We start from the raw sequence: 133634 nt of genomic DNA on the forward strand, positions 1-133634 counted from the left end.
CACACAAACACACGTAAGCATAATCATGAAGCTACCTCGTGTGGAGTACCTGCATGTATGCACCTAATAGTATACAGCAGACTCTGTACTGTAGCAAGTGCCAAACTTATTATACTTGCTCACGCGCATGTGTGTATACATTATAATGTACGTTATGTGGCGATGTTGCAACGACTGACCCACAGGCTCCATTGTATTATGTATATTGTACTCCATGCGCATCTCTCTCCATATAAGAGACTGTACTCGCGTTTAATTATCTATGCAATTTTTCGTTTAAACGCGCGCCCAAGTGTAGTGTGCGTGGAGCTGTGTTTTTGTTTTCTTGCTTGGTGCACAGCTAGAAGCGAGTATAGTGCAGTACGAACGATCGAGAATGGAAAATAATCGGTACATATATAGCCGAACTGCTACCTGGCGCGGTATATACGCATTACTTCGCGAGAAAGAAGTGGGTTAAGTTTTCTTTTGTCTCCTATATGCTACGGGCCGCGCGCAGTCACCCACATTTCGCGACGCCGCTTCGCAGCTATCTACTTACTTACTATACGCATGTGTGTATGTACTCGACGATTCGCCCGTGGCGATTTAACGCGCGCATTATATGCGCTCGCACTGCGTTCAGTCGCGAGCGAGTGATTTACGCTTCGCCATACTCGTGCACATGTAAATGTGCGTACTTTAACGCACTGACGTATCTATCGATCGATCGATTAGTTATCGCTATGCATAGTCGCACCTCCGCAGTACACGTTGTCGCGATCCACGTGTATATATGTACGACGTCGAGCGAGCTTTCGCGCTTGCGAGTGGTACTTTGTTGAACGCCGATTATAACGCCTTCGCGCATATATATAGTTATCGTCACTCGAGTATCTCTCGGCCGCACAAAAGTCAATCGTTTGTTTGTTCTTTCTGCCTTCTCTTATTTTCACGAAGCTATACGATGTACGTATACATCGCTACAACTAAATTTCGCCAATTTTCATTCGCGTGCTCGTCGCTCTATAGTGAGCGAGCGTGATCGATGTTTGAATAGAAAGTTATATGTGGATAAGTGTGAACGCGTAGACGTTGTTTTACATGTTCTCGCGTTCTACAGGCATGTGTCCTGTAGAAACACGAAAAAATTTTCAACCATGAGAACACAGTGATTTTCATATGTCAACGCGAGCTTTCCTTCCTTTTACTGTTACACACTGTCAATCGGTTGTTGCTCTCTTGATGTTGCGTCTATCACTTATATGAATTTTCCAATACTCTACTCATTTTCACCTCGAGTGAAAAGTCATTTCAACGTGAAATCACGGAAAGATAATATCTCGATTTTCAAAGATTCGACATCGATATTTTCGATATTCATCTGGTCGTCGAAACGAATTTTGCTCAGATATTTTTCGTAATGAAAAGTTAATATTTATTTGCCACTTAAAATTTAGCCCTTTAGAGGAGCAACCATATAGATCGGTAAAAATGTATAACTCTTACCGTAGTACGAACGAATGTGCTGCAAAAAATTGAAGCTCTCTATCAGCCGGTCCACATGATCGGTAAGGATCGGTATTGATCGTGCACCTTATCTACTGTATATTTATCATACGATTCAATGGCACCTCACAATCATGCAACACTTTCTTTTTCGTCGTCAAAAACACTTCACTCGATGTCGTTGTTGTTGTTGTTGTTTTTTTGTCTCACAGAACAATCGTACATTAAACCATCTCCTCGGCTGCTGCAGCTTTTCAAGCAACACGCGCGTATACGATTCGATGCGTATATATACGGTAGGATCGGCAGCGCGGTGACGCGCACCACAGTGTGAGTGCAGTGTGTGTAATACGCGCACGAGACTTTATTCGCAACTACTGATGCGGTAGCCGCGGTTCGTATCGCATATATACGTCACGGGCCTCTGACTCTGCCTCAACAGCAGCTCCTGCAGTCTCGGCGTATCTATATATATTGTGCAAGTGTGCGTGTCACCTTTTCGCACTGCAGAGAACTCGTGCGCTCGTGTGTGCGCGCCTCAACGCTGCAGGTATACAGATATGGGCGCAGTGGGGGATCGACTCGTTGCGCTTTCAATGAGCGATCCGCTGCTGCAGCTCGACGCTCGCGGCAGGACATTGATAGCGTATATGCGCGCTCGCCGCTACCGCTGCCCCGTCTTCGTCTTCTTCTTCTTCTCCTTTTTTTCTGCTCTTCGCTTCGGTTCGCCACTCAACGCTCGACCGATTACACGTATACGTAAGGACGATGTGTGTATTATGTACGTACGAGACCCACAAGTGAATCAAGTCCGTACTCGATCCTTCTTTTTTTCTCTCGGCTATAATCAGCGCGAAAATTGTCACCGGTCGCGCGCGTCTCTTTGTACTTTTGACCAGAAAATTGTCCACGTGGTTTCTTCTCGACTACGTAGGTACGCGCGAATAAAACGCGCCCGACAAAGTGGGTCGCGCGTCGTTACGTTATATAGTTGAGGCATACGTCAGTCCTCCGATGTGCACAGGCTCGAGCTGCAGAATCGTCATCGTCGTATAGTGCCTAGGAGATAAATTTTATTACGCGTTGCACCCGCATTTCGATTACAATCCTCGCTTGCCTACGAACGCTACTTGCCTGATTATGTTTTTACCCATCGCACGTCTACAAAACTCTGCTCTATTATCGCATTGCGTAGCTCCTCGGAGTATAACGAGGTTATTCGACGTTGAAACGCAAAGTGTATGATACACGAGTGATTTCCATGCCGAGATCCTCGTATGAGTCAATTATCATACGAAGCAGTCCTCATCCGCCTCGACTTTTTAATTTCTCGGCCCATTGAGTCGATCGAGATTCGATGCGTCATGCAAATACATTCACGCAGGATACGTCGTGCGAGTTTGAATTTTTCTGACTCACTCGGGTCCTGAGATTACAAATAATCGTCTACGACGATCTCTCTCTCTCCGCATCTCAGCGGTTCCCTTTAGCGCGAATTTCGTCGAGTTCGTACCACCAGTAAAGGACGTATTACCTCTTTTATTTTTTAATACGAAAGATTTTTCGATGTTGCTCGCACATGCTCTCTCGCAGGCACTTGAGCGTGTTCGGGCCCGGCATTTCCGCCATCGTAAAGAGTACGCGCGGAATGGCATTAACTGCAGCTCGTCGAGTCGGCCGGTCGACGACCCTCCAAAAAAATTTTCGGGCGTACTACGCGCGGCAAGGATTTCAATTCTCGCCCAGCGAGTGTCACTGTGTGTACGAGAGAGAGAGAGAGAGAGAGAGAGAGAGAGCGAGGCAGTGTTGTGTGTGCAGTGACTAATCCCGTATGCAATTGCATACGTGCCGACGATCGTACCGAATTCATTTGAGTAGCAAACACCCATAATGAGGCATGAAAATCGCGACGATCGCTTAATAATACGAAGATTTCAAAAATGACAGATCTCTCTGATCGCTCGAGTTCCACCCACCGAACTACGGAAAATACATAATTATACTCCAGAGCCGCGCGATTATCATCGCCCGTAATATTCGAGAGAGCATCGTGGGCCTGAACATTAGGATAAAAGCTATGTACAGTAGCTGCGAAGCATTGCATGTCGAATTAAGGCGTTATTAATTATTAACATGAATAATGTATCGCGCGGCTAGCGAACGATGATGATGATGTTGAGCGGTTGAGCCTCGTGCAGCGCGGCGATGCTGTCTACATACGCCCGGTGACGTGAAAGAGGAAAAGAGGAAGGGAGAGAGAGAGAGAGAGCCAGGAGGAACAACATTAATTACCGGCTAATTCTACTCTTCTGGCGCTGTTAAATACATACATGCACATACGCACATGCACACATTGTTCTCGCGGAGCTGCTATATTACATAAATTACCGCACACGCGCGTATACGTGCAGCAACTTGCCGCTGTGAATTCAACGACGCGTACGGCCAGGCAATATGCTCGCTTTGAATGCGTAATGCGCGCGCAGCTACAGGTATACAAAAAAATGTTTGAGAAATGTCGACGATTTTGGAGGCGGCAGCGTACGAGGAGCAAAGAAGAGAAAAATTGCTCCTGGTCACGCTTCGAGTCCAAGTACATAAAGCACACGAGCCACGCAGACTATTTGCGCAATTGAATTGTTTATTTTTTCCCTCCTCCCGAGCTGTTTGACAGCTCTCCACGTGAGCCAAAAGCTATGCATGAGTAATTTTCATACGTGCGTCTAGCTTTCGTTTTTTTCGGAATAATTGCGAGCTCAAAAATTACACGAGTCGCGGTGTGCGCGATCGTCGTCGTCTCGTCGTCGTCGTCGTCGTCGTCCGAGTGAGCTGCAGCTGCGGTGCGTATGTGCCACCATGCACTATCGTCGTGCAATTGTGTGACACGCGCTAAAAACCTATTTTCGCTTCTCGCTCGTCGTTATATACACGCGCGGAGAAGAGGAAAAATCTCGGTTTCTTTCGACTGCTCGTTTAGGTATGTGTCTGTATAGCTGCGCCGCAACCAAGCCGAGCGAGCCTCTTTCCACTCTGAATACATCGAATCTCATCCTCCCCCTTTCCTTGTATACAGCGCACGTATATAGCAGCTTGCACCTGTCAATTATGCCGGTATTTATGTTGCGTACGCCGACCAAATTAACTTTTAGTTAATGAGACTTGTATGCGTTAAGCCACGATCTATGTATAATACGTTTAGCTTATATGGTTGATTCTCCTGAAATCTGCTTTTTGCATGTCTTTATGCCATATTCTTAAACTAGTGAAGATGAGCCAAAACTGGCTCGGTCGTTCATTCAATATTGTTGTATTCTTCATGATAGGACATAAATATTTCAATTTTTTAGAGCCAGTTAAATTTGCCGTGAAGATATACATGCCAAATGTCACCTCCGTGGCATGTCTACATCTCAAAATCAACTCTATTTGCATGTACCATGCATTCTCATTAGCACCTGACCCTATAATAACTATGAGACCAGCTTCTATACATCCAGAGTAAAGTTTAAGTCTATTATAGGGCTTTGAAAAATGTTTTAAAAAAATTTCCCACGCAATTGAAAAATGTCTCGGATTTTAATCATGCTTCTGAATAATTTCAAACATACCGCCTGCTTTGGGTCGCTAACTCATTTTTGATGTCGCTAGATACGTAAATGTCAAGTATTATAGCCCAGCTTTCGATTGGTGTAGGTTGCGGGTTCAAATTTTACATTTTATCGATGCTGCGATAATTATTCTATTGAAAAATTCACGTGTGTCAAAAAAACGGTCACCTCCGTGGACATGAATATCTCGAGCTATGATCATTCTTTTTAACCGCTCGCCCCGTCAAAAGACTCGTTTTTCATGACCAAATTTCGGGTTGTGCGGAAAATTTTGTGCGTTTCTTATTTTTCTTACATAGTTGATCAAAGCAGCGATTTGTCACCTCCGTGTGTGTCACCTCCGTAACCGAAAATAGTCGATTTTAAGCATAAAATCGGACATAGTTTTCGTAAAACGAAATCTCAAAGCCCCAGATTCAATAATTATTCATATTTTATGATTTAAAAAAGGGTAAACTAGTTCGCGCCGTTCAATATGACAAAAAAATTTTCACCATTTTTTCGTTTTCCATACCCGAAAAAGCAGATTTCGGGAGAATCAACCATATACGACATTTCGATCGTGCGGCGACGCAGATTATAGTAGCTTTAATCGAGTCATGCCCTCGAAATTATCGATAGGCTAATTGTATGTAGCTATCGACTACTCCAGCTCTGACTAATTTGCAAGACTTTATTCTCACACTTTGGTGGCTGTGTGCACTGTAGACGATTGATATACCCGCGAGGGCCGTTTATGCTTTCACCCATAATACACAAGAGCCAAGTAACCCAGCCTAGCTGCAGGCCGTGTCGTGCTGAGAAAAGTAGGCGAAATTCTGCTGTTGCTGCAGATCGTTAGCAGCAAGCGAGCTCGAGACGCGTTGCCACGCTCGACTTTCGATGCGGCTACTGTGCGACTCTATAATACGCTCTTGACTAATATATCGCCAGCTGCGAGAGATTCTTTTCTTTATTTTTTACTTTTTAATTATTTTTCCAACTCGAGAACAATTTTCTGCTTTTATTATTACTATATACGATGCTTTTGACGAGAGTGCGTTGTACGCGATTGATTTGACCGGAGAGGGGCAGTAATGACTATCCAATTAGGGAATCTTGTATTCAAAATTACATCATTATACCCGAAAAACTCGACCGACTCGTTATGCCTACATACCCTTTTACCCCTTTTTTCTTTCAAAGATTCACGGCGATAATTTCACGAAATAGCGCCCGCTCGACGCGATCGCACTAAAAATTTTGTTTACTTTGGTATAAAAAATAATCAAAAAAATAAAATAAAATATATGTGCGTGCCGGTGCTCCTCCCAGGTGCGTTTATTATCGCGAGTGCAACGGTAATACGCATTACGTTATATTATATACATCGTAAGCATAATAATACGATAATGCGAGCTCATCGTCGCTGAGCCGACAAAAAGGTGTTATTACGCTATACGCAATTATCAATATTATCTCGTCTTATCGTTCGTAAGTGCGATGCACGACTCGAAATTTGCGAAAAACATTTGGGAAATTGACCGTAATCTAGATTTACGATCGCGCAGACGTTGATCAAATAATTTTTTCGTCAATTAGCAAAGACAGGTGCATGCATGCATTATATATTATATAAAAATTGTAGGAACGATATTTGATCGAAAATATGTATCGTTTATTTCTCACAGTATAATGATTTTATTTCGCACATTGTGCTCGACAAAAGTTGGTTGAAGACATGAGTTAGAAGAAGGTTCAATGACCGTTGCCACCGTTTCCGCCATTGCCTCCGTTGCCACCATCACCGCCGGAACCACCACCTGCACCACGTCCACCGCGTCCGCCGTTGCCCCCGTTACCGCCGTTGCCACCGTCGCCTCCGCTACCGCTGCCGCCGCCGCCGCCGCTGCTGTGACTGCTGCTACCGCCGGAGCTGACCTGGCTGATGCTCGTACTTATGCTCTGGCTGCTCTGGCTGGGATGGCCCTGCTGTTTGTGCAACAATTTCTTAGAGTCGAGCTTGGAGATGATTCCACCGACCTGGCCGAGACCGCTCTTGGACGCCTGCTGGACCAGCTGGACGACGCTCTTGGGGTCGCTGTCGCCCTGAGACTGCTGGCTCACCTGGGCCGAGGACGAGGCCGACGAGCTCGCCGACAGGCCGCCCTTGGACTTCTTCTGGGGCTTGCCGACGGTCAGGACTTTGTTGAGGACTTTGCCGACGAGACCAGGTAGACCGTCGCTGCCGTCCTCGCCCTGCCCCTTCTTGCCGTGATTGCAATGGGCTATGGCCACGAAGCAGCTCAGCACCAGTAGCAGCGTAAAAGTCTTCATCTTCGTTCTCTCCCCTTTTTTTATTCTCGGTTTTAGTAGGTGTCCCTCGGTCGAGTTGCCGTCGACGATTGATGTTTTGTCGTCAGGACGATGCGCATATTTATATACTTATAGGGTACCTTTGGCGGGAGAAAAGCCTTTGTCGATGATTCGTTTACATTGTGCTTCTCGCTCACCGGATAAAGAGATCTGCGGATTAAAAAGAAAAAAAATACAAAATTATTTCCATATTTTTCCAATGCCGCAACAATGCACAACGCGATGTATTCATGTGTGCGTGTGTGTGCCCCGGCCGACAGCAGCAAAGTTCACGCACGAGCCTCGAGTTTTCGCACTGTTTATTGACAATGAACGATTGATAATAATCTTATCGTGCAAGTCTTTTCGGCACAAAAGATATAGTTAAATCGATTAGTGTTCGTTATATTTTCGTATTAAATAATTCATTCAGTGAGTTGATGTCTTTGTTAGAATCAATACTTTCACTGAAAAATTCTTTAACCTGATATACCGAGTCATTCGGGCTATCGAGTTCGTTTGTATTGAACATTTCAAATTTTGACACCAACAATAAAATATTTCATTGAAGCATATTGTCTTCTAATATATTATATGCTATTACGTTTCAATTATAATACAACATGTGGTAACATAGCATATTTTAACACTTAAAGTGTTAATTTTAACAGTCGCAGAACGCTTGTATCACACATGCGTTCCAAGCATGAACAGACAAGTTCTGAAGAAGTTTCAATTTTTGCTTCCCTAGTATATGGTCGAATACTCAAATCTGCTTGTAAATATAAAAATGGCTTACTAGCGTGTGTTATAATATAGTGTCATGTATCACATATATTCACATAAAAATCAACACAAGGTGAAACTCGAGTCAAAGCAAATGGCTCTATTCAAAAATATCGAACGCCTTAGAGAAACGACTCGTCATTGCCAACCTCGCGGCAGCAACAAGTAGCGACTACGACCACTGTAGGGGAAATTGCGATTGGCGGCGCGCCGACGACTCGATTCGGCTTGGCTGCTGTCGCCGCCGCCACTTGACCGCGCGCTTAAATCTCCTTTGTCTTTGTTTCGCACGTACGCTGACGCACACGTTGCATTGATTGAGCGCGACGCTACACAGTTCTACACAGAGCCTTGGTCGAGTTACACTTCCGCCATTCCACTTTCGTGTGTACTCTAACGACATTTTACATAAGTGCTTGTCCCTTGTGTCGATCGTCGTGCGACTTTTGTTTTTTGATATAATATTTAATAAACTTATCGTTGCATCATGGACGAGGACAGACCCTACCTGTGCGCGGAAAATTCATCGGGCAACGTTTGCTTGGCCAACTGCACCTTCAACTGGACAATAAGCGAGTTTGCGACCCGCGATCGCGACCAGATACTGTCGCCGGCCTTCTCCATGGGTGTATCAACGGAATTCGTCGAATGGAGATTACGACTGAACGAAGAGTCCGTCGAAGGTACACGTGTTTTAAGCCTCACCCTTATACATTTAACAGAGACACCGATACACATTGCGGCAAAAATCAGTATTCTGAACAGAAGAAACGAGCCGGTCAAAGTGTCGAGGTTATTGAGGAAGACTTACGACGATACAGCCACCTCTCAATTGTTCAGTAGTGTTTCGGATATTGGCTTCATTTTGGATAAGAAAAATGAGGTTCTCACTAAAAAGGGTGAACTGGTCATCATCTGTGAGATGACGCAAGATGATAAGCTTGAAACAAAGAAAAAACAAAAAATCAAGACCCAACTCGAAAACAGCTATGCAGCATTATTAAGAGATAGTGCAGATGATAAAACTTCAGACAGTATAAGTGACATGATCAATCGATTGAAAGAGTTTGACAAATTTGAAAAACTCATAGACGATGAACACTATTGTAATACTGTTTTTGAATGCAGCGGAGAAGTATTCTTTGGTCATCGTTGCATTCTCATGGCAAGAAGTACTTACTTTGCAAGTTTATTGAAAGACGATACACAAGAAGACGAACCCAACATAATTGAAGTTACTGATATTAAACCAAGAGTTTTTAAAGAAGTCATCAGGTTCATCTACACAGGAAGAGTTGAGCACGATGGTTCAATGGCAAAAGACTTGATGGCTGCAGGAGAAATTTTAGGTATTGATGGATTAAAATCAATAAGCGAACAAAAGTTATTAAAAACTTTGAATGTCGATAATGTCCTTGATATGGTTGCTGCAGCTAATATGTACAAAGCAAGCGAATTGAAGAAAGCTGCTATCAAACTACTTGCTTCGCATTCTGATGAAATCATTAAAAAGTTAGACATCAATTAATTTAATCTTTTGAATTATGAAAATGGATTACAACTTTTAGTTTTAGAATCATAAATTAATTTTTTATTCGGTTTGATCATTCAATTGTGACATCATGTTATTATATTTCTAAGTTTCAATGGCGTACCATAAATAATTTTATTGAACCAGTGTGACATCATGTCTTTAGATTAAATAGTAAATAGTTTAATTTTTGATAAAATTATTGTTAGAAAATGTTATTGATCAATGTTCAAGAAATGGTTAAGAAACTTTTTAGTTATTTCTACTTGTTTGTGACAAAGTGTACGTAATATTAGTAAATTATAGTAAAGACATTACTACAGAAGTAAACATATTATTTTATAAAACTATTTTAAATTGTTTTGTTTTCATTTTCTAATAAAAAAAAATGAATCAATAATATTTTTTGTACAACCTTATTATGCAATTCAACTCTATCTAAGCCACAATTATTTTCCCGCGAACACTGTTTGCGTGACCTTGACTCGGCTTTATTTGATCCGAGGTAAAATCTCACTTCGCACAGGGGGAAGGAGAGAGCGCGAGAGAGAGACATTGTCGACACTTTTTACGAGTAATCGTAAATTTTTCGCGTCTGCTGCTGAACGTCAACAAAACTCAAACGTCATCATAAAGTATACGTGCTTCTCTATCGAAAAAAGTAAAGTTTAAATTCGCTGAAGTTTGAAGTAATGAAATTTTTACTATTTTCCAGCTCGCGAATATACCGTACATGTCCATGTATAACGTGTACGAATGTGCGCTCGGTAGACGTCAGTAAAGTTGAATTTTCGCGATTTATAAATTTTGTTAAACCAGCGAGAGAGTCATTGATAGAAGCTTATCTACATGCGAGTTGTAATATAAGCGCCAACGGTTGATGTATACATATTTTTTTTTCTCCAAACAAGATTGATATGATTACTCTATACCTCGAGCGACGTATGTACAGCGAATATAGCTCCATACGCTCGCGGATAGCTCGAGATGAAAATTTCTCGAGCTCGTAAGAAAATTGCATATCCACATGTCGGTGCTGTTTTTAACGTCCCAAGTCGTAAAAAAAGGTAGGCACTCGTCGTATAATGCGCATGAATTTATTTTATGATATTTTTCATTTATTTCATCGTTTTTCTCTCTCTTTTTTTATTTACAATTTCGCGTGCGTACGCGCGCGTGGTTTATTATTTAATCTAATTAATACAAATCGCAGAAAATTAACGAGAATCAGCTGACGCGTGCGCTTGCACGATTCTCTCTCGAGAGCCTCTCGAACTATCCGCGGTTGGAAAGTATTAGCTACGATTGAAAGCAAAAAGTACGAAGAGTTTTGGCTTTTTTGCTGCGCGTCTAATGCACACGCTGTATGAGTGTAATACGTGCACGAACAAAAAGGGATCGGCTGGCGAGAAAGCGGCAAATCAAACTCGCCTCCGTCATCAATTTCTACAATTATTAGACGCGAACGACTCTAGGCTCTTTTACTCTCTATATAATATAATACACATGCGTTTTTTTCAGACCTCGAATGCTCATGTTTATCATAATAGCTGCATCGATAAACAACGGGATGTTGATTTTCAATTCGAAAATGTTAGCTCGCACTGATGAACTCTATACATACGATACTCTATTGTCGATATTTTTTTCTTGTCCTTCTTAATTTCTTTAAAATCTGTGACAATTTCTTGCGTCTCTGGCAGCTTTTTTATCCGCGCGCAATATAAATACGATGGAAGAGAAAAAATATATTTTTTTTCGATCTCGCCAGCTACACAAAGAAATAGAAGCGAAAGTCGATGTCTGCAAGCCTATTCCTCGGCGCGTGTTCATATAAACGCGGAAGATCTTCGCAGCGTTTGTAGAAATATCTGTACGAGTGTAATACGTATGTATGTATATGAGCAGTACATTTCTCGGTGCGTGACTGCTGCAGCTCTCAACGCAGTGCACAACAAAACACAACTATATACGGATTCCGCACAGATGCACACGTTAATGACACTTTTTCTTCCGTCACATCTGGTAAAGAGAGAGAGAGAAAAGAAAAAGAGAAAGAATATGTATGTATGTAATGTTATACTTGAAGCGAAAAAAAAAGAAATTCATCACAAATGTTGCATACTCGTACGTATACTGTAAGAGCAAGTGCAGACGCGCGCCAAGGTACATCACGTAAACTTTTTAGAAAAGTAAAAGAAAGAAAAATACCATCATTTATTATATGCGTGTTGAAACAAGTTCATAGATTAATCTTGGCAAGATGAAGACGTCATCCTTTCGTCCATGATATATGTGCAAGCTCTGGAGTTTGAGAGCGTTGATTCGAATCAACGCCCCCGAACAATGTAAATTAGAGAGGCGAGCAAGTACACAGAGTAAGTCGAGTTGGTGATCGTCTTATAGCCTTTGGGCTCAATATGGATATATAATTAGAATTACGTAGAAATTACGAACTTTGAAAACTGACTAATTGATGAACTTATCGACCCACGAGACTTGCGACGAGTTTAGGTGTACTTGTTGGCAACTTCGCGGAGCATTGATTCGAGCAAATTTTAAAGATCGATAAGTTGCAAGCTCCGTTACGAGCAATTAATTCCCATCATTATTTTCATTTTTGCTCAATTTCAAAGCTTTTTAATGAAAAAAAGGAGAATAAAAGGTTTTGATCCACGTCATCCAAATTGTGGGAGTCTGTTATTTCGCGTCTCCGAGGGCGAGCGAGGCTCGAGAACTCAAAAATTACGGTCGCCCAAGTATATACTTTACAAAGTTTGCGTAGTGCCCGAAAGTTTACTCGTCCAAAACATGTTTGAACTGTACTCGTGTATCCGCGTCGCAACGTACACTACACTGCGCACCTTACGTATAAGCGAGGCCGAGGAAGAGGCGTTGAATTCAATAAAGTAACAACAGAAGCTCATAATGTATTATGCATATTATATATAGATGTAGACGGTATGGTATAATGCGCGCCGTGTCCCGTGCATACAGCTAGCGAGAGTAGTAGCTCGGCAAGCAAAGTATATAGGCGCAGGTGTACACGTATATCTATAGGTACCGCGCGATGTGCCGTAATACAAACTGCCCCGTATGCTCAGCGTCAGAGCAGGTAAGTGCTGTTCCAGGCGTAAGCTAAAAGGCAAGCAAAGATGCGTATATATATATATCTATCTACGTGCACATGCCCATGGTTTTGCTGCTCTTGGCCTACCTGTACGCATACACCCACCCACACAGGCACACGCATTTGTGCGATGTACGTGACTTCCTTTTCAAGCTTTCGAATAACGATTCCCTATTAAACATTGTGTACCTGTCGAACTTTTGTGTGTTCACAAGTTGCTGCACTACATATAACATATATGGGTAGAAGTAAAACGAGGAAAATGGATTTTTTTTCGTGCACACATACGTCTTCATTTTCAGATAAAAGTACATTCTGCCACGCACGATAGCTCCACGGCATCGTTTTCGATGACAAAAGTTGAACTTTTAGCCTTTGCTAGAGCTTTCGTTACTTTTTCGAGACTTCAGCTTTTACGAGGAATTCATAGCCATAAGCCAAGTAATGCTAAAAGTATATTACTGCTCTGCAGGCCCTGCCTGGATTTTTTTCTCTGCCTAAACTGTTATGTTTCCAAAAATATTATTTCCCATTTGACACATATGCCAGAAAGAGCTATTTTCTAATCACTAGATATAGGAACATATTGTTAAAGAAGGCTCACGTTCAATCGGACCGTTGATATTCGAGCTGCAAAATTAACATCGGCCAATAATTACTTCATCATCGGGTTAATCTTACGATGGCGTTGAATTTTTTTCAACAAACTCGAAGCTAGATCGAATTTCCATTTACTTTTTTTCTTTACTCGGAGAATACAATTTTACGAGTGTCAAAAACAAACTCGCGATCAAATTTGTTTCTAGAATTGAAGAAAACCCGTACATGCTTAGGAAATACTATAATTGTCTTCTAAATTACAGGAACTTACAACATTTTTTAGACAATGCCCGAAATGTCTTGGCAACAGCTGTATTGTCATTTTATGTATTTTTGGAGAAATAAAGATGTAAGTCATCGGTGAAGTTTTTTTTTTAATTTAGAACATTATTTTTCTTATACATGAACAGACTTTGGTCAATCGTTCTTACAGACCAAAATTTTGAAGTCGGCACATCTGATTCGTCTTATAATGAACAACCCGAATGAATTCGTCTCTCCAGTTGCATAAAATTGATTAGGTACTTTCACTATTTTTTGTAATTTTTTTTAATAACCATTATAAGGTATAAATAAAAAGTATCATTATAAATATTCTAAGAAGGTGTAAGGAGAGAGAAAAAAAAAAAAAAAAAAAAAAAAAAAAAAAAAAAAAAAAAAAAAAAAAAANACATTTCATTCATTCCGAACTATATTAGCCTGTTATTAACATCACTATTTATTAAAAAAAAAAAAAGTTTGAATAGTATTTCATACATTAAATTATTATACATATTATTTTTTGATTTTTTGAAGATTCCTAAAATGGGTTGGGCATGGGCCTATGATTTAAAAAGCAATTTGGGTATGACCTAAAATCATTGGCAATTCCAGTTTTTGCCGGTAACAATATCATTTATTGAAAATTAATGAAGTTCTGACGGATGACCTCTTTTCACATGAGTTAATTTTTTTTCTCAATCGTACGAATGAAAAATAGATGAGCGTGCATCAATTCAATCATCGTCGCGTCGCATTTTGTCCAAAGGTTTAGAGGAGGATTATTAAGCACTCGAAAGCGGCATTTTCGAGGCAGTCCTAAAGAAGAAAAAAGATGAAAATCGAAATTGAATTTCGGACTATTGTGTCAAAGCTCACCGATACTCATCTTTTGGATGCAAAAGCGTATAATATATAGGTGCACCATACGGCGCAAAATGTTTGACGTTGTGCGATGAAAATAGCTTTTATACACAGGGTGTATAATTTCGAAATCGTTATATCAAACTCCCTGTCGTACATATACTGCAAGTGCCTTTGTGCTTGCAACTTTTCGTAACCCCGCCCACTTGACGCACACACGTACACACACGTATGCTTTTTTTGCTGCTTTTAACACGTGCTTTTATCATAATTATAAAGTGTCTCTCTCTCTTTCGCTCGGCTAGCTCATTGTGTGCGTACGCATGTATATAGCGACTTCGTGATGTTAATCTTTAATTAATCAGCGCGCGATTCTTAATGATTTTTACATTTTCTTAACGAAGTGCCCCCGCGCGCGTACTAGCCCGTATAGAGGGGCTATATAGCTGCTCTGAACTGCAGCAAGTTTGCTAATCTAATAATCCCCGTACACGATCATCCTATATATACGTAAATTGCTATTGCAATGGCTTTAAAGCGAGGTAAAGTACAAAGAAAAGAGAGAGAGAGAAAAAAAAAGAATCGTAACGGTCGTTTATAAATTTGAAAGAAAAGATGTCTTCGTCGTCGAGCAGGTATAGGTATATAATACGAGCGAGTGCGAAACGGCCAAAGAGAAAGCCTTTTATTTGGAAAAAGTAGCTCGAGCTGCAGCAGCTCGGCAGATCGCTGCGTATATACGATGGCGTTTTAATCTGTTACATGGGTGTCCGCGACAAAGCCGCCTTAATTACATTTTTTTCCTCTCCCACAGCAGCAGCTTTCGCGACATCTTTAATAATATCGCAGCTTGTATAGAGGCAGCAGCAGCAGCAGCAGTGGCAGGAGTGTTACTTTCTGAACACACATTGCAGCCTCTTTGTCGTCGTCGACGTCGTCGTGCAATTAAAGCGCGGTATATGGATCTGCGCGCACACATCCGCTCGATCAGTGGAAAATCGAGTTGCTCTTAGGCTTCTGTTACGATTATAGATTATATATATATGCTTTCGATTGTCGTACGCGCCGACTGCAACCCACATCAGATCGCTGCCGTACCAGTTATACTTTTTTTCTTTCTCCCATTTATCGCTTCGATTCTACGATTCGCATCCTCCTGTAGCTTTGCCGACGGCGGTGGCGACAGCTGCTGTTGCTGCTGCTGGAACGAAGAGGACGACGACGGTGGTGCATCTGAATTGGTACGCACGCAACCGGAGGAATGCGTCACGCGTCGATCGTGCGGTGCACTGACATTCGCGCGAGCACGCCTATAACAATTGACGTAGCGACTATATGTATGTAGCGGAGTACGGGGACACAATATGTGCGGCGGTGGTGGGTGGGCAGCTCCGTGCGTCAGTGTGTGTGCATATGCAAATTGACAACACGGAATAGTCCGTGCACTTAGCGTAACGAAGCGAGTTAAGCGCCCGGTTTATGTAGTCGACGACGTGCACTTGTTGTCGTTCTACGCGACTGCTGTTACGCGAGCTCGTCGTCGGCTCGCGTCGTCAACGAAACTCTCTCTCTCTCTCTCTCTGCAGCTCTGCACGTGCGATACTTGTACTTTGCACAAAATTTCAGTGCGTTTACGTTGTTGTTTTTTTTCTTTCGACTTTATATCTCGTTGTTATCGTTCATGGGAGAGCAACCGACACGAGCCGAGTGTGCATACAAGAGATTAGTTGTCACCGCAACGCCGACGACGATCAATTATGATCGACTGCAGCAGCAGCAGCAGCGAGGCCTCCACCGCTACTGCCGCGCATTCGCCGGGTAATTGTTCCGAATTACGTCATCGCGAGCTCGCGTTTGATACAACGGCGCTATAAATAAACGGCTTCGTCGAGTTCGCGTGTGCGCTATCAACAACGTTTTCTCGCTCCGGCGAAACTCCAGTCGGCTTCTGCACCTGGTAACGTTCGAACGCGCTGCGTGCGCTGCGTCTGCTAAAACGAGTTGCCTCAACGATCGTCGAGAGAAAGAGAGAAGAAAATGGCCAACCTGGTGGCGTTGGCCTTCCTCGTGGCCCTGGTGACTTATCTGATCCTCAAGTTCCTGGAAACGCGACGACGCTTCGCCGGCAAGGGCGTGCCCAATCCGCCCGAGCTGCCCTTCATCGGCGTCATGGGCAAGAACGCGATGGCCCAGAAGCACATGGTCGACGTGCTCGCCGAGATCTACGGCTTCCAGCCCGAGGCCAAGTACGTCGGCTGCCACTTCTTCCTCAATCCGATGGTGGTGATACGCGACCTCGACCTCATCAAGAGCGTCCTCATCAAGGACTTTGACTACTTCGCCGATCGCAAGGTCTTCGTCGACGAGGACACGGATCCTCTCTTCGGCAAGAATCTCGTCTCTCTCAACGGGCCCCGCTGGAAGGAGGTGCGCAGCATACTCACGCCCTCCTTCACCACCAACAAGATGAGGGCCATGTTCGTGCTGATGAGCAAGTGCGCCGACACCTTCAGTAGGACCCTCCTGCAGACGCGCGCCGACAGCCCGGCGATCGACATGAAGGACACCTTCACGCGATACGCCAACGACGTGATCGCGAGCTGCGCCTTCGGCTTCGAGGTGGACAGCCTCAAGGACCCCGACAACGAGTTCTACGTCAACGGACGCGAATCGCTGGCCAAGTTCGGCCGATTCTCCCTCGAGAGCTTCATCATGTTCTTCGTGCCGGCGCTCGGTCGCCGACTGGGACTGCAGCTCATCCCGAAGAAGAACTCCTGCTACTTCATCGATCTCATCGACAAGACCATGAAGGAGCGCAGGGAGAAGGGCCGCTCGAGGCCGGACATGCTGCAGCTGCTGATGGACGCGCAGGACAAGACGCACGACCTCGACGTGCTGGACATCACGGCCCAGGCGTACCTGTTCTTCCTCGGGGGCTTCGAGACCGTCTCGACGCAGATGTGCTGGATGGCCCACGAGATGGCCATCCACCAGGACATCCAACGCCGCGTCCAGGAGGAGATCGACCAGATGATGCGGGACTGCGACGGCCAGCCGACCTACGAGGCCATCAACAATCTCAACTACCTCGACGCCGTGTTCTCCGAGACTCTGCGAGTCCATCCGCTGCCGACGCTGAACCGCGTCTGCGCCAAGGAGTTCGTCCTGCCGCCGGCCTATCCGGGCGCCGAGCCGTTCGTCGTCGAGCCCGGCATCGAGATCGTCGTGCCGGTGCACTCGATCCAGCACGATCCGCAGTACTACGACGAGCCGGACAGGTTCGAGCCGGAGCGATTCGCCGACAAGCGATCGACCACCAGCGACGTCGTGACGCTGGGCTTCGGCCTCGGCCCGAGGATGTGCATCGGCAATCGTTTCGCCATACTCGAGACCAAGATCGTGTTCGTGCATCTGCTGGCCAAGTGCAATCTCGTGACGTGCGACAAGACCTGCGTGCCGACGCGCTACGACAAGCGAATTTTCATGCCCACGGCTGACGGCGGCTTCTGGTTGAAAATCGAGCCGAGAGAAAAGTCAGCCTGATTTCAGTTGCTTTTTTTTCAATTCAAAAATTATATCGTTGTATTTTTTTAATCAATTTTTAACAATCATATTTGTGTGTATAAAACTTTGCATCTGGGTACACGTGTGCTATAGCCTTTGATTAGATTAGATAATAACTAGTCGTCTCGTGTTTTTCATTTGTGCAATATATTATAAAGAATCGGTGTAATCAATCATTTGTACGATACTCATCAATTATCATCCGACTAATTTACCTATTTTTAAATTACAAAATCTAAGTTTTTCCTTCTATAGATTATTATTATTTTCATCATCGTCATATATTATTATGATTATTATTATCTCGATTACGATAAGGTTGTGAGTTTTCATTTTTGCGACGTATCGTCGTAGATAAATAACATTTAAAAAAAAAACAACAACAATCCGAAGAAAAAATTTGTGATATAAACGCAACTGTGTACGAAAAATTTTGAATAAAATAGTTAATTACCGAAACTTTTCAATTACAACAAAAAACAATCTTTGATTTTCACGTTGATATTTATAATGCAGTGACCTCATCGAGCAAGATATCGCATGCTACGCACGGAGGCGAGCTCGCACGCCTCTTCTCTGCCGCGCTGCAGCGATCTGTTATGATTATGCCTATATATTCGCGACTGCCTCTACCTAACTGCTGCTGCTGCTGCACCAGCAGTAAATGCGCAGTTGCTCGACCGATCGCATAATATACTTGCCTCGATTGTACACTACACACGCACCGCGGCAGTGTATGCACAGGGGCAGCAGCTCGGCATTTTCGCGAATCTCGTCACGCGGCGCGCGTGAATAATTATATCTCGTAATACTAGTCGCGACGATTTTTTTCCTCGCTCACGCATACTTTATGCAACAAACGAGTATCGTGTACCATAGTGATATTGGACTTTGCTGCTGTCGGCCGTAGGATTCTTCTACAAATTCATGCAAATGAACAATTATTACAAAAGATGGAGCGTACCGAGTCGTTGACAGGCACCTTTCCTCGGAATAATGTCCAAATTGTTTCTCTCGCGGAGACACATCACCGAGTCGATGAACGATCTGATCCGTGTGGACGAGCGTGCTTCAATTGCCGGTGCGGATCATCAGGCTCAAAAAGAAAACATAGACGTACTGGAATTGTCGGCTCAAGTCTTGTTCTCTCTCGGCGGTTTCGAGAACGCTTCGATAATGATTTGCATGACGACTCACCTATTGGAGACCAATCCGGAAGTGCAGCGGAAGCTCGTCGATGAAATCGAAGAAGCTCGAGCGGAGCACGAGGACGAATGCGGCTACGACGTCGTCAGTAACCTGCCTTATTTGGACGCCGTCGTGACCGAGACTCTGCAAATGCACTAGAATCTCTCGATCGAGCGGAAGTGCACCAAAGATTTTGAGCTGCCAGCCTCGAAGTCGCGGGCGCCTAGCCGTTCGTGGCGAGAGCCGAAAAGGCAGGAATCGTCGTACTGCTTCCGAGTCTGTACTACACGACACCATAGATACTACGATGAGCAGGATAAATTCCTATCCGAGAAATTCGTAGGGAAGAAAGCTTACACCAAAGATTCGACGGCGCTGAGCTTCGGGCTGGGGCCGAGAATGTACCTCGGTATGCGATTCGTCTTGCTCGAGACAAAAGTCATCATGTTTTTGCTGTTGCCGTCGCCGAAGATGTGCGTGCTGCCGGTCTACGGCTTGAAGATAGCTTTACCCTGTCGAGAGTCGGTTTCTGGATCAAATTCACGTATAGGGACTCAATCGTATAGCCAACGAGTATGGACTTGATCTGTACAATATGACAAAGTGGTCATCATCACGCATTTATTACGAGCTGTGAAAATCGACCTGAACTGCTGGCTCAATTGCTCTCTTTTGAAATTTTCTGAAATTTGACTCTTGAAAAAATTTTCACGCAACACTTGCCGATCGAGTGACTTTTATAATAGGAATTGTAGAACTTGTAGTGACCTGTTTATGCATTCACCGAAGCACGATAGAGCGCAAGTGTGGTAAACTTAGCTGTGAAATCATCTGATATTTTATTCTCAAATTCTATACAAATTCTAATTTTAATAACCAAATACTAACCCGATGAAGTGTGAAAAATGTCAGCTTGGTAGCTTTGATACTTCCTTTAGAACGTAATAAAAGTATATGGACAAAAACTTGAGGTTTTCCAAAACTTGAGCCAAGCTGAATTGATGAAATTTGAATACAAGCGTATTAGCTCTTTCTCGTGTTAATTCTCATAAGAAAAAATTTAGTTCGAGCGGCCGACGCTGGCATTCTTTCCGGGCGCGTCCTATTTTTTCCATAAAGTTACGTGTAAATGATGACTGCAGCGACACTCTAAGCTCTGCCTCAACGAATCTTCATTCCGTTTATAAAAAAAACCAGGCCAAAGGTCCATCTGTGTTCCTCGCGTTTGCGCTGTAATTCGAATCGCCTGATTCGGTAAGACATTCGAAATTTGAAGTGCAACGAAGAAGCGGCGAACGGGCCCGCCTATATTTTATACACTCGGACGGCCCCGTCTCCACTGGACTTACACCTTATATAGTTTTTCCTACCGTGATCGCAGTCAGTGTGCGTTCTAACGCCGAGGTGTGAACAACTAAAAAAATCACATCGGTAACGAGAAAAAAAAATCAAAAGTATTTTAAAGTGTAAGCGATTGTGCGTTGTGTATAAGTGAGCCGAAAAATGATGGACTTGAAAACATTGAAGATTCTCGACTTAGGGATCAAAGCAGACAGATCTTTTTTTCTTTCTAAACTTTATCCCATAATCTCACAGTGGGAGGGCGAACCTCCAAAACTTCTAGAAAGTTTTGAGTCGAAAGAAATTGAGTGGCTTCTCATAGAAGAAATTGAAAATAGTAAAATAGTTTCATTCCTCGACTTTGTGATAAAAACCAGCTACAAAGACAAGCCAAAATATGATAAGAACAATGTTCCATTGTGGATCAGGCGCACCACAGCGATGCATCGTGCGGTACGGAATAAAGCCGATAACGAAGTCATCCCCAAACTTTTTGATATTTACAATAGATTTGATTTGAATTACATCGACGAGACTGGTCTAACGCACTATCACGTGGCTTGCATGCTTGGGCTTGCGGATACTGTTCAGAAATTTCTCGAGCATGGGCAGGACCCCAACTATCTCGCGCAAAAATTAGTTGACCCTCCGCTGCATTTGTCTCTTACCTACCGCCACAAAGTTTTAGCACAATTACTGTTGAGAAGCGGAGCCGATCCTAATTCAATAAACGAGAAAAAAATGACTCCTCTGCATATTATTTGCAAGACCAGATGCGATGACATTGAGACAGCAAATATGTTATTAGAGTTCAGCAACGAAAAAAATCAGCTGCTGCAGGTCAATGCCCAGGACAAGTTCGGCATGACCCCCCTACACTATTCTCTGTGCTCCAACAACTTAAAGTTGTCAGAGTTCCTCCTAAGAAAAGGCGCAGTCCGAATTTGACCAGCCAAAAAGGATTAACAGCTCTGCACGTGATTTGCAAGAAGTGTAGCGACGATACTATGTTGCAGATGTTATTCGATATCTGCGACGAAAAAAATCAGTTGGTGCAGCTCAGCATCAAGGGTATATTCGGCGACACACCTCTGCACACACACGGCTCTGATCAACGAGAACAAGAAGGCCGCCGAATTGCTATTGAGAAAAGGCGCCAATCCAAATTTGACAAACAACGACGGGTCGACACCTCTGCACTTGACTGTCCAAAAAAAGTACCAGCAGACGGCATAGATATTTTTCCATGTCAATAGAGAAAATAATCAGTTAGTCAATGCCCCTGACAGGTATGGTTTGGCACCCATACACTATGCTTTTGAGTTACACGACACGATCATGGCCGATTTGCTGGTGAAAAAAGGCGCAGATTTGGATTTGCGCGATTCGGAGGGACGGACGCCTCTGCATGTTGTTTGCAAGGTAGAGAGCGTTGCTATTGGTGAAAGCTTGGCGAGGAAATTTTTTGAAATAAGCGACGAGCAACGCCGAACGGTACAAATCGACGCCCAGGATAATAACGGCCTGACACCGCTACAATGGGCCGTGGCAAGATTCTTAAGAGAAACCGTCGACCTTCTCGTGGATCGTGGTGCCGATCGGTCTGGCTTGGTTAATCCCACTGACCAGAGCTTCGCTTGTGACATTCGTAAGAGCCTAGAGGGCAATGAATGCAACATGGAACTAGATAACGGTGAGGAGTTAGTCAATGACAAGAAGCCAGACAACGGCGACAACCCAGAAAAGGAGGAGAAGGAGACTCTTATGAAGTATCTTGAAAAGTAAGGTTGTAATCCGTCTTCGACGGATACGACGGATGACGAATATGAAGGATTTGTGCGATTCATCTTATTCTTGAGAAAACTTGACAAACAAACTCTATGGCTTGGTTACCCATGGGACTCCACATCTTTGGAAATATTCACAAGATATCTCATCCTAGGACAAAAGCCTTCATGTCTATAACAAAATTTGTAATGTTTATTTATGTCTTATATTATTGAATTTTGTAGATTTTCATGTCAATCAATGAATAAATTTAAAAATGAAACGGTTTTGATTTTTTTTATTAATCTACCTACCCACACATCAAAAATAACCATAGGTTGTATCATAATAAGTGTTGCAGATCAAAAAATAATATATCTTTTGACGGTGTGCTAAAGAAGTACAGAAAAAGTTATTGATTCCTCAAATATTAGACTTCTAGTCCCCATCAACTTAGACCTATTAAAGGCATTTCTGTATCAGTCAATATCACATTTGAAAAAGTAATTTAAAATAGATTTTGAGTTCAAAAAATTGTGAAGATTTTAAATTTATACGATTAAAATCCATTTTTATTCTCTGAACCCAAAGAAAATAAAAAAATTGACTGAAAGTCCCAAAATAAACATGTTTGTACATCTCAAATTGCTTCAACTTAAAACATGTTTTTCACGATGCCAATATAACAAAATGATATCATAAAGCAATTTAAAGTTATTCATTGTTTTACACTGTAAGTTGAACAAGGCACAATTAAATGCACCGAATAGATTAATTTTATCCGCGAAACTAAACAGAGTAAATTAATTATTAAATCAACCGACACAACTGCGTTAAAACTGAAATGGTATAAAAACGAGTACTTTTTTGTGCGGCAAAGTCAGTCACTCCGCGTAGCAGCTCACACTTTGAATATCAATTAGCACGTGCGACGTTTTCTTTCCTGCGGCTTTTTCTTAATCCGAACGTACTAATATTAATCGTCGTTTATGTTTTATCAATGTTCAACGATATATCAAAGCGACGCGATCTATCGCGTTAGAATAAAAAAACAAATAGAGATCCGCGGACCAAAGGTCCGTAATTTTTCTCAAATGCGTAAAGTCGCGAGGATCGTTTATCGTTAGCGCTCGCGCGCGAATCAATCATCGCGCTCGGCTTATAACGTCTCGCGTGCCAGAGATAACGTACGTAGCCGCTGGCCGGCAGGATCGATTTTTCTGCCTTTCCAACACAAATGTTTATACGTTGTCTCGATCATCGGATCTATCGGATCGGAGCTCTATGATGAACTTATCTAGCGGCTTTCCCCTCCACTTGGCTCGAAACGTTCTGCGCATTAAATGTGCATATTCCGCCACATACCTCGCAGTTTCCATAACAAACGTTTTTCTCTCGGTTCGCGGCTTCGCAGCCTCGATCTTTCGGAGCTAGTCGTCGCTCTTCTCATTCGCGGTGTAGTATTGTGCTTGCTCGGTGCGCGACGGAACATGTACCAATGGCTGTGGGCTCTCGCACTCTCGGCGCTGATCTATCTGATCTTCAAAATCAACGAGTTTAGAAAGCGTTTCGTCCGATGGGGCGTGCCTGGTCCAGTGGAGGTGCCGTTCCTCGGGATCTTCGGCGAGGCCTACTTCACCGGCGAGCACTTCACCTCCGTCCTGACGCGCCTCTACAATTACGACAAGCGGGCCAAGTACGTGGGCTGCCACTTCTTCACGAAGCCGCACGTGATTCCGCGTGACCTCGACCTCATCAAGAGCATACTCGTGAAGAACTTCGACCACTTCGCCGACCAGGAGTTCACCATCGAGGAGGCGACGGATCCGCTCTACGCGAAGAACGTCTTTCACGTCAACGGCGACAAGTGGAAGGAGGCGCGCACCGTGCTGCTGCCGTTCTTCACGTCGAGCCGGATGCGCTCGATGCACGGGGCGATCGATCGCGTGGCCGAGCGATTCACCGCGACGTTCATCGAGCAGTACACCGCCAGGGACGCGATCGACTCGAGAGACATTTTCGCTCGATACATATGCGACGTGATCGCCAGCTGCGCCTTTGGACTGGAGGTGGACAGCTTGAAGAACCCGGCCAATGAGTTTTACTTCCACGGCACCAACTCCGTGGTGAATATCGGACGACTGAGGTTCGCCACTTTTCTCACGCGAATATTCCCGAAGCTCGGCAGCTTTTTCAACATCACGATGGTGCCCGTCGAGACGAGCGAGTACTTCGTCTCCCTGATCAAGAGTATCATCGAGGCCCGACGCAGAGACAACGCGTCCCGGCCGGACGCGCTCCAGCTGCTCATCGACGCCCAGGCGAGCGGCAAAAATTGGGACATCTACGACATCGCGGCGCAGGCTTACGTGTTCTTCATGGGCGGCCTCGACAGCTCGTCGACGCAGATGTGCTGGCTGGCCCACGAGCTGGCCCTGAATCCCCGCGTGCAGGCCAAGCTGCAGCGAGAGATCGACGCCAGACTGCGAGAGAGCAACGGCGAGATTGGCGTGGAAACGATCGGCAACATGCCCTACTTCGACGCGACGTTCTACGAGGCGCTGAGGATGCATCCGTTTCCGATTCTCATCAGGGAGTGCTCGAAGGAGTTCGAGCTGCCGCCGGCGCTGCCGGGCTCGCGGCCCTTCCTCGTCCGGCCCGAGCACAGCATCAAGTTTTACGTGCCGGCTTATCCGATCATGCGCGATCCCGAGCACTTCGAGCGTCCGGACGTCTTCGACCCGGAGCGATTCGTCGAGAACAAAATCAAGACGGACGTGACGAATCTGGGCTTCGGCCTCGGCCCAAGGATGTGCATCGGCAATCGTTTCGCCCTGCAGCAGACCAAGATCCTCTTCACCCGCATACTGTCCAGGTGCAGCTTCGTGCCGTCGCCCAAGACCTGCGTGCCGACGGCTTACGACAAGTCCAATTACATACCCTCGGCTGCCGGTGGCTTCTGGATCAAGCTGCAACCGAGATCTCAAATTACGTAATTATTTTCATGGAGTGACGAAACTGAAAATGTAAATACGTGTCGATCGAGCCCAATAATATTAATAAATACTGATACAATTAATGGAATATTTTCACGATGAATCGATTATTTATTTTTTGTATGTAAACATTCGACTTTTCATGAAAATATCATAATTAAATACCTTTACTATTTAGAGAGGAGATACGTTTCTATATTAGAATTTTATCGAATTCCAATATGAGTGAATTATACCGTACGGGTGCATTCGACGAATTATAGCAATTTTAACGATTAACAATTTTATGCGTCGATCACTGATTCAATAGAAGAGTAAAATGAATCAACCAATTTTATCTTTAAATGGCCCTTTCATCGGTAACATATTATATGTTGCTCAAATAATAATTTGAAGTATTCGTCGATTCAAGTTGCAACTGTTCAGAACTTCTGGGGGCAGAATCGATTAGAATTTAGAACACGCTTCGACGATCTGCCAGTTATTTGGCTACTGCTTCTATTAAATTTCAAATAAATGAATAGCTCGAAAATGTTTCTGAATTATATCAGCACTAATACTCTATTTAATTGAAAATTTCTGAAATATGTATGAGAAATAATAGAGACAAATGATATACAACCTACGATACTTGGCTGTGAGTGGGAAAAATTTTCTCAGCTACCTTTGTTTCGTTCCGATCAATTCAAGACACATGTATTGCTCGACGGAACGTTAAGAATCTCGAAAAAATTCGTTTATTACACTCTTATCGGTCAGTGAGTGATCCCAGTGCACGATACTGATACAGACGATGCTTTTTTACGATATTAGCCGACGCTGCGATAGAGGCATATGCCTTTGAAATTGATCATAGTCCAAGTGATCGGAAAAACGACTTTTATGTGCTCAAAAGCAATACCATAATCTTCGAATCGAAGATGCTTTTTACATTTTTTATAGCTGCATCCAAATCGAAGCTCGTAAATTAGGAATTAGAGCTATGATTTCGAGAAAGCATATTTTGTCGTTTATAACTCGATAAGACGCGTGATGAGAATGATCAAAACGACTCCAATCTTTCGGAATTCATAGCTATCATGGATTTTATCCTTTTTTTTCTTCCTCGCAATGCTATTGACGCCGAACGATCTTGGAGCAAATGTGCGCGATAGTCTCGCCATTGGCGATTGCAATCCCGCAGCTGCAGTAGTGCTCGACGAAAATTGCGAGAAGAAATCGATACGAGCGTAGCGACCTAGCGACGTACTCCACGAGCCACGATGCGATCGACAACGTGACGTATTTGAAAGCGATATAAGTATACATTTATTGAAACTTTGAGACTGAAGCGCGCGCTCGATACCGTTTCCCGTCGGCGAATGATTTTGAATGCGGACCTCGCGGCGACTGAGTCCGACGGTAAATCATTTCTCGCGAGAATCGTACGGCACGGAAGCCAACTCGCGTATCCTATACCGAGTTCTATCATTCACACGTTGACCACAATTTACAGCGAAAAAAAACCAAATAAATTCGGTCCTGATCGATTTGTCGACGAAAAATAAAATAAAATTCAGGAAGACCGTCGGACAAGTATGTTTTATACGAGCGTGCATGAAAAACCCTGCCAAAATTTGATTTATGCGCGAAAAAAAATTTTATTCCGTTGGTATGGAAAGTGGATTCTCATTGAAAATAGCGCCGAGTAATAAATTGAAGATTTCAACCGTGAATTTTACAAAACTGATTTGCCACGTAAATCTTGACTAATTTAATTAAATAAATTTATGCAGATTGAAAACACTTCGATTAAAAATGTTTTCAAATTGATTTTAAATAACTACAATTTACTACAAAACTATTTTTTGAATTTTAATAACAACATTTTTTTCATCAGATTCAATGAAAAATGTATGTTTTTGTCAATCGAAACAAGATGATTTGATGATTAATCTCTCGAGTGTACATTGTTGCCTGGACAAAGACGTGTATATATCAAGGTCGAGCTTGAAAACTAAGATAATCCATCACGTAGTTTGCCCTGGAGTAATATCAACACACCTCAGGTGCACGTAAACTCCCAACACGGCTAACGTTTAGAAAAAATAACTCTGGCTCATTAGAATGCTAGTTATAATATCCACTGAAATATTTGTAGCTCATTGGTAATATAATTCATGCGATTTATTACTTTTTTCCTGCCGGTAAATTATACTCAAATGAACGATCATAAAAACAAAGGTAGGTTCATTATGAAATATGTAAAACGGATAGACGGAATGAAAATAAATTTCTACCTTTCTCCCCGATATCTTTTGCATTATAAATCGTAGAAATCGTCTCGATCGAAGGAAATACAAGCTCTTTATGGCTACGTAAACACCAATGAAAATGATTAATGTTTTATTATTTTCAGTCGACCGATGAATCTCGCGGTATTTTATTACTGATAATCACGCCATTGTGTGTATAATGTATCTTGATTCACCCCGCGGTTGAAAAGCGGACGACGAGGAAAAAAAAACAAATCACGATCGCGAAGGACTACTCCATTTGTCTTGAGAGAACTACTTAGTTTTTTGCGACTCTTTGGGAAAAAGTATCGCGGTCGAGCGCCCACAGTGACTGCTAATCAAAACTAAGCATGAAAAATTGTCGAGCGAGAACAACTGTTCGCAGTTGGAGAAGCAAAAGGGAGCGTCCCGCGCACACTTACGAACACGTATACACTGATAGCAGTTTATAATAATGTAGTGAGCTGTGTAAAATTGAAAAATACAGACAGGTGCGCGTATTTTCAACTGTAGTAACGGCGAAAAGTTTTTTCATACATTAATGCACAGGCGTATGAGCAAAGCAGCTGCGTTACGTTTAGGTATATTTATTTCAATGTAGAAGCTCGCGCGCGAGCAGCGTTAAAGAGGAAAAAAATGGAAAATTTCTGCCGTAGGTAGGGCATTTTTAATTAACATATTTCTCGTGTTTGCGTTTACACATAGAAGGAGACAAATCATATTGCGTGTATGCACAAGGCACATACAGGTGAAAGGTTATGGCATCGAATTAATATCCCTTTACTCTCGCGACTGATTAGGCGAGATTTTTCTCGCGGCTGCCCAATTAATACCCTCGAATTTAGTGGGTTATCGAGGCATTATAATAGAAGGGTATGTATATGTCGCTTAAAATGTATTACCTCAAAAGCTTTGGTCCATAAGCTCGCGTGCAAACAAGATAGTAGATGGTGCATATCTGCCAGGAGCACAGCAACGAAGAGCGAAACTCGCTATTCCCAAAGCTGTCGCACTTTCGTTTCGAGCAATACATTTCGAGGAAAGCTCCGCGTGCAGCAACGCCTACGCGAGCACACACACACACACACACACACACACACACACACAAACAAACACAGAGACCGAGGCTCGAGTCTCGAGCGCGCGAAAGCAATCCTCCCTGGGGTGAAAAAAAGGGAGGTGAAAAGAGAAACCGGACAAGTACTGAAGCGCTCGACACCTGCGACGTCTATGTTCACTCGTGCACACGCAACAAAGAGAAACATAGCACATGTTACATCCATATATCGTATAATATATGTGTCAGTTTTTGTATATGGTCCTTTGTAAAAAGCCAACTCGACAACTGCACGAGTGTATAGCCTCTTTATATGAACTTAAGGACCACTGGCTAGGCACGCGAACGAGTTGGGAGCAGGATTAAAACTCGTTTGATATATTCATACACATGGGTACGAAGTTGTGCGTGGGTACGTTTGCAGTGGTACAAAAATAGTAAGGATGAAAAATAACCGAGACTTAGTCTATTTGCACGTGGACAGTACACAAGTGACCATAAAAAAAGTAATAACGTTAGGACGCAAGGAAAACCCTAAATAAATTGCACTGAGCCCTTAAAGAGTGTGTACAGGATCTTTGCGTACGAATTAAGTTTCGGAACATGGTCAAAAAATAACCATCTCACGTAATTTTTAATAATTTTTTGTCAAACGACACTTGTGCGTTTGACCCTTTTTGCTATCCCTTTGCTATTCATTATAAAAGCGTCGCGGATAAAAAAAAGAAGCTTTCGCAGCGTGATCGATCTCCGTTATAGGAGACCAGCGTTTTATGCTATATTGCACTAAAATGACAATGGCCCGGACGCGATCGCGACATAGTAGGTATAGTAGTTCGAGGCCACGCATGGTCAGACACGTGCGCGCGCGTCCACGACTGCGACGCACGGCTTAATATTTACAAATGACGCACGGGCAAGGATGTTTCGACGAATATTATAACGTCTAGTTGTCCACGTAGACAAACATATTTCTCTATTATAAAAGCCATATTTTCTATCTGCATGCTGGCATATAAATACTCGTAAGCGCTTTGCTGCTACGTTGATTCTATCGCGATATGCGCTGCGTATACAAACACGAGAAACCACTCGTAACCACTCGCGTATTTGTCAACGCGCGTATGTGTGCTTGCGAAGCTCTGTAAATGACGTAATTCGATTGCTCGCGAGCGCGTACGTGCATGGCTATGTGTACACGTGTATTATAAACTCGAGTTGGATTTTCGAGCAATTTGGTATAATGCAAAACTTTTGCGAAACTTGGCGTTTATGTGTAATATACAAATTACTGCAAAAGCTCGCCCATTTCCAGCCATAATACTCGGATATTAATATTCATTTCTCTGTGTTACAACTCCGTAGTAATGAATAAGTAGCGAGCCTCGCGTGCGCCGGACTGAACTTTTTGAAAAGTTGAGAGAAAAAAAACATCGACGTTCATCGAATGAAACAATTTTGAAATTCGGCACGCGATTTCGCTGCCTTCCACGCTGCGCGAATTGCTCTTACTATATACGTACTCACGGCTAATGACCAATTCGAATAATGGAGCTTACACGTAGTATTCCGTGCGCCAGGTATGTGTATTTGCGACGCCGAGCACGTTTGGCCCTTGCGCGATCGCGTCCGCGCGTGGTCCATTATAATGCGGATTTTCCGCGCGCTGAATCGAGCCCAGATTTGAGAAGACTTGCACTTATTTCAGGGATCGCGCGTCTGTATTCGCGTTTCGATCTGCGCAGCCATTGTGGACTGTGACATACTTTTTCGAAGAAAATAAAAGTGTTGGAAGAAAAATCTATCAGTCAATTTGGAACCGTTGGCATCGAATAGAAGGAACAATCAGGTTGTGAAATAAAAAAAAAAGAGACGTGAAAAGATGAATCTAAAGATGATGCATTCATTTCTCTTTTTCTCTACGAGTGCAACTGGCTGACAAATCAATTATCCAGAGACTTTCAAAGGAAGAAACGCTGCATCAGCGCCAGGGCCAAATTGAGAAAGAGCGAGAAAGAAAGAGACGAGCTAAGCAAGATAAAGCGACATCGACGATTAAAACCGTACCTGCTCGCAGCTCTCACCTTCGTGTTAAGCGACGTGTATGCGACGTGCAAACGTCGAGCGTACAATTGCCCCAGCATTTCAAGCAGATTTCTTTTGGATAGATGTAAAATTGAGTTTAAACGAGTAGTTTTTATAAATATTTTTTACTTTTTACTAAAATAATTCAGAGTACAAATTCATTTCTCTACTCTAAATTATTATATCGTACACGATGTAGTGTCCGCGAACTCGAGTGAGTTCGATACATGGCTTTTTGGCCCCCGACGGATGTCAGCAACTCTAGCTTGCCTCCCCGACGTTCGACTCGTTTAGCCGTTGGAATATCTTTTCCCGATGGGAGCTGACGCTTCATGCATATTCAAAGTTAGAGCGAGAAAATATTTGTGACATTTAGATAAAATTTTCTAATTTTTTATTGTTATTGCGGGTGATGCGGGCGACTCGTGTGCCTCGCAGCCGCGACCTCGATATATTCATTTGCGACCTTTTGCATAATTGCAGTACGCGCGGCTACGCTTAAACCGTACGTACGACTGAAACGCGAGAAAAATGCAAATTCTTAATATGATAATGAAGCTGGCAGGGGATGTCGGCTATATATCCGGAAAAACTTTTACGACTTCATTCCGAGGATGATTCGGTTGCTCGTAATTTGGTAAAATATAGTAAAGCAAAATGTGCATTACTTTCTGCGCGTGGCCGTTAAAATTGAACAAAGACGAGCGAGCTTTGTGTATAATAATTCGATGCTTGACTCGAAGGCGATTAGAGGAGTAACTTTTTTTATGGATGGAAAAAGGTGGAATAATTAAAATAAAAGCGTCGGTGCGTTGCTTCGAGGCAATATTGCTGCAAAAAGTACGCTTGTCTTTACTCTCCATCCAACGGACCATTCGCTTCTAGCTGTTCGTTTTTTTTTAAATTTTTTTTTCATCGATGCTCGTTGAATAAAGTTCGAGGCTTAAAAAATAGTAAATTTCACTGGGGTCATTACCAGTTGCTAGTTTGGCTCGAAGAAAATCAAAACTTTGCTCGACCGAGGATTCAAAGTTCAAATAGATCGAAAAGGGAAAAGGTACTTACTTTTCTCACAGGATCGAGCCAGCAAGAAGTAATGAAGTGCGCGTAGCGGCCGAGTAAGTCTTCTATATTCAATCCAATATCATCTTGTAATTGAATCACTCGAGCTGAAGGGGCAAAAAATCACTAAAAAAAGGAACTACACGATTCACATAGAAAAGAAATTCACTATTTTATGTTGAACTTGGTCAACGATGGTGATTACTGCGCTGAAACACAGAAAGAAATGCATTATACAATTCAATCGAATCGCACCCCCATAACCTTTTGAATGAGAAAGCGATTTACTCGTAGCGATCGAACGTCTGCGTGCTAATAATTTTTCTGTTCGATCGCGTCGGCAAAAAATGTAAAAAAAAAAGACGTTTACGTACCAGAAAAAAGAGCATCGCAGAGAGAAAGACAGGATAAGAGTACGGCTTTCCACGTCACCCAAGAGGTACCGTACTGCGGCACGCGTTCCCCTTATTTTACATGGCGGGCATCCCCTGTAGGCCTACACCATGAGGCACCCTCCACACTTTTTTTGTTTGCGGAGGCGAAAAGTGTGGAAGGCCAGAGAGAGAAAAAATGAGAAAAAAAGTGCACGTTCGACTGCAGAAATCGCTTTCTACTTATTGTAACCCAGGTAATAATGGTATAATGTATTATTAGATGTCATCCTAACATGTCTTTCGATCGTAGTACCAAGCAATTTGACAGACTATTCATTATTATATCGTTATTAGATTCTTTGTTGAATGAATTATATGATCGTTTTACAAGAAATTATTTTCGTTTTTTTTTCCTAATTGTTGTATACCTTTGGTTTTTATAATTTGTACTCACTTATTGTACAGCAATCGTTGGAACAAATTTTGTATAAGTTGGCATTGCAGCCACGCTCCTTTCACAACTCGTACTCGGAGCATCGAGCCTCACCCCACAGCAAAATGATCCAGCGTGAGTCGGAGAAAATTAACATTACAGATGCAACATCGAGCGTCGAGCGAATTACGAGGATATACGTTTATGCCATATGCTACTCTGTGCGGATTATCTAGTTGTGCGAGTGCAACAAGGAGCTTACGATGTAAACACGGAATTATTGTCGTTTTTTTTTTTGAATTCGAAGCGTTTCGAATTGGCTTCGCTCTTACGATCTCTAAGAATATCGAACTTCATTAGTTACGCGACAAAATATCTGGCAATATTTTGTTCGTGATATAATGCCTCAAAATCAAGTTAATTTACAACGATATTTAAACGACAACTACAAGTATTATTCGAATTTGCATATATTTACAGTACCGATAGAAAAATGGAAAAAAAACTCATCGCTTGAGCCGACGCATCGCTTCAAATATAAAATCCGGAGCAGCAGCATCGGCGCGATAAGAGTTTGCACGAGTACACGAGTGCATGGAGAGCAGCAGCAGCAGCAGTACATTCAACAAGTGCTCGCCTATCATATTTTGCGTCGGCGGCAGCGCAGCTGCGCTGATGCGCTTGACAATCCGTCGCGACGATCTTCTTTTTCCTACTCTCTTCTCCGTCCTCGTTCATTTCGTCCGACTCGATTACGACGCGATCGGCTGAATAAACAAATGAAAATAATAACGGATGCTCGCGTCGATCGAGCCGGACGAACTTGGAGGCGAGAAATCAAGAATCGAAGCACTTAAAGAGTCGCGGATCATGATGATTGGGGCGTGAAACTCGACACCTTCGATAACACAAAAAAATATCAAAAAAAAAAAAAAAGAAAAAAAAAGACAAACAGCAATGACACGCACACAGACACACGGACACCCACAGAAGTGACAATATTCCTTTAGATGAATAATTTGCTTCTCTCTTTCCAAGACGTAGAGATCGTTGTCGAATTTTCGGGGGATCCGCAGAAAAGATGCTGCTCGCCGGTACGATTGCGATTTACTGGTATATGTGTATGCTACGACGTCGTCCTTCCGTATACACACAACGCTGCAATGTGAAAGGATCCGCGGGAGCTTGCGAGCTTTTATAAGCTCGCGCTCACACGGCAAAAGCGAGAAAGAGAGAGCGAGGGAGAGAAATAGCATATCGATCTGCGCCAGCGCACTCGTGGCTGTTCGTCGGTGGCAGCAGCAGCCTACACGATGCTGAATCGTGTCCTACACCTACTCCACCTGAGCTTGCGAATACTCCTCCTCTTTCCTTCGCCCGTATACATATAGGTATACATTTTACGCGCGTAACTCCTTTCCTGCAGGTGGTGTGTGAGCCCCCCCTGTTGTTGTTTAAACAAGAACTGCTGCTGCTGCTCCAGCACGATGACGGTCGCACACGTACACGCTTACAAACACCCGCGCTCATGCCAAAATTACACTTCTTATCCGATTTAATCTACGCGCGACATCACTTTTCGCAGCACTGCACGTGTCTCCGTCTCTGCGGCGAGACATTAACATTCGGGATGTCTAATTGCGAACTTTATGCGTGAGTCATTGATTTATTCTATGAGTGTTATGAGATTCTGATTTTCACTCTAATTCCGTACGCGGTTCTAGACATTTTTCGCTGCGTAGGTGAAAATACCACGTTGACAAAGCCTTATCGGCCCCGGGAATCTCTTTCTCCAAGTCAATTTGGCAAGTTAAATGTTTGCGCCGCGAACGCAACTCTTTTTTGACGTAAACAAGTATATGCCAACCTATATAAGCTCCGTATTTGATTGCACGCGAAGCTTTTAAGAAACTTTTGACGTAAACCGTATATGCCATTTTTTCTCAAATAATATTGAAAAAGTGTCGATTGAAATGGTCAGGGCTGAAATACTTTTTTTTCTTTACTTATGCGTCCAGATTTATTTTTTTCCTGATATTGACTGGTAAAGGTTTATACGTATGCGTTATTAAAAAGAAAAAAAAACACGAGTTATTATTTTGAATTATTTACATTCACAGCGATTGCTGATCAAACTAAAACAATCGTGCAAGATTCTCGTGGACGATAAACCTATTTGTACAATCGGCAATTTTTCTCTCCTTCAATCCCGTTTGATAAACTTATAATAGAAATTTGTAACATTTGTCTAATAAATAAAAAAAGTACTATGAGCAGAAGCCGCGCCCTGACATCGAATATGACTGATTCTCTCGTACTACCATACTCGCAATCCTAAATCAATTATATTTTTGTACGTATGGAAATATTAATAGTGAGCATGAGTGAAAAAAAAATTAAGTGCATTATATTACATTATTTTTTAAAATAATAAGGACAGATACGAAAAATAATTTTTATAATTTCAAATTCGCTTTTTACATTCCTTGCTCGAATTTCTTCGAAGTTACGTTATGATAAAATACGACCGAGTCGTAAAATCACACAATCATATTCGATAAAATTGATTTTCACATTATTTACAAAAAGTAATTTGCGCGATTACTAATTTTTTGTTTGTGTACACGAATATATCATTCAATAAACTGGAATAAGTCCGAAAATATAAGCTGGCCAGTTTCAAACAGTTTTGGCAGTACAACCTCGTCCTGGTTGATTAAGTCCTTAATAATCAAGCTGATTTCAATTCTTTTGTTGCTGATACATGACTGATTAAACCAATTCTCTAATCCTAGAATCGGTATGCTAAAATCCTTGATGGGATGCTGTAATCATGATCATTATCGCATTTAAATCAGTAAAAAAAGGACACGGGCTTCACTTCGACTATAATTAATTACGCGCGTGCATACCGTGAAAAAACGCTCCACGTACTCTAACAGGAACAAGCCACAATTCCATGAATTTACCTGGGCAGGAACGACTACCGTATCGACTCCCATATTATTCGTCGAGAATTGAAATGTTTCACCAATCTTGGCCTCGTATTCATGAGTGAGATAGTTTAATATGGGCGTAAAAACATCTCCACGATCCTGCGGCATCGAGTCGAATATTAAAATACAAGGTCTAAAATCGTAAGGAAAAAAATTGCACAGTTCGTGTATTGTACAAATGAAAAATTTGTCGATGAAATTCGAAGTGCATACTTACAACTCGCGAACTCCGCCGCTTTGACCGGCAGCTCTGTTCAAAATCGGAGTTTGGCTTTCGGTGATGAGCGCTAGTCCAGGAAAGCATACGATTGCCACGAACCAGTGCTGACTGCAATCAAATTATTCAATAAAAGAATTTAAAATTCAATCGCCTTGAGTATACTCACTGCAAGTTTATAGGGATGATGATAAAATCCTTCTCGAATATATTGACGTGTTTTGTCCACTTGCTGACTTTTTTATGACGACCCTTTGAATTTTCGAGCCCCGGATTTTCATTGGGACTGGGCGCTATGTTCTGGTAAAAGAAAGAGCTGAACACGTGGGTCCTTGGCCGATTCTCCGCCAAGAGGATATTGTCGACAAAGTACTTGAGGTAGAAGTCGATCATGACGTCGTTCAGATAGGCGCCGTCGTCCAGGCATTTGTAGTCATTGACCCTTATAACGAAACCTCCGCTCTGAGCCCCCCCTGGATAAGTGATTATACTGACAACGAAGGCGGATAGTCAATTTTAACACCGAAACGATGAAATTGAATCGGCTATATCTTATAATGATACTGCGCTCACATTTTATCATCTTTTGACGTTGGCCTCAGTTCTGTCTTCGAAAATTGCATCAAATATTTTTCTGACGCTTGGAAACGCGTCCCAAACATAGACGTGATCCTCGCATGATCTTCCGGGTTCAACACATCGCGAAGAACGAACGTGATTACAGGCACAGGAGCTCCTATCGATAAGAAAAAAATTGTTAATCGTATATTATCCCTCGATTTCGATAATATCGAATTCATACCAATCCCAGAATGATCATAACAATCATTGGGATTTCTTCTGAACATCTCTTCCATTATGGTATTGGTTGCAAGATCGTCGAAGAATACAGTACAGTGACACAAGTTCCTTACCATTTCCATTGTAATTTTCACGATATGCTGCTGTAAAATGCTAAAAGTTATATACAAAGAAGCTGTAAAAAGACGATAACGAAAACAAGAAAAAAATTAGACAAGTCGTATTTTGCGTCGATAGCGATGATCGCGCCTTACGATTCGATAGGACCGCCAATCTGAAGTGAATTCGTTCTAAGCAGATGCGGTACGCGTGTTTTACCCCAGGGAGCGGCCGGAACCTGAAGCACCCGAACTCCACCCCCAGGCAGTCGAGAATTACGGCATCGTCGACGCTGACACACGACGTCGTTGCTTGGTTGAGAGTCGACGACGTCGCTTGCAAGACGTGGCCGTAGGGTGACGTCGGTATCGTTGATACGGACGGATTCGGCGAAATTATTTGCGGTTCGTTGTCGTCGTCGGATGAGCCGATGTCGATCAACTCAACTACGATCGAAACGAATAAATTTGTTGACATTTGAGCCCCAATAGAAAATTATTTTAGCCGTTGGCCAGCTTTATTTATATATGAATAAGGACATGGATATGCCACGCTCAAAACGTCAACTTGCCAACAACATGGAAAAGTTTTCTGAAAATTTTATATTGATTTTTACCTGCATTTGCTGGTGCTCTTTGCTCCATTATCGTGAATATTTGTACCTATTCGATTGAAGTTACATCGAGGTGAATCGTGAAAATCTGGAAAAAAGATATACAATTAGAAAGTCATTGAAAACTCTCAAATTTTCTTTAAATAAATTGAATGATAATATTGGTGTAAAAAAAGTAATAAATTAAAGTACATACTATAAAAACCACTCGTTTTTTGGGTCCTGCTCACGAGACTTGTCTATTGGTCATCGAATTTTCGGAGACAGCAGACTATGTTTGAAAATCGCTCTGCCTTTGATTTTAAACGATCCTGTAACGATAATATTGTGCTGCGGATGTAAAGCCGACAGTCGTTGTACGCTAATGACACCTCGCGGTCAAATCTAGAAAGTGTCAAAGTGATTTTGAACGATCGACAACGTAGAACCAATACATTAGTGCGTGTGCGGCGTGTGTATATACTGCTCCAGTGTTGACATTTATAACAATTCACCTAATAATCATGGTTATTCCACAAAAAGAGAGTCTCAAGAGAAGTTTTGATAATGATAATTCTGACGAAGAAGGTATGTTTTTTATAGAATCATGTAGAAATTGTATTATTCTTATTGACTATAGTTCATGTGTCATGTTTTATCACACAATGAAGGTTAGAAACTGTGAGTAAACTTCGTAATTTGTTCTATTTACAGTATTGGAGAAGAAAGTTAAAACTGATGAGCCAATACTGTGTCCCTATTTAGACACTATCAACAGACATGTCTTGGATTTTGATTTTGAAAAGCTGTGCTCAGTGTCTCTGTCAAGAATTAATGTGTATGCATGCTTAGTTTGTGGAAAATATTTTCAAGGAAGAGGCAACAACACTCATGCTTACACACATAGTGTATCCGAAAGTCATCATGTATTTTTAAATCTCAATACACTAAAGTTTTACTGTCTTCCAGATAATTATGAAATTATCGACTCATCCCTGAAGGATATTAAAAGAGTTCTAAACCCAACTTACAGCGATGCCAAAATTGCAGATTTAGATAAAAATAGTAAGCAATCAAGAGCTATTGATGGCTCTATGTACTCTCCTGGTATTATTGGTTTGAATAACATCAAAGCTAATGATTATTGCAATGTTATTCTGCAAGCCTTGGCGCATGTCTCGCCATTGCGAGATTATTTTCTTAAAGAATCCAACTATTCCAAAGTAAAACGACCACCCGGTGATTCATCTTTTATTTTAGTCCAAAGATTTGGAGAATTGATGAGAAAGTTATGGAGTCCTCATAATTTTAAAGTACATGTAAGTCCACATGAAATGTTGCAGGCAGTTATTTCATGGAGTGACAAAAAATTTCAATTTACTGAGCAAGGAGATCCAGTTGATTTTTTATCATGGTTTTTGAATGCTTTACACATAGCTTTAAAGGGTACAAAAAAAGAAAACTCTAGTATTATTTATAAAACATTTTTAGGAAAAATGAGAATATTCACACGGAAAATTCCTCCACTTGAATTAGAAGAAAGTCAACGGAGTGAACTTATGAACACTGATGAATACAAAGAAACGGCAACGGACAGCCCTTTTCTATTTTTAACATGTGACTTGCCACCTCCACCTCTGTTCAAAGATCAAGTTGAGGAAAATATTATTCCTCAAATCAACTTGTATACGCTTCTGAACAAATTTAATGCAACGAATGAAAAAGAATATAAAACTTATAAGGACAGTTTTATGAAAAGATTTGAAATAAGAAAACTTCCACCTTATGTAATTCTTTACATCAAACGTTTCACAAAAAATACATTTTTTGTTGAAAAAAATCCAACGATCATAAACTTCCCTGTTAAGAACATTGACTTTGGTGATATATTAACTCCAGAAGTAAAAGCATTGCATCCTAGTACAAGTTACGATCTTGTTGCTAATATTGTGCATGATGGAGAACCAAGTAACGGTACATACAAGGTTCATATATTACACAAAGGTTCTCAACAGTGGTATGAAGTGCAAGATTTACATGTAACGCCAATTTTACCACCTATGATTACATTAACAGAGGCTTACATTCAAATTTATGAACTAAAAAACTGTGAAGAACAGGTAATTAAAGTTTAGAGAATGTATAATGCTTAACTAAAATATTGAAAATTATTTTTTATAAATTTATGTATAAATTACAGTTAAATTTCTTGTTTGTAAAAATAAATGTATTCTAATACTAAGAAGGTTCAATTTATCTTTTGACAAATAATCCTATATGAAACAAACCTTCATCAATTAGTAAAGACATAATTTACTATTTGAATATTTGAATTATAGGTCTGTAACCAAAATTGAATATATGTAAAGTAAAGAACCATCACAGCTCATCACTTTCATTTCTAATTGACGATTTTACTATCAAATCTACCAAGAACCATAAATAATTATTACCAAATAAAATTGAAATTGTCAAAAACATTTACTGATGCTCATTAAGCTGCATTAAGTTACAATTTCATATTTTTAGTTATTATGTCTCAACTATTCGAGCATTAACTGTTCAAAACTCATCAAGACGGAAGTAGGATCATGACAGTTTATACCAAGGTCAAGATTCATAAAAGTGATGAGTCAAATCTGAAAAATTGTATCATCAAATATAAAATATTTGTTTAACAGTTATGTTTATTTTTTAATTGTACAGAAGGTTCTTTTAATAGTACAATAACTAATGAGTTATCTGTGCAATCTTTTCATTATCACTTTTGTAACAATATCCTGTCAGTACTAAATGAAATTTATTTTTATTATTTTACTTCAAAATCCTTAATTATCAATCTGACTGTAGGGGTTCAATCATTTTAAAACGTCGCCAAACGTTTTCACATCCTGAATAAAAAAAGTGTTGGGTCGTGACCGGGTGTATAGTCACCAACTAATAAATTCTCCGATTTCATTGATACTGTCCTTTGTTTCATAAATATTACATAATTTCTAGTGTTTACAAAGCGATTTTTAATAACTGACTGAGATTTAGAGACACCTCAATGATAATTTAACGCGATCTTTCACCAATAAGCGAGAAGGAAAACGAGGAGTTAATGCTATTTACTCTACCTAAATCTTAATCAGGCCGCCTAACTTGAATCATTTTCTGATCTGTTATAAAGAAAAAAAATATGAAGCAAAAAAAACTTTCAAGGACAATTACAAAATTTCCACATAAACAATTCAAACGTCATCGTGAGCGTTGTGTAGACCACACGCTTTAATTCAACGGCAAGCGAGGCAGTTCATTCTATATAATACGCGACATTATTTTTATTAAGCTTCAAGGATGCTCCTACACGCTTGGCAATAATTAAAAGCAACAATAACGAGTACACGTCCATTGTAAATTTTTATAAAAGTCGAGTCAATGAACTATTCGCGCGCTTGCGTGCACTTATACTGTACAGTGCGAAGATCGAAACTCCCATATAATGATGCTTTTTGCAGGCTCCCACCTCCGAGCCGAGCCGCGGGCGGCTCTCATCGTTGTAAACAGTCCGCAGCAGTAGCAGCAGCTGGGTTTTGCCGAGCGAATCGAAACTTCGCACGAGTTTTCATTGTGTCGAGACGCCCTCTGCTGGTCGAATATCGTGCTAAAAACTCGATGGTAGTATAGTACCCACACAGCGTATATCAGTTATATATTCTGCAAAAGCGACGACGATGTATTTGCGAGAGAGCAAAAGAGAAAGAGAGAGAGAGAGATGATTTTCTGCGTGTGTGCAGCAGCACTGCGTTGGCTGCCAGCCGCGCAGAAGCAACTGACTCACCCGTGCAAGAGCAGTCAGTGTTCGATATGCCGTGAGCCGAGATACACACGCACTCGACTCCGTTTTTATCATCGCGCAACGTTTATATACCCCGCAATAATATAGCAGCCGATGATCGTACGATGATCTTCAACCGCTGATATCACCGCTACTGCTCTTCTCGAATTCGCGCCGCCGTCGTCGGGCGTCGTTTGGAGTCGCCGAGCTGCCGATAGACCAAAAAAAAGGAGTCGTTGCGGATTCGCGTGTGTTTCTTCGATATACATAATATAAGCAGCAGCGACAACAACCGTTCGTCTATCTATCTGACTGCCCCGAGGGAGCTCTGCGAGAGAAGAGCAAAAGAAGATCCGCAAACAACGCGTCATACTCGTGTACACATACACACACATATACGCACACCCACACGACGACGTGGACGACGGGCATCGGGATATACGATTTAGCGTAAACAACTATCTTCAATAACAATAAATAATGGACGAACAATCGAATTGGCGAGGCAACGACAGTCCCTCCAACAAGCGACATTGGAGCCCATCAGATATACGTAGGCGTAGGCTCCTCGACACGGTGAGAATCAAAATTCCGAAAAAATCGATGAATGACAAAGCTGCCGTTCTCGACGATCTGCTCTTACAGTTTGCGGCCAAGAGGAAAAAAAATGGTCTCGCTGACGATTGTCAGGTAATTATCTATAATCTACTCAATTTTTTTTTTATTATTTTCCGTGACCTCCAACTAGCAAAACTAGCTCAAAACTCATCCTTTATGTATACGCATGATGCTCGACATTAAACCACAACTATTAGAGGGGGCCCGATTGCGTGTGTGTCTGTGCGCTTGTGTCTTGTTCTGTGTACGTATGTATATATCTATATACATTTGTGTGCTCCGTGTGCGAGTGGCACCTTTGTGGTGATCCAGCAGCACAGGCTGCGTGGGGGGATTTAACACACACTTAAACACAGCTCTGCTCTGGGACTCAACGCGGTTTTGATTGCATTATAGTGAAAGTTTCTTGTAATATGCGTGGGTTTTGCGCGTGGGTGCCCTCGTGTAGGTGATTCAACTTAATCTAAAGAGATGAACTTGACTTTTATTTTACTCGTTAGACAGGATGTGCGATAATTTTATTCCATTGGTCATTTGTCATTGTATACGAGTTGCAACACACTTAAATGAATTATGAGTTGTCACTGTCCAAAAATAATTATTCAGCTCACTTTAACTTATTGGAGAGAAATTGGGAAGTAATCATACTTGATTTATCACAACGCATGGAACTGTTTTTCTGAATTTTTAATGCTTGCTTCATAATGATTTCTCATAAGTTAGTTTAATAGATAGTTGACGAGTGGCTGTGTATTTACAAATATTTGAGATAAGATTAGGCTACTCTGAAAAAAATAACAATGATAACAACTTTTACCTTTAATCAAGAGGGATAGTATTTAAAATATAATTGAGTAAAATATCTATAACTTAACTAAATTATTCAAGAAAATTATACACGCATCAAAAGTTCCAAATTGCTGTAAATTATCTTGAAAAATAATATAGCTAGGCATAATATGTATTATATATCTTATCTTGTGTCATGAGAGCAATCGCTATTTCAAGAAAGCTTTTTAATATTGGTTAAAATGTATCATTTTGTCATGAATTATCAAGTGTTTATTCCTTCCCCTTGAATTTAAAATTTATTTAGAGTCAACTTAATATATTGTACATTGATGCAGTTCAAATGATGCATTCACGTATAAAGCTACTTAATATTCTCAATACCACTGCTACATAAATTTAATAAATTATTCACCTCATGCACACTGACTATTAATTCTTTATTATTTTTGCAGGCGCATATAAAAGATAGATTCAATTTTGTGAAGAAGCCAGAAATGAAACCCCAATCATTGAGCAAAAAAAATATTCAAAATGCAGCATTACGAATGAAAGATGGAGATGATAAGATTTCAGACCTAGTCACAGACATCAAATCATCAAAATTTAGAATTTCCTCAGATCCAAGCGTAGATTGTAATATTACACATGGTGTAGCAACTCTTAGTTGTTATAGTAATATACCCAGAATTACGGCTGTGACAGAAGACTTGAGTGATGCGCCGCTACAAGACTGCAGTAGGCCTCAAATTACAAACAAGTTAGAAAACATCAGTATTCACTGTGATCCAAAAACTTATGATAATGGTACTACAAATCAACAAATTAATAATGAATTTTTAGATCAAACATCCCGTTTATCATTGGATAAAAACGTAAGCAACGGTAGTGGTGCTACTGCTGCACATCAACAACAGCAGGCCATTGTCGAATGTTCCACGAACTGTTCTAGACGGTTTATAGAGTAAGTTATAGATATTTGTGTTAATAAAAAATTCAGAGAGAGAATAATCGTCATTCTCTTTCTTAGCCGTGTTTTATTGTGCGGAACTTTTAAGTGAAAAATTTTATAACGATTTTGAACGTTTACGATTAGGTTTGAATGTTTACGATTAGGCAAGAATCGTATCGTGAAATATCAAATTAAGTTTAATTGTAACATTATAAGGTAACAAATGTACATTCTTCAAACCCTCATTATTACATGAATATAATTAATTTTTTCGTCGTCTACATTGTAAATTACACTTTGGTACTCTTTAATATTATTCATCTTTTACCGATGATGACATGAATTGAGAAAATCGCCATGTAATTTACAGTATTTTATATTACAGCTTTTTGTATAACAATGTTTTACAAATATTATATACGAAATAAATCACTATTGATACTGAAATAGAAAAACCAATCTTTTTGTTAATTCTCATCCAAATCACTATTATTATTATTAAACTACCTGAAACCCTCAAATATTTATTGTTAACTGTTGGATATAAAATTCGCAATGATGCAATATTTAAAAAAATATGTCATTTGAAAAACATTAAGGGAGTTATTATAGCATCGAATGTCAAAAAAAAAACTTGCAAAACAGTCAGTCAGCTCGTTATTTACAGTAGAGGCATCAAATTATTTTCTTAATCAATTTTGCGCTAATAAAACGAGAGAATATTTTGCATGTTCACCCTTGCTCCGAAAAACACTTGTTACAGGTTTTATTCATTTTTATTTTTTCTTTTATCTATTTATTTACTTTTCTGTTATTTATAAGTACGTGAGCAATTTGTGAGCCGGAATAAACCTACAAACTGCGATTACTGGCGAAGTTTGAAGAATTATTTTTGAGAGAGAGAATCTAATCGAGCGGCTATAATGCATTCGGATAGCATAATACAAGAGAACAAGTTAGTTTCCGTACGAGACAAGGTTTTATTAACGATTCTCGTCCTTCATGCCTATCTAACAAATTCAGTCTCGCAGCTTTACATTCAATCATTGAGTTACGCGCGCGAACGTACATTTTTGCTCTACCCGTTTGTACGACGACGAAATGCGCCTTCGTATACTTTTTTTTTAGCCAACTTAATATGAAGCTATTTTCCATGCATCCGATGTATTAAGACGAAGTTTTTTCGATTATGAAAATAGAATCACAAAAATAGCCTCATTTCGGAGCAGCGAGCTAGCTCATTACTGCTTGTTTTCGTCGATCTTTTTCCAGTACGACTCCTAGACTTTAAATACATTTCTTTTATTTATGTATCATCCGCTTGTCCTGATGGTTTGAAAATTTGCTCCGAAGCATTGTAACAAAAATATCGCGATTCGCTCGAGTAGTTGATAATCGAGGGATTTAAATATGTTTCTATATCGCGCAGATAACGTACATCGATAAGGTAGGTGTCTTGATGAGCTTGTGCGTGTAAATGACGCTAGAATATGCAGTAGGTAAATTTCGAACGTAAATAATTTTTGTATTTTCTCGCTCTGCTCTATGGCTGGCCTCGAAGTAATCGATCGGGAAGTCGAAGATCGACAGAAAAAAACCTGCAAGAGTAATCGATAACTTCCGATTAATTTTAAAGCTCGACGATCGGAATGTCTCCACGAGTTTTTTCGATCGACTTTCGCGTGCTTTATGCTCCGAAACAATATTATAAATTGCATTCTACGGTGTACACAAACAGATGGCGATTAATTATCGAAGCTTTTTTTATAATTTCGTCGTTTAAAGAGAGAAAAAAAACAATCGATCGATCGCGGATCGAGCTAATGGCACTCGATGTGGAATAAACGAGTGTAAAAGTTGCCGTAGTCCATATAAAGAGCTGCAGTTGGTATTTTCTCCAAACTTGTTTCTTCTGTCTCTCTCATTGAATACAGGCATATAATGCAACAACGATCGGCAGCGTTTTAGAATGCGGAGAGTATATATAGGAAGCCGAAGAAGACTCGCGAGAAGAAAAGAATCGCGCAAAAAGCTCGCGATATATATCCCCGCGTACACATACTTCCAGAGCGTGAAGTGCATCTATATAGTCGCGTTGAAATCTTGTCGGCCTTGATTCGCATGTGCGACTTGCATACAGCTCGTGTACACGCGCGCGCTTACACTAACCGATCGCATATATACTATACGAAGTAAAACGATCAGTCAATGCACTTCCTTGAGTCGAGATGTGTGCGCGCAGTGCGTGTCGCGTTTGATCTTTTTTGATCGGGAATCGAATACGAGATAGCCGCGATGAGAAACGTGGGACTTTTCTCAATTTTAACGACGTTTACGCATAGATAGATGAAAAGCCAAAAAAAAAAAACAATTGACGTTCTCCCTTATGGTATACAATACCACGTGCTTTAGTTCGCATCGTGACACGCGTACCTAGGACATCGTTGCGGTCACTCGATCCACAAAATCGATATAAAATAGATACACAGATCGTCTTCCGAAAATCCGGGGCAATGTTGTCATATCGACGCAGATTGCGCGCGACGTCTCCCTCCCCATTGCACGGGCTGTATAAAGAACAAGAGAGAGAGACGGAGAAAAAAAAATAAAAACATCAACACAAGGCAATACAGAAAAAGGATGCGCTGCAGCGCGACGTAGCAGCATATAGTCGTAGAAGAAGAAGAAATTTGCGATCGGCGCGCGCTCGCGGCAGCGTATCCGAAGAGTCATACGCTATCGCACGCTCGACTGCTATATAGATACTATACGACGAGGAGAGGTGGTGAGAGGGGGAGGGGAGCAGCAGCAACAGCAGCAACAGAGGAGAGCCGTTCTTGCGGCGAGACTCCTATGTAGCGGCAAATGTGCTCTGTGTGTGTGTGTGTGTATGTACGGCGCGCGCGGGGCCGCGCAAGAAGTTTCATTCCAGATTCCATGTCAGTCAGCTCGGCACCGGCAGCAGCGACGCAACAGTATATAATAGCACAAGGCGAAAAACCGTGTGTGTGCGCTCGCCCCGCTGCAGTTTTCGTTGTATATAGCATGTAAAACCCGTTCGCGCGAGAGAGCAGCAGCAGCAGCAGCCCAAGTCGTCGTCGTCGCGGCCCGCATATAGTACACGGATTTTGCCACACTCCTCCTGTATACCTACCTGATATATATACTCTCCTTCGAGAAGACAACTGCTTTCTCTTTTTCTTCTCTCTCTATCTCTCTTTTGGCTCAGTGCTGTTCTCTGTTATAAACGCATCTCGGAACATACACGCGCGTTATATAGCCGCACGCGCGAATCGTGCGCAGCAGATACTCTCGAGGAGCAGAGCATCGCGCCGAGTAAATAGTGGTGTTTTGTTTTCTTGTTTTGGTGCTGTGATTGTTATTGTTGTTATTGTTGCGCTGATTGCGAGAAGAGGCAAAGAATTTTGCGCGATCGAGTGGTGTTTTGTTGGTTGCGCATACGCAGCATCATCGGTGATCGGATCAGGATATGTTCGACGACAGAGAGCAACAACAACAGCAGCAGCAGTAGCAGGAGCTTGTCGTGTGCCTGTAAACGTCAAAAGCCTTCGTCTCGTCGCTGCTGCTTTTACTGCCGTTTTTACTGCAGGTAAGAAATCGGTATTCGGCACGTGCGGTGCATCGAATTAAACGCCAGTCCACACACGCATACACGTTTATAGAATATGTACGCGTGCATCGATCGCTCCGAAATCTCTCCCAAAATGGAGCACGATTCTCGTGGCAGAGCAAAAAAAAAAAGAGAAAAAAGGAAAGACGAAATCGATTCTCGGTTCGCCCACTCTCAAACACATACGTTTACACGCACGATCGTCTATATTCCGATGTGACATATACATACATACATACACACCATTCGAAAGTGCACGGACACACGGTATATAGCAGCAGCAACACATAAGACATTCCAGAGGCGCGAAGGTTACTTTAACTCGAACGGCCACCTCGAGTGCTTTTTTGTTTTTTTTCTCTTTTCGAAAATAAGGGATTGCAACGTTTCGCGCCTATAAGACTCCGCATGCGATACAGCTTGTACGCATATGTGTGCAAACTGCTGGCGTTTTTCTATACTTGCGATCCCACTTGTACGTGTGTGTGTGTGTGTGTGTGTGTGTGTGTGTGTGTGCGTGCATATGTGAATACGCATGATATACACGCGATAAGTATATAGACTTTTTCAAGGTCTCTCTGTATGATTACGGATAATAGCGCACGCACGTATTATATACATATTAGCGCGTCTCTGTGTGTGCGCGTGTTTCGTGCGTGTGTGTAAAACTGTGTTCTGCTGCTGCTGGTACTGCTTGCGTACGTCGAAACACACATGCGTTTATCGGTTTATTCAATCAATACATGTATGTTACACATGTAGCAGTGGCTGACTGAGCGCTCGATATATATATGAGATATATACACGTGACGTTCTTGTCACGGTTCATCTGGCGGCAGTGTGTTGTGTTTTATTTTTTGTTTTGCCCGTGTTCCCGCACATTCGCCGGTCACTGCGTTCAAAAGCGACGACTGTATTATTGCACGATTCTTTTTACGTATAGCATGTACAAATTAATGTACAAGTAGTCCTTGCGTTCGAAACACGAGCAGCGCAATTATTCCACCGATGCCCTGTCAAGCTTGTACTGTACATATAAGACAGAACTGCCAAAGGGAGTAATATCGGAGCGGTGGAGACTAAGGAGTCCAGTCGAAGCATGTATACGAGTGTGTAACTTCTTTCCCCTTTGGCGATATGTGTAAGAACAACAAAAGACGTTCAGAGAGAGAAAGACTGACCGAGAACCGAGAGGGGGCACGTATGTATACGCACACACATGCACACGCACAGTCGGCACGGCAGACACATTATTTCTGAACTGCGAATTCCAAGGCCGATTCTAACAGTGTATGTGAGAAAGAGAGACGAGCTCTGGCCGATACGTGTGTATAATAAAGACGCATGTGTGGTATGATTCGTACCAACATATATCTATAGGCTCGAGGCGTGGCAGACAAAGTATGTAGTGGTAGTAGAAAAAGACGAAGATGCGCGGGATATTGTCGCCAAACTTCTCTGACGTTTGCGCTTTACAACTTATAAACGATAGTTTCTCGCTTCCAAGAGGTGTACTTATACGTTGCTAATGAATCCGATTTAAAATGATTCTTCTAGTTTCTTATGGTCACGCGTCTACAACGATCGACAAAAAAATAAAAGAATAAAACGTGCTCTCATATAATAACACACATTGTCACTATGTGTGTAAAGCATTTGTGTCAGGGTAACGCACAATGGCACATTACAAGCGCGGCTTTAAGCTATTTCATTGGAACTTTTGATTTTTCTTTCGTTACGCAAACGAGCTTTTGCTCATACTTATAACGTAATACACACTCTCGTGTGTGTGTGTGTTTGTCGCGCGTCGAGCGCGTGTGCCAGGGCTTACAATGGATTTTCACCTGCGCGACGACGAGGCGCGCGCTCGCGGGATGAAACAATGTCGTCGGAGCCTCGACATCGCAGTCGACGCACGTACCTATATATCACGTACATAAAGTATTGATAAATCGATTTGTTGTTTACGTAACGACGATGAAGAAAAAAAAAGGAAAACAAAATAAAGGCCCGCGATAATTTCTCATCCGAGCGTTGGCCTGCGAGAATTGATACTCCGAGCTATAATCTCACACGTATTGTGTATCGCCGACGTATGTATAGTAATGCAAGCGCGACTTGTCATCTCTGCGACGACGATATATAATAATTTGCTGCGCTCGTCGAGCAGCTGTGTGACAGAGGGAGAAAGAGAGAGAGAGAGCTATAAGCGCATGCTTTTCCATAATACCTTACAACTACCTGTTGTTATTTTCTTGACAAAGCGATACGTTAATACACAATCGCTGGTCTCGAGGTACGCACTCGAAAAGAAAAATGTAATAGCTCGCTGCCTTTGACTCGCTCGTAATAGCGAGACGAAATAATTTCATCTTCGCGGTGCGTTCCTCGACTAGGCGAGCTGCTGCCGAGATTTATCGTATACGCTCATTTTACGCACGTACCCGTGTGTGTGTCAGTACTTTTATTACCTTCGTGCGCTTACGTACATTATTATATACTCGCTTGACGCGCACGGGCGGCTGTATGTGCACGAGTAATGGTACGTGTATATAGAGTCCTATTGTGTATGTGTGTCGATCGCCTCGAGCGTTAGGCCATACAGCGACGATGACTTCTCACATCGAAGGTATGCCGATCTTTCATTCATATATATATATACTCCGAGATCTCTCTCTTTCTCTCGTCGAGTGGATTTTGCTTATACCTATACGATCTTCCACTTCCAATATAATATCAGTCGAGTGCTCACTTTAATTTAAATGCCACACATTGACGCGATCGCGCGGAAAACGTAAGCTGTCGGAATCTCTATTGACGCCCCCCGGCTATATCGGCTTGACACTTTCAGGAAACGTCGTTCTTATAATGGCGATAAATACATACAGCTGCTGCGCACACACACAAGCCAAGAGCCTTTCGCCACCCCGCAAGCCGTTGTCTCTCGAAAAATAATGCATTATGCAGGCTAGATACACAGGAACGGTGCGGCAGCGTTGGCGCCTTTCGCAACTAACGCGCGACATGCAAATATAACTCGCCGCGAGTCGACACACGATCGCGATTCGCGCTCGAGCGCATGCATATGTGCTCTCGAGTGACGGAGAAAAGAGAGAAAAAAAAGAGAGTTTCGCGCGCGCGCGCGAGTGTGTGGTGAAAATTGGGGTCTCCGAAAGTCGCGCCTTGTCGCAAGCAAGTGCGAATGAAGAGAGAAAGATTCACTTCTTATATTCGTTCGTTCGTTCGTTCGAGCCCGAGAGAAAGAGTGAAAATTACGATCGTATTGCTTCAACTGTGCAGCGTGTTGCAAGCAAACAATTTTTTTTCCTCATTTATATTACAGTAGGGTGGGTGTACATTTACGAGTATTGCGTTGTATAGCCGCGGATAGATCGAGGAGTTCGATGCCTCGACGAAAAAATGAACGCCGAGTGAAAACGATTCGGTGTAAGAGATAAGGCGCGCTAATGCAATAAGTGCACGGGTCGCCTGTATATAATGCCAACGAATAATAAAAAACTATAATATTACGGCTCTACGCGGCGGGTCTATTTTGTGCGCTAATACATTAATAATCATTAGTCGGCCCGAGTCGAATGTGCCATGCATGTATGAACGCGCGCATTATAAAGAATTCAGTGTGTAGAATCGCGATAATTTGTCTCTACCTGTCTTGCCGCGAAGGATAGGTGCTTCGACCGTATTACAGTACACTGCCATTCGTCAAGGCGCGCGAGCAATTTTCAGTATAGACGCATTAGCCGATTGCGAAATAAAATGTATTAACGAAACGCGCGCCTCGCCAAGGTCTCGTGTAGGCCATTGAATTACGCGGGCGCACATGTTATTAATAATATCGTACACCTCTCGATTCAAATATTTTTCTTTCTCTTGATCGATTGGTATATATGAAGTCGGTATCGGCGCTCGCGATCGCTACGATAACACGTACGACATGCGGATACCGTGTGCGAAGCTGTGGCGGCGCATTGAGGCAATCAGAATTTGGGGAATCGGTTATAATCGGTATTCCGTGACGTTGCTGCGTCATCTTCGATTGACCTGTTGCGATGATGATGGTTCATAATATTTTTTTTGTCGTAAGATCGAATCCGCGTCGTGCCGCTCTCGATTTCTTTAAACGAGTTATTGTATTTTATCGGGTTTTTTCCTCGAGTCTTCTTTTCACCTCTACACAGGCGCCGCGTAGAAAAAGAAGAAGAATCCGATGACGTGCTTTTATATTTGGCGTTAGCGTACATCGAATATAATAACGTTTAGATGAGATTGCCGCACCCATAACAATATATAACGTGAAATTCGTTCAGCTTCATTTTTTATTTGTTTACATCACGATCGGTGGATATTCTCTTTTGACGCGCCCTCGGGCCGAATTTAGCGAGAGAGAGAAAAGGTAGCGCTCTCCGTTACAAATTCCGAAGGGGCGCGCGCGCCGTTTATATTGCAATTGAGAAAGAAGCAGGTGAGATATTACCTGTGCTGTGTAGCGCCAAGCATTACCGTGAAGTGTTAGCATCGCTGCCTGCATAATCTGGCCTCGTATTGTCGAATATCGCCGCGTCGAGCAACAAACTTTTGAAAATGTCACGTTTATATACACGGAGGCATTTTTTTATTCGAAGCCTTACAGCAAGGATCGTGTTTCGCTTTTCTCTCTTTTATCGCGAAAGGCGACAGTATATATTTTTTTCCTCGTACATCATGCATGCCACGCCGGTAATACGCTATTGTCCCAAGAAAATGCACGGACTTGCGATATTATGGCATTGCTCTCGAGCTATACGGGGACTTCTTCCGGGGCGCGAACCGAGCCTAGTGTATATGTTATGTTATAATATTAGCAGCTGCACTGAGGCGTGACGTCGCGAGGTGAATCGAGCAACTTTGAAACTGTGCATGTTTGCTATAAGAACTGTTTTTACATTCAGAGCGTAAAAACGCACGTGCATATAATGTCTCGTTTGTGCAATGGAGAGACTTTGTCGCGCGCACCGAGGAGTGCACTTTAATATACGGAATCGGTGATGTTACAAAGCAGTAAATTTTTTTATTAATTGAATGATTTAATAAAAAGAAAATTACAAGCAAGTCATGTGACTCCGACATAAAATTAGATAAGACGATCAGTCATGTGCTTCTGATTTCACAATATTTGCATGATTTATATACCGAGAGATTTGTTTTACTCGCAAAAATAAAGTAAGATCAACACATAGACATGTTTATGTACTCGAAGAATTTCCAGTACATATTTGCTGCGATATTTTCTCGCGCTTCAACTTCAATATTATTGCTCATAGAATATGACGAATTTAGTTGTAATTTTATTATAGTACCAATGGTGAAATTCCATCGTAATAAATGTAAAACATTTGGAATGCTACTTTTAATATTACAAGCGATACTACCTCTAAGCGATATTGCAGAAATCGAGAAGCGATAAAAACATTCTTGCAATGCACGAGGACGGGAGGGGGAATTGTTATGATAAGCGTCGTCGAGAGACCATTTGTCGTACAAGAAAGTCAATGTTTCAGGCGACAGTGCGGTGAGGGATCACGAGTTCGATATACATGCCGATTTATCGATCGACTCGAAACCTCTTTGTTTTTCATTCAGCGAAGAATTGCAATTTTGTCGTTTGAGAAAAAAGAAAAACAGAGCCAATTGAGTTCATTGCATTTAGTTCTTAATAACACGAACCTACACACATACACACGATCGTTGCTTCAGCACGTGTTCACCGTGCAAAGGAATAATCACGACACAGTTCTAATCTGAAACATAGCATGATTCCGCGTGCTCATATAGGACTGCTAACCCGCTTTTCGTGCCAGCCTATATAACATTACTGCTGTTCTTCGATGTATATATATGCAAGTGCAACATTTTTTACGTGAAAGAAAAAATAGTAATAAAATAAAGCCAAGAAGCTATGAGGCATTGGAGCTCGTGCATGCAGCAATGGTTATTGATGTCAAGTTTTGATAGAATTATTATTCCAATCGAATCGTGCGCGCGAGCGCGACCTGAATACTGTATATAGAAATACGTTTTCTCGTTGTAATAATATTATTTTTTCCCGCGCGACGAGGATCGAAGAAAAAAAAATCTCGATTGTGAAAATGCACGCATTATTACAACCGAAAGAGAATGAGAGAAGAGAAGCCGCGCGCCACCACCGCCGCGAATATAACCGCAAGTGAGCAGGATGTCGACGGCGGCGGCCGTATCTGTGTGCTCTCCCGTTACACGCCGTTCGACGTTGATCGCCTTGGCTCTCGGTAATATCGCGTTATATATTCTTATAGACGCGGAGTCGGAATTCCAACGATCGGTCGGCAAAGCACATATCGTCGCGAATGGTCCCACACACCAATGACTGGCTAATAACTATATATACATAGTGAAATTTTGCATCCGATTTTGTACGCGCGATATGAAAATTTTCTGAAATGTTTTTTCAGCGCGTGAAAGTATTAATGAAGATTAATTAAGCGTCAATATTATATATGAAATTTCGTTCGCGCCAAGTTGGCTGTGAAAAAAAGCACATGATCGTGTGTATGTATACATTAGAGAGCCTAAACGATTGTTCGGGCGCAATGTGTCTGACAAAAATTGCAAGTACTACCTGTTGAGCTTGCTCGACTTGCAGTGCACACATTACGAGAGAGTAAAATTTAAAGCGCCGCGCACAATCGACGGCGACGACGACGCCTGCATTATACATATTTATATTATTTTCTCACGGGTTCATGCGCGCCAGTGGTGCGAGAGCGCAGGAAAATTTTACGCATCTCTCAATTAATACAATGGAAATCCATAAATACTCGTGTGTTAAGCGATACTATAATGTATATTGAGCAGCCAAGAGCAAGGTGTTCACTTTTCACTGGCGCCGAAACAATTGCTTATTCACGCACGTATAAACAACGCGCAGATCAGCGCCTGCAAGTACATAAATTGAGTTTCAATGTATATTATAGTATCGGCACGTAGACAAAAAATTAACGATAAAATAATTCTCACGCTTTTGCGAGATTCCTCGGAGCTCTTATAAATTATAGCACAGTGCCGTGGATCGATGCAACTCGAATGAATTAAAACAATCGTCACAACAATGCCGAGGTATTCAAATTTTTATAGAAGATCACTATGCAGGAATGACATTTTCGCTAGTTGTATGTAATAAACTGCATAATCGATCGCACGAAAAGAGAGAGAGAGAGAGAGACGAAGACCTCATTTTAAAATTGCTTAAAGACCGGCCTCGAGGTTATTGTAATAACCCTCCTAGGCTCGTATAATAATATTTAAATCGCACAAAAAGAAGAAAGTCGAAGTAGCAGCAGCGAAGGATTTGGGTCGATGGTGCAAGTCGTCGCGGTCGCCTCTCGATCCACCTATGCTACCACATGTGTGCGTTGGAAAAGCGAGACTTTCCCTGCCGTACTAGTGTGCATAATTACCCGTGTGCATTATAGTCGCGCCCACACGTTAAGCACATATACAAGATCAGCTGCTGTTGCTGCCGTTACTTCGCGTGAGAGATTTTTCTCTCTTCCGATGCCGGAATATAAATATATAAATGTGTATCTGGCGTTCGTACACATAATATAAGCTAATTGCCTCCAGGGGCCTTTAATGGCGCTGCTTTCATAGAGTCTTGCGCGAATGCTGCATGCATATGTGTGTTCGTATCGTTAGATAAGTGCCACGTTACTACTTATATATCAGCTCGCCCGAACTGCAGCAGGTTTAATATTATATAGTCGAGGAGCAGGAGGAAAGGAGAGGAAGCGTAAAAATTGAAATACCTATGCGTGTGTATGCAACGATAAATTGGGTTTTCACAAAGCATATTGAATTGTCCAGGCTATATCATCGTGTCCATATACTTGTTGCCTCGATGTATATTCAATATGTGCATTCCACTCGTCGTCTTTATGAACTACTATAAAGAACGCATACGCACACGCGTGCATTGATTTAACGCAAATGCATTAAAGTGCAGTCAGAGCCGCAAGCAATCGATGAAAGAGACTGCATATGCGCACGCACGAGAGACTCTATGGGAAAACTCGATTTGGCGGGGCAGTCGAGTTACTTATTACGGGCGAACGAGCCTGCACCTCTGCGGCTGCACGACGACTCGATGAGTTGCTGTTGCTGCTGCTGCTGCTGCTACTATATGACCCTGTACGCGGCTTAAACGTGAACTCTTTTTTTTCGCACCGAGTCGCACTGGGGCAGACTTTATGTTAACGCGCGTCATGCGCGTAACGAATTGTATCCGTGCGTGCGCGGGTATCTGCGCGGAAAACGGGTCACTTCCGTTCAATTATATGATCGGGCCGACCCTGAAGCGGCAGGAACAAATAATTAGTCAATAGTAGCCAATTATTCCGAGTTTGGTATTAATCCGTGAAAAAACGTCAGTGCTTGTGTCGAAATTGAACGTCCATTTTAAAATAAAGATCGATTGTGAAGGAAGTTTCCGAAAAATATTGTTTTCGTAGCTGTGAAGGTCCTCGTTTTTATGATACCGGTTCGAAAGTTTAATTGTCTTAATTAGTAAAAGGATTTTTTAACAAGTAGATTAACGCCTCCATACGATACAATATGCGATATGCAGATATCACCTACATGCTCGTCTCAAATTATAATACAGGAGAAAGAATCAATAAAAAAGAAACATTAGGTAGTCTCGCACCTCTTACAGGCTCTAAATCATGGTAATAACATAAAATGTAATGGGACAATAAAATAGAAGCTCTTCAGGTTAGAATTTATTTTATGCCTGAGTAAATGAAAGTTTCATATGAGTTTTCATTCTTACCCTAAATAAAAGTTTTAGATTGTAGCTCTTGAATTTTTATTATACCATAGTGGGCTCCCATATTTATTATTTATTCAAATTCTACTCATTTTTTTATACGTTGACATCTGAAATCATGGTTTTTTTATAAAATTTTTTTAATTCAAATCGAGGTAAAGATGATTCTGGTTGCACTGTCTTGTAATTTTTCTATTATTATTCAAGCAGGCACACGAGGACATTGAGCAACGCGAGTTTCGACAATGATCAAACGTGCTATTTTTTCCAACGCTATTACACGCAGACAAAACAAATTATTGTTCCGACGTCTCTTCACCCGGATATACATTTGTGAGTGTGTGTGTATGCGTGCGTTTGGTGGAAATTACACGCGAGTTCACACGTGCAGTTTTTTTGCGCACCGAGACTCTGATGTCATATTATATATGCGCGCCAGTGGGAAACGTGCCGAATGACAAATATAAAAGCCATTTCACTCGAGTAATTACCATCTAATTTGTGGCGGTAGTCATGAGTGTGCATGTGTGTGTGTGTGCATGTACCGCTGCTACTGTGGCAGGCAGAGATATTATACGTTACGTACTCGAGCTCTCTTGCCGAGAAAGCCTAATCAAGGTTAGAGCGTTTTTTGTCATTATTGCTGTTATTATTATTGTTGTTGTTGTTGTTGTTTAGCCGAACGATTAAAATGCGCAAAAAACTAAACTATGCGCGGATTCGACTCCGCGTGTGTAAACGTTGTGTAACTTTCGTCCCGACAAATTGAACAATCCTACTCGACGCGGCTATTATGTTTTTTTTTAACCGAGTTTCAGAACGAAATTTGTGTCAACTTTAATTCACGAAAACTAACGCTAATTTTTCACGCAAATAATATGAGATAACTCATTCGCGAGTAAATAGAGATTATATTTCACGGAGCTGATTCAGAAATTAATTACTAAATATAACTCCTTTACAAAAAAAAAAATCATACATACATTTGTAATTGTTTCGCGACGACGACTCGGAAGAGCACACCACGAGATTGCTAACAAGCGTCAGGCAGGCATCCGCTTTTGCGAATCGCTCGCGCGAACAAAGAGTCGAAGAGATCCCGCCAAGTATATGCAGTATATCTCGTATACTGTACACACGCGGTGAGATCTAGGCCTCGCTGCTGCGCCGTAAGCTTTTCTCTTCTTAATTGGGAGATCGATCAAAAGCGATTAAATAATAACTTTGAGCGCGGAGAACGATTGAGAGAATACGTCGAGAGAGGAGATTTCTTTGTGCATTATGAGCATGATGCAGAAAGAGAGTGAAAGCAAAAATTTTTATCTACTCTTGCGAAATCGGTAGATTTTGGCGACTCGCGCGAAACACCGATTTAACCTGGATAACGAATAATTTTTTTTTCACAATTTTTATCTACGTGCAAAAACACTAATATCCACTTACGTACCATTGCGAGCGACGTATGTAATATTTTTTTTTCTCAATGCGATTCGGTGTTGAAACGCGCGAAGCTAATTTTCTCTAGCCTCACGTTTACATTGCAGCATGTGTGAATGTGTGCTTAAATCGAAAGTTCAGTGAACCATGACCAAAATTCTTTATTCTCCGCGGTAGGACGCTCGTTTTTTAAATTATCGGCGTGGAAAATCGAAAAATGCATTTGTTAACCCCTAAATCGCCTTTTATTCAATTAAAGATACCCGCATGTGCGTTACTTTATACCGTTGTTGTTGTTTCTCCTTTGTAATTCATCGAAAATGAAACGCGTGCGTATATCGACAGCGACTCTTGCCTCGAGTCGGAAATGAGTCAATGCATTTCCCCTCTCTTTATACGCGTTCATTTATAAGATGTCATCGTCCTCCTCGGCCGTCGCACAATTATATACGCGGCTTGTGCGCATTGTCTGCGCTCGCTACTTCTGAGAAAATAATGCTGCACGTAGTATAGTATACGTATCGGTGCTCTTATCACTCGGATTTCACAATGCTGTGCGTCGTGCATACTGCTGCCATGCTGTATTTCTCTGACTAGACTTTCTACAAATGTTTTGCGGCTCGCATGCAAATGCGCGCTCGCGACTGCTATTTTTCGTCGTGGTTAACCGTAGCCAAGTGTAATTGCGTCGCGTATATTATGTACGAAAATGTAGAAATAAAATGTGTACAACCTTGACTCATTGTCCAACGTGACAATATACGAGAAAGAGAATAACACACTCTCGAGTGCGCATCGTCATAGTTGTAATATGAGTAATTCAATTTTCTTTGATTAATGACGAAAAAATTTCGATTTCTCTCGTTAAAAACGTGTGAGCTCGATGACAATACCTACACATGAGTTGTAAAGCACACACTTGCTCAAAGAGAGAACGAGAGATAAAGACAACCGGATTCGATCGGAACATTTTTATTTATACGCTGCGCCATGGATAATTGTGTAATGAGTGCGCGTATACACATAAGAGAAAGGTTATAACAACTGAACGCAAGCATTATGATTTCTAGGACTGATATAGGTCCAATGCTGCATACGTATGATTTTTTTTTCGCATACGACGACAGGTAGACTAGAACGTGCGCGGCAGTAACACTGCAGCTTGTTTCAATTTTTACGGTTGCTAATTTTTTTATCTCGCTGCGGAGTACAAGTTGAAATTTACATATCGTAATATGCGTAAAGATAAGGCTTTTAACAATAACCACGGTGAAATAGTACTGAAACGTGCTTCCAAGTGAACGAGAGGTAGAGAGAATTATTTCAGTTGGAGAATGAGATGGAAAAGATTTATAAAAAGTAAAATAATATATATTTCAGGCAATTCGATTTAACAGAGAATTCGCTTTATACAATAGTAATATTTTGCACTTAGGGAAGTGAAAAAAATCTCAGAATGATTCACTTTTCCAAGGAAAGCAACAGACAGAGACACGTTCACAAAGCAATTCCCTATTATCGAGAGTGCCTCGGCACAGGTTCTCCTGCTAAGGGGGCACACATACACATTACACATATACACACTCACTTACTCACTCACAGAGTGCAGCATGTTTAAGAGGCGCGCCGAAAATATTTATTTCGCTTGGACGAGCTGCTGTTGCTGAGTGTCGGCGGCAGCCTGGCGCACCCTATTACATAGATATTTTTAGCAGAGAAAAAACCCAAACGAGGGCCGAAGACCCACGCCGAGAGTGAAGTGCGTTGTACTTTCAAGCGAGGCAGCACTGCACACACACACATAAGAACGAACGAACGAAAATGTTTCGATTTTGGGTGCAACGAAGCTTAAATGCCTTTTTGTTTGGACAGACGAAAAACAAACAGATTTATTATGTGTTTATACACACGAGCGAGACACGAAAGCTCTCGTTTGTTTTGTTTTTTTCATTAGCGAATTCGCATTACGTCGAATTACGCGGCAATAATAATAATTTACGTGCTCCAAAAATTGCTACTCACCAGCTACTGCGCGCATTTGAATTACATGAAATTCGACGCGCCGTGTATCCCAAACACGGTGAGAAAAATAGGCGGTTCAACAACTTGCACTCGTTCGTGCGTGAGTTTCAACTAAATTAACACGCCTATTTTCGGTTGCGAATACTCGAATCAGCGATGAGTTTCATTTAATTACTTTGGAAATGTTCAATTAAAAGTTCTCGCGCACTGTAGTACCGAGTACGCGTTATAAAAGCCAATTCGCCAATTGGCGCTTCTCATATATCTCGTTCGTTCGATTCAATGTGTCAAGGTTAATTCGGTGCGCCTCTTGGCACTTTCAATATTTTCAACGCTCTTCTCTATTATACGATATCTTATAACAATTGAGCTTGCGAGAGTACCATTGTTTTGTAATACACGGCATAGCATCGATCGTTATATCGGCCTATAACAATGTTAGATTTGATGATGACACGATCTTTAATTATTAAAATTAAAAAAATGATGTATTTGTACTCGAAAAATTATAATAATTATGTACTAAAATTAGTGAAATGTAATTTATAATAATTAGTTATTTTTTCTGTGTGTTACAGGTAAAGTCCGCATGCATCCATAATCCCACAGGTTGATCCAGGTCATAATTGTAAGCCAGAGACGAGAAAATTCCATAAAATGTTATTCTTGCTCGTGACTTCCTAATCATAATTACCCACGACAAAGACACGAACGTTTTGTCGTTTTTACTTTTTCCCCTTTCCGTAACATAATCAAACATTCCAACTTTACCGGCAGGAAAGTAAACTAATATTGCAGTGAAAGAAACAACAAATACTCTGATAAACGACGAAAATAAATTTTTCAAAGGCAAACGTATCGGAACTATAACTTTAGTAACGGAAAAGCTGCAAATCTTTTTTTTCTTCTTTCACGCGAAAGATGAATTCCTCGCTCGGCTTTTTGCTCGCGCAGTGTTGGGTTTCGATGATGCTCAGGCTTGCAGAACACTTTCTCACATATAATATTAACTCTTTTATGGGCGTTTCTTTTCTTTTTATTTTTTATTACCCCAAGAGTGGTAATCTCGGGTATAATATAAACAATGCAGACACGTCCGTGCATACACAGTCGCTTTTTCTGCAAATGTGCGAAGCAACTTTGGGGCTCGAAAAGAGACCAGTGTATACATGAATTCGTTGTTTTGTTTGTCTAACGACGCAGTCAATTATTGTTCTTTATCAAAATGCTTTCTCTCGGAACGATTATCGGCTTAGCCGGTGTAATCTCGTCATATTTCCTGCGTGTACATATCCAGGCGACTTTCGAAAAGTCGCGCTAGCTGCCGTCTCGTTTGTCAAAATCCACACGAGCGTAATTTGCGCTAACGAGTAATCCTCTGTTTCTCGACGTTTAGCTTGGCTGAAAAACAGACCAAGAAAAGAAACGGACATCTGTAACTACTTGATGGCTCCTTGTCTCGTTGTAAAATTTTCCGTACACAGGCTAAAAATACATCTGTAGCTCTTATTGTACATCGCAGTCCGCAGTGATATTTTCCTATTCCAGCCGACTAGCGTACCGACCGGATGTATTTTATGCACGATAGAGATAAAGGAGTATAGCAGAGGAGGAGGCGGGCAAGACAATGCACACGTGTGTGTGTCTGCGCCTGTGTCTGTGTGACAAGAAACAGGCAATCCAGCAGTATAAGAAATTTATATCGTAGATTGCGATACGCGCGTATAGCGTATACGAGTGAGCGATGCTCAGCTCGTTGAAATGTTATGTGCCATCGAAGAAAGGAAAAATATGGGATGTGTATTATGGGCGATCGCTGCTGACGCGCTGAGAAATAAAATATATTAACGCGCGCACGTGTGCACGAAGCTTCTCGTTTATATACAAACGAGCCATCGCATCTCAAGAGCTCATGGAGTGGGAGAAAAATCGTATAGGCTGTAATTATACATGGCGCCTATATCGTGTATATGAAATCACGCACACAATACAAGCCAACGAACGCTGGTGCGCGCGCGCGCCTATCATAATAGTAAACTTTCGACTTCACAAGTTGACTAATTACGAGCGGTTTTCCAGTCGCTGCGGTAAAAGAGCTGCAACATTAAGCATATAAGTACAATGATTTTTCGATTCCATCGGCTAGACAAATATTATTATTTTCCGAGTATCCAGGCGCTCATCTAAGGTATTCAAGCTCTCGTCGAGCTGCAATAACCAAGCTCATTGTGCAATACTTTCCTCGGAGTTATTAATACAGCAAAACGAGGCAGCTCACAAATTCCGATTGTCCGAGAGAGCTTTCCCTCTCGACGTGTGTTATTCTCGAAAGAAAAGCATAAACAGACAAATCGAGGCTCGTTAATAATATCATAAACAAGAGCCATATATATACGCATGGAGCAGCGTCAGCTGCGCAGATGACGCGTGGGAATCGGCGAAAGCCCGCCGCGATCGGTTGCGAGCGATATAAACGTGAAAATTCGCAGCCGCGGCAGCACAGCGGGATGTGTCACTGTCAGGGTCGCGCTATAACTCTAGGCGTAGGCCTTGTTTTCGTTACAAACGAAGAAAAAGAGAGAAAAAATAAGAGTGAAAGCTCGAGATAAGTACCTGTGTGCGTAGACATTTCGCGTTATGTACGCAAAGAGAGAGAGAGAGAGAGAGAGAGAGAGATATGAAGCAGCACGGCATTGCACGCAGCGCACAAGCAAATTAAGGAGCAAGTGCTGCTGGTGATAAGGCGCTCCGAAACACGCTATATAATAAGTATATAATTTCATAAAATGCACTTTACTGTTTCATCGTCGCGGTGTGCTACAGACGCTGCAAAAGTGCGAGCGAGCGCCGAAGGGCACTATCCTCTCTTCACCTTGTATATAATATACAGTGCGGCGCAGCAGAGCAAACGCGCCAAATGCACCTGTCGCGCGCGCACTGCCGCATCTCACGAATGCCTCCTGCGTCTAACTGTTTCTCTCTCTCTCTCACTCGCTTTATTTCTCCCTCTCGCCGCCGTACATATTGTGTCTATAGACTTATTTTCTCGGCGGATAAATATTAATATATACACGCGTGCGCGCTATGCGGTGTACCGTTTTTCTATCTCTCTCTCCCGTTCGTTTTCGCGATCGTCTTTCTGCGCCAGGCGCGCGTGGCCCATGATACTGTACGCTGCATCGCGTCCCAGCTCGATCTACTCCAATTGTTTTCTTCTGCTCGCTCCGAGGATATAATCGAGCCAGAGAGAAAAAGAAGATCTTATCGTTGTGTATTTCAGAGAGCCTATACTCGGCGCATTGCATTGTTTTCCAGCTATACGGGGGAGAGAAAAAAAAGAGTACGATGATTAAGAGCGGTAATGTGTACGAGAGATATGTGGCATGGCACAATCGATATAGCATGTAGAAAAAGTTCATTTCATCCGTACGGGGCTTCATTTATACTAAATCTTTTCGATAGATGAAGACAGTTTGGGTTGTACAAAACTTGACTATGCAATAAAAAAACGCGTGCTTGCCTTGCTCAGTTCACCCATTATTGTAAGATGTACAAGAAAATGAATCGCCGAACGGGATCTCAAATTGACAGCTGGCAACGGTTCATTCCTTTTAGAATTTACTTCTCTTTTTGCGTATAAGCAAAGCATAAGCCAAAGAGAGAGAGAGAGAGAGAGAGAGAGAGAGAGAGAGAGAGAGAGAGAGAGAGAGAGAGAGATGCTCTTAATTACCTTACGAGCTTGCGCAGAAATCCCGTAAAGATTTTGTACATGTTTCAGTGAAAACATAAAATCTAACTTTTGTCGACAATAATGATTTTACTTTTTATATGATAATTTTAAAACCAATATGCGATTAATAACGTACAAAATAATGATATTTGATACATTGTAAGTCAAACCTAGATAAGCCGATATATTTGCGAGTTAGCTATGTACCGTAAGCTTTTCTGTATATAATATTCGAGTCCTGCGCACCGACAGCCATTTAATAAAGTGAAAGTCACATTTATGCTAATTCATAAAAAATAAAACGTGACCATATACGGGATATCTCGTATCTGGACGAGATTATTTATTTTCGTGCGATCGTAGATCGATCCGCTCTCGGGCTCGAGCATGCGGAGTATACAGCTTCGACCGGGTGCGCACGCGAACCAATCGTGCCGGCTTTTAACTGGATAGATATACTGCAAGTGTACATATCTTTTTTTCGCCAATCAATGTCGGAAATGCATGTATCGCGAGCATTATTATTTGCCATTTCGAATGTTTATTTTCATTTGTATCTAGCCAAGAGGTGTCGTGCTTAAAGATACTACATGCTTTCAATTAATTATAATCAGTGTGTCTCTGATTTCCTTAGCTCTGGTTATTTATTTTTTATTTAACGATAAGAAACATTTAACGATCGATTTCTCGTGTCGATTTAATATTTAGCACGTGCACTCGACGTATGTCCGTATATATATCGAGAGAAAAATTCGTCTTCGTTATTTATCGTCGCGTGTATAATAAATCTTGCTCGTTATATTCCGTTTTTTCCTCGTCTGCCTCGAATCGCTCGAAAAACAGGTACACACATACGGCGCGCAAGCTTATGGCTGGAATATCACCTAGACGTCGCGCGGGCAACGTTCCAAGCATATATTATTTTGTATATATACATTCAGCCGTGTACACACACACACACACACACACACAGATCTATAGCGGAACTCGGAGAGTGCGAAAAACCCATATAGCAGCTATGCGCGGCGTTGCTGCCGCTGATGGCGCACGTGCGAGAATTTCATACCTTCGCGCGCCGCCTCGCGCAGTACGTGCACTGCACGTGTATATGGGTGTCTGGGGTAAACATTTATAATATCGTATTCTACATCGGATGCTGCTGCTGATGCGGGGCTTTTTTTATATCATCACGTACACGCACGCGCATACACATATACACGCACATGTGTGGCAGCGATGATGCGCCGCGCGGCCCTTCACTTTTGTGGTTGATGCCGTAAACGAGCGCAGCGTGCGGTTTTGCGCCAAGAATGTACCGGCGGCGGCAGCAGCAGCACCTCTTGTCGAGGAACTTTTTTTCCATTTAACAAGTACGTGGCAACGATCATCGTCGAAGCTTCCATGTTTATAAGATAATTCAGAAGACGCGCGCGAGCGGTCGCTCGAGTAAGTACGTCGTGTATTAAATACACCTGAAAAATCTCGAGCCGATGTAATCCTAGAGCGTTTGCGAGAGCAGCGGTATTTTTTGTTTACTGTATCGCTTCTTGTGTTGCATGCGCACACACAAAGCGAGTTGGGCATTATTCGTCCGGTCGTATAAATAAAACGCTCGCACTTAATTTTTATTACAAAGTCAGTCTTTTTCCGTGCGCGCTTCCTGCATTATTATTGTAATTTTCGCATTCAGTCGCGGAGACTCTAATACATCTATATGGGCGCGAGAAACTCACACCGAGCCCGCGACTTGTGTATTATACACACGTGTATAATAGAGCTCGGTTCTCTTTTTTGTTGTTGGCATTTAAAGCTCCGTATTAATCAAGGAGTTGCGCTCGCTGGTATACTTTTAATTATGAAAAATACTTTGCAAATTACGAGATCGACGCGTGCTTGCATCATTCCGTTTAAAATTTCCGTCGACAAAAAAAAAACAGAACCTCAAGCGTCTCAGCTAGCTGATTATAGATTTTATGCTATTCGTATATTCGTATACATATTATACACAAACGGATGCAGAGGATAATAATCTTTTTAAATTACTCGCGCTATTCTCGCATTGCTTAACACTATTTTGTCTCGTATATATATTCGTTCCTCGAGAAACAGCAGCAACAGTATAAATAATTTTTGCGCGCATAACTCGTTAATGGTTTACTTAACTCTGTACACAAGCGCGCTTGCATATAAACTTTTTTAGGAGCAAAAAAGCGCCGAGCGCGCGTTGAAAATGTATTTCAGTCGTCGAGGGAATCATAATATATAAGAAAGCCAGCGAAGGGTGGCCTTACGCATGCGAGCGATAATAAGTGTAACTCATCGATGCGAGGAGGATGATCTCTGCTCGTTCTAATGGTCTGAATGAGAGCTGCGCCGCAGAGCCGACGACGACGACGCGATACATGCACGCGTGTGGGTTGTGCGAGCCGGGCTTCTGCTGCTCCTGCTGCTGCAGTGGCGCGCCGAGTGCAGCAGAGCCGAGGCATTGACCTCCTTGCTCATCGTTGGTCGTTCTTGAATTTTTTTGCAGAGGCCTGCGAGAAAGAGAGAAAGAGCGAGAAAGGCCGAAGAGATGTGCATTCCAGTGCCAGTTTCGGGTAATTGGTCGTATTTGTGGAACGCACTTTCACGTATATAATAAACTTTAGGTATACATGCATACGTGTGTGTGTGTGTGCAGCATCACTGCGCACTGGTCAGCGTCTGCACGTATGCCTTTTTTTATGCACGCATGGGAGAGAGAGTCGCGATATATGTGACAAAGATGCTAACTTTTTATACCTCAATTATTATCAGTCGATACGAACTTGAGACTTGCGTGCACAAAAAAAAATACATACAAGTGCGCGCTTATTATGTGAAAGCTTTATAAACTCGAGTCTTGACCTTTTTCCACCCTCGAGACGTGAATACGAGACGTGTCGATTTTTTCTTCAAAGCAAATTAGCATTTAGGCAGTAGTGAGAAGTGTAATTTGGAAAGAAACCCGATGCCAATTTATAGGCAAGGAGCTTCCCCCAAAGATAGTTTTTACTTATTGTTGAAAATAAAAAAAAATATTTTTAACATGCAGTATAAATTTTTACATGTATCATGATTTAATAGTATTTTCGTTAGAACGACCATCAGTGTTAAACCAAGTAGCAATGACAATGAATGGTAGACAGATAGGAAGAAATGGGCAAAACAAATTGTTCTACGAGGTCTGGTTCAAAAACTCAAATTCGAACCCATCACAGCTTCCTCTCTGGAGAAAGCAATTGCCTTTCTATGACAATGATAATTTTGATAAAATCATTACAAATTGATAAGACGTGCGAGCTTGTAATTGTTTTTTCGATTAAACTTGGGCTATTTATGTTATTAGTCATTACTTTCAGTGAATTTGAAAATGTACGTAATCTCAGTCATCCATTTTATAATTAACAATTGTTTTATAGCCAAACCTGCAATTACGCGACCGGAGCGAAAAAAATACGTATCAGAAGTCGGAAACACGTGAAATTTGACTTTTTTCGAGAATCACGTGCCTCGCGTAAACGGGAATCGACGTTCCTATTAAACCTTGTACAGTGCAGAGAAGCGCAGGTGTTTTTTTTGCTATAAACTAACCTTTTAGTTTCTCCTTTTAATTTCTCCGACGATACACTATTTTCTTTCCCCCTCGTTGTGTGTGTTTTATTCGAAAGGAGGAAAACACTTAGCAACGCGAATTACTTTCAACGCGATGCACGCAATAATATATCCTTATTAATCGTCTCTTTTTTCTTTTACTTTGCAAAACCCAAGAACTCGTGTAATTAAAGGTTTATGATGCATGTCAAAATATCGGGTAGCTCGGGGGTCGACGAAAAAAAACTTCGTTGCCGTGAGCTTGTTCGTAAAAGTATCGTGTGAATGAAGACGTAGAGGTTGGTTGATTTTACGCTTTTTGATTTTTTTTCTCTTCTTTGAACTCTACCCAATTTTTCAAAGAAATTGCACCACCATCTCAACGGGGTCATTGAAAATATCACAGGAACGCAAAACCACAAGAACAATTTTACGAGAAAAATGGATTTCCAATCGCTCGAATAGCTCTCCATATCGATACGACTGAAATTTTTCGTGAAAGTAACATACGATTATTACACGTCGGAGCTCACTGCACTGAATTCAACTCTGAAAAGCCGATTAAAATAACTTTGAAACTACTGCGCAGATCGTAATAGCTATTTGATCATGACAATCGCTCCTCGCTTGCAATCGATATGCCTATTCTTTCGCTGTAAAGATGCCGGAGCTGCACCCATTGGCGCTAGAATCAAGCGCGCTTCTATCTCTATTCGTGTATATTTTCTTTGGCGCACGCCTCTCCTTGACCCAACCGCGACGACGACAGATTCTCGTCCTGTTCTAGGACAGCCTAACGAAGAGCAAAATCGATGTGTTCGTGTACGTTTTCTTTTCGAAACAGCGCCGCCTCTGACTTTTATGGAGTGAAACGAGGAATACTGGCTTGACCGGTGCGTGCAATCGCTTGTTTTTCCTTTTTCCCGCAAAAAATTTTAAACTATATGCGCTATTATATGCATCGGCAATCCTAAGGGGGAAAATCGAATTGAGGTTATATACATTCATCAGAAGTTTTCCACTGTTAATCGTTGAAAAAATTTCAATACACCTGTCATTCGCTCGAGCGATAAGTCTCAAAGACTAAAATATAATATATAAATAGTTATCTATTGTATCGCCTAATGTACACATCGTTAATTTTCATTGGAGATCGGTACGGTTTTAATGGTCCATTGTTATCGCCCGTCAAGGTTTTTAAAATATAATATCGTAGATATAGGTAGGATGTTATACGTCATCGCTCGAGATTCCAGCGGCTCCTGTCGAGTGTAACGTTGGCACGATTTTCTTTGTTGAATACTTTTTTCTATCTCGTAATGTGTGTGCGTGCGCTCGAGCGAGCGTTTTGCACCTTCGAGCCTGCGAGTGCAGTGTACAAAGATAATATGAATATGGAGTAATGAACAGTCACAATAAAATTAAGCTAAAAGAATGCGGGCGCTCGTAGCCTACGTAATATATACACTATATTATACGTGTATGTGCGTTTAAGTAGGAAGAACATCGTGTATAGCAAATACATGTGCTCGCGAATAGACGTTAATTAGCTCGCACAGCCTGGCATGGGTTGTAACGAACCGGAGGAAAAAACGCTCGAATAATTGCTATCTACCTTCAGAGACTGCTGTATGCGTACGTACAGTCTCGAATTCCTATATACCTGCAAATTGCGTGCGTTTTAGAGTTGAATTAGAAATTTCCTGCACTTATATGTGTGTGCACGAGGAGACACGTTGAATTATTATGCACATCGAGATTCTTTTTGCTGTTTACAATGCGAGCTAACTCGACAGAGAGAGAGAGAGAGATTATTTCATAAAGACGTCAGAATTTTTATTGACGCTGTAGTGCTACTGCTTGTGCGATATCATTTTTATAATCGCGTAATTCTACACCTCGTTTCGATAAAGAGACTGGAAAACTTGGTAAATCACACTGACTTTCTAAAATAAAAAAGTAAAAATAATAAAATAAAAATAAAACTGCCTATATGGATCGTAAACGAGTGAGTAATGTTAAGAGTACATACTTATTTATTATATTATTAGTGAGATTATTGCGCAAATGTTTCTATGTAATTAGATATTTTCAACCGTGTAATAAAATTATACAACTCGGTATTTTGATGAATTGTGATGAATGAATTTTATGTTTTTTCCATAAAATTGAGCATTACCCGCGTCGTTAGAGATACGGCGATGAAACTTGAATGTATAATAATCTCAATCTATCAAGCGATTTTGAACTAAAAACCGATTGGCCATTGCGTGACTGAGTTTTAACGAACTCGAATGATAATTATTTCATTAAATCTCTGAAAATACATGGCCGAATTGCAGAAATGTGCTTCAATTAATCTTTCCTAATCAAAAACGCAGGAGGTATGAGAGATTAAACTTAAGAGGTCGTATTAAAGCTTCGAAATATCTTGTATGGGAAATCACAAAAATGTACCTAACTCGTTTTGTACGAGCTCGATAATGGACTTTCTCGTTTCGAAATTTCGTATTGCACGCGCAAAATAAGTGTGCAAATAATAAACGTGCGCCAAATAGTTCAGAAACTAAATAAAGTTTAGAGTGCAGGATGCAGTGCTCGCTCGCATCGAATCGAAATGAGCAACAATGAAGCAGCGTTTTGTGTATAAAAAAAAGCGAGAGAGAGAGGAAACGTCCGTTATGGCTGCCGGTCGCGCGTGTATAATGCAAAATGATGCGTGATGCGCGTCAGACAGGAAATATGACTGTTTGCGATGTGTTTACATTATTATATAGGAAGGCCCCGATTAATCGATATATATGTATCGTAGGATGCGTTTACATAATCGCGTTTGACGAAAACTTACGTAAATGCTGCACACGAAGCACGGTGCACACCGAAAAGTAGGAGGAAACATTTGAGGCGCAATTACGAGCGACAATGATAGCTCGGTATATGCCGATCACGGCTCATATTGATTACCGCATTACACAGGAATTCAACTCTTCTGGGTCGAGATTGCGCACATCGAGCTGATTAATTTTTATACGCTTTTTTGCGTCTTTATACAAAAAAAAAACTCTTAAAACTCTCTGACGCGCGCGTCTATCGCCAACTTTGGGGGAATTGCGCTGTATCGTGCGATCGTGGAGCTCTCGCCGAAGTACTTCCGTAAGCTTTGTAATTAAGTACGATCGAGGATCGGCTCTGCGTACATAAAAGCAGCATCTCAATGGAGCAACGGGATGCGATCGCACAAAGCACTTCGATATCAACGAGTTACATGGACTTGTCGGCGAGTACACACACAGACCACAATTACCTCTGTATAATGCGATAAAAATTAATCTTGGGTGCGCACGCGCGCTGATGAGGAATGGCTAGTTAAAACTATAATATCCGTACAATGGCTCTCGACGTTGCTCGGTGAAAACGATCCTTTGATAGAATCGGATGTCTCGTCCTCTCCCTTTCTCCCTTTCGTGTTTTCCATTTGCACAAATATAAAAAAGAAAGAAGAAGAAGTACAATTCAATTCTGCCGTTTGAACTCCTTTCACTTTTAATCTCCGGCTCATCTTTCTCATCTCTCGCTCTCGCGCGGTACAGCACAGCAGCGGTATAATATAATACACTGGCAGACAGCTGCATGCTACATATATGCACCACGACATGACCCTGTGTATGCACGTATGCCCGCGCTCGCGAGCAACTGTACGCCGCGACTAGATATAGAAAGCGGATCACGGGCCAACAACCTGCGTATGTGTATATATCGTCTATAATATGTGAATGCAGGATCTTCTTAGGCTGTTTTCATCTTCTTCGATTCGAGAGATGCGAGCTCGATCACTCGATGATTGATTACGCCAAGTACATTAAATGTATCAATAAGTCAACCACGTGGATTTCGTCGATGTACATTCGCCACGTATAAAAAATATATAAATACATACAACACGCGTACCTTTGTTCGATGATCAATAAGTTATCTGCGTGATCTCGAGCGAGCTTTTCACAAGTGTCTACATACACGTAGGGAGCGTAATGAATACACCACGTTGTATTATTTATATGTACGCGTCAGGTATATAAGATCACGGTCCCGATCGATGTGCTTAATTAACTCGTTTTAAATGCGTTGCAACTTGCTGGGCGCATTCGATATATAATTATTTATCACCGATTGTGCGTCGCCTTTTAACTATTATCCCCCTCTCACCCTCTATAGCTCTCTCTCTCTCGTCTCTCTTTTCTCTTCTCTCTTCTCTCTTCTCTCTTCTCTCTTCTCTCTCTTTGCACGAGTAATTTTTCACATGAGCTACTGCACGTTTTTTTTTCTAATTAAGAAAAAAATGACGAGTACAGGACAGTTCGACTGCGGCGCACTTGCTGCTACTTTCATTGTAACATGACTTAATATTAATCGTTACACATATGAATACAATAATGACTTGTGTCTTGTCGATCCGCACACGGCACGCGATGGGCATGTCTTTTTTCATCGAGCGTGCATTGCACTCGCGTGCGTATGTACACTGCCACACGCTAATCTTGAAGAGAGAGAGAGAGAAAAAAAAAATTATTATCGCGCGCACGCGGACGATAAATCCGGTTTAGACACAAAGCTTCAAATTACAAATACAGTCTGCAGACACAAAAGGGGGAGGGAAAAACACGAGCGCTAACGCCTACGCTTCTCAAGGAGTGTGAGTCTGTGTGCATGTGCGTGCGTGGTGGAAGCAGACTTGGAAAGTGCAGACGTCGTTGTTGTATACGTGCGACTTTGTGCACGGTGGCTTGTACAATAATGTATAATGAGACAGCCACCTAACACCTAATCGTGTATAATAATTCCACTCTGGCAAATATTATAGTTCAGCTACTTGTATATATGTGGGCTAGTTCATTAAATGGTTGAAAAAAAATCCAAGTCTTTAAAAGTTGAGCGCTATCCACGAATTCTTCTAGTTGAATTTTCATTTCCAAAATGTTATTCTGTCTTTGCATGATGACTCTAAAGTCAGACATTTTTTTTTCACAGATGACTCCGACCCATGATCCGCATAAGAGCATCACTGCCAAGTCGTTGACTTTATATATAATTTATATTATACGGAATCGATTTAATTGCTTTTGTCTCGTATGGCAGCGCAATTCTCAGATATATAACGGGGTGGAGATGAGCATTTCATTCTTACAAAACGCAAAGATAGAGATGTTGAAAATTATATACCTGCATCCATCTGCCGTCCTTCAGCGTAAGGCTTACTATGAAAAACGAGCTTTAATTTTGATTTTCCATCGCGAAACAATTTTACCCCTCTATTTATGGCTGATAGGTATACATATACGACAAAACCAATTGCGGAACGAAAAGTTGTTGCTTATAGTAATTTATTACACACATGTACAATATAAATGCGCTCGAAATATCTCGTCATTATTCTTCAGAGGTTAAAAACCGGTATACCAACAATGCAGCAGTGGCAGCATTATACTACCGGAAGGATTACTAAATTTAACGCATAAATCTCTTCTGCGTCAAGCTCTCGCGTTAACGCTACGGACGTGATTGATTCCTTCCCAGCGTCTACATATTATACATTTGTGCACGGAGCACAAACGATGATTGTACATTTATCATATATCGCAAAAAAGGAAACGTTTGCAAAATTCTGGAGACTCATTGTGCTAATCGATTAGCTGCAGACATACGTATTGCATTGTGTTACTTCAACCCACCGGTGAACACCAGGCTGCCGTTACGACGAGTGCATGCAAATGTTTACATCTTTGAGCTCGTCTATAGCATTTGATTCGTCATTACTTGGAGAGACGCAGACAGAGATTATCCGATTTATTATATTAATTTGAACATAATGAACATTGCACATTGTAAAGCGTAAAATTGATTTATCATACAAGATATACTAATAGGTATGTTGCGAAAATTATCGTGCGGGAAAAATGCAAGTCTTAAAATGAATCAAAGAATACGTATGACTTTCTAAACGTTTGAAGACCATCCATCGCCACGGAAAAAGAGCTAATTGATATTTATTTTGAAAAGTTATGCACTTATTTTTATGTACGTACTTCCGACTGAAATGATCTAAAATTAATTACAACACTTACTTTTCAACAGCTTTTCAAAAGACATATCGAATACAAAACAGAAGTACAAGCACTCGACTCAAGCGTTCGAGCCAGTCCTTAAACTCCAGTTTGTCCTGAAACTCGAAATAATTACAATATTATATACAACTCGAGTTCATAAGACTTATATACCTATTCTGTTATTTCTCGAACGAGATGTCGCGTGCTCGCGACGAGTCGTCATTGGCTTCCCTCGCCTCGTCGAGTGATACTTTGTGCGGTTTGACGACACCATTGCGTGTCGATGCACCAGAGACTCTGCGCGCAACGCTAACTCGATTCACTACCGCTTTTAAGTAAATGAGTCGTCGAAGGATTGTCGCCCGAACCAATCGACCAAACAATGTGTATAACCAGTTCCTTTTTTCTTTTTCTTTTCTTCGTCGTTTTTACGGTCATTGAACCCGTATAATTACGGAACAGTGTCATAGTACAGCAGCAACAGGGAGTCGGAAAGGTTCGCGACGCGCGATTAACCGCACCCGCGTATCGATGCTCTAAAGGAGCCGTTCATTAAAAAAAAAAAGAGTCAATTGTGAATTTTGCAAATTCAAATGCACGAAGACGACCGCGTAGATAATGAGCATGTATGCGCGCATCGTTTTCACACCGCGCCGCAGTTTTGAGAGCTTATAGCAAAATTGATTCCACGAACGAAACTTTCATTGTGTACATTCTCGTGCGAGGCAGCGGCGGTGGAGTTGGCGGCTCTCGTAATCGAAAGAATTGAAAAATTAGCCGCAGCGTTGTATATCCAAGTACTGTGTGCGCTTTCGCTTTCTTTCTCGAAAAGAGCCGCGTAAACGTGCTATAATGTACACTGTGGACTTTGGTCGGTGTTAATTTATTATAGATAGCGGCAGTGCACTTGCGTACGGGCATTCGCCGTGTCTCGTTCCGAGAAATAAAAATTAAAACTTTACACGCGTACGTCGCAATATTCGCGCGACAGGCGTCGCATAATGGACGATTTTATTTTTAAAGAAGTAAAAAAGAACCAATGCAATTTCTGGAATCTGGAGTACATATCGGTGCTTTACGTAACGCAAAAAAATCAATAGCAAAAATCTGTCGGTATTGCGGGTGTGAGCGCGTGCAAATACACCCGTGAGTGTACTTAACATATTGTCTCTCTCTATAGGCTTATGTCATATATCGCAGTGCTCAACAGCAGCAGCAGCAGCGAGCATGAGTTACCACACTCGCGTCGTTGCCTCTCTGCTTGAGAAACGGCCACTGCATTAAAGGAGGAAAGGATGAAAAAAAAGGTTTATTATCGATGCAGAAAAGCACATCTCTGCGCCATCATTGTGAAATACGACTCGATTGTTTCTCGTGCATTTCAACAGCTTTAGAGTACCGCGGATCTCCCTCCCTCCCGCAATGATGCATCGCCGGGAATTATTCATGGCCGCGAGAACTGCAAGATCGTTTTTGAAATATCTCGCAAAATTACCGCGAGCTCGTATGCATGAGAATCGAAAGTAGCATACGCACACACACACAATCCTTTCTCGGAACTGCGTGTGCGCGACCGAGTGCGTGTGTAATTTAAATAAACTAGATCGTCGGCGGTCTCTTAAAAATCTCGAGACCAAATCATTCATGTCCTTGACGACGGAAAGAGAAAAAAACTCGAGTACTGTAGGCGCGAGCGACCGGCTATTCTGCCAGCGCGACGATCGTCGTCGCTTGCGAGTCATTCATTTGCTCTCGAGGCTCGGCTCGGCTCGGCGTGCTTTTAATGCATCTTCCTTCGTCGTGCATCCTTTGTCCACGTCTCGGGGAGTCTCCATTCAACAGATGCAAGACACACTGCGCTCTTGCTATATATTAAACTCGTCCAAAGTAATCTTGGCCATATCTCCTCGCGGTGTGTTGTTGTACACGATGCGGCAGCAGCAGCAGCAGCAGCAGCCCAGGCCGGCTTTAGCGCGGAGGTGTGGTCGTATACTGCCGCACATAGTCGTTGTTAAAGTACACACGACCTCGTTTACGAGCTAGCTCGTGCTATACATACGCCTGTTTATACTCTTAAGGCTTCCTTCGCGAAACTATATCTCGGCTGCTCGCAAAATAACAGGGTGCGCGCCTCCGCAATGTATATAGAAAGGGAAGAAACTGTGTGCGTGTACGCGAAAAATACGACCGCGTAATGAATGATGATTTGTGCGTAGAACTGCGCACTTTTTCGACGATAACTTTGTAATACGTGTCTTACCGCTCGGCATTCCACGAGCAGATGATAGTATCGCTCTCCGAAAGTTATATACCAAGCGAATTCCTACGTTTTAATGGATACTTGAATACATACAGCCGTTTACTATTCGCCGAGCGCCCATTTGCCATTTTTCACGAAACTTTGTTTTAAATTGTTTTTTCATCGATCGTGAATAAACAACCACCGGAAGCTATTAAAATAAAAAAAAAATAAAGAAAAATGAATTCAAATTTTTTTAAATCCATTTATTCAAATGAAAAGAAAAATCTGCAACTTTAATAAGACCAGACATAAAAAAAAACATCACAAATTTAGTTATCGTTATTAAGGGTTTTGTCCTGCAGCCGCCAAGCAAATATTACATAAATCTTCGTTCGATAGTTGCTCGATGATCATCTCACAGCAGAGAATCGGGAGTCGGTTGTGTATCAGCTTCGAGAAAGACTCCAGTCCCCAGTCCCAGAAAAATCCTCTTAAAATTATCTCGCGCAGATTCGTAGTACAAGTCCCAATGTACTCACTAGGAAGCTCGAGTAATTTTTTCGAGTACCCAAACTCGAAATAGTCTGATAATTCGAGTCGATTTTTAGCCTTATCGAGTCGTAACGCGATCAGATCGTGGAGCGACAGACTCGGTATGATCATTATTTCCTTCGCTTTGTTCGAAAACTCCTCGTCTTTATACCAATGTTTCTCAAGATCTGCTGGGTTACCCGACAATTTGTTCCTAGCGAATAATGCCATGATCTTTACGGCGTCGCTTAGGTCCAGCTCGAATCCTCTCGTTTCGAGACGTTTAACGACGTCCAAAGCGCGAGACGCTAGACTCAATGAAAAATTATACCACCATGCAACAGGTAACATGAACCTCTCTGGAAAATAACTCGCAGGGGGAATGACAAAGCTAGACAGATCAGCGCCATTATTTAAGAGTACGTCGACAGTGTTTGGCAATAATTTCGCCACGGCCCATTGCAGCGGTGTCAGGCCATTATTGTCCCGGGCGTCGACATGCACAGTCTGATTGACTTCTTTGTTGGTCTCGAAAAATATCTTCACTAAATCACTATCTTCATTTCTGTCGCAAATGAAGTGTAAAGGAGTCGATCCCTCCACATTGGCCAAGTTCGGATCAGCCCCTCTTCTCAGCAGCAATTTGGTTACTTCCGTGTAGTAGGTCACAGCCAAGTGTAGCGGAGTATTACCCAAGTTGTTCTGGGCATTAACTTGAACTGCCTGATGTCTATCGTCATTGATCTTGAAAAATAGCTCCAGCCATTCATCGTCGCGTTGATCACAAATAATGTGTAGAGGTGTAAATCCCCTTGAATCGGCTAAATTTGGATTCGCGCCATTACTCAGCAGTATCTCGGCCACCTCCTTGTTGTCGGATTCCAGTGCCAGTGCCAAGTGCAACGCTGTCTTACCTAAGTTGTTCTGAGCATCGACCTCCAACGTCTGCTGCACGTCTCTACAGATCTCGAAGAATTTCTTCGGCCAGTCATCGTCGCGATAATTCTGAGAAATGAAGTGAAGAGAAGTAAATCCTTGTGCATCGGCCGAATTGGGGTCGGCACCTCTTCTCAGTAGAAATTCAGCCATATTTTTGTGTTTCTTCTTTATAGCCAAGTGCAAGGGAGTGTTACCCCCCAACTTGTCTCGGGTGTCGATCTGCACCGGCTGAAAATTGTCATTGCTGAACTCGAATAACATCTTCAGCAAGTCTTCATTGTCATAAACATTCTGACAAATTATGTGCAGAGGAGTCGATCCATCCTTATTGGCCAGATTCGGATTGGCGCCATTTTTTAGCAACAGTGAGGCTATCGTGCCGCGATGGAAGACCAGAGCATAGTGGAGAGGTGCATTACCAAACTTGTCAAGGGCATCGACTTGCAATCGTTGATGTTTTTCGTCGTTGACTGTGAAGAATATGTTAACCAAGTCATCGTCGTAGCCTCTGTCGCATATCGTGCGCAAAGTTGTCAGTCCTTCCTTGTTAGCCAAATTGGGATTGGCGCCTCTTCTCAGCAGCAATTCGACAGCTTTCTTGTTACCGCAGTTTACAGCCATGTGTAGAGGTGTGTTACCGAGGCTATCCCTGGCGTCTATCCCAAGCTTATACTGGAATTCGTCGCACATCTTGAAAAATCTCTCCGCCAAGTCGTCGTCGTCGTTGTATCTCATGCAAACAATGTGCAGATGTGTCAACTCATCTACATCAGATATAGTCGGATTAGCGCCTTTTCTTAGGAGGAACTCTGACAACTTTAAGTTGTTGGAGCACAGAGCATAGTGTAGGGGTGTCATGCCGAACTTGTCCTGGGCATTGACCTGCAGCAGCTGATTTTTTTCGTTGCTGAACTCTAATAACATATTTGCTGTCTCAATGTCATCGCATCTGGTCTTGCAAATAATATGCAGAGGAGTCATTTTTTTCTCGTTTATTGAATTAGGATCGGCTCCGCTTCTCAACAGTAATTGTGCTACAACTTTGCAGCGGTAGGTAAGAGACAAATGCAGCGGAGGGTCAACTAATTTTTGCGCGAGATAATTGGGGTCCTGCCCATGCTCGAGAAATTTCTGAACAGTATCCGCAAGCCCAAGCATGCAAGCCACGTGATAGTGCGTTAGACCAGTCTCGTCGATGTAATTCAAATCAAATCTATTGTAAACATCAAAAAGTTTGGGGATGATAATGGTGCTACGATTTTGGTAAAGTCTGCCATATTTTTTATTGCATTTAGCCGCTTGATGCACTGGTGTGGTACGACACAACACGATCCTGCCGTCTTTATCTACGTCAGGCTTGTCTTTGTAGCCGGTTTTTATCACAAAATCGATCAGTGGTCCTGGTTCAATCTCATCGTTTGTGCATTTCACAGCCTCCGTGAGAAGCCAATCGATTGCTTCGGGTCGAAAAATGTCCTCGAGATTTGGGAGTTGTCCCTTGTAATTTCTGATCAAAGGATAAATAGCACGAAGAAATTCATGACTCTTTTCTTCAATCTCCCTATTGGCCATTTTATGCATAGTTTTCCAATTTTGAAAAAAATTTTGATTGTATTGATCCATTTTTCACACACTCACACATAAAACACAATATAAATAAAGATGTTTTTATTTTTTTCACAAAAATCACTAGTGCGATACGATCTTGTACATGTGCAACACGTGTTTTACTGTATAACCTTAACCAAACTGTGACTCTAATATGCGTCGTTTGAAAGAGCAATCCACCCGCGCAGTGTGAGAGAGTAATGAGAATGCACTTTCTCCCAAAAATTAGAATGCTGCAACTAAGATCAATGCGCTTTTCGGACGCGCATCGGCCGCACCAGACATCACTTCTACGCGCTATTTTCGAATTTGAAAGACGAAAAAAATTGGTTAAAAAGAAATACAACTTACAATTTAAAATTATATTTGATATGTTTCTGAATTCTTAATTTAAGTTATGTTTCAAATTTCAATTTGAATATTCAAAAATGTATCATTGTTTATAAAAATTTAAACATTAAAACTAATTACTTCGTTTCACTATAAATATTTTCTAAACATGTTTTTCTAAAAAAATTTTAATAATCTTTATAACTAATCTAGTAAAGAACATGCCTGTATAAAAATTAAGATATTTTCGAGCATTTCGTTAAAATTCTTCATAGCGTTCGGTACTTTTCTATTATTCTATCTTCAAAATATTCTGCTCTAGATTATCGCGTACCTTTTCAATTATGACGAACGCTGTTTTTTATTTTCACCATCCCATAAAGAAAATTTTTTTTCAAGCGATCATGCGAGACTCTTTAATTGGGGTTGTGATCAATTGAAAATCATTCGATTAAATGTATCTGCAGGTGCTGCAGATGGCAGGTTGCTCGATACGTTGACAAAAAAACAACAAAAATTATATACGTGACGAGGTCGGCAATCGGCTGTGCTGAGTAAAAAAGACATTTCGTCGTGGTATTTATGCCGTACTAGTCCCATTCAACGCGTTTTGTACGATTAAAACGTGGTCGTAAATCGACAATTGATAACAATTTTACTAATAATGGATTTGGAACCTCGCGGAATTCATGTGGAATATCTAATTTTTGAAATGTATGCAACGAAACAATTATTGTAATCTTTAACACTTATTATTTATTGCAACTTTACTCGAATGTATGGAGAGTAGCTTTCATGATCTAACTCTTGACAGTATAGCTATACACGTAAATATAAAATACCCAATTTCAAAATTTCCTTCTTTTCAAGTTGAGGATATCGGTAGAAAGAGCCCTTATCGATAATATTTGGCGTTTTAATAGTCGCGACAGTAGTCATATTCGTTGCGCGCCTCTCTGTCATCATAATACATACCGATCACATAGAACATAGCGTCTAATTCATCAAAATCATCGGACTGATTGAAGCAGCAAAGGCTCGTCGTGCAATTTTCACCTTTTACATGGATATCGGTATTATTATATACGTACGTGCTGATCGGCGCGATGAAATGAAAAGAGAAAAAAAATTATCTACTACGGCGCACTGCAATCGCGTCGCGTAAATCTCAACCGGTTTATAAAAACCGTGCAGAGACTCTACAGCGATATATCCATACGAACTGGTTCGCACGAGCCGCGCCTGATAAGAGGGTCTGTCTGCATATCCGTGAGTTAGGGTAAACGTTTTTTTATAATTTTACTAGCGGTACCCGTCGTGGCTTCGCTCACGTTAAATTTCAAAGAGTAGGAGAATATTTATAAAAACAAAATAATATTTTAGCCTTTTTATGCAAAAAGACATTCAGGAATATGTTTAAAAAAGTGCTTGAGGGTAGGACAATTAGGAATGACAGAAGATTTGAAGTAAGCAACGTTCATCGCACGACAACAACTTTCTTTGCGTATGAAAGAGAAATTTAAACAAAGCCTTTTAACGATTAAACTGAAGAATTCTGGATTAACTTTTTTAAAAATTGTGGAATATCACCAATGAGCGATGAGCGATGAGCATTGAGTGTGAGGGTGCGATGAGAGTGGGGGAGCAGGTGAGTGTGTACGAAGTGATAAAAAACGAAAAAAATTCAAAAGTCAAAAACAAAAAAAGAAAAATGTAATCTAAGATCATAGAAACCTTCACAGTGGTATAGTAAATGTATGGTAAAATTTTAAAACGATAGTACGGGTAGTTTTTAAGAACATAAAATACAAACAGACGTCGTTTCTGCTTTATATATATAGATTGAAAAAAAACGGAAATTTTCAATCGGAGTTTCTCTGACACTTGAGAGCCTTGAACTTTAAATTAATCAAATAATTTAAAACACTCGAGCCTCAGGATGATTTAATCCATTCAATTAGCGATAGGAATAGCTCACGGTGTGTAAATCTTTTTCATGAGAATTCTACTGCAATAGGCACTGTGATGTTAATAATCGTATCTTATATGTATACGAGGCTTGCTATTTCATTTACATTCAAATATAATAAATCTCAGCAAAAACATAAGCTGCTTATCAATAAAATATATATCTTTAAAAAGAAGAAGGAGGGAGAGGAGGAAGGGAATGCAGCTACGTACGTGTAAAGTACATGTATCTCGTGCGAAATAAAACTAGCGCGATGCGCAAAGTGCATGCGACGCGACTGCAGTCGCGCACATGTGCGCATATATTTTATCGTTGCGATGTTATTATTGAAGAGACTCGCAACGAGACAATCTCAGGAATTCACACGGTCAGGCGTACTTATGCACAAAGTGTATACGAACTCGCCCGTTTGTGCGTACAGTGAAAAAGACTCGTTATTCGTCTGAGAACCTTGAATCCAAGGTGCGGGTGTTAGCAACCAACAACAACAACAACAACTACCCTCTCTCGAACGAAAACGAAAAATTGCGTTGCAGGCCCGCATGATTTTCGCAAGGGTTTTGTGCACTTTGTTTATTTTGCTGTTTCTTTTTGTTTTCGGAATCCGAACGTTGAGCAACGCACGCAGCCTACCTCATACATACGCATACAAACGAAATCGATCGGAATGCCAAAACTCAAGCCACGACTACTTATTTAATTGCGCAGCAATCATTCAATTTCGTGCTTAACGAAGAAAAAAAAAACGAGTTACAACTCCCGAACCGAGAGCCTTCTAGCTTTTCGCAGCCTTTTCTTTTTTTTCGCGAGACCGCACGAGTCGTTAAAATACGACTGTCCACGTCCTCGGGCGCGGATTCGATCTTATAAAAGCCGCTGTCAAATTACGCACACTCGCGCGCGGTATATATAAACGCATTGCAGACTCGGTACACGTAAAACTTGACGCACAGGCGCGTATACGTTTTTTTTTTTCATTTCGAAGAATATAACGCAACATCTACAAAGCAAATGCTCGATCGAGATTGCCGCAGACCACGGTTGAATCTCGTTGCGACATCGCACATATATATAGGATTAAGGTAAACTCATCGTGAGAAACTGTAAATGCATCTCTTGTGTCACCGAATGTATCAACGCATCTGTGCGACTATTACGAAGGCGAGCCGCCATCGTCGCCGTTTTTCGATAGCAACCACGTACAGTATATAAAATGTATAAATGCAGGTACACGTGATTTTTTAACGCGCTGCCGAGCTGCGCAATTACGCCCTTGGTGCGCGACTCGTGCAGTATATACAATACTACGTGTGCATATAGCGATCCACGCGCTCGGTGTGCAGAAAACGATGCCTATGAGCGGCAGCAACAGCAGCATCTATCGCTGAAAGGCCGCTCCCGAGTAATTACCAGTAATTGAGCCGGCGGCAACAGCAACACGTAGTACATACTGTATACGCCATATATATTCATACATGTAAGAATAAGAGTTTCTTACGGATGAAGGAATAAAATAATAACTGTCTGCGGCCGAGCGAGTAGCAGCAGCAGCAGCACACCTCGGCGCACGCCATGCTCGCCTGGCAAGGATCGCAGCATGCGCGCAGCCAACGCCATATGTATTCGCGCTCTTGTTTTTCAATATTTTCATGCATACACAACGTACGGAGCAGCGAGTCTTTTTCAAATACTTTCGAGAGCGAACGCGCGTGATTTCTCCTTTATTACGCGCGCGAAAACACATGTAAATTGCCTCCTCCTCCTCCTCCTGCGCGCGCGAGCGGCAGCTCTTTTATGTATACTTTAATACTACAATACAGACAACTCGAGTAATCGATCGCTATGTATAGCTACTTTTCTGTGTACACACACATATTGACGACACTTTTTTGCGCGATGCGATCTCTATACACAGCGCCCATTGCCCCGCGGTATACATCTACATTGTCGTGGGAACGAGAGAAGCCGCGATTGCGCCGCGTATTTGCATGCATTAGACGAAATTACATACGCTCGGACCTTCTGGCGAGGATATACCTTTTATTTATATAATTTGTTTTTCTTTCTTTTTTTTCATGTGTATCTTTTCGTGTAACTTGAAAATTGAATTGAATGGAATTGAATTGAATTGAGAGAAAAAAATGCAATCGACTTTACGTGCACTCGTAGCACGAAAGAGTGAAAGTCCATGCATTACAATCGATGTGGATAAATGTGGTGCAAGCCGCGCCGCAGCACATTGACAAACAACGATTGTCGTTTATATTTTCAACGCTTCTATACTCATGCCTGCGCGTGCCCCGAGGTGACTATAATCAAGAAGCGCGCGAAGAGCTGCACGGCTAGGAGGCCTTGAGAAGGAGAGATAGGAGAGAGAGAGACTTTTATAAGTTAGTCCGCGACGTAGACTGTGCACACAAGCGCACAATACACCTATCGCATCGAGTGTCGCGTTTGCACTCCGATGATAATAGTGGGCTTCTTCTCCTCGTATTGCATTAAATACGCCGACACGTGCGTCTGTTTTGTGCGTCTGATATAACATATCCACATCGATTTTCTCGGGCCACGCAGCGATGAGAATAATTAGATTTCGCTGTTGTTACGCTGGGGTATCGCATTGCCATGGTCGCGATCAGCGATTTTTCTTTTGTTCGTCGGATATATATAAACGCCGTCGTCGTCGACGCGCTGCACTGTGAACTGCTCGTACGATGCGCAGCGTGCTTAATGCGTCTGATTTAATTTACCCGTACACCAGACGGACGTAATATCTGTAATTGTTTTCATGATTCGGAGTCTATCTATACGTTTATGAGAAATTTTCATGTCTAGTGCGAAGTAAGGTCCGGACAGATATTATGTCCGTCGGGTGTACATCTCTTCGAAAAATTATTAATTGTCACGAGCGCAAGATAAATGATCTTCGAATCGCGATACATTCGTTATAATGTATGTGCTAAGAACGCACGAGCGCACGTATGACCCTTTTTCCCTTTATTTTAATGACCTCGCTATCTCTTTTCAAGGTTGTTTGGTATGCTGTATAAATGCTGTTGTTGCTGCTGCTGCGAAAAAAGAGAAGAGAAGCTCTTCGTTCGAAAAACTACCATGCACGTTTAAAACTGCAGCGAGAGGGAATTTCGCACATTCTTCATTGAGTCACGTAAAAATGACCGAGTGCGGCAATGTACTTACTAACTGCAGCAGCCAAAAGTGTATTTTTTCTGAACTGTGTGTGGTCGTCGCTGCAGCTCATTTCTATGTGTGTGCTACAGTTAGACCACTACTATTTGTAACGGATCATTTTGCGGGTGGGGCTCCAGCGACGGAGAAAATGATCCGCTGATTTTCGATCGGTGCCAAACAGTCGATGAACTACACGTGCGCTGGAATGCGCACTTTGGCTATTTTCAATGTCGCGTGTGCTTCCAAAGCTAACGTGCGCTTGAAACTAAACTTCGTGAGAAACTGCAATGATACAAAGAATGGGGTTGAAATTCGTTCTAATTAAACGTGCATGGTATATTTTTTGCGATGCTCGCAAAGTAGCTTACATACTTAAGTGGCCTTTCAGCCGCTCCAGCTAGCTTATATCGACTCTTCGCGCGGAGCGGTACATTATCTCCACAGCGTACGTCCATATTTTTTATGCATTTAAAATCGTTCGGAGTTTCAAACAATGTAAATACCGCTGGCTCATGCATAGACCACAGTCTGATTCATATGCTAATCGATGGATCGTTAAAACATTTTTCTACTGGATTTTTTCACGCCTAAGCTAGTACAATAATAATATAATAAATATAAGTTTATTTTTTAATTCTTTTTTTCTATTTTCTGACCCAGAGATAAAACACGATACTATCGTTTCTGAGAAAAGAATAGCACTATTTGTGCTTAAATTAGTGGCGAATTCCGTGTATCAATATTTTTAATAAACGATTCTCCAAAGAATAGGAAATAAATCACGCAAGGACGCGATTCAAAATTTATGCGCGACGATCGTCACCGAAACTGCTAATTCATTAAACGATGCCGATCGTCAAAGTGCTACCAATGAGGAGATTTCAGACTATACCTAGTGGAAAAACAAGTTCTGACGAATCGTACCTATAGCGCTTTAACAAATAAGTCGTTTTATTTCAAATTTTTTTTATTTTTCGTTTCTAACGAGTATATTCAACAATCGAGCAGTGAGTGAAAAAAAAAAAACAAGTAAATCACTTGACGGTGCGAAACAAAGTTATCTCGTTAAAAAAATCTACGAAATAATAGCCCGAACAGCTTGTGTACGTATAAAAAAAGATCGTGTTATTAGCTGACCGGTAACGCATGCAGAAGAGAATAATTGATGTTACGTATTTTTTTTGTACGTTTGATCAAAGTAAAACGTTTAATTCGATCGTAGCTAGCTGTATGGATGACAAAAACAACGAATTTCAATAAAAAAAGGTACTGCTTTTCAACGATTGTCATCGATGCGCCATCCGTTAAAGATTTTTTCAATCTACAGTTATACCATAGCCGCGTTAGCTCCTTGTAATCACGATTCACGCCAGCTGTTTATCAACGTACGCGTTATTATTATTTTCTTCTCCATAGCCACAATGACATAATTGCATTCTTATAGTACAGTTAAATGCTCCGGAAGGCACGATGGGTGAGAGTAAATTACGCGACACGTCTTAAACGATCAAAGAGAGAGAAGCCTCTCACAATGCACTCCTAGGACGCCGCATGTCGTCGTCGTCGTCGTCGATGATAACGGAGCCCATGGTAAATAGAATACATATGTGCGCCCGCTCGCGACCCAATGAATATCATTTGATCTTACGCCAAAGAAAATTGACTCGATGCTCGTGATGTCGTGTATATGATTCCGATTGCTATCGTATGTAAGGGCCCAGTAATGCACTTGAGCTTGCTCAAGCACACGCACACATACATACAAACTCTATCAATTCCTTGCGGCTCTCTCTCTCTCTCTTTGCCTGCACTTAACGGTTATTCGAAAAAAAGGCTAACTTTGCCGTTTTACCGTTTTCGCCGGTCCCCCCTCCACTGCCGGTTGCTCTTTCGCCTTGCATTTTTCACGATGAGTGTAAGTACACGCGAGCTCCGAGATTGCGATTACGTATATACTTTCCGAATTGTCTTATTAAGAAAAAAAAAACTCAATCCAAAATAATTTATTCATAGCGGCATTGATTTAATTCTTAACGGTGAACGCGTGGTATTCGAGAACTGCAGTTCAACTAGAAAATCGTCAGCTGAATGTTTATCTTGAAGCTGTTCGACATACCGATCGAGTATCAAAAATTAAAGGATTGACTCTAATTGAATAATCCGTAAGTCAGTTCACGCAAAAAAAAGAGAATAAATCCGTTAGATAAACGTTTGTCGTTGTATTATATTGTTTTAAAGTATCATCAATGACGACGACGTTCTTCGAAGTTGTTAATTTGAACGATCCTCAAAACCAATCACCACGATAGCCTCGCCAAGCACTTGGCAGTGATCTCTCGAGGATTAGCAATGTGGCTTCTCTCTTGAGGAGTAGTCGGTTGACTTTTTTTATCATTGTCTCTCTCTATCGGTGAAAAGTTTAGCTTTGAGCCAAGGACTCCGAGAATGGGTGGGTTTTTTGGTAATGAGTCGGGACACGCTTAAGACTTGTCAAGATGTTTTTTTTTATAAAATGTTGCATCTTATTTGAAATTTTACAATTTGCAAAATAAACAGTTCGTTTTTGGGTTTTTCAAACTTACTCTGAAACGTTAACAAATTGTTAGACAATAACAAGAACTAATACACGTAAATCCATTCTAAAGACAAAAAAAATAAAGATATAAAAAATTTGATTTGTATGATTAACTAAAAAAAAATTAAATAAAAAATCAGGCATCGTTAAACAACAATTAATCCTACACGATAGCTATTTATAATTCTAGTTGAATATAGCCATATGGTAATTAAATTAAAAAAAAATAAACAAAAAAATTACGCAATGCTGGTAAATGCGAAATCACAACAATGTAATAAATTACAAAAATAGCAAAACCTCTCTGGACGAAGATGGACGACGATCAGATGAGAAATTATCCGGCAAGAAACGCATTTATTTTTTACTGCCGTGTCTGTACCACCAGCGACTCGTGTGACGCTTGCGAATGTGGCATTCTGAAACAAACAAAGCACGATTCAAAATAATGTCGTCTGCTACCTTTACATTATGTGTACAGTTGCAACCTTCAAAGTTCAAAAGGATAAACGTATTTGAATGTGTTGTCCGATGTACTTACTTGAGCAGAAACTGCCTTCTCCGTGGTTGCATCGTTTTTTCTTGTTCCCGAGCTGCCTCATGTACAAGGCATGCGCGAGCAAGGGTCCGACCTGATCAATGCTGCTTACACTGCTACCACTGCTGCTGCTGCTGCTGCTGTTGCTGCTGTTGCTGCTGTTGCTGCTGCTGCTGCTTCTGCGGCTGAAGAAGCTGTCAATGTTGCTCATTCTACTGAAGATGCCGGAGCTACTGTTGCCACTGAAGCTACTAGTGTCACTAGTGCTGCTGCTATTGCTACTGAAGCTGCTGCTGCTACTGAAGCGGCTGCTACTGCTGTTGCTGCTGCTATCGCTACTACTGCTATCACTGCTGCTGTCGCTGATGTTATTATTGGTGTCGTTGTTGCTGCCAATTGGTTGTAGACTGAACCTCAAGTTCATCAGAGTTTGTCTGAAGTCTGTGGGTAATTCATTAATATGGATGCGATTGGTATAATTGGTATTTGTGCCGTTCTCAGTCAAGGCGATCGTGACATTCCAATGATGTCCGTCCAAAATCGCAGTGATATTGGCTCTCGTACCCTCGCTTCCCACAAAGTTACCGTTGGGGTCTAGACCGAAGGCAGGCTGAGTATCTAGACCGACCGAACCGAGCAAGGAATAATCCAAAGATGCTTGGAACCTTTGCAATGGCGGTGGTGCCATGTCGCTCGTGGACAGAGAATTTTTTTCAACGATTTTCCGTCTAGGCGCGCCTAGACGTTTTCCGAATTTTATACGTACACGTTATAAATCGTTGCTCGAAGCGAACGATTCAACGGCTCGGCGACAACTGGCCCGTGCGGGCCTCTCTGTTTACGTAAACACGAGTCGCTCCGTTTTGGCGAAAATTTTCCCCGAAAATCTAACTCTCGCTATCTCGTCGTACGAATTGCTCGACAGATGACCGCGGCTAAGCGCTATATAGTAGTTGTGTTTTGACTCTCGATCGCGCGCGATACAATACGTGCCTATAATTCTGAATGAAAATAGTCCGTGTATACTAGTGTACGCACATTTAAGTATACCAGTCAAAAACAAGAAGTAGCGTGAATTTTTTGCAGGTAACTTTCTTTCGATCGTAGCTTCCCCGAGTAATAGCTCTGAACTGTATCGACGAATTTCCCAATGCCTCGAAGGGGGGCAAAACAACGAATGAAGCGATTATTGCATTAATGTAGGCTCGCGATCGCAACGCGATTACGTCAGGATAATTATTCTCGGGCCCGGCGCATACGTACTACTTACGGTCTAATTGTAAAACTGAAACACTAAAGCTATATTTCCCGAGTGAAGCATACAGTGGCAGGTACATAGAGGGGAAGAACGATTGCCTGTATGGTGTATCTTTGGAGCTGCTATCGATCGCCTATCGCGGAAAAATTTTCTATACATCCACAAATCTTTTGCTTGTCAAAGAAATTATATTGCCTCTGCTTCCTTCGCAAGTAACCCGCTTCATTTCGTACTCGAAAAAAAGTCGATTTTTTCTTACACATGATACAAGATGTACATGGGCACCAACGAAAGAAATTTGCTCTCGTGTTATTGGAAATTTGTATTTTATTACACTATCTAGATGTATAAATTCACAGGGGTCCCGATAATACCCGATAGTTATGCGCCATTTTCCCCATTCATTTCGCGTATCTATTTCACGAGCAAATATACACTCGCAAATTCTCGACGTGGATTTACATCCCGCTGAGTCTAATTTACACCTGCATCGCGCCGTGCCATTCGCTTCTACATGTGTACCATTACTCGATTAGAAAAAGCGAGAGGCATGGGGCTATTGTTGGTATTTCAGTCGGCCGAATGATGCAATACACATCTGTGTGCCGCTGAAACGATTTATCTCTCTAATAAGGCGATCGAGTATTTCTCGGCGAGTCTCGATATATCCGATTACAGCTTTATGATAATTTTCTGCAGTAATCCAAGTGAAAAATTGCTACAATAATCGTTCCGCGTTTATCATTTGTTTCAGAAAAAGAGAGCTGTCGATATGACTCTGTGAACTCGAACGAATCAAAGGAAAACGCAAACACACGAACGGAAAATCAGGATGTCGACGACGCAGTGCAAGCACTTTGTGCAGAATGCTTGGAAGAAAGAGCTCTGCTCGAACTGCTTCAAGTCGCGGGAGGAGCACGCGGCCAAGCAGGAGACCATCAGGCCTCTGATGTCTCGAACCACCAACAACGTTAAACGCGTCGCCCACAAAGTCCAGGTGAGCAATCCTTTTTACTTTTTTTTTTGGAGGTTGTCGACCTTGCCGACGAATCGCGTGCCACCAACTTTGCATGGTGTAAAAAACTGGGTTATCCTTGAAGTACGCGCGCGTACATATATATTATACACGTTAGGACGCGGAAACGAGTTGTATACCAATTGAAACGAGGTCATTGCTTCGGTGCGCGCTTGTACACATATTATGCGCTGCTGCATACAATGCAGCTGCTGCCGCTACTGCTGAAAAACATGCTAATATATCGGAAAAGAAAGCCACGAATATACATGAGAGAGCGGAGGAGAGTTTTTTCCTTTGCGCTTTTGGCAAATGCGTGAAAGGTGCTAACCTTGAAGCCGTGTACGCATTGTCCGTGCGATGATCAAACAATGCATACAAAAGCTGAATATTACAACATGCTAAAATGTTCATGGTCCCCTACATCTCATATAAGTTCACGTACGAAGATATACATTCGGTGTTTATAATGCGAGAGAGCCGCGCGCGCCACACATGACTGACTGTGTCATCGTGTCTCTCTTTCTCTCTCTCTCTCTCTCTATCTGTCTCGGTATTATTCATCGACGCGGTTAGTTCAGTTGGTTAAATATCGGGAGAATATCTTCCGAGTAATCTGACTAAGTTTATGATAAACTCGGGGAAAATCGTGAGATCGTCCCTGACACTAAGCCAGAAAATTCTGAATTATCGCCATGTATGGATCACGAATTATAATATCAATGAAATACATATGAATTTCCCACGATTTTTGTAGGATTTTTGAGTAATGACAGCTCACTAATAGAGAAATAAAAAGAGAGAGAGAGAGAGGAAGAGAGGAAGAGCGATTATTTGCATTTTTTTCGTCCGAGTTCGTTTAAAATTTTTCCAAATGTATTTGATTGGAAGTATCGATGAAAAAAGCAAAGACTTTGAATATTTATTTGATACACACGTACTAAACGAGTATATCTGTAAACGACTGAAATTTTTAGTAGTATATAGGACGAGCGGATAATAACAACTGATAGACGCTTTTGAGATTCTCTTATCTTTATAAGCAAATAAATAATGTTTAAATCGTACGCTGTATGCACTCGTAATACGTAGCGTCGAGTTCTTCTCAAAAGCTATAAAACGCGTGCATGTGTTGGCATTGATAAATGAAAAAATAATTTAAACTGTCAGTGCTTTTTTTATAAATACCACACTGTGCCCGTATCGTCCATGCGGAGAAAAAAGTACTGTTCGTAAAAATGAAACTGACAGTGAAATTATTTTTTCTTCTTTCGTTCAGAGAAAGCCGAAACTCTATGATTCTATGTGTGATTGATATTGCCGTATCTTCATTCATCGGAAGAAAGATTTTTTATCATTGTTTTACGTTTCAAGGAAACGCGTTAGAGATGGATTATCAATACCGAGCTCGATGAGTTACAGCAGGCCTAATTTTACTCGGATCTACCGTTGCGCAAGTGTAACTTGGCGTCGCGAACGACTTCCTTAATGTCACTAAGCGCTTATAATTATCGATACCGCTCGCCGCCGCTCTCTCGGCATACAAACGTTAATGGACCGAAATTACAAACGTCGGATGCCGCGTCTACTCGTCTACTTTTCTCTAATCGTCACTATCGCTTTCTACTGCCTGCTTTAATGAGCTCATTGACTGAGGCTCGAAAATTGGCACGAATTTTCTTTTTCTTTTTTCGCTCCGAGTGTAACGAACTCTTCTCCTTTGGCGATATCTGCGCTGAAAGGGAAACCCAATTATTCGCTTCCATTGTTGCCATTTGTTGCAGCGAAACGATCCAATTTAACGTAAAAAATTTCTCATTGTGGTTACCAGGGCATTCTGAGGCTCAAGTCGAGCAGCAGCAGCAGCCCCGATGCGAAGAAGCGCAAGAACGTCGCGTTCCCGGAGTCGCTCACGGAGATCATCGGCTACGACGGCGGCGACGATTTCGACCTCGTCGACGACGGCGACAGCAACGACCACAGCGCCTACGGCGACGATCCGGACAGCAGCATCGACCCCGACGAGCTGCCCGACAGCGAGGAGGAGCGAGCCCTGGGCAACTTGACCCGAGCCAATACCAACTTCAACACGGTCACGGCCAATCTCAGCGCCTCGATCGAACAGGCCAAGGCTCAGACGAAGGCGTTCACGACGCTGATGCTGGGCCGCGCGCAGAAGGACAACGAGGGCAAGAAGACGACGCTCTTGGTCAGCGTCAAGCCTTTCGGCGGCGACGACAGCATGCCCACGGCCAAGTGAGTATAACACACCAATAATTGGAGTTTTACTTAATTTATTGCGATAGATTCGATTCTACGCACTTGTGTGTTTTTTCATTGCTTTTTGCAGAAGACCGGCTGACAAAAAAACATCGCCCGATTTGAACAAACCTAAAGTATCGACGACGACTACACCACCAGCGGTGACGACGACTGCTTCGACGACCATCAAATCCGTGCAACAAACGAAAAGCATCGAAACGTTCAAATCCGAAATCAAACCGATCAAAAAGTCCCCGGCCGAGAGCAGCAACAAGTCCTCGGTGAGCGAGACCAAGCCATCGCCGCTGTTGAAGGCAACCCTGACGACACCGAGTCTCGGGAAAATCGTCGATATGCCTCTGATCACGTCCACGGTACTGCCGACCAACATTCTCGATTCCCAGAAGAAGCAGCAGCTAGAGCAGAAACGAACCACCAACATAGCGCGGACGCCGGCCATCAAGAAAACCGACAACGAGAAGCCGAGACTCGTCGCGACGAGCGCCGATCAGAACACCGCCAAGAACCAGAAGAACCTGGAAATTACGAATGGCAACGGAGTCGAGCTGAAGCTCAATTCGATCGCGTCGACGACGACGACGACATCGGTCACGAAAGAGATTTACAAAAGTACGTTCAGGCAGATCGATTTGACCGAGCGCAAAGTCGAGGGCGAGGCGGCGACGGACGCCAACAAATTACCCGAGAAGCAGCAGCAGAGTCGGGAATCTGCCGGAGAACCGGACGGTAAAGCTGACGAGGAGATCGTTGCCGATCCACCTGCTTTACCGAAGAGCCCGCCACCACCGATGGACGCCTCGTACAAGCGTCTGTCGTCGGAGCCGAGAGCGTCTTTTTTGCACGGCATGACGACAACGACGGTGGAAAGTGTGAAAACGTCGAAACCAATGGTGCCACAGAAACCCTCTTTATTGCCGAGCGTAAAACCCGTGGGTTCGAGTTTGGCCTCGTTGCTGATCGAGAGTCGTGCCTACGAATTCAGATTGAGCCAAAAAGCTCAGAGCGAGAGTCAGCTCTGCGGCGGTGAGTCGATGGCAAACACCAGAACGTCCGCGGTTGAAAAATTCAGCGAGAGGAGTCATCAGCAGCAGGTCGACGAGGAGGCCGAAGTCGAGGACGACGACAGCGAAGCCTCGTCCTCGAGCGATCAGCCGAGCCGTCTGGTCTCGAAGCGACGACAGGCACCCCAGCCACCGACGACCACCTCGCCGACTCACGCGGCGGCCGGTGTTCAGGAAGCGACCGAGGCGACCGCGCCCAGTCTGTTCGCTCGCAATCCCGTCGCGTCCAAGTCGGACAGCTGTCCGGTGGTGCGCGAGAAGGAGAAGCGCGAGCGAGCCTCGAGCTGCAGTCCCAAGTTCCGCAAAGCAGTCAACGACTCGCCGGATCCCACGAGCTGCAGGCCGCCCGAACCAGTTCCGCGAAGAGTCATTTCGCTGTCGCAGGATAGTTTGGCGCCCGCCACGGTCTGCAGTGGCAGTGAGAGGATCGCCGAGGAGAAGAAAAAGACTCGCTCGAAATTCTCGCTAAAGAAATTTCTCAGAATGGGCTCGAAAAAGGTCAGTGTCAACGAAATACATACATTTTAGACCAATAAATTATTTTATTCAAACATCACTCAATGAACTTTGCCTTTTGGTATAGGAATTTTTAGTCTTTCGTAATTTGGATAAGGAGATAAATTTGAAGAGCTTTCTATATCGCGACTGTACACTTGAATAGGCCCACACAAAATGGTACAGAATGGTACAGAGTCTCAACTATACATGAAAAGCAATTTTTTTTTTAATTTTATTTATTTAATTTTTTGTTTATTTTTATCTTGTTATAGAGCTCAGTAGATACATTGTACCTTGTAGAGAAATTCCAAAACGTTCTCGCTTTTTTTTGTCCTTAGCTGTACATAATTTTTATTTACTTCCGATCGCATCGGACGCATTGATTTTTAAAAACGAAAATTATCGTGACAGGACGTCGACATGACGGTTGCTGGCTCGAGCGGCCTGCGTAGCGACGAGATTCCTTGCACGCCGCAGCCTAAGCCGAGATTGGAAATAATTCACCCGTTAGAACTGGACGGGGCGGCAGTACAAGTTGTCTTGCGCGGCGATAAAAGCATCAAAGATAAGAGCGTCGAGCCAGTGAAATCGGCGACGGATTCTGCCCTGAACAACGGCTATTCACAGGCAAATCCGTCGAGCCCACATCAAGTCACCGGTAAGTTTTTATATCCTTATCCGATTAAATTCGCAGTACTTGTTCGCGCGTGCATACCTACGTTTGAATTTTTTTCCTTTTCTTTTTCTCATTCGACAGCTCGTCCGAGCAAGCCACCACCGCCGCCGCGAGCTCAGTCGCTCGATGAATCGTCGCGATCGCCGACAACGCCCAAACAGCAACCAATACAACAGCAACAGGTCCAACAAAGTACGAAATCTTTGGTTGGCAAAAGCTGGCAGCCAAATGCCGCCGCTTCTTCCAGTTCATCGGCATCCGATTCGATTTATGCGAATCTCGGTAAGTTCCGGCCCATTCAGTGCAACTAATTCACGCGCCAGCCACACACAAATAAAAAAAATCTCTATTATATTTAGCCATCTGCCAATATATAAATTTATATATAAATATACAGTTATTTATATATACATCGAAATTCATTTATACCTATATATATTTACATAAAATATATATATTTATTTTATACTACTTAAATATATTATTCCTTTTTTTTATACGATTTATATATATAAATATAGTTTATTATTATTAGTTAATATTACTTATTTACGTACGTACTTTTACGTCTCTTTAATGTAACAGCCATACTCACACGATACTCGCACCTGCTTTCCTTGCTGTCATACTTATACCGAATTATCTACAACTACTGTGGAGTAGAATATTAAGAGCAAAAGTACGCCGACTGAAAAAGTTGACATCATAACGTTAGGGTCTATTAGTTCCGTAGTTTAAATTTTTTTGCATACTTATAATTACTATCGTTCATGATACGCTATATAGGATAAACTCTTTGCCCGGGCATCGTCATTAATGCCATTTTGGTGCTGCTATAGCATATTGTTGAACTTACGGCACCGTTACTTTTATGATGCAATGCTATAGGAATTCTAGTTTGTAATGCATTATATATTAGTAAAAAAACCAGGCGTTACGATCGTTTTCTACATTACGCAGGTATAGTAAAACCCAGCAATATTAAACATAATAGTCGAGTAAGGTGAAATGAAAAAAGACTTACTCACCTGAATTCGCGATGCAAGTCATAATTTATAGGTATGAATATCAATTTAAATTTGACTTTTTACTTTACGTTTAGTTTAAAATCTTTAAAAAAATTGATTTACAAGTAATTAGCACTATAAGTACTCTGTAACGTTCAGTTTCAAAACAGTAGTCATTAGAATTAAATGCGTTTAATGAAAAAAAAAAACGTCGATACCGTAAAAAGATTTTTCGTTCTTAGGTGCTTAATTGACATTTGTAATTTGTTTTAGACACTGTTAACTGAAACACATATTTAACATTTTTATCTGATAATTTTAAGATAATCGAATGTTTTATTTTTAATTTTATTGACGCACGTATGCTCTATTGTTTAAGTTCTCCAATAAAACAAATAGTTGCATACAACATTTCATTTAATCGTTTAACTTTTCAATATATAAAGATGAAAGTATTTGACTTTTGTGCGATTATTTATGAGGTTTTCGTGATGAGTTTACTAGAAAATCAAGAAAAAATTATAAGTATGAAAACTTTTTCACTTGGTGTATAGATACTATAATGAAAAAAAAACACAATTTATGGTGTAATGATGCGTGTTTCATTGTGCTTCGTTATTAAAATTATTATAATTGCAATGAATTCATCTCACGCAATAACAAAAATTCAATTTTGTGCTGTAACTTACTTTTAAAAAAAAATGAATCAGTCAATATCTTTATAAATAATAAAAACCTTGTCAAACATTGATTACATTTTTTAAACGATGAGGTTTTTGAATACCAATATATTACGAAAACGCGTTACATTATGATTGAACATACTGTACTTTTTACTTCTTCTTCATATATATCACCTCTTTACCTCACGCCATCCATCTCTTTTATCTTCACTATTTACACGTACCTTCATGAGTTTCGAGGATTAACAATTTCCTGTGATATATTTACTACTTTGATAAATTTTAGTAGTATACTCAAATTTAAATTTAGCTTTTACATTTTTTTATTTTTTATTTTTAAAATTAATTATTGGTTCACTAAGTAGAGAAATACTATTAGTAATATATTTTGAGAAAAAAGGATTGCACGAAGGCGTGATGAAGTTTGAGAATGGCTGAATCGATGAACAAATTTTTTGTAGCCCTCAGTGCGACATAAAAGAAAGATGAGAAATTAAACTTAGGTGCAAAATATGTTGTAATTATTCGATACTGTTGATATACGCATTTTTTTTCTTCTGAAATAAAAGTTTTTAAACTAAAAATAGAATCCTAACGTTTTTTTCTTACATTATATTTATTACACGCCTTCACCGTTTTGTTTTTTTGATGGATATTTGTTGTATATTTGTAAAAGCATAGTTTTTACTGCCTTTGTTTTTCATACTTTGATTCAACTATTCATCAGGTACAAATAATATAATATCACCAATAAAATGGTAAGGTAAAAAGTTTTGAATTTATTTTTGAGCTTTCGTGATTTGTTTGATGTAAATGTTATTTTTTAATCCCAACCCATTAGACGAAGAAGTAACAAGTTTATGTTTTAATCAAATTTTATGAAATTCCGTTTGATTTTTCTTCGCTAATTTTTATGAATGTTTTTCTGAGCATAAAACTGTTTCTGTGACCGAATTGTCATACCTTATTAAAAGTTTCAATTGCGCTTTTCATTGTACGTCAAAAAATGTACGAAAAATTAAAAACGCTGCACAAAGAAACTAACGTATAAATGTATTAAAACGAAATTCCGAGTACAACTGCATATATTATCGTGCAAGTGTCGTGGGTCAGCTTGCTGCAGATGCTTTTGCTGTGTGTTTTTTATTTTCTTTTTTTTTCATAATTTTTCGAGCTACTGAATTACACAATGAATAATTGATGCTTTCAATGATCGAAATACCTTTATCGCGCTATGCATATTCAATGTATTTTCACCGTATTGAATGTAGATTTTCTTGCTAATGTATATGCACGGCGCATGCCTCACATTACAATTGCACGGATTCGACATCCGACGGGTATGCTCAGCATTTTTCGCTTCTCTTTTTCTCTCTCTTGCTCCTTATCGTACGCTCATTGTTTTTTTGTCGGAAGTGAAGCCTCCTTATCTTGCTTTTTGCATGCGTGCATTTATAATCAAACTCGACTGTCATACTATCGTACTGCGAAGTTTTATTGTTCTCTTGTTGCAACAAATGGTTAAATATAATGGAAAAATGCTTCCGTCTCGTTTTTGGCCGCTTTTTTTACAACGTATACTAGATCACTGCTTACTATTTTTTTCTCAAGTACCTGCGAAATTTCCTTCCCTGCACCCTCTCATCACACCGGGTAATCATTTGGTCATCACCGTTAAATCACATGATAAAATTATTATTATATGATAAAAAAATAATTTAAAAAATTACCAAGAGTTAGGGAAAATCATTATTAATAAATAAAGAAAAAAAAATCACATCTAAAATGTGTTACTAACTTGTCGTCGCGCTTGTCTAACAATTTTATATAATGCAACGTGCGCTCGCTCCTCTCGCTCGTCCTTTGTGATCTTCCTCGTGGCGCTTCTACGCGTGCGAAGACGAGCCCAGCAAGGCACCAACAACAACAACAAGAGCTGCAACGACGGAGCCTGGTGGTGTTGCAGGTTTGTCGAGAAGCGCCCTGGCCCCGGCTAAACCCCGCAGAACGTCCAGTCTGAGGGATCAGGCCTCGATCAAGAGCAACGACTCGCTGGACAGCGCCAAGGACGCAGCCAGCCGAACCTTCAAGCCAAGCCAATCGGTCGACGGGGATGGAACTGCGTCGGTTACCGATTCTCAGGTACATTTTTCTTTCCATCTATCGGGATTAGAGTTCATTCTTGAAACGTCGCTCATCGATGTATAATTTTTTCATTGTAGATTCTGACGAGTGGTTCCGAATGCGACGACACCAGTCTCGAGCTACGTCAGGCCGCGAATCATCCCGTAACGAAACGCCAGTCGGACAGCGGCGTGCTCGACTCCAATAACAAGGAGCTGAAGTTTCAACAGAGCCTGTTCAATAGATCGACGTCGCTGCCCTACTGCGCCGGTAACGAGACGGACTATTATCATCGGAACGGCGAGAGCGACGACTTGGCGGACCCGTTGATGGGAAGGCTGCGACAGCGACGCAGCCGTAGCATCGTTCATCACAGCTTGGAGGACAATTACGGGGCCGTGATCGTGGCCAATCACGAGGCTCTGGCGCAGATTTTGGAGCAGACCAACAAAACGCCCTCGCTGCCGTTAAGTTTGCGTGGACTCAAAACGGCCAATTTGCGTTTTCAAGATTTCAAGTACAATCTGACCTCCGCCATCGCGACGGGTCGTCGAGTCTTCGTACCCTCGGCGTCGTGGAGCGAGCAGCAGATCAGTTTCTGTGTGACCTTCGAGTCTGTACTGCCGCTCGCTTCGAGGAAGGAATTTTACCTGACGCCCGTCGTCGAGTTCGTCGATACGGTTGGCAAGGATATAATTGAGCTGGCCAAGGTATCCGGTAGAAAAATCTCTCAGGGTAAGTTATCCAAGGATTTTATGAGTTGCAATAATTTTAATTACTAAAGTAAATAATTGCATTCTTCTTTGAATAGCCACGATATCGGTATTACCGCGTCTTCAAGTGCACACACTGAAAACTTTCGCGGACTCGTTGCAAGTCGATTCGGACGAGGCGGCAACGAGAGAACTGGCATTTGTACTGCTACAATTGGTCAGCGCTTTCAAGAGTTTGCAAGCTCAAGGTATCGAGGAAGCGCCAAAGAGCCTGGACAATGTTGTGCTGTGTCGTGAGGAAAAGGACATACATTACAGGCTTTATCTATTCCAAGGGTAACGAAAAATATAACTGATTAAATTTGAAGCTTATAATCGAAGAATAAAATCATGAACGATCAATTTTGCAGATTGAACATTGAAAATAATGAAAACGACGGCTGCACGTCGCTTTGTCGGTGCGCCTTAGCTGCTCTCGATGTTTTGAATCTAACGCGTAAACTGCCTCTTGTCCAGGAACTACTGACACGTGAGAGAGCTGTTACCCTTTCACAGGTGAGAATTCGACAAACGGTTCGTTTTAGATTCGATAGTTACAGATTTACATTCGAATAAACTAACGACACTTTGATAACCATACAGGTCAAATCGATCTTGGAGTTTTCGCTGTGGGGTCCAGCCGACGCAACTCTTGGTGGACCGCGAGAGCGCGAAACAGCCCTGCAAAGATGGTTGGACCTGGAACGGGCAACCGTGCTTCAGGCCCTGGTTATGCGAGCTCGAAGCCAGCTGAGCCTTCTGGACGAGTATCAGCTGCTGTTTCTGGTGAGGACCAGTGCCAAAATCATGTGCGAGGCTTCCTTGCTGCTCGATCGTCAGAAGAGCGGATTGTTTCGCGGCAAAGATTTCAACGTGGAAAGTCAATGATGTTCGATTTGCGAATGCTATGAGATTATTTTTGTAAAATTTAAACTGCAAGAAAGATTATTTATATATTTTTATAAAAAAGTTATATATATATTTTATATATATTAATAGACATGAGCGTGATGAGATTGTAAAAAGTTACGATAATCTAAGTCTACAATTAATGTTGATAAACCATGACTTTTAAAGTGGAATCTGCCATGAGATATGATCAAAATTACATAGTTTTTTCTAGCGACCATTCTATTAAAAATCTAAACAATTTTTTTTTATTTACAATAAATAACAATCATCTGTTTTTTACATTTGTTAAATGTACCTATACACGATTGTACATGACTTGTCAACAAATACGTAAAATATGTTCGAAATAAATTTAGTCATAAATATTAAGGAAAGTAAATTCTTTTAAACATAAGATGTCGGTGAAAAAAGTTAAAAAATTTATTTTATATATTAAAAACAATAAAGTTTAAATCTTGCCATAAAGAATATGATAATCAACCTCATTCATTTTTATTTAAACCATTCATTATACTTACAAAGAATTTATTTTATTCGAATTTTTTCGAAATAGAGTGAGTAAGTATCAAATCGATATCTCACGATGAATCACTTACGCCCACGATAGTCATCACCGTAAGTACTTACATCTCCGAAAAAGGGTACCTTGAAATAAGTTCTTCGAGGCACGTTAAAATATTTTTTCCCCGTTATCAATGGTGTTTGATTTTTTCCTTTGTCATTATAGTAAGTTATAACGTCTTTTTTAGCGATGCCATTTTTCATGTCTTCACTATGATCCACGTAATGTTTGTGCGTTGTACTAATAGATTGGCCAAGGGTTTTTGTGCTTTGACATTTTTCATTTTCAGCTGATATGATTCTATTGACATTTTCACTTTCAGTAGAGTAATTTTTTATTAAATTTGCTCCTGACAAATCCTTAGGATTCCGGTATGTTAGTCCTGGGTATTGTTGTGTTTCAAATTTAAGGAAGCTCAGTAAATACTTATTAACTACTTCGAAAATAAATTTAATATTGGTCAGTTACCTGTTGTTGTCATATCGTATCTCAAGTCTACAGGTGGATCTTCACTAAAACTTTGTAGAAGTTGTAATATCGTAAATTTAGATTTAGAAATAGTATCCCATTGTCCATAAAACTCAAACGGCTTCTTTAATTTATAATCAGTAAAACTTTTTTGATATGTTGACAATTTTTTGAAAATATTTGGGTCATGCTGGTACAAATCTGGCCGGACTTTGCATTTAAATTTGTCTTTAAAATGAAAAGTATGTTTATGAATGCAGAAAAATGAATCAGTAACTAATATAAGTTTTTTTAAAACGCACGTGGTATTAGACACTTTTGATGTACACAAGGATGAACAGCATTGCACGACTCCTTCATTGCCTAAAACCAAACCTAAATATTTGTAAACGAACGGATGAATAAAATAAAAACAAACGAATATAGATTTTTGATCACCTCTCCTTCTTTTGCAATTTATTTATTCTGCATTTGACTGTTTAAAGTCAATCAGTACAATGTACACAATACGTTAATTCATAAATTTTTAATGACTTTCCTTCCTATCATTACTCTCTCCACGAAAAAGCGTATTTAGAATCTTAGTTTATTTCATTATAATTAGAATTATTATTTAGTTTTAATTATTGTTTACTCGCTATAAGCGTTCGATTTTTCAAAAAAAGTGACTCACAATTTACTCACATAACGTTACGAACATCATACGCATACATTACTTTTATTTTACAAGTTTTGTTCTCACTCGCATACGGCACACGCGCACACTTAGAAGATCAATATTGGAAGTTCGTTTATTTTATACGGTATTTTACAATTGAAAGCAGCGCTCAACTTACGCTGAACCACACACACTCGAAACTTACCATTCTTACTATTTAATTCCCAACAAAAGAACCCACCACTCTATGAGATGAGATTTTAGTATGAGTTATGAAAGCTATGAATTCAAGTATTTTTACAAGACTATTTCGTATGATTCTACGCAATTAATGAGCGTTGAATCGCCCTTGAAAAGGGTTGACATTCTTGTGAACCTTAGAATACAATTGATTCTAATTTAACAATAGTAATATGTAACTATAATTTAACAGTAGGTCCTTTCGTTGATAAGAATCTCGCAGTGAATTTACAATTTCAAAAACTAAGCTTGCAATAAACGATCAAAGTCGAGATCGAATACAAGGGAACTAACTGAGCTCATTCACACGCCGATTCGTGAAATCACCTGCGAATCTGGATAACCAATCACAACAAAAAAATCATGGCTCGGTATTATGGTACGCAAAAAGTACCAGTACAAACTTTGTGATCACTCGCACTTATTTCACTAATAACTGTACAAAAAGAAACAATTTATTGCAAGGCTATCTACAAAGATTTGATATTATTTATAAAAAATCTTTTGGCAACAATCAGGCTCGTTTTTTTATCATGTAACCGGAGAATGCTTAATATCACTCAGTCTCAACTGTATGCGATTAATACAAAAATTATCACCATTTTGTCAAAATTGAAGCCAATACGGAACCAAGATTACGGATCCTAAATTAAATTAAGTTTCACCTGCCTGATTGTCAGATAAAACTCCACAATACATACTCTTGTTATCGTCATCGTCTTTATAATCATCTATCACAACACTAATATAAAAAAGAAGAAAAGATCGGTTGATTCTCAGATTCCTCGGATAAATCTCACATACGACATAACCATGGTCGCATAAGCTGATAAATTTAGTCACTACGCCACTTGTAATTACATTATACAAATTAAAAGTAAAATAGGCTTGATAGAAAAGTCGAAGCGGAAAATTAATTCATCGAAATCCGCTCGAATCTTTAAACTTCGTTTCTACTTTTCTTCAAATTTGAAAAAAGTTGCTAACTAGAGATAGTCTTGGATAACGTCGAACTTGCACAATTTAAAACGTATCTCGCTTAATTTAATTTTTTTCTTCATCAGCATTCATCTTCAATTTGCCGATGAATGCTTTATTAAAAATCATATTAATCGGTATTGGTTGTAGAAAAAAACATGGCGCGAAGTAGACTACCAAGAGGTTTGCGCGTCTTATCGTTGTCTTCGACGCATTGAGCTCGTCGTGATCAGTTTTTGCGGCTTCCCCGACGTTTCATCGACGTTGTACATTGAGGACAGTACCATTTTCCTTTAGGCGGTGCTGTGATGTTGACACATGGATAATGGAACCACTCGAAGGGGCACTAAAAAAACGACACATAGATCCCGTAGAACAATGTACATAAATTATTGTTAAATTCAACGAGCCATGACTTGCGACTTACATCAGAATTATCACAAGCAACCATGTCACCGTAAGACACTTGGTTGCAAATGCAATATCGCGGCTCATTTGGATCGAAAGTCCATTCAGCATTTTCAACGTCAGCGACGGCCTGCGACACTTGCACAGTCGTCTGCGTCGTCGAATTCGTGTTCGCTTGATTGGATGCGTTCACCAAGCCACCAGTCGCGTTACCAGATAACGATTGATGATGCGATTGCTGGTGTAGATACGATTGTTGTTGCTGCACTTGATGTTGCTGCTGATGCGCGTGCGTGTGATGCTGCTGTGCGTGATGCTGTGACGGATGATTCGTGTGCTGATGATGATGATGTGTTTGTTGCGTATGCGACTGCGTCTGAACAGCGGACGATAAGACGTTCGAGTTGGACATGGCCGTCATGCGTCTGAGGAAAGTAATAAACACTGTTAAGATTATTTCATATCTACAAAGACTATATGTTTTTATGGATGTTCAAGAAAATCATAAGGTTCAGAAATAGATGATTACAACAATACTTGGGTGAAAAAGAATGGAAAACGATGATTAAAACATATATAAATGCATTGTTAACGCATTATCACCAATTGAGAGATTATTTCTCACAAGGGATTCATCACACGATCAAGAGTTCAACATATAAATGTTTAGTTATCAAGAGTTTTCTCTTTTTTCACCGTGTAAGGACCCTTTTCAATATACCTTCGAAGAGACGCTGATACAGCAGGTTTTCCTCGTCCCGGAATATATTTCGAACTGAAATCAAAAACGTAATTGGTCCTGTTTCGAAAGTTACCCAAAAACCAGAAATAAACTAAAAAAAAAAGGAAATTTAAAAACAGGGGCTTGTTGAACTCTTTGTTAACGTTCAGAAACTTATTTTTAAAGAGTCACTTAACTATTAAGTACAATAAAAAGTTTGAATTATACTTTTTGTTTTTCTTTGATGATTCTTGAATAGCAGCAATAGCCGTCTGTGCAGCACCAGCTAATTCTCTGCTGAATTCAGCAGCATGAACACCACCTGTATTTATCGCCTCATAACTGGCTTTTAAACTTGCAGTCCTTCTGCCTTGTTGCATTTGTTGCGTAGCGGCAATAGCTTGCGATGCAGCGGCGGCAATTGCATTTCCGCCAGCACCTATATGTCCAAGACTATAACTAACACTACCACTACCCACTGAATTTGCTAATGCCGCGGCCGACGATGGTGTCGAAGCCGTGGCGGGTATCGCCGTCGGCTGTGCTATCAGCGGCGCTGAATTTGCGGACGCTGGCCTGCTCTCCGGTATGTTGCATAGAGCACTTTGCGACGAACTCGGAGCCACCGCGAGTTTTTCCATTGCTATTCGTTTCGGGTGATCTTGTGAAGCTGTCGAAGCATTCGAGTCACGACGTTTATCGGCTCGCGCTGTGGAAAAAATACAACGTTGTTAGAACAACTTAATGGAATTACTGATTATAAGAATTGATGTGCCAAGAAATACTTCCTACATCAATTTTTGAGCTCGCAATACTAAGACAACAATTTTTCAATATACATACCATGAGTGTGATTATCACGAGCTCTGCTCGTTGAAGAAAAGCTATAACGATTTTCTTTCTGACTGCTACTGATATTTGCGGATGAAGGCTGATCTAATTCTAGGGATCGTTTTTCTAGGATTTCAGTTATACCTTTGTTATCAGCTTCCAACTCTCCCTTGAACTTGTCTAGTTCTTGGTCGAGTCTTCGTAAATACTTATCTACTAAATCATGCATTTGATTTGCAAGATTCACTTTTTCATCAGCATCTTCTAATGTTTTGTAATACTCTTTTCGTATTTCATGATACTCTGCATCTTTGTCATCTGCTTTCATTTTTTTGGCATTGGAAAAGAATATTTTAACTTTCTTTTCTATGCTATCCACAGAATCTGAAAAGAAATATAAGTTGTAATAAATAAATATGATAACATCTTACTTTGAAAAATATTTCAGTATAATGAAGCAAAAGTAACAAACTTTGTACTGACTCATGTTGAACTATTGATTTTTGTAGTATTATTTATTGCAATATATGAATGATAATCAATTATTATAACATTAAAACCTCTTTTTTTTCAAATCATTAGTTCAACACAATGGCATCAACTGATGAAATGACAAGATCATCAGAAATAAATAATGACAATACTCGTCAACAACCATTTAAAGTAAATGCAAGTCACAGATTTAATGTAACATAATTTTTTCAATGAAAAGTGTCTACAATAATAATAAAGAAGATTTTCTTACTTTGTACACTTAAATCCATTTCTCTGAGCTCTGTGAACCTGTCCCTCAATTCTTGAGGCAGGTGCTCGATCACTGAAAAATACATGTGTTTTAGCATAAAAACATTGCAATAATATGATAAATAGAAAGGGAATTGAATTGATGTAGAGTCATCTGATGGTTCAATGATATCTCTAGATTGCTTAATAGGTCATATTGTATGTCAACAAAGAAGTGTCATCCTGAGTTTTATAAATAACAAAAAGCTCTTGTTTGGGTTTGACGTCCCTCGAAAAGCTAACCTAAAATTCATGAGCATGGAGACCTCGAGCTTAAACAAGCTCTCGCGTTTTCGGTCGAGCGAGAGAGCGTAGATCGAGTTCAAGCTCCCTGGAGGTAACGGTTCGGCCCTCGGCCAGGCCGTAAAGCCGTAAAACATGGAAAAAATCATAAAAGCATCATTGTGTCGGTGCATCGAACTCGACTAGGTTATGTTCGACGGAGGCGCCAAACGGCGCACACACACAGGCTCGCTGGCCAGACGCGCTGACACACGTACGCGCACACACGCACGAGGCTGGCGTGCGCCGTCCTATGCGCTGGCAGTACGTGTGCTTGCGCGCGCGTTCGTGTGCGCGCGTGTGTGTGTGCGTGCGGGCAACGAATAGGTTCGACTCGGGTTTCGCGTTATACGTGTATGTAAGCAGGGGACTTACTCTCGACATAATCCTCGAGGTAGAGCATCCTGGCTGGCCTCTGCTGAGCTCTGGGCCCAGCGACGCAGACGGCTCCGTAGCTGCCTCCTTGTGGGGCGCCCGGTCGGAGGGACGACGCTCCAGCCTGGCTTGCTGTACACTTTGAGATTGGGCGATTATGATGATGATTATTGTTGCACAGAGAAATGGTGTACGCTATACATGTATACGAGCGTGTACGAAGCCGAGTATATAGATGTATAGGTAGAGGCCTCGCGCAACTGTGTGTGGTGTGTCTGCGCTCGCGGCGGCCTGTGCTGCCTGCGCTGCCCGAGCGAGAGCGCCTGGCATACACGACGATCGCGACGTGCACCACGAGCCGAGGAAGCCGCGCGGGGACCTCGTGCGGCTGAGCGCGCGACCAGCCGCAGCAACGGAGCAGCAAGCCAGGCGTGCAGCTCGCTCGTTGGGAGGCAGCAGCAGCGGCGCGACACAACTCCTATATTCGTGTATGCGCTCGTGCTGTGCCCTGTGCAATGCAGCTCGATCGTCGTATACGGCGCGACTCTCGTTGCAGTTGCAGGACGGATAGGCAGCGACCGACGGCGATGCTCGTGAACGTCGCGTTCGCCAATTTGCCGCCCGTCTGGCCTGACAACTTGCGCCCCGGCTTGCTTATGCTCCGGAACTCGCCCTTATGTCAACGCGCGGAGCCTGCCATCGAGAATTGAATTCGAATTCGGAGTCGTCTCCGCGCGAATTCGCTGTTTAATGAGCTTGGCTTCGATGAATAAGCTTGACGCTTCGGAACAATTAAAAATTAATTCGTTTCGAAAGTTCAGGCGATCGTACGAAACGAGCTCCGATTCATACGATAGACTTTTTTTCAATAAAACTCGAAAAGTTTAAAATAGGAGTTTTTGTTGATTCTTTGTGTTTACAAACGGGCTCGCAGCGTCATTTTTGAGTTTTGGCGCTGCGCGTCAAGCACTTTACCGGCGTCACAGACGCACGAGCAACATAAAAAGCACAATAGGCTCTTTCTCTCTCTCTCTCTCTCACTCTATCTTTCGCTGCATGTTACTATACACAGTAAACTACAGTGAGCCGTGTATAGTATTAGGAGCTGTTTGTTTTGAATATTGTTTTTGTTGCTGCATGCCTGTCAATTTCACAAATAACGGTTAGTATGAATAAGTTTTTACCCAAACCGGTGCACTAATGTTACATTTGGTGATGCGTTTCGTTAAATTTGCATGAAATCAGAGGATGTTAATTCTCACTTTCAGAAATATATCAGTGTAAACTTCCATTGCATGTGAACTTATTGGTTAGAATTGCCTTGACAAGGTGCATTCCAATTGCTTGTTCACTTTAATTTTTTTGATTTTGAAAATAAAATGATAATAAATTGCTCATAGATAATTATATATTAAGGTTGAAATTAGGAAAAATTATATTGTTCAAGTGGTTTTGAAATTCCAGAAAAATGATCCGTAGAAGTCCAACAAGAATTGATTTAAGACTCGATGACTTGGCTGAATATGAAGCCATGAAAAAAGAAAAAGACACAAAGAAAAGCTCTGATAAAACAGAAACTTGTCCACCTCCGTGGGGAGGAAAAACAACACAGGCTGAAATTCAAGAACGCATAGGATACGTCCCTGGTGGTACACCCCAAGCATCGCATCCTCGAGCAAACATTACATTATAAGAATTACATCTACAATTTTGAATAAGTTACAAAAGTAAGAACTATTGTTGAAAAATGTTACAATTATAAATAAAGCCCTAATGGTTTTTTAGATTAAGAAAATGGCTTTTATCATTTTAATAACTTAGATTTTTATTAACGAAATTCTGAACAATCATGCCATAATAGCAATCTTTAAAACAAACAATTAAAATAGGATGAAGCATTGTTTGTTACTTAGTGCACAAATACAATATGATTGTGCAGTGAAATTCTCAATATTTATTTTTAAATCACAACTGCTTATTAACATTATTATTGTCTACATCCATAAAAAAATGGAAGACCAGAGCAACAAATAACAATATAATTTGAAAGTAACTTACACCTTTGTTCTACACATAAACCACATATCAAATGTGATTACACAGTTCTCTTTTATCTCCTCTCTCACATATTCTTATCAAATCATTAGCATAGTAATTGTTTTACACTGTCTTGTGACATAAAAATAGACATATTACGTATTTCTATTAACATAATCCTAAAAATAATTATTTTACATTGCTTCTTTTGTGTTGCTTCTCTTATTCTTTTTTCTTTATAGATCAAAAAAACAATCTTATAAAGTCTTAGAGTTTATAGGCCCTTATTAAAGTACAGATACTCTGGAACTTTTCTTCCTTTGCAGTTAGCCTGCAGTATTTCATAGTTTTCCGGTTCATATTTTTGCAGGGTTTTCGTGGAAATCGAACTGTAATTTATATATTTTTTTTATCAATTTTTCTGAGTGAAAGTAAAAAAATGAAAAAAAAAAGTAAAGGCTAATTGGTCAATGATCGGATATTTACCAGTTTTGAGGGAATAGCGCGCAAGCTGTCGGTACCATAAGCGTCAATCTAAAATTTACAAATTAAATATTTTTTTTTGTTCTTCATTCAGCTCGTATCGAGTTTTCTACTAATAAGTCGTGCATTCTCGAATGACCCGGGTATATAAGATAACGACGATATAAAAAGTAAAAGGCACTTACGAGACGCCGCACATGAGTACTTGGAAAGGTGCGTGAAGAAATTTGATTCGCTGCATCCAAGCTTTCTTCTCGAGGCTCTCCATCAAGGGCGGTAACAACACTGTCAATGATACGATAAAAGATATACAAACATGGATTCGTCATTTGAGCTTTTTTATTATTTAACGACTTACGCATTCCCGGAGCACACATGACGATCCTGGATATCACGACTTGACTAATGCCTTTCACCGCCGCCAGCTGTATTCACAAAACGACAGAAGAAAAAAAAATTGTTAGTCGACCTCGCTCATATATTCTCATGAATATGCATAAGATGCAGCGATCGCTTATCCGAGAGGAAGACACCATCGCGGAAGTTTTAGCCAATTTAAAACGCATAAATCATTAAATTGGCTCTACGTCTCTTTCTCTCGATGCAGCGATGCTTGTAAAAGTTTTGCCGTCATTTATATTCATTGAGGCACAGCTGCTGCTGCTACTGCTCACCTTTGACTTGGTGAGTTTGTTGCCGTTCTCGTCGACAACGTCGATGCCACCGCGTATCTCGTTCTGCCTCATCAACGGAATGTTGACGCAATTAGCAGCTGCCACGGCCGCGAACGGCACATACCTCTGTTGATTTTCGAAGGAAAAAAATTGTTTAAAGTTAAAAATGTGAAAATTCGCCAAAAATTGGGCTAAAATATAAAAAAATGCACTCACAGCCATGAGGGGATTGGCCCTCTTCTCCCAGAAGCTCTTGAAGCCGATGGCGGTGAGCATGGCGGCCGAAGTCGCGCTGATGTATGCCATGCCCAGCTGGTGCGTCGTCACCGGCGAGTTTGCATTGCGATTCGTGTAGTTGACCAGGGCGTTGAACGACTGATTGACCCACTGCCAGAACACCACAGCCGTCGTGGTTCTGTACCGATTAAAAATGTCTCAGTCGATCAAAACTTTTATAATTTTTCAATTTTTCAAATCGGCGATCGTTACCTGTAAAACTGCAGCATGACCCCGGTGATGGCCATGCCACCGGGCACCTGGAAGGACATTCTGCCGAAGGCATTCTGTAGCTCACCCGTGTCCGGATGGAACGACGACTCGTACAATTTTTTCGCGTGTATGATCTGCTCCCTGGTCGTACCCACCGGTTCGCGTCCTAATCTGTGGAACGAGATCGATTCGATTATTTTCGCATCGTTATTATCATTATCATCTAGCGGTGGAAGGCTACGTTGACAGCTCGAGCCAGAATCGAGATCCGATGACTTTAGCGCGTGCGTATACGTGTTGCGTTGCGTCGTGTGTTTTGATTAACGCGCTCGACATATGAAAAGGAGGAATGACCGCTCGGGCGCGCGGGAATTATATATTCACGCAGCGCTCCAGATTCAATTACTTATAATACGAGCTATACACGCGCGCTATACGGTATCTAACGATCGATTTATATAAGACTTGTCTTTTTTTCCTTTGCACCGTACCCAAGCGACACGTCGATGATAATTCGCACCTCTACGTGGATATTTTTTCATGTTTTCACCTGTATAAATGGCACAGCTCCTTGGCTTTGTAGAGCTCCTCTTCGGATTCCACGCAGGTGCGAAAATCCGTGACCCAGGCGAAGTGCTTCCAGCGGCCCATGAAGGTGCTCTGGTCCCATAGCGGCTTGTCCAGGAGCTCGGCTCGCTCGGCTTTCAGTGCCTCGAGGCTCGACATGACTTAGATTTTTCGATTATTTATTGGACGCGCGACGCTGCACCTAGACACAACAGACAAATATTTTGCAAGATAAGAATTTTGAGAAAAAGTTTTATCGCGACGCGCAAGATTTCAACGGTCTACTGTATTTTTATTTTTATCATTTTCTGTTTTTTGTCTTCTCACTGTCTAAACTTTTGCATTATATCTAATTTTAACGTCTGCAACTCGTCAGTAAAATTCTCAGCAGTTGTGTAATTGTTTGGGTAAACATTGTGTAAGGAAAAAAAATCGTTCACTGTCAAACACGTCAAAAAAAAGTCAATCGACCAGACCGAAGCGATCGAAAATGACATTGAATTTTTTTTCGAGACAACGCGTTAGAACAGCTATGTAAGCATATACTCGAACAAGCTTAGGAAGACCGATGCATTTATGGAAACCAGAGCAGCAGTAGCAGCAGCGGCAGATGTGTGCATGCGTGTGGTGCGCTTCTATAATATAAGCGTATACATAAGCAAGTTAGATATACGTACGCACACACACGGAGGCAGCTGTGCTACTGCTGTTTATTTTCTTCTCAGATTTATTGATATCGCAATCAAATAAAAAATTCAAGGAGATGCACAAACATCGTGCTCGATACTATACACACTAACGAGTACATATTGTTCGCGAGCACGAGGATCGATAAGAATATACGACAAATACGATACAATTGTGTTGCACTCACGTTGTATTAAACAAATCTGACAACAACGATGGACTTTTCTTCTGGCCACGTGTGTGTATGCGTAAGTAAGTGCGTGTGAGAGCAGTCTGGCCAGTTTTACAACGGTAGCACTTGTGTTGTCGCACGTCATAAAAAAAAAATAAAAGTTATACGATATATTTACAGTATAAAGCGGAGAGCTATATGTGTGGCAGAACGAAAATTCACTGTGGAGCGACGAGACTAAGCATGCCTCTTACTACACACCAGCGAGAGACGCGAGCGGCTTTCGCACGCGCTGCGCGAGTATTATGCTCCGGATTAATAATGACGCTCGATGACGATGCCGAGTTTTTTGAGAGAGAGAGAAAGAGGGGAGGCTCGCGTTTCACCAGCACAGAGAACAAGTCTCGCGTCTGTGTATACGTATATATCACAGTTGCAGTGGTGTACGAACTACAGCGAGTATTAGGCGCGCACCATATGATAATTCAGCGCGCCAGGCACATGCCGAGAGAGCTGCCTCTATTATTGAACAGCAGCAGCAGCATGTGCGTATGTATTTGTATACACCGAGCGCACACACCGATTGTAATGCATGTGTACGGATTCCTTGGAGCAGCTCTCGATGTGTATAGGTACTTTTACTACTACTGTGCGCGGGAGCACTGCTCACGTGACCTTTGGTACTGTAGGTACACTACATCTAGATATGTAGGTATATATTATCATAGGAGAGCCGCTGCTGTTGCTGCTCCGTCAGTCCTCGGACTGTGCGAGCTGCTGCAGGCACGTTTTCGAGCTGGCGAGCGCCTGCGCGCGACATTCCAGTCCATACAAGCCTCGGGGATGCTCTTTGCCTGATTGCAAGACAGACTCTCTGTCTCTATCTGCGCGTCTTATGCGTCGCATTCTGACGAGATTTCACGGAAATTAAGTCCTAAATCTGATGCATGATCTATTATGCAGCTCGTGCGCGCGCGCGCGAGGCGATTGCTGCACGTCATTTCAAATGTCACGTCGTTCTGTCTGTCGCACATTGTAACCTGGTGCTTGCAGATAATGATGATGACTGGGAGGGAGATCTTCAGGAAAGGGAATCGCGAGATTTGCACTATAAATCGATATCTAATCACGGAGAAATTACAAATGACCGCTACCCTTGGCTGAATTACTTTTGAATATGTGTGGCGCGATGCGCCTGCGAGCGATGCAACCGAGCGCACTCACGGAGGAAAAAATGATATGACGTCGACGTATTTACGAAATATAGAAAAAAAAGAAAACTTTATTCATTTTGGAGCAAAAAATTAGGCATTTTTATTGGATTTTTCGTCAGACACTCGAGGTTGTTCAGACAATCTTTGTAAAACCACCGAGCACGGCTTGACAATCGCCTCCCATCTTCTTTGTAGTTTTTCTCGAAGACGCGGCGATCTTCTTCTTGGAACGACCTCATTGTCTACAAATATTATCGTACTATGAATTTCGCGATTTTAAATCGTCCCGGGCAAGAGTCAACGTAAAATACCGAAACGAGTTTTTGTCGAGTTATTGTTACGATAAATCGCGATCGCAGAAAGCTATCAAAGATAATTATAATTTCATAACTATTTTCACTCAATTGAAACATCATCCGTCGATTTTATGTCAAGCTGTGACTGACCTCTTCAAAACAATATAAGTAAACTTTTAATATGGTCGATAGCACAACACACAGGTCAATGAAACGAAACAGTAGGTATCATATCTTTTGAGACAGTTCGAAATACTTGAAATAAACTTTTTTCAAAATAATGTGCCCGTACTGTTGTTTACGTAGAATGCGTGTTTCGGATCGATATTGCTTATAGCATTTCCGATATGATTCGTCTTTTGTAATCTGCTCATAAACCAAGAATCTTATAGCCGAATTCCAATGTTTAAGATACCTCGACCAGATATTTGTAATAGTTATAATTCTAATTTGAAATTCTCGCACGAATAGCAAGGAAATGTACGTTTCATGAAAATGCCCCTCATTATGAAAAGCAAACATATTGTGGTAGATTGCTTCCGACTAAACGTCCGATATACACATCGCCATTCATATAAAATAACAAAATATTAACGCGATCTATAATTTGCTCATCCGTGCATGCGTGATCGATGTGATGCAACTTTTAAATTCAGAAAAATACGATTTGACAAAACGTCGACGGATGGTGTATTTTAATGAAGTAAAAATGTTTATAAAATTATGTATTTTTATTTATTGGAAATGAAGCCAGGGACAGCTTTGTATGATCGCTATTCATCATAAATTTAAATACTTTTTCTTGACATGAGGTGTCGCGAGCAGCTGATTTCCCTTTCCTCCTCGTCAGTCCAGGGTGGCATGCACTCGTTCGACGCGTCCAGCTCTTTGACCTCGGAGAATGTCAGGTGTTTTCTCAAAGCTGTGGCAGTGCAAAAGAAAATGATCAATTATGTTCGTTTGGAATGTTATGCGTGTGCCGAAAGTAAATCATTCGAAAAACTCACTTTGCTTCAAGCCTTCCCTGCCCCCGGCCAGTGTTCCAGGTGGCAGCAAGCCATTCGGTGACAAGCCCTTCAACTGCATAATCGTCTCGCTCTCCTCCCTGAAGTAAACGAATAACAAAAAATAAATCAGTAAATCGCGAGATGAAAATTCACCACCTGCTACATCTTTATCACTCTCGTTCTCTCTCCCTCATTTTTTACCTGAGTAAGGTGTAGTTGCGCGACATCTTTCCAACGGCTTTGACCTTATTCTTGATTATGTCCTTGCGACTGGCAGCCACCGCGCCCAGACGCGAATCATCTTCCTGGCTCTGATTGATCTCCTCGTCGGAGCAGATGTTCAGTACGCCAAGAAGTAGCTCCGTCACTATTATTAGAAAATGACATTCACATAAGCAGTTTAAATTTTCAATCAAATTGAATAAATAAAATAAGAACCCGTCCTTCTTACCCTTCTCACCGACGAACGGTATGGACCAATCGAAGACGTTGTTGAAATTGGGAAGCCAGTAGGGGTGAGGCTGCGCGTTGAACTGTTTTATGTTCATCTGGTTGTTCGAATATATCAATATGGCAGCCTGAAGCAGAAACGCCAAGGGATAAATAAAGAAAAAAAGAGGAGCTACAAACGATGTTTGACCTTAGACTACGTACCTTATTGCCGTAAACATCGAGATAATTCGGTGCACTGAACACCGTCATGAGCGACGGGAAGTTCTTGTCGGTCAGTCTGTAGAGCCTGTAGCCGGCGTCCTGCGCCTCGTGAGCCCTTATCACGCCCAACAGACCGTTGCGCTCGAGAAAGTCGCAGACCGCCTCGTAGCTGTAGTAGAACGAGCAGCCCCGCACCGAATTGTGGCTGTAGAACTCCGGCTGACGCTGCTTGTCGTAGTGGTCCTCCGGGTCGGCCCAGAGCAGATCGCACAAAGCCCCGTGCGAGGCCGGCTCCTGGAAGCGCTGAATCTTGTCGATGTCCTCGACGTCGAGGAGCTCCGGCGACAGGCCGCCGTGCACGCAGAGAAACTGGTTGTTCATCAGAGCGGCCAGCGGCAGAGTGTCGAAGGCCAGCATGCAGGCCTCGTAGACGAGCAGCGAGTACTTGACCTCGCACTCGCGTTTGAACGTGAAGTACTCGGTGAGATGGCGGCACTCGTGATTGCCGCGCAGCAGAAAGAACGTCTGGGGGTAGCAGATCTTCAGCGACCAGAGGTACAGGACGCACTCGATGCTGAAGCAGCCGCGATCCACGTAGTCGCCGAGGAACAAGTAGGTCGTGTCGGCCGGTGAGCCGCCGATCTCGAAGATCTTCATCAGATCGTAATACTGACCGTGAATGTCGCCGCAAACTGTAAAAAAAACATACGGTTCGGTTAGGCTATTGTAGGAAAAATAAAGGGACCGTTGCTACATACCCGTGACCGGAGCGGGAACTTTGATGACGTTGGCCTCCCGGGCGAAGAGCAAAGCGCCCTCCTTGACGATGCGTATCACCGCCGACTCCTCCAATCTGCCCTCGCGCAGCATGTGATCTCTCAGCAGCTCGTGGTGGGGCAAACCGGTCACGCAGTCGAAGATCTCCTCCTCAGTCAGTAGGTTTTTCGCTGGCTCGGGTACATCTACGTAAAATACGTTCGCCGCATTTAATTGCCATTTCTCTTCGTGCATATAATGTAATTACCTTTGATGACCCTCTCGGTGGTACTGAGGTGGTTTTCGCTGCTTCTGCTGCCGGGCAGGTGAATTTTAATGGGCGAGTCACAGGCAGACAGAAATGTATCCTGCGTGATCGACTCGTCCGGAGGATCGAACTCGTCGGCGTCGTTGAGGTCGTCCAACTCCTCGTGATCCGGCAGGTCGAGCAGCTCCTCCTCGGGATTGCGCCAGTAGCCCATGACGAATTTGCTGAGATCCGTCTCCTCGTAGACGCTGGTGTCTTCGGTGTTCTCGGCTTCGTCGTCGACATCCGGCACTTGATCATGATGTCCCAGGAAAAAGACGTCCGGCGAGGCCTCGTCGCCGCTAGACAGCCACACGGTCTTTTCTCTTTTTTCCGGGGTCTGGTAGAGCAGTCCGACATCGTGGACCGATGCGTTGAACGGGCTTCGAAAGTTTTACGATAATATAAATTATGAGCCGATGAGCGAGAGAGACCCGTTTCGTGCGATTTAATGTAAATAAGGATGATGCCGCTTCTGCTGCTGCCGTTGGCTGCCGAATGGATCATTGGCCTGTAAACAAGAAACAGGAGGTCAATGTTTCCACCGAGCCAACTGCAGCAGTACCGGGTCCGAATTTTTCATTCTCGAGTTCAATAAAACTTTCGATTTCAAGGCAGGAGAAAAAGAGAAATAAAGACTTACTGGTCGGTGTCCGGATGAGCTGCGGCGTTGTTTTTGCCTCGTGTCAGAGATCTGAGCGAGGCCAATCCCAAGGGCAGCGTCGAATTCAGCAGATCGCGACGATCCTCGGACGAGTAGATGTTTCTCACCTCCTCGATCTCGTCGAAGCTCGAGGCATTGAGACTCCTGGCGAGATCGTCGGTCGTCATCTCCTCCTCGTCGCCCTCGGCTCGAGCTGACTTCGAAGTATCTCCCATTGCGCGTGTATATTATTATGTGTATTGCACGAAAATCGTTACGTTTGACTGTGGTACACGCACCTGCGATACTGTGTACGAATTAATTCGATTGACAGTACACGAGCTATTCGCATGTAAATATGGAATATAAAGTTTCACGATTTTCATCGCGAGGGGGTGCTATGTGAAGCAGAAGAAATTAGCAGAACTCCGGAGAATAAGTGTGCGCGCGAAGCGATGTTTATTTTGAATTGATTTTGCCGCGCAAACGATCCGAGAGAGTCGATCGTTTTCGAAAGGTCAAAGGTCGCGTGTGCGAAGCACGTCTCTGTATATATAGAAAACTCCGCGATGATCTATGCCGCGTGTGTACAATTGTCTTCCGTCGAGCGCCGCACGCAAAAGCGATCAGCCGACGCGCGCAGTGCAGAAAATGAAACTTGTCGGCTTGTTTTCCTTCCTGATGCTCGTGCTTTGTGCAATCGGTACGTACTATCATCATCATCGTTGCAATTCGACCTATATCAAAGCTCTTACACATCCGATATTATGTGGCTACTTGTAATAATGACTGTTTAACGACGCATAGGTGAGAACGAGACGACGACGACGAGCGTCGAGTACTGCTTGGCCAACGTCGTGGAAGACTGCCGGGAAAATTGCTTCGTCTGGTGCGAGGGGGAAAACGTAGTCGTCTATCCGGACGCCGTGCCATGGTATTGCCGTTGCGATAACAATCGAACATCGATCTACGACGGTAGCGATGCCACTGCGTCATCGTCTAATGCGTTCAGCCTGTACGCGACCGGTCTTGCGATCTTGGAAATTTTGCTGAATTTTATATTATTGTAACGAATCGTGTGTGAACATGCATATAAATACGTCTTCGATCATACTCTAAACTCGACGTTTATTTTCTTGCAATCTCCTGGTCAAATGTTTTGAAGATATTTTTCTGTAAGGTAGTAGACGCTTGGGATGCAGCTTGAATAAAACTACGACAAGTTACGAGAGATGATATATAAGATGATGAATGACTGCGGCTTTATGAACCCAACTAACGAGTTCTGACCCATGCCACAAAAGTTCATCCTGTGATATAGCGTATACGTTATACGATGCTCATGTACTAATAAGAGAGAGAGAGAGAGAGAGAGAGGCCTTTTATGAGTTACAGCGATAAAAACGGATTTGCATGCGGACGCGTCGATAAGCTCCGGCTGCGCACGTAACGCACGACGATTATAGGGGCTCGCTCACGACTCCGTCGTATAGAATATGTTTATCGGCACATTGACACGGACAATTGGAAAAATATGTCCTATTAACCTGATCGGAAAGTTTTTAAAAACGTATTAGATCCTTTTTTCCTCGACGGGTATACAGCGCTGTGGTTGCTTCCTTGTAGTTGTTTTTCTTATACCCGGCAATATCATCTCTCGTTCACCTGTTTATCTTTTTAATTTTTTTCATATTAGCGCCAGGGTTAACAACACTCAACTTCCGATTGTAATGATAATGAATCCCAAAATTAGAGCATACGATGCCCTTATTTCGAGTCCGCACTATTATTCATAGAGAACACGAGTTACCGCAGCGTAATATAAATTCACCAATTTTGCCATTGAAACTTTACACGTGACGGCTTCAAAGCCCATCTTCTGAATTATGAAAAAATCATTAGCTTGCATCCTTAACATATCGATTTCAACATAATTTAATGAATAATTTTTATAAAATTCTGCTGCAGCCAACGAGCGAAAATGAGAAAAAACAAACATTATAGTATTTTCTGGTTCTGGGCTAAGTGTACCAAAAATTGATGAAACTTCCCTCGTCATTAAAGCCACTTGCAACCACTAGATGGCGAATACCTTTACCTGTAAATCTGCAAGTGAAAAAGTAATAAAATTGTATAAGTAAAAGCAAGGTTTAAAAAGGTTATTATTAAAGTAAAGTGTGTTATTAGTTATTATTGTAACATATAATTGACACAAACGTAAAATTCAATTTTTAAATCTATTTATTAATTACTAGGCAGCATAAGTATACTTTAATCAACATAAATATCTTCTGATCCGTGCCAACATTTGAAATTTATGGAGTCGACTCCAAAATTTTGCGTATCATGTTGAGAGAGTTAAAGCTGACTTTGGAAAACTACGCAACAATAAAAATAGTATTCAGTTAATCAAGACTTGTAGCGGGTTTAGGAGCTTGTACAAGGGCGCCGAATTTCACAGACTTATTTTCTTCGGTACTGACTTTGGTAAAATTTTCCAGCGACAATATCATAATTTTGCCGGCGGTCAATTGCACTGGATGTTGCGCTAGAACCATTATGTAGCAGAGATTTCGCGCATCCAGGGGCGGCAGCTCATACCAGTTGGTGCGGTAGATGCTCTTGGCGACGCTCGAGCACTGCTCGCTAACTTTTTCCCCGACGTAACAGTACACGAATATGTTGTAGGAGAACGACATGATTATGATCAAATTGGTGAACAAAGGAAAGAGTCTCATGCTCTGAAGATCCTGCCAATAAATTAATAGCTAAACTAATAGGCTGGAGAAAACGTAAATAATCGCAGGCATATAATGGTTTCATGTCAGCATACCAGTATGGAGACGAAGCCAGTGAAACAGAGTAAAATCAACGTGCCGAGAATTTCAAGCAAAAAGACCAACTTGAAAGTATCCTCCAAATCTGCGACCAACCTGTTTCAAGAAATAAATAAACAGTTCAGTACTCAAAGTACTCGGATGAAATTGATGTTTGGTACTTGAGCGACTGGCAATGCTGGTCGACGATGACTTTTAGCCGAGCGCTCGAGTAATCGTCGACGAGTTCCTGAATTAGCAGCGAAGTTATGTTGCAACGAGCGGACACGTGCAGACCGAAGGTCACGAAGACACTGAGAAAGCCCAGGGTGCAGGTTACCAAGGAAAAACCAAAATACGTCTGTACGACGTACAAAATATAGTAGGTGAGCTGGCTTTGCTGCAAACAGATATAATTGCCTGCGTTACAAGTACCACTATCATATAATTCTGGAGTAGAAATATGCTAACTTTGGGATCGATCAGATCGAAGTAGTGTCCGGGATAGCAGAGGGTCCGATAAGTGACATTGGTCGCCTCGTCGACGAGCTTGGTCATGGGAGGCAGCAAGATGATGAAGGGGACGGCGTTACCGTAGAGCAGAATTATGCTCGCGACGATCAGGTACTTGGCCTTGCTCGTATAGTTCAGCATGATGGACAGCTGACGCGGCTCGTTCACGAGCGAACGCCAGTCCCGGGCGAACAACCGCACGAAGGCGGAAAATTTTTCGCTTATCATTATGAACACGACGTACTTGACGGTGTTGATGCTGTAGAATGATATGGGCGGCAGGTGTCTGATGCGTACCTGTGCAACGCAAGCATAGAACACGATTTATTAATCTTAATAAACGGCCAAACTTTTTTCCATCTCAATTATTATTATTAGCGCTATATGCGAATCACATGCGTATCGGCCATGACGAAGGAAACGTAATAGATGTGCGGCCCAGCGACCAGTGCGACCGCCGTGAGGCAAACGACCGACAAACAGAATCTCGTTTTCGACGTGTAATTGGCCGTGTGCAAGGGCCAAATGCCGATCGGTTGCAAAAATAGCCTCATGAAGATCGAGACGCGATCGAATATCGCGTTCTTCTCTCGCGATGCGTTGACCTCTTCCGTCGGCTTCCATTCCGTCGCGACCATGTTTGCGCGACCAATATCTCTCTGCGGTAAAAATATAAACTGAGGGTTGCACTGACTGATAATTGCAGTAGCCGCTGCTCGTGGCAATTATAATGCAGCTAAACGATCGTGCTTATGCATGGAAATCACGAGCTTGAATAGTTTCAATAATGCAAACTGAGCAAACCGCATATTAAGTGCAAGGCTTACTCTCGATTATCTTTTATTAACATTTGACATAAAAGTAAATTCCAAATACCTAAGATCGAACCTTGTTTCACTATTTTTTTTGTTATACTTATGTTCAAATTTGATGAAAATATCCGTGCATATTCGACAAGTTAGAATTTTCGGAGCACTCGATAGACTGTATGTGGGTGGTGATATTTGCGATTCTCTAATTTTTACAAGCGATCTTAGGGTCTACAGAATCTCAGCTTTCGAACTATTTTTTCATGTACTATAATAAAAACATATACCAAAAGCGCGTCCAAATCGGTAAACAATGTGCAGTAAAAAATTAAGAACAGTTTTTTTTTGACCAAAAAGTAATGTTCAAAATGATCTTTATGGTCAATTGAATCAAACTAAACATGAAAAACTTTAGAGCCCTCAAAAATATTTTCAGAAATTTTGATATTTTACCTCTCTCGTGATCTCCTTGTAAGTAATTTTTTCGAATTTGCAATATAAACTCTCAAGCAGGGAAATTTTATTCTTTGAAGTTACCGACGAAAAACTAAGAAACAATCGTAATTAAAAATATTATTATTCCACTAACCAGCAGACTTGGGTTAGAAGACGATTGGGAGATCATTTTCATAATCTTTTGAAATTACGATTGTTTCTTAGTTTTTAGTCGGTAATTTGAAAAAATAAAAATTATCCCACCTCAGAGTTTGTATTGCAATCTGAAAAACCACTTTTAATAGCTATTTTATAAGGGTTTATTGACAATATCACAGACGAAAAAGCCGAAATTTCAATATTTTTTTATTTACAAACTAAAGACTTAAACTAAAAATCGCTTCGATATTTCGATACCCAAGGATTTCCGCTTTCTCCAGATATTTTTTGTTTATTTTTTTACTGCGCGGTAAATTAATTATAAGTACTTTTACCAACCAACTTTAACGTGTAAAGTAATCGGATGGTCGCTTTGTTTTGCCTCCAGGAAAATCAGCTGGTCGATTTTTGACCGTCACTGATGACTGTGAAAAAGCCCTACATCGTATGTACGTTGCTGCGTAATAATCGATGGTAGGGGGGGAATGAATCGCCAAGTAGTTATCCCAATCGCAAGGTAACCTCGCTAATATACGAATAATGTGTTCGGTCGCAAGCCAAAAGCTGAATTCCTGTAATAAGCAAGTGTGTATAAATTCGCGAAATCGAGGTTACAGTTTTCACTACTCAAGGCACATAGCCTCGAATACTTTCTCAGGGCATATCATGAAAATTCTTGAGTAATAAACATAATCAAGCAAATGATGGATAACAGAGGGGTCACAGTTAGGTATAACGTTTTCTGTTTATGACATAGTACTTTTTAAGAAACTTTTCATCAAACTTGATTATTCCTTAGGGTGAAAAAAGAACTGAATGATACTCATTCGACACATAATTGCCGTACATGACCGTATCAAACCGTATCAACCTTCGCTTGTGAGATTTTCGCAAATCATTTGGAATAAAAGGAAACCTTAAAACTCACATAAGCACAGTACACGATCATAGAAACCCTTTAAATGTGATACTTGTAACAAATCATTTGGATTAAAAGGTAACCTCAAGAATCACACAATGACAGTACATAATCGAAGCAACCCCTTTCAATGTGATATTTGCCAAAAGTTCAAATTGCACATAATGACAGTACATGATCGTAGAAAAACTTTTGAATGTGAGATTTGTCACGAATCATTTGGACAGAAAGGTCAACTCAATATTCACATACGTTCAGTACATAATCTAATCAAACCCTTTGAATGTGCGATTTGTCACAAATCATTTGCACTCAAAGGCAATCTCAATGTACACATAAATGCAGTCCATGATTGGAGAAGACCCTTCAATTGTGACATTTGCTATAAATCATTTGGATACCAGCTTAGCTTAAAAAATCACATAAATGCAATACATGATCGTAGCAAACCCTTTCAATGTGAGATTTGTCATAAATCATTTGGACAAAAATCTACTCTCGACGCTCACGATAGTGCATAATCGTAGTAAACGTTTCGAATGTGAAATTTGTCACAAATCATTTGGAATAAAAGGAAACCTTAAAACTCACAAAAGCACAGTACACGATCATAAAAAACCTTTTTAATGTGATACTTGTAACAAATCATTTAGATTTAAAGGTAACCTCAAGAATCACACAATGACAGTATATAATCGGAGCCAACCTTTTGAATATATTTGTCAAACATCATATTAAAGCTACCTTATGCGTCACATATATTCAGTACATAATTGAATCAAACCTAGAAACATGAGATTTGTTCGGAGATTTCTGTAATCACATGAGTACTACGTAATTTCAGATAATTTTTCATACAAATATTCTTCAATATTGTAAATAATAATAAAGTTTTCCAAACTATTATTAATTTTCTGGGGATTGTGATAGATAGAGATCTTCCAGCCACTATTCTTACTTTAAGTAAAATACAAGTATGCATCTACCGTGTAAAACGAGGAAAACCAGTTTAAACAATATTTCCCAAGTAAATACTCTCTATCTGTATATGAATTATATAAAAACATTGTTTTGAAGTAATAATTATTCTTTAACTTCGCACGCCTATCCCTCAACTGATCCAGATGCACACAGAAAAATCAATAGCACCCATGGTCGATGGACAAAACTTCGTGACAATGAAATTAACCTGATACATTAGCATTTCGCGTTATGCGTATCCGAAAGTCGATAGATATTATATCGCAGTAATCGTTTGACTCCGATTTATTAAGTAGATACGTGATAACCCCGTATAGTATATAATGTCCCACAATTCTAACAGAATTTCGGACACCGTCTATTGCTTTTTTTCAAAGTCCTGAAGTAGTTTTTCATATACTTTCGGAGTGAATTATAGTTTTCTTTTACTTCTTTCCTTTTTTCTCAGATACCTCGTTTAAACGTTTATTATTTTGAAATTCGAAAAATGTTATATTTTTTTAACGTATTGATACAGGCTTCTTTAATATTGTCGACAACCAGGATTTTAGAAAAAAACTCCATCTCTGTATCTACGAAAAAGAAACAGACGGTTCGAAAAATTTTTGAATTATTTGATGATACACATGATATCATAAACAATTTTTTCATGTCAACTGGAAAAAATTTTTTGGGATATTCAATTTCACAGAGAATCGGCTATGTACAGTCGAAAGTAAACTCAGCCCGGTGAAATTTTATCTCTTTATCTGTCTGTCTGTCTCTTTCTTTTCAACATAACGTGGCAGTAATTTTACAGCTTTTTTCACACATTTCTTCGACGATTTCGAAATTGCTCGTTCTTCATCGTGTAAAACGAGTCGGCAACAGAGTTTCCAGTCCCGATAAGCGAGCGTAAGGATTTTTCTCGCCATTAATTACCCCACGCTCCTTTATTTCTTTTTTTCCTCATCTTCGTATTTCATTAGCAGGTTTTACGAGTGCGTTTGAGTTCGACTTCAAGCTTTCGTTTCCTCGTAATTGAGTTTTGTAATTTCAAGATGCCGCTGCTGCGCATGAAACCACCCCCCGAAAAAGGAAAAATAAAAATTATTTCTCCATGGCTGAAGTGTAGAGATCTATGAATGAAGGAAAAAATTTTTTTTTCTTTCCATCTTACGATACGTAAAAATTATTGCTCTTTGTTTAACGCAGTGTTGGCAATTTTTTCAGCAATAGATTTTAAGGAACTCTGGCTCGATTATATGCAAAGGCTTCCTATTAATATTCCATAGGGTACGTAGTAAGAGAGAGTCGAAGCAACGAACATCGATTTTAAAGCACGTGCATCGACTCATTTCCTTTCTCTCTCTCTCTCTCTCTCTCTTTATTTCTCCTGCCCATTGTGGTTTGCATATATATACGGAACAATATAGCTTTAGGGCGTGTTCCACGCACGCAATAGACGAAACTTTTACAATGATTACGAATAAAAAGAAAGAAGCAACGATTCGCTTGGATAGATTCTTAACAGAGGCAACATTTTTCCAAATCATTGGCTTTTCGTACGATAGAAACTATACTACATATTAAGAAAAATGAGAACTAAAAAGAAAGAAAACTCGATAAAACAATTCGAGCCAGCGAAACAAAAGGGATTTGTATGAATCAATGATCAAGCATAAAAATACTTCACCCTCATTGATCAATCGATAGACGCACAGCGACGATCAATCGGTATTCAATCCTTATCACCAGATATATCAATAAAAACCAATACTTTTTGAAAGTATACCAAGTAATACAAAGCGTTGTGCAATGCACGCATATAATATTCATTGATAGTTAGAACTTCAGGTGATAAAAAAAAAGAAAAAGAAAAGAAAAGGGTTTCCGGCACCGATCGCTCGATGTATAAATGCCTCTACCATAAATACACGCACGTGATGATAATGTATCGATGTTACACATGCTATGTGTATACACAAATGCTATGTGTATATAATTTGCGACGTAAAACGAGGCTTCGCAAATAATATTTGAATATATGACTTGGCGTGTGCGATAAAATTTGTTTGTGCATCGCTGTTAAACATATATCTTTTAATGAAACCGCACCGAACATTAATCCCTATTATCCGTCACTTTTTCAAGGTATATATCGCGAACTTGCACCGCGGCTTTTCTTGACTTTCTCAATGATCCTCGCTTGGCGCGTCTGTAGTTTTATTTTAAACTTTTCGCGTTCTCCGGTATAGAGAAAGTACGAAAAATCTTTCCTTTTTTTTTAAATTTCATAAACATCCGGCTGAGCGTGCGGCGTGAAAAAAAATTTTTTTTCACTCGAATCGCTTTCAATTAACGTCGAGCGTGGAGGAAAAAAAGCGGAGCGCAACGATCAAGCATTGCAAACTCGTTTGGATTCAAAAAGAACAAAGTGACATTTGAAAAAGAAAAGAAGTATTTCAGCGTGGCGCTTTATCGTCCCGCAAAAAGCAGATAAAAATTCGTGCGAATCGAGGCCCAGGCCGTTTTCCGATCGCAACCGTTGCCCGACACGATCGTCATGGAGTTCCCCAAAGTTCGCCTCAGCTCGGCCTCTCTGCCAGTCGGTCTTGTGCTTGTGCCGCTGCTGCTGCTGCTCTGCATCAGCAACGAAGCGTCCGCGAGGACGGCTCGAATCCTCGGCGGCGTCGACACCGAACTCCACGAGTTCAAATACCAAATATCGGTGCAGAACGCGAAAAATGGGCACGTCTGCGGCGGAGCCATCATCGGCGAGCAGTACGCCCTGTCGGCGGCTCACTGCTTCTTCAACGCGCGCCAGGGTGTCTTTAAGAAGGGACCCTACCACATCGTCGCCGGCACGAACAATCTCAAGTCCAAGAGCCGAGTAGTGGTGGGCGTGAGCGCCGTCTACGTGCCCAAAGTCTTCTCGACCTACATGAACTCGGACGTGGCATTGATCAAGGTAAATTTGCGCACAATTTGACTTGTTTTGCAACCACCGTGAAGTGATAGAGGATCCAAGATTTAATACTACTTTTATTGTGATTACGTTATTAGTTGAGCGATAGATTGAATTTGAACGACGACAGGCTCGATAAAGTTGAGCTACCCGAGGTTGGTGCATTGTACGACGGCTACGGTGCTGTTTTAACGGGCTACGGCTGGACGACGCCTCATGGACCCGCCTCGAAGAAGCTCATGAAGTCCCGGGCCTTGGTGATCGAAAATCAGCTCTGCCAGAGCTTTTATGTGTCCAAGATATTCCCGCAGCATTTGTGCGCTTATTTGGTCGAGCAACCGATCGGCTTCCCCCAAGGCTTTTGTAACGTGAGTTTTAAAAGAGAGAGAGAAAATATCAAGCGCTTCTAGAGACGCATTTAACAATACTAACTTTTTTTATATTGATCCTGCAGGACGATAGTGGCAGTCCATTGGTGCACAAAAATGTGATCATCGGCATCGTATCGTTCAACAAAGCCACGTGCAACGAGAAGGACGGTCCTGGCGTTTACACTCGGGTATCTTCGCTCGTCGGCTTCATCCACAAGACGATGAACGGCATCGTCGACGCGGAAGTACGTCACCACATCTACTAGAAAATATCCAATTGTAAAAATTGGTAATTACTCTTAGTCTAGCCCAATGTTAAATATTTATGTAGTTAATCACTGTATATAGTACGCCAACATGTAGAAGTTAAAATAATATACCTGATTTATGGCGTGATTGCTTTATAGAAAATTAGCCTGCGTCGCAGAAATTGTGTTGATCGCATATAGTGTGCTCGTGTGCGTGTATATAGCTAAATAAAATTGATAATTGAAAATAAATTGCCAAGTAATTATTGTTTTATCAACGATTCGTACTGTCATGTAGCTCTAATGAAAAGGTAAAAATTCGACTTTGTGCAATCAACGAGTTGGAATTGATTTGACGAAATAATTACGACTCGCGCAATGCGCGTGTACGATGATATATTTTTTTTTTTATAATTGTTTTCCGATCGTTGCACATAGATGAATGGCTCGTTACGTATATCAGTTATTGATCGTTAAGTTATCTTCCGTTCGTCAATAAAAATTGATTTCGCCAAAAAATGATTTTTTGTTTTTGAATTTAAACTTTTTCTTTGTAAATTTGTGAAAATTATTCGCTCGTTATAATTCGTACCGATACAGTTGCCAAAGATAATGGCAACGTGAAACGATTATCGAAAATCAATGTATAAATTCTTCGTATAATTCTAAGACATCTCTCACTCGGCCAAGTGAGCCCCGGCGCGTTGAAACACAACATATAATTCGCTGTGGTGGTGATCGTGCTCGAGATCCCGAGTACCATGGTAATGACGAGCCGATCGAGAAATTGCTCATACTTATTTGCCGCAGTAATCGCTACACTCCTCGTTCGCAGTAAGTAACAAAGCAGACGCTCACGAATTACATATTCAGCGATTGCCCACGCGTAACTGATATCCCTCCCTGTATGTCCACATCATAATAGTCGATGGCTTGAAACCGGAGGGAATAATCGGCGGCACCGAGGCACTGCCCGACGAATTTCCCTACGTTGTCTCGGTGCAATGGGACTTTTGGGGCCACTTTTGCGGTGGCGTCGTGATCGACGAGTGGTTTGTCCTCACGGCCGCGCACTGCCTCGGTCTGGAGAAACCGGACCAGAAAGAGGTGCAGATTCCGTTGAGCATAGTCGCCGGCACGAATCACCTACTGGACAGCACGAATAACAGCACGAGGGTTCGGGTTGACGTCGAATCGGTTTACATACCCGCAGTTTATAAGCCAGAAAAGACGTCGCCGGGAGATATAGCCGTGCTCAAGGTACACTGTTTCAAATAAACCTTAAATTTAAGAAGACGACGAAGACAGTCCAAAAGTCCAATTTTCAATTCAGTTTTCTCAAACTTCTAGAGATGAGATTGAACATTTTATTTTCGGACTGGGTTCGTGATTCCCTATTAATGTAAAGTTAATGTAGAATCAGACCCTGAAAATAAAGTGCTAATTCATTTGTTCTCATAACTGTAAAAATTGCCTGAAAATAGAATAACTTATCATTGCAAAAACGAACGAAAAAGATTTAATTCTGAACTCAAATTTAACATTTTTGATGGAAAAGCAATGTTTTAATGTTAATGTATTTTTGGGGCTAACTGTTTGAAAGATTTAAGAGATTTTAATCAAAATAAAAGCCAGTCTTTACCGTTAGATGATGAGTACATTAATCTGTAAATCCGCGTGTAGCAAACGTGGCTATGTAATATATTATTGAAGCCAATTAACGTACTATTCATGGAGATCATGATGCATGTAGCAAAGTAAAAACAATTGTATAAGTAAAAACACGATTTTGAAAAAATGAGTAAATGATAAATTATAAAATTTTGGAACCTTGAAGCAGTTTTTTGAAAATCACTACTGTCGCTGACAACAAATTCGTCGTAATTAGGTTCATTTGTAATAAGCAATAATGTTATCGAGTTTAAATTGAAAATTCATTTGAATTGAAGTTTTACGTTTGAAACGTAGAAAATGACAAACATTTACTTAATAATTAATGAAGTGTGAAACCAATTAATGTGATCTGAATCAAATTTAAAGAATTTTCACATTGATTAATGCAATCATGTGATATGATTCATGAAAATCATATCATGTGATTCATGAAAAAAAATTTAAATATAATTCAAATCACATTAATTTTAATGTAAATATTAAATTTGTGATACAGTTGAAAGAAAAATTGAAACTTGGTCCGCAATACAACGTGGAAAAAATTCGACTACCTTTGCCGACCTATCAATTGAATTATCTGAATTCGTTGGCCGACGCATCAGCACTGGTCATGGGTTTCGGCTACGAGTCGATGGAGACGGAAATCGTGGAAAAAGACAACAAGACCAAGATCGTCGAGTTGGGCGGCGAGACCCGTCAAATCTTGATGAAAGCCAAGACCATCATAATTTCCAACAAGCTCTGCCAGACTTTCTTCTTGAACAAGATCGGGCCGGGCAAGATGTGCGCGTTCATGCGTGAACAGCCCCTTGACACTCAGCAAGGCGTCTGCGAGGTAAGTTTTTTTCCTCGATCGAGATTTTTATCTGAAAGAATTGATGAGAAAAAAAAATGAATGTCTTTACTCCGCACCAACAGGGTGACAGCGGCGGCCCGATGGTTTACAAGAATCGCGTGGTGGGCATCGTCAGTTACAGCAAACGGGGCTGCAACGACAGCTACAAACCGGCGGTCTATACGAGGGTCTCGGCCTGGTACCACTTCATCGAGAACGCCATGTGGGACAACGTCGGCAACGCGGGCGTAAGGCGATTGAAGATCAAGCCCTTGGAATTCGATTATAAATTCATGAAGAAAATGATGCGGTCAAGAAGAAAACAGAAACCGAACAGTATTTAAATTTTTCATCAAGATATACTTTCATTATGATGTACAATACAGAATTAAGAAAACTTTTTAATACACTTTCAAAATAAAACGTATACATGCTGTTTCGCTTGCGATCAGCGCATAATTATGTAATATTGTTATCTCGTCGTTTTAGCTTTCCTCTGAAAATTAATTGGAAAGTTTGTCCTGAACTCAAAAAACCTCTAATATTTCTTCTTTATTTTTAAAGACTTGAGCAAAAAAGTTTGCTCGTTAACTGCTGGTAAATCAATCAAACCTGTATCGTAGAAAAAGTCGCCTGTCCGCTGATTGTGATTAATTTTTGGTCGTTTGCTAGATTTTTGTCGAAAGAGCTCGCTGCTCGCAAGTTATCAATTATACACAAGCATGTGTCAAAAAAAAAAAGAAAAAAATGCACCCCGACTTGGTTGATTAATTCTTAATGAACAATCGCACGTACAGCTGTACAATTTCATAATCGATGACATATATTATTTATACTTCTCTATTATTATATTCTCTTAGTCACTGCTATGGGCGTTGATCGAGTCCGTGTTACATCCATGAGACAACGTCAAGCTCGGCTCACACGAGTACGCCTCGGCGGCGCAATACCGATCGATAATCGTCAATATTGTATTTAAACGAGAGACATACGTACGCGTCGCACGTATGTGTGTAGCTCGTAATTATTTAAAGTACAAATCGATTTAGGGTCCATTCAGGTGACAACCTGAAAGTCATTTCGCGTAATTATGGAATCTCTCGGAATACGCACATATTGCATTATACATACTTTAATGAAGCAAAAGGTCGGCGTGTAAAATTTTGCAATTATTTTAATCTATTCCTTTTAGTGGAGAGCCAACACGTGGACAGTATAAAGCTAGTTCTTTTATTTTGTAATAGCAAAAAGTTCGGAGCTCCTCTGCGAGCCCCGGGTAAATTAACGTAACGAGATATACTTGTAGCTACCTGCTGCATGCGTACGCCACGTAATAGCCACGCAGGAGCTAGCTAGCCCTCGCAGGGCTCACGTGAGTAGCCTCGGCGTTTATAATAGTTACACGAGGGGTAGATTTCGGAACCCTAGAGACTGGCTGTGCGATTGCGATACGTCGCAGCCAGCCGCACACGTTCATACGTACACACACACACACACAACACACAACACACACAGACACTTTCGAGTTTGCCCGGGGAAAAGTCCGTGTAAATGGCGCACGTAGGTATATCTACCCGGCGAGGATATCACACAGGCGTGTTCGAAAGAGAAAGAGAGAGAAAGAGATCAAAAGGAATGCCCTGGGCTTCGTGTGTAGTATACGGCTGGAAGAAAGGGATCCCCGAAAATTGTATTTTAAAAAATGTCAAGGCCTAGTGGATCTAGGGGATGGAGGAACGCGTTATTAACAGCTCGAGCCGATCATTCGGCTAGATATGCAGGCGCCTTGGAGTGTTAGTTGTATCGCGCGACGTGGTGCTAACATTTTGTGCACGCGTGCAAGCGAGGAAGCAATCCGTGGCGGCGTTCGACACGCATAATCATTTCGTCGGGCCAACCCAAAAATATGTCTTTTTAAACTCAGACGCAAAAACATGTCTTAGTTATATATATTTTAATAAGAATAGGGCTGAGATATATTCTTGCCTCTCAGTTTAATAAAATATATTTCTGAGTTGGAACGACATTATACTCGTCCTTAGTAAGTATCAGCGATTTCAATGGTAAATGCGAAACAGTAAGTAACGTCTCGATGTCGAGTTTTCAGAACAGGAATTTTTTTTCGAAGTGAAACTTCTTCAAGAATGTCGGGTATGTACACTAGGGTGGATCGAAACATGGATGATTTCGAAAATTACTTTGTAATATATTAATGAAAGTTATTCTTTTGGTATCAAAAGAGAATACCCGCAACCTGGACCCTAACAAATCAATATTTCTAATATGACTTGGCGATAGTATCTATTTATCGTTGATTTTCGGTAATTTCATTGTTTTTTGATTTTTTTAACGTGCAAATGTCATTATAATTTTTTTTAATTTTTTCTAACCGTATTAAATCTTGAAAAATATGCATAAGAAGATGTTTTAACCGATACAGAGTCAATTTTATCTCGTTTTCTTACTTATTTTTATTAATATCATTCTACACTTGAAATAACTGACACAGATCAATTTTTGAATCAATTGACTACTGTCGCACATTTTTCCACTTGTATCAATGATATATTTTGAAAAAAATTTGAATGGTGGGTTTTAAAAAATCAGAAAAAATTCTCCAAAATAACAAAGTACAAATCACCCATGTTCCGATCCGCTCTAACTTTCTTATAGAAATTTAAAAAAATATCGATTACTAAACCTTAAGTCTTAAAAGTTACATAAATTAAAAATCAATTGAAAAAAAATTGAACAAGCAGTTATTGACAATCAACATTTTTATGTGAAACTACAAGAAAACTAATAAATTCCATTCGAAAACTTCAAAAATGAAATAAAACTGAATGAAATCCTAGAAAAAAAAAAATAAAATAAAGCCAAAGAAAATTCTCTTTATTTTTTATGCTTTTAAATGGATTTTTTCAACAATTATCGTTCATTCAAATGCGTCACTTTATATTTACCCAAAGCTTCACCCAAGAGAGTGACATGAAAATATGTCATTTTTGGCAAACTCAAATACGACGATGAAAATATAAATTCACTGTTTTGCGAGAAAATAGCGCCGGAAGCAAGGCAACTTGCTCGACTCTCTCTCTGTCTCTCTTTCTCTCTGATTCCGAGATATTTCACATTGCGCTGGGAGTCATATATGTGCGTATGGCTCGACGAGCCCACGTGTTTTCTAAATGTAGAAGATTTCATTTTTGCCCGAGCTCACTCGGAGATTACATTCCTGACACCCATCGCAGCTACGAGCTTTTACGATATTCGACGACGACGGGATTTTATTTTCAGTTGTTTATATCTCATTTAATGAAATATAAAAATCGTTTATATGTTTTCTCGAAATAAACCCCTAGGGTCATCAGCGTGCACACACACACACATGTATATCGTGTAATTGATCCTGATGAAAAATAACAATGCAAACGCGATATCCGAGCTTTAAAATTGTACGCAGCAGCGCAGTTGCACGTAGTCGTCGTAAAAATCTTGATTAAAAATAAACAACATCCGAAACGACTGCATCCATCGCTGCCAGCGCATAAGAATAAATTAATATTAATTTTGCTTGGATGCAAAAGTAAGCGACTGCTTATTCGGTGCTTTCACAACAATAGGGGTTGTTGCATGCGGCGCTACATCACATATACGTACATATATATATATTTCTGGGGCATTGCAGCTCTCGAGCACAATCAATCAGACAATTCGTTATAGCTGCATAGTAGTTATAAAACAATTGCTGCAACAAAGTGTAATGAGCGTGCGTTTCAACATTTTCATCGTTCAATCATGCTCGCGTCCCTCGTGGTTTTTCGCTCTCTCTCTCTCTCTTTTTCTTTTTATCATGCGCTTCTGTGTGCTCGTCTATTCGTGCGTTCGTGTGTCATTTCACGCAGACACTCACGGACTTTTTATCTCTTTCTCTGTCTGACTTGTGAGCCTATCTACATGTGTGCGGATGAATGTGTGTGTGTGTGTGTGTGTGTGTGTGTGTGTGTGTGTGTGTGTGTACAGTTGCGATGTGTTGGAGCTGCCGCTTTCGCTTTAGCTGGCACGCCCTTTTCCTCGCTAACCATCTTTCTATCTCGCTTTCTCTCTCACTCTGGGTTGAATTTATTTGATTTTGGGAGAGCTTCCAAGTTTTAGAGTGTGTTTTCATGTGTGTTACACTGCCCCTACTCCCAGAGCACACCCGTGCACCAGCAGCAACAACCGTACCCACACACATACACACACACACGTCAAAAGGTTCATTAGGAAAAAAACCTTTTTTCTCTTATACCAAAGCGAAGAATATTCCTGCATCCCGGTGCGCTCTGGGCCCGTCATTTAACAAAATAACGTGGTGCGTTTTTAAAGAAAACAATGCCGAGTCATTTTACTCGAGCGTGCATCCGTATAACATCTCGAATTTTGCACTCGACGTGGCGATGCTCTTCGTAATGACGTATATCTATGTATATTCATCTGCTGCTGCTGTTGCGGTGACCTGTCTTCGCCTCTCTCTGCGGCTAATGTGTATTTTTGCTTTGCACCAAAAAATCATATTTTTGCCTTTCTCTCGCGGCGCGAGTGCAAACGATGCACGAGAAAAAGAAAAAGAGAGAGAGAGAGCGAGCGAGAAACGCTTTTATTTTCGTAAGAAAGATGAAGAAATAATAAAACGTCGATGTTGCAACATAGATATTTCGATCCATCATCGGCTCCTCGCTGATGAATCCATTCGATCTCGTATGTATATGTGTGAGCGCATACGTGTTTTAGTTCCTTTCGTGTGCCATATATATGTATAGGTGTGATAAGTCACCGGCGCGCCGCTATATATTTAAACACAATTCATAAACGTATAACGACGAAAAATTGAGAAATAAAATAAAGCATCGAAACGCTTTTTACGACGCGATATTTGCGAAAAGACTCTCTCGATATACATTATAAGCCGTTGTAAATCCAATACGCTTCCTCGCTCGTGTGCATACGGCTATTATAAACGCGCCGCGTGCAATCGATACAAATTTTATGAAAATTTATGTAACGGCTCATCCATCCACTGTTCCTTTGTACTCTGGTCTTTTTCATGGGTTCTCTCTTTCTCTCTCTCCTCCCCTCTTTCTTCGTTCCCTCTGCCGCGACGTGGCTCTTCAACCACTTCTGTGCACTTATTCTCTCCGCATCGGACGTGCAAATAAGAAATTACGAGCACTGCTTAAAATTAAAAAAAAAAAACTCGAGGGGAACAAATATTATTTTACGAAATGAAAAAAACGCACCTCCGATCGACAGCACACGATTAAATAGGAATAATTGTCTTTTTTATCTCGCTCTCGTTGTCTCTTGCATAGATCTTCGTCACACAAAATTGATCTTTAGCTTTGTAAATCATTTTCCTCCACTTCTCACGAGCGTGCAAATGTATA

General features: G+C 41.3%; 16 protein-coding genes across 22 annotated transcripts; 9 read left to right on the top strand and 7 right to left on the bottom strand.

Moving 5' to 3' along the window:
• Window positions 1–6833: 6833 nt before the first annotated feature.
• Window positions 6834–19213, bottom strand: LOC106648760 (glycine, alanine and asparagine-rich protein-like). Its single transcript, XM_014365839.2, has 2 exons — window positions 19128–19213; window positions 6834–7601 (listed from the first exon to the last, which is right to left on the bottom strand). The coding sequence occupies exon 2, from the start codon at window positions 7410–7412 to the stop codon at window positions 6834–6836; it is 579 nt and encodes a 192-aa protein (XP_014221325.1). The 5' UTR covers window positions 7413–7601; window positions 19128–19213.
• On the top strand, window positions 8493–10062 carry LOC106648953 (speckle-type POZ protein-like). Its single transcript, XM_014366164.2, has one exon. The coding sequence runs from the start codon at window positions 8704–8706 to the stop codon at window positions 9742–9744; it is 1041 nt and encodes a 346-aa protein (XP_014221650.1). The 5' UTR covers window positions 8493–8703; the 3' UTR covers window positions 9745–10062.
• LOC106648952 (cytochrome P450 9e2-like) lies at window positions 16105–18454 on the top strand. The gene has a single exon (XM_014366163.1). It carries the CDS (start codon window positions 16637–16639, stop codon window positions 18140–18142), a length of 1506 nt encoding a protein of 501 aa, XP_014221649.1. The 5' UTR covers window positions 16105–16636; the 3' UTR covers window positions 18143–18454.
• A 1641-nt stretch (window positions 19214–20854) lies between the features above and the next one.
• On the top strand, window positions 20855–21640 carry LOC106648761 (ankyrin-3-like). The gene has a single exon (XM_014365840.1). The coding sequence runs from the start codon at window positions 20855–20857 to the stop codon at window positions 21638–21640; it is 786 nt and encodes a 261-aa protein (XP_014221326.1).
• A 2309-nt stretch (window positions 21641–23949) lies between these two features.
• On the top strand, window positions 23950–25498 carry LOC106648762 (cytochrome P450 9e2-like). The gene has a single exon (XM_014365841.2). It carries the CDS (start codon window positions 23950–23952, stop codon window positions 25453–25455), a length of 1506 nt encoding a protein of 501 aa, XP_014221327.1. The 3' UTR covers window positions 25456–25498.
• A 9687-nt stretch (window positions 25499–35185) lies between these two features.
• LOC106648811 (sentrin-specific protease 6-like) lies at window positions 35186–37771 on the bottom strand. The gene is made up of 9 exons (XM_014365915.2): window positions 37665–37771; window positions 37472–37556; window positions 37011–37301; window positions 36758–36931; window positions 36529–36691; window positions 36125–36445; window positions 35956–36066; window positions 35655–35871; window positions 35186–35567 (listed from the first exon to the last, which is right to left on the bottom strand). Exons 2-9 carry the CDS (start codon window positions 37497–37499, stop codon window positions 35376–35378), a joined length of 1497 nt encoding a protein of 498 aa, XP_014221401.1. The 5' UTR covers window positions 37500–37556; window positions 37665–37771; the 3' UTR covers window positions 35186–35375.
• A 114-nt stretch (window positions 37772–37885) lies between these two features.
• On the top strand, window positions 37886–39597 carry LOC106648763 (U4/U6.U5 tri-snRNP-associated protein 2-like). The gene is made up of 2 exons (XM_023457758.1): window positions 37886–38035; window positions 38162–39597. Exons 1-2 carry the CDS (start codon window positions 37972–37974, stop codon window positions 39580–39582), a joined length of 1485 nt encoding a protein of 494 aa, XP_023313526.1. The 5' UTR covers window positions 37886–37971; the 3' UTR covers window positions 39583–39597.
• Window positions 39598–41159: 1562 nt separating this feature from the next.
• Window positions 41160–44081, top strand: LOC106648847. 2 transcript variants are annotated; one of them, XM_014365977.2, is made up of 3 exons: window positions 41164–41957; window positions 43130–43434; window positions 43518–43636. In XM_014365977.2, the coding sequence occupies exons 1-3, from the start codon at window positions 41748–41750 to the stop codon at window positions 43543–43545; spliced, it is 543 nt and encodes a 180-aa protein (XP_014221463.1). In that variant the 5' UTR covers window positions 41164–41747; the 3' UTR covers window positions 43546–43636. The 2 variants fall into 2 exon arrangements, with proteins under 2 accessions (XP_014221461.1, XP_014221463.1); XM_014365975.2 differs by having other exon boundaries at window positions 41160–41957; window positions 43130–44081.
• Window positions 44082–46552: 2471 nt separating this feature from the next.
• On the top strand, window positions 46553–99677 carry LOC106648971 (serine-rich adhesin for platelets). Of its 3 annotated transcripts, none has more exons than XM_014366205.2 (11): window positions 46553–47236; window positions 88953–89195; window positions 91045–91469; window positions 91564–93055; window positions 93467–93713; window positions 93813–94013; window positions 97322–97563; window positions 97644–98280; window positions 98357–98594; window positions 98669–98813; window positions 98901–99677. In XM_014366205.2, exons 2-11 carry the CDS (start codon window positions 89031–89033, stop codon window positions 99183–99185), a joined length of 4077 nt encoding a protein of 1358 aa, XP_014221691.1. In that variant the 5' UTR covers window positions 46553–47236; window positions 88953–89030; the 3' UTR covers window positions 99186–99677. The 3 variants fall into 3 exon arrangements, with proteins under 3 accessions (XP_014221691.1, XP_014221692.1, XP_014221690.1); XM_014366206.2 differs by lacking the exon at window positions 46553–47236 and adding an exon at window positions 87860–88026 and having other exon boundaries at window positions 97388–97563; XM_014366204.2 differs by lacking the exon at window positions 46553–47236 and adding an exon at window positions 87861–88026.
• On the bottom strand, window positions 86312–87766 carry LOC106648972 (uncharacterized protein DDB_G0281497-like). Its single transcript, XM_014366207.2, has 2 exons — window positions 86944–87766; window positions 86312–86821 (listed from the first exon to the last, which is right to left on the bottom strand). Exons 1-2 carry the CDS (start codon window positions 87626–87628, stop codon window positions 86760–86762), a joined length of 747 nt encoding a protein of 248 aa, XP_014221693.1. The 5' UTR covers window positions 87629–87766; the 3' UTR covers window positions 86312–86759.
• A 985-nt stretch (window positions 99678–100662) lies between the features above and the next one.
• LOC106648788 (inhibitor of growth protein 3) lies at window positions 100663–105876 on the bottom strand. 2 transcript variants are annotated; one of them, XM_014365880.2, is made up of 7 exons: window positions 105516–105875; window positions 104821–104892; window positions 104088–104459; window positions 103473–103953; window positions 103245–103298; window positions 102543–102948; window positions 100663–102461 (listed from the first exon to the last, which is right to left on the bottom strand). In XM_014365880.2, the coding sequence occupies exons 1-7, from the start codon at window positions 105541–105543 to the stop codon at window positions 102345–102347; spliced, it is 1530 nt and encodes a 509-aa protein (XP_014221366.1). In that variant the 5' UTR covers window positions 105544–105875; the 3' UTR covers window positions 100663–102344. The 2 variants fall into 2 exon arrangements, with proteins under 2 accessions (XP_014221366.1, XP_014221367.1); XM_014365881.2 differs by lacking the exon at window positions 103245–103298 and having other exon boundaries at window positions 105516–105876.
• A 1438-nt stretch (window positions 105877–107314) lies between these two features.
• LOC106648832 (sideroflexin-2) lies at window positions 107315–111125 on the bottom strand. 2 transcript variants are annotated; one of them, XM_014365948.2, is made up of 9 exons: window positions 110803–111125; window positions 109749–109967; window positions 109199–109369; window positions 108926–109124; window positions 108710–108835; window positions 108394–108460; window positions 108221–108320; window positions 108039–108086; window positions 107315–107941 (listed from the first exon to the last, which is right to left on the bottom strand). In XM_014365948.2, exons 2-9 carry the CDS (start codon window positions 109922–109924, stop codon window positions 107827–107829), a joined length of 1002 nt encoding a protein of 333 aa, XP_014221434.1. In that variant the 5' UTR covers window positions 109925–109967; window positions 110803–111125; the 3' UTR covers window positions 107315–107826. The 2 variants fall into 2 exon arrangements, with proteins under 2 accessions (XP_014221434.1, XP_014221432.1); XM_014365946.2 differs by having other exon boundaries at window positions 110640–111125.
• Window positions 111126–111922: 797 nt separating this feature from the next.
• Window positions 111923–115846, bottom strand: LOC106648831 (serine/threonine-protein phosphatase 2B catalytic subunit alpha isoform-like). Of its 2 annotated transcripts, XM_023457746.1 has the most exons (9): window positions 115502–115846; window positions 114820–115241; window positions 114554–114757; window positions 113796–114487; window positions 113593–113719; window positions 113343–113508; window positions 113142–113239; window positions 112931–113056; window positions 111923–112080 (listed from the first exon to the last, which is right to left on the bottom strand). In XM_023457746.1, exons 1-9 carry the CDS (start codon window positions 115735–115737, stop codon window positions 111929–111931), a joined length of 2223 nt encoding a protein of 740 aa, XP_023313514.1. In that variant the 5' UTR covers window positions 115738–115846; the 3' UTR covers window positions 111923–111928. The 2 variants fall into 2 exon arrangements, with proteins under 2 accessions (XP_023313514.1, XP_014221431.2); XM_014365945.2 differs by lacking the exon at window positions 111923–112080 and having other exon boundaries at window positions 112847–113056; window positions 115502–115845.
• A 1970-nt stretch (window positions 115847–117816) lies between these two features.
• LOC106648764 (odorant receptor 2a-like) lies at window positions 117817–118581 on the bottom strand. Its single transcript, XM_023457799.1, has 4 exons — window positions 118500–118581; window positions 118335–118434; window positions 117985–118251; window positions 117817–117879 (listed from the first exon to the last, which is right to left on the bottom strand). The coding sequence occupies exons 3-4, from the start codon at window positions 118237–118239 to the stop codon at window positions 117817–117819; spliced, it is 318 nt and encodes a 105-aa protein (XP_023313567.1). The 5' UTR covers window positions 118240–118251; window positions 118335–118434; window positions 118500–118581.
• A 6097-nt stretch (window positions 118582–124678) lies between these two features.
• On the top strand, window positions 124679–127055 carry LOC106648766 (chymotrypsin-C-like). The gene is made up of 5 exons (XM_023457800.1): window positions 124679–125083; window positions 125179–125448; window positions 125535–125696; window positions 126645–126959; window positions 127050–127055. Exons 1-5 carry the CDS (start codon window positions 124679–124681, stop codon window positions 127053–127055), a joined length of 1158 nt encoding a protein of 385 aa, XP_023313568.1.
• Window positions 127056–128125: 1070 nt separating this feature from the next.
• On the top strand, window positions 128126–128552 carry LOC111693328 (trypsin-like). The gene is made up of 2 exons (XM_023457801.1): window positions 128126–128208; window positions 128292–128552. Exons 1-2 carry the CDS (start codon window positions 128155–128157, stop codon window positions 128550–128552), a joined length of 315 nt encoding a protein of 104 aa, XP_023313569.1. The 5' UTR covers window positions 128126–128154.
• Window positions 128553–133634: the final 5082 nt, after the last annotated feature.

This window comes from Trichogramma pretiosum, unplaced genomic scaffold, assembly GCF_000599845.2.
Source record: "Trichogramma pretiosum strain Unisexual culture from Peru unplaced genomic scaffold, Tpre_2.0 scaffold22, whole genome shotgun sequence".
In the NCBI taxonomy this organism is placed as follows: domain Eukaryota; kingdom Metazoa; phylum Arthropoda; class Insecta; order Hymenoptera; family Trichogrammatidae; genus Trichogramma; species Trichogramma pretiosum.

What these genes read in the sequence shown, in the direction of transcription:
- LOC106648953 (XM_014366164.2), top strand. Translation starts at nt 8,704, where the DNA reads ATGGACGAGGACAGACCCTACCTGTGCGCGGAAAATTCATCGGGCAAC.
- LOC106648831 (XM_023457746.1), bottom strand. Translation starts at nt 115,737, where the DNA reads ATGGGAGATACTTCGAAGTCAGCTCGAGCCGAGGGCGACGAGGAGGAG. An exon ending in GCTCATCCGGACACCGACCA is followed by an intron (nt 115,242 to 115,501) that starts GTAAGTCTTTAT and finishes AAACTTTCGAAG; the next exon opens with CCCGTTCAACGCATCGGTCC. An exon ending in CAGGGAAGGCTTGAAGCAAA is followed by an intron (nt 113,057 to 113,141) that starts GTGAGTTTTTCG and finishes GCACTGCCACAG; the next exon opens with CTTTGAGAAAACACCTGACA.
- LOC106648788 (XM_014365880.2), bottom strand. Translation starts at nt 105,543, where the DNA reads ATGCTCTACCTCGAGGATTATGTCGAGA. An exon ending in AATGGATTTAAGTGTACAAA is followed by an intron (nt 104,460 to 104,820) that starts GTAAGAAAATCT and finishes ATTTCTTTTCAG; the next exon opens with ATTCTGTGGATAGCATAGAA. An exon ending in GTATCAGCGTCTCTTCGAAG is followed by an intron (nt 102,949 to 103,244) that starts GTATATTGAAAA and finishes TACTTTCCTCAG; the next exon opens with ACGCATGACGGCCATGTCCA.
- LOC106648811 (XM_014365915.2), bottom strand. Translation starts at nt 37,499, where the DNA reads ATGGAGCAAAGAGCACCAGCAAATGCAG. An exon ending in ATTGGCGGTCCTATCGAATC is followed by an intron (nt 36,932 to 37,010) that starts GTAAGGCGCGAT and finishes GTCTTTTTACAG; the next exon opens with CTTCTTTGTATATAACTTTT. An exon ending in ACGTGGAGCGTTTTTTCACG is followed by an intron (nt 35,568 to 35,654) that starts GTATGCACGCGC and finishes TCATGATTACAG; the next exon opens with CATCCCATCAAGGATTTTAG.
- LOC106648760 (XM_014365839.2), bottom strand. Translation starts at nt 7,412, where the DNA reads ATGAAGACTTTTACGCTGCTACTGGTGCTGAGCTGCTTCGTGGCCATA.
- LOC106648832 (XM_014365948.2), bottom strand. Translation starts at nt 109,924, where the DNA reads ATGTCGAGCCTCGAGGCACTGAAAGCCGAGCGAGCCGAGCTCCTGGAC. An exon ending in GTCATGCTGCAGTTTTACAG is followed by an intron (nt 109,125 to 109,198) that starts GTAACGATCGCC and finishes TAATCGGTACAG; the next exon opens with AACCACGACGGCTGTGGTGT. An exon ending in GGGCCAATCCCCTCATGGCT is followed by an intron (nt 108,836 to 108,925) that starts GTGAGTGCATTT and finishes GAAAATCAACAG; the next exon opens with AGGTATGTGCCGTTCGCGGC.
- LOC106648762 (XM_014365841.2), top strand. Translation starts at nt 23,950, where the DNA reads ATGTACCAATGGCTGTGGGCTCTCGCACTCTCGGCGCTGATCTATCTG.
- LOC106648952 (XM_014366163.1), top strand. Translation starts at nt 16,637, where the DNA reads ATGGCCAACCTGGTGGCGTTGGCCTTCCTCGTGGCCCTGGTGACTTAT.
- LOC106648763 (XM_023457758.1), top strand. Translation starts at nt 37,972, where the DNA reads ATGGTTATTCCACAAAAAGAGAGTCTCAAGAGAAGTTTTGATAATGAT. An exon ending in TGATAATTCTGACGAAGAAG is followed by an intron (nt 38,036 to 38,161) that starts GTATGTTTTTTA and finishes TTCTATTTACAG; the next exon opens with TATTGGAGAAGAAAGTTAAA.
- LOC106648971 (XM_014366205.2), top strand. Translation starts at nt 89,031, where the DNA reads ATGTCGACGACGCAGTGCAAGCACTTTGTGCAGAATGCTTGGAAGAAA. An exon ending in AGGCTTTATCTATTCCAAGG is followed by an intron (nt 98,595 to 98,668) that starts GTAACGAAAAAT and finishes TCAATTTTGCAG; the next exon opens with ATTGAACATTGAAAATAATG. An exon ending in GAGCTGTTACCCTTTCACAG is followed by an intron (nt 98,814 to 98,900) that starts GTGAGAATTCGA and finishes ATAACCATACAG; the next exon opens with GTCAAATCGATCTTGGAGTT.
- LOC106648847 (XM_014365975.2), top strand. Translation starts at nt 41,748, where the DNA reads ATGGACGAACAATCGAATTGGCGAGGCAACGACAGTCCCTCCAACAAG. An exon ending in GTCTCGCTGACGATTGTCAG is followed by an intron (nt 41,958 to 43,129) that starts GTAATTATCTAT and finishes TTATTTTTGCAG; the next exon opens with GCGCATATAAAAGATAGATT.
- LOC106648972 (XM_014366207.2), bottom strand. Translation starts at nt 87,628, where the DNA reads ATGGCACCACCGCCATTGCAAAGGTTCCAAGCATCTTTGGATTATTCC. An exon ending in AGAAGGCAGTTTCTGCTCAA is followed by an intron (nt 86,822 to 86,943) that starts GTAAGTACATCG and finishes TGTTTGTTTCAG; the next exon opens with AATGCCACATTCGCAAGCGT.
- LOC106648761 (XM_014365840.1), top strand. Translation starts at nt 20,855, where the DNA reads ATGATGGACTTGAAAACATTGAAGATTCTCGACTTAGGGATCAAAGCA.
- LOC106648766 (XM_023457800.1), top strand. Translation starts at nt 124,679, where the DNA reads ATGGAGTTCCCCAAAGTTCGCCTCAGCTCGGCCTCTCTGCCAGTCGGT. An exon ending in CGGACGTGGCATTGATCAAG is followed by an intron (nt 125,084 to 125,178) that starts GTAAATTTGCGC and finishes TTACGTTATTAG; the next exon opens with TTGAGCGATAGATTGAATTT. An exon ending in ACGGCATCGTCGACGCGGAA is followed by an intron (nt 125,697 to 126,644) that starts GTACGTCACCAC and finishes TTGAAACCGGAG; the next exon opens with GGAATAATCGGCGGCACCGA.
- LOC106648764 (XM_023457799.1), bottom strand. Translation starts at nt 118,239, where the DNA reads ATGAGACTCTTTCCTTTGTTCACCAATTTGATCATAATCATGTCGTTC. An exon ending in CGCTGGAAAATTTTACCAAA is followed by an intron (nt 117,880 to 117,984) that starts GTCAGTACCGAA and finishes ATTGTTGCGTAG; the next exon opens with TTTTCCAAAGTCAGCTTTAA.
- LOC111693328 (XM_023457801.1), top strand. Translation starts at nt 128,155, where the DNA reads ATGTGCGCGTTCATGCGTGAACAGCCCCTTGACACTCAGCAAGGCGTC. An exon ending in CTCAGCAAGGCGTCTGCGAG is followed by an intron (nt 128,209 to 128,291) that starts GTAAGTTTTTTT and finishes CCGCACCAACAG; the next exon opens with GGTGACAGCGGCGGCCCGAT.